General features: G+C 43.5%; 4 protein-coding genes, 2 long non-coding RNA genes and 1 pseudogene across 10 annotated transcripts in view; 4 read left to right on the forward strand and 3 right to left on the reverse strand.

Annotated features, from left to right (window-relative positions):
* The first annotated feature begins 4005 nt into the window (after nucleotides 1-4005).
* Nucleotides 4006-17455, forward strand: LOC147827234 (uncharacterized). The gene is made up of 4 exons (XR_015452761.1): nucleotides 4006-4390; nucleotides 6005-6675; nucleotides 10418-10556; nucleotides 16912-17455. It is a non-coding gene; the product is annotated as an uncharacterized LOC147827234 (long non-coding RNA).
* On the reverse strand, nucleotides 10547-15255 carry LOC147827235 (mitochondrial transcription rescue factor 1 pseudogene; annotated as a pseudogene).
* On the reverse strand, nucleotides 15417-55716 carry Sesn2 (sestrin 2). 2 transcript variants are annotated; one of them, XM_021263172.2, is made up of 10 exons: nucleotides 55251-55716; nucleotides 42444-42509; nucleotides 40047-40244; nucleotides 39350-39532; nucleotides 39027-39239; nucleotides 37919-38069; nucleotides 37324-37442; nucleotides 36668-36858; nucleotides 32698-32842; nucleotides 15417-15714 (listed from the first exon to the last, which is right to left on the reverse strand). In XM_021263172.2, exons 1-10 carry the CDS (start codon nucleotides 55338-55340, stop codon nucleotides 15574-15576), a joined length of 1497 nt encoding a protein of 498 aa, XP_021118831.1. In that variant the 5' UTR covers nucleotides 55341-55716; the 3' UTR covers nucleotides 15417-15573. The 2 variants fall into 2 exon arrangements, with proteins under 2 accessions (XP_021118831.1, XP_004850809.1); XM_004850752.4 differs by lacking the exon at nucleotides 15417-15714 and adding an exon at nucleotides 21739-32082.
* Nucleotides 55717-55733: 17 nt separating this feature from the next.
* Nucleotides 55734-66171, forward strand: LOC110350429 (uncharacterized). The gene is made up of 3 exons (XR_002397004.2): nucleotides 55734-56029; nucleotides 60834-61479; nucleotides 64426-66171. It is a non-coding gene; the product is annotated as an uncharacterized LOC110350429 (long non-coding RNA).
* Nucleotides 66172-71005: 4834 nt separating this feature from the next.
* Atp5if1 (ATP synthase inhibitory factor subunit 1) lies at nucleotides 71006-73032 on the reverse strand. The gene is made up of 3 exons (XM_004850748.3): nucleotides 72829-73032; nucleotides 72647-72732; nucleotides 71006-71265 (listed from the first exon to the last, which is right to left on the reverse strand). The coding sequence occupies exons 1-3, from the start codon at nucleotides 72913-72915 to the stop codon at nucleotides 71124-71126; spliced, it is 315 nt and encodes a 104-aa protein (XP_004850805.1). The 5' UTR covers nucleotides 72916-73032; the 3' UTR covers nucleotides 71006-71123.
* Nucleotides 73033-75306: 2274 nt separating this feature from the next.
* Nucleotides 75307-97851, forward strand: Dnajc8 (DnaJ heat shock protein family (Hsp40) member C8). 3 transcript variants are annotated; one of them, XM_087215452.1, is made up of 9 exons: nucleotides 75307-75458; nucleotides 77635-77736; nucleotides 85185-85241; nucleotides 90113-90179; nucleotides 90761-90855; nucleotides 92497-92568; nucleotides 94380-94471; nucleotides 95661-95736; nucleotides 97365-97851. In XM_087215452.1, exons 1-9 carry the CDS (start codon nucleotides 75381-75383, stop codon nucleotides 97485-97487), a joined length of 762 nt encoding a protein of 253 aa, XP_087071578.1. In that variant the 5' UTR covers nucleotides 75307-75380; the 3' UTR covers nucleotides 97488-97851. The 3 variants fall into 3 exon arrangements, with proteins under 3 accessions (XP_087071578.1, XP_004850808.3, XP_087071579.1); XM_004850751.4 differs by lacking the exon at nucleotides 85185-85241; XM_087215453.1 differs by lacking the exon at nucleotides 77635-77736 and having other exon boundaries at nucleotides 75366-75458.
* A 9383-nt stretch (nucleotides 97852-107234) lies between these two features.
* The window catches only part of Ptafr (platelet activating factor receptor), a 22025-nt gene continuing 2796 nt past the window's right edge, over nucleotides 107235-126463 (forward strand). Inside the window, exons 1-3 of one of the 2 annotated variants that reach the window (XM_004850747.3) lie at nucleotides 107235-107305; nucleotides 108837-108965; nucleotides 125784-126463. The exon at nucleotides 125784-126463 is cut by the window's right edge and continues 2796 nt beyond it. In XM_004850747.3, coding sequence (XP_004850804.1) covers nucleotides 125830-126463 — 634 coding nt within the window. In that variant the 5' untranslated portion in view covers nucleotides 107235-107305; nucleotides 108837-108965; nucleotides 125784-125829. Of the gene's footprint in view, nucleotides 107306-107327; nucleotides 108966-125783 lie in introns of those variants that run through there. The other variant, XM_021263168.2, reaches the window with a different exon arrangement.

Below are 126463 nucleotides of genomic sequence, written 5' to 3' on the forward strand. Positions count from 1 at the left end.
CACACAATTGCACAGGCAAAGCTTTACTGAGGGTGGAGGAGGAAGAGCTTCTGTTGGAGCCTTGACTGAAGGAAGTTAACAACTGGTTGAGGGAAAAGGAGAGGGAGAGGGAGAGAGACAGACGGACAGACAGATAGACAGAGAGGCCAAGCTGCTTCTCATGGAACAGAGAACAACAGGTGTGTATTGATTCCTTGGAGTGACAAGGTCTCACTATGTAGTTCAGGCTGGCCTTGAATTCACAGCAATCCTCCTGCCTCAGCCTCCCCTGTGCTTGGATTATGGGGGTCCACCACCATGCCCAGCTGTAGCATAGTCTTAAACAAAACATTTCTTAAACGATGAACATGGCTATGTGCATAGTTGAGCAAAATCTCACTCAAGGGTTAAGACAGCAAAGGAGACAGACACAACATTAAGATGGTGATGCCAAGCCTTTTATCCAATTTTAGCTAGCCAGCAGGTTTCTGCAGGCCCAATTAAAGAGTCAGTGTTCTCTGCAAAAATGGCTTTCAGGTCCCCAGGAAGTAACCCAGGCAGCTGTTAGTATAAACTCAAAGGTCAGAGATGCTATCTAGGGCAAAGCAAGTGGGAAACTAAGGATGCATTGTCCAGCTATGTGACCTTCAGAATTCATGATTTTTAAATTGATCATGAAAAAGAGAGGTTAGAGGGTTTATTTAGTTTTTTTGGGGGGGGGTGTAACAATTTCTCATTTCATGCAAACATTCTTCATTTGTGGTTTTATTGGTGTCTCCTGAAAGGTCTGTCAAAACATGCTTTGCGTAAGAGTCAGGATTCAAATCCAAGTCTGGCTGCCTCCAGAGTTTGACTGTCTTAAGACTGCTGTTTTAATTAGGGCTGCTATCACAAATTACAGTGGTACCTTGGTTCATGAATTCTGTTCTCTCTACGATTCTGGTTGCAAACTGAACTGGACGAGAACCAAATGATATTATTTGGGGATAAATAAAAATGGAAGTGGAAGATTGAACTATCACCTTTCTTTGATTCTTAGATATTACCCACTCTAAGTCACAGTATTTATTTATTTGTTTATTTGGTTTTTTCCAGTGTCAGGAATTGAACTCAGGACCTTGCACTTGCTGGGCAGGGTTGGTGCCACTGAGCTAAATCCCGGCCCCTCCATAGTATTTATTTAATGACAATAGTTTCCAGAAATCGAGAAATGCCTCCACATACATGTGTATATGAATTATAAGTGGAAGCCTGATAAACATGGATACAAATGCATCTGAGAATTGACACAACAATGAATTGAACTTTAAGACTTCAGAGTTCATAGAGACACCTAGTCTTAGTCATTCTGCAGCTTTGGATTTTTTTCCCATTATGATAACTACAGCATTGTTATTAATAGTAACCACCAAGAGTAAACACCCAATGATAAATGCTACATGATATAGTTGTTGATTTTAAAGAGTTTGGTTTGCTGGGAGACAGGTGAAACATTGCCAGGTCATTTTTGTGCTTAGTGCTCTTCACTGGGTGCTGACTCAAGAGTTCACCTCCCATCCCTACCCCTTGGATGACAGGCAGCATTAGCCAGTTAATCTCAAGGCAAAGGCCTAAGAAAGACTTTTGCAGCAGGATAATTGGCCTATTTACTTGCTCCCTTCCATTTAGCCCAGCTAATCCAACCCCAGCCTCTGGCTGGCCAGGTGTTGAGCTGCCTTGAGGGGATAGGCTACAATAGTTAATGTATTACACACATCCATAAAAGATTAAAGATTAGCTCTGTTTTAGCTGAACTGTAACTGTCTATTTGGGTTTCTCTCCTCTCAGGCTGTCTGGTGAAGTCAGTGTTGTTTTTTGTCTGAGGATAATTAACCTACTGGGTCTCAGGTTTCCTGGATGAGGCCCTTTGACAACCCCCCCTTTAGTGCCACTTGCTGGGTGCCAGGCTCTGGGATAAGCACTTTCTGTGAATCTGTATCACTCATTTACCCCTCCCACAGGCCCTCGGAGGTGGAGGAGGCATTCTCTTAATCTCCTAGCTGCCAGAACTCTGAGTCTCCTATGTGGTATGCAGTAATTGGGAGTAGAAGGTTTTATTTCTGGTCCTCTAAGACCCCATTGCCATTAACTTCTTCCTTGGGTCAAAGGGTCATATGCCATTATCTATACCATTAACCCAAATATTTTCATGGGAGACTACAATCCAGAAGAGATAGAAAACTCTAAGAAGACTTGTGGAGGAAACAGGACATCATATTGACTAACAAACTAGGGCTTAGGGTTTAAAATGGGCTCCGAAGTCAGGCTGCTTGGGGTAAAATCCCATCTTTGTATAAACCTGGGCAAGTTAGTTCCTTTCTCTGCATCTTGTGTCATCTCTCTGGTGAGGAGACTATCAGTACTCCCCTTTAGGATTGTTATGAACATGGACGGATACACTTGGAAAATTGTAAGGCACATGGCAATTTTAACCATTTCCACTATTATTATGGGATTTGGACTGTGCTAACACAGACTTTTAACAAATGGGTTAACATTTGGACTCAACTACATACTGTCTATGTGGACTTGGACCCATTGCTTAATTTCCTGAGCTTGTTTCTTAATCTGTAAAACAGGGAGATTATCCACTTGACAGAGTAGAGGGTACTAGATGCACTTGGCCTGTGTTCCCAAATGCTGCTTTCAAGGAGTTCAGCTGGGGAGACAGGAGGTAAGCATCAGGAAGGAAACTAATGAGAAGAACACTATAAGGAGAATTGACATACTCTCTGTATGGACGCACCACGACCAATTGTCGCATGTGATTCAGTCAGCACTTACTGTGTGCCTGCTGTAGGTTAATTGCTCTGGGCTTTTGGAGTACAAGAATAAGGCAGGCCTGGGATATAGCTTAGCCCTAAAGTGCCTGCCTAGTGTGTATGAGGCCCTGGGTTCCATCTACAGCACCACCAAAGGCAAAAAAAAAACCAACTAGGGAAGCCTTGACAGAGTTCATATTCTAATGATAAAATATATACTGGTTATGGAAGAAATAATGTGGGAAATATTTATGGTATGATATTAAATTAAAAAGTCAGTTATAAAATCATCTGTATAATATGATTTTTAACTAGATAGGTTCTGCAAAACATCTATATCCAAAGGAAGAAAAACAAAACACTCTAATGCTAACAATAATTGTCTTTGGTGCATGGGACCAGATATTATTTTATTCTTCCTTCTTTTTTTTTTTTTTTTGGTACTGGGGACTGAACTTGGGACTTTGCACTTGTGAAGCTGGCAGCGGCACCACTGAGCTAAATCTCCGGCCCCCTTCATTTTTCTCTGTTTTCCATTTTTTTTGTTTTGTTTTGTTTGGTGGTAGGGATTTAATCCAGGGCCTCTGCACTCCATTAGCGAGCTATATCCCTAGATCTATTTTACAAATTTTTGATGAATATTTGTTACTAAAAAAGAGAAGAAAAACAAACTTGAAGTGGGTGTCGTAGCACACATTTGTGATTCCTGCTACTCAGGAGGCTGAGGCAGGAATACAGAAAGGTTTTTTTCTTTTTAATTTGGTATTGAAAGTTTGAGCCCAGTTTGGGGAATTTAGCTAGACCCTGATTCAAAATAAAAAATAAAGCCTTACGTGATAGTGCCAGCCTTTGATCCCAACGCTTAAGAGGGTGAGGTGGGAGGATTGCCATGAGGCCGAGGCTAGATTGGACTATATAACAAGATCGTCTCAAAATAAACTAAATATAAATAAATAAATAAATAAATAAGGACTAAGGATATAGCTCAGAGATCAATTCCCAGTACCACCAAAAAACAAAAACAAAATAAGCAAAAAACCCCCCAAAACTTGAAACAAAGCAAACAGATGAATAGATAAACAAATTGTAACATGTTCTTGCAGTGGAAAACTACTCAGCAATAAAAAAACTACTGATATCACCAGCCTGGCAAGCACAAGGTCCTGAATTCGATCCCCGTAACAACAACAACAAAACAAAACTACTAATATACATAACAAGATAGACCAATCTAAAAAAATCTAAGTGAGCTGGGCACGGTGGCCCACACCTGTAATCTCAGCACTTGGGAGACTGAGGCAGGAGGATCATCATGAGTTTGAGGCCAGCCTGAGCTACACAGTGAGTTCAAGACCAGGCTGAATGGCATAGCAAGACTCTGTCTAAAAAAACAAAAACAGGGCCAGGGATTTAGCTCAGTGGTTCCACCACCTGCCTCAAAAGTGCAGGGTCCTGAGTTCAATCCCTGGTACCAACAAACAAACAAACAAAATCTAAATGAAAGCAGTCAAACACAAAAGAATTTGGAATTTATGATTTCATTTATATGATGTTCTAGGACAGAAAAAATGAATCTATAATAAGAAAAACCAGATCTGTACTTGCCATGGGTAAGTAATGGGTGGATTGGTTGCACAGAGAACTTTTTTTTTTGGTACCAGGGATTGAACTTGGATCCTTGCACTGGTGGAGCAGGCAGCAGAACCACTGGGCTAAATCCCTGGCTGAGAAATTTTTGAAAAAGTGCAAATGTTCTGTATCTTGATTGTGGTGGTATTTGGGTGTGTATACTGAAAACTGTTTAAACTGCACATTTAAATGGGTATATTTTAATTGTATGGAAACATATGCCTTGTTCATTGTCTGTTGCTGTAATAATGCATGTGCCAGGCCCTGTGTTCTAGCCCCAGACTTGCAATCCCCCACCCACCCAAGGCTGGGTACTTTATAAAGAAAAGAGGTTTATTAAGCTCACAGTTCTAATTTTAGTGTATCTGCTGCCAAAATGAACACAAGCTTGCAGTTCTAGAGGCTTACAGTCAAGATTAGGTGGCCCGACCTGTTTGGCCTTTGATGAGGGGCCCCTTGACTGTGTGTGACACAGTGGAGCACAAGTGAGATGGAAGCCAGAGAGATTCAAGGACCAGGCTTGCTCTGTGTATACCAACAAGCTCTCCCAGGAGCCAGGGGACTGCATTAGTCCTTTCCAATGGTGGTGCCCAAATAAACCACAAATTCTCTAGCGGGCCCCATCTCTTAAAGGTTCCATCACCTTCAATGCCACCAGACTGAGGACCAAGATCTCAGCACATGAACTTTTAGGGCACACACTCAAATCATATCCAAATCAGACCAGTACAAATTTATTAAAATAATGAAAAAATTTACAGTTGTTTTTCTGGTTACAAGAGAATTGTATGTTCAACAATTGTAAGAAATTCTAATATTTTAGAAGAAAGTTCTATTATTTATGAAAAAATATTTTCTCCATTTTGAGATATTGGAAAGTCACTGTGATTCTAAGTACAATGTTTAATATCCCATAAATATTAGCAAATAAACAGAGTATGAGAGAAAACTCCATTTGGAAGAAGAGAAGAGTGAATAGAGTATCCAGAAATCCCAGCTTTTTACAGAAATCCAGTAGAAACCCTGCAGAGCATAAGGTTGTGTGGTATGGCAGGACAGGTGTACGACTCTTGTGAGACCCCACAAGGGGAGAGAAATGAGAACAGAAGGCTAGAGGCGCTAATAAGGAATTTCCCCAATGGGCTTTCTGCTTGCTCTTAGTGTTCACTCCTCCCATTTAAACGGAGGGAAAGAGTAAGAAGGTGGCAATGACAAATATGATAATGGCAGAGAAAAGCTGATAATGAAAGAGGATGTAGGCACAGTACACTTGGCAAGGACTAAGCCAACAAGGGAAATAATCCCCTCTATTGTTGTCCTTCCTCCTTGGCTAATGTACTGTGGACTGATCCTTCCTATTTGTCCTTAGTGAGTAGAATTATCTCAGTCAGCAACTATATGTCATGAACCCCTAGAAAGACCTACATTTGGCATTATTTGTGAATGCAAAAGCAGTTGCAGACTCAGGTCCCAGCCCCCAGTATGGTGGGAAAAACAGAGACTGTAATAACTCTGTAATAGTTCACACATGCATAGCACTCCACAGCTCCCCAAGCACTTCCCATCCTTCATTCCAGTGTCTTCTCCACCATCAGGGCTGTGAGATAAGAAAAGAGCAGTGTGGCAAAGGGTAAGAGACAAACAACCTAGGATGAGATGCCAGCTCCACCTCCTTATGCTGAGTGACCTCAAGCAATGACACCCTCCTCTCTGACCTCTGTGAAGCTAAAAAGCAAATGCAGATGATGGACCTACTGCAGTGGGATGGTCTGGGATGGAGCTGCTGGTATTACGGCCATCCTAATTTTTGAGATATGGACATGGCTCTGTGGAAATCATGAAAATGTTATAAGGGAGAGCTGCTGCTTGCTGGAAAATCTCCAAGGAGAAAGAATTCCTCATCGCTGTCATCTGCTCTTTGCCCAGGGGAAGCTAAAAAAAAAAAAAAATAGAATTGTGCAGAGAACAAAGACCATGTTCAAGGAGTGACTTAGGAAAAAAACCTTCTGACCTAAAATCACAGGTCCATCAAGTTTAACGTGAGGGAACCCTTAATAATCTTTTGCCAGCTCCCTATCACCCACACCACAGGACAGATGGAGAAACCAAGGCCCACAGAACACAAGAGACTTCCCCAAATGACTCAGCATGATGAGCCCTGAATGATAGCTACATTTCTGGCTTGCTATTTCCTTCTGAAGACTTCTTTAGTGGAAGAGATTTGGGGTGGATTCCTGACCCTGCACTAACCAACTGTGTGACTTTGGTAAGTGATGTGACTTCTCTGATCCTCAGTATCTGTACTTTTAAAATAAAATAATACCAGCTATAGTGGCACACACCTGTAATCCCAGCACTTGGGAAGTTGAGGCAGGGGGATTCCCGAGAGTTTGAGGCTAGCCTGGGCTGCATAGGAAGTTCAGGGCCAGAACTACATAGTGAGACCCTATCTCAAAAAAACACAAAACAAAACAAATCAAAACAAACAAAACCCATCTACCTTATTAGTGTGGTATAATGATTAAATTATATAGTGCTTGTATAGAGCACAATAATTTAAACATGCATTACAGTTCCCATTTTATAGATGAGGAACTGAGGCTTGTCACAACTTCCTTTGGCTCAGGATTGTACCTCAGGTCAGAGAGAAGCCCTAGAAGAATTTAAAGAAACCTCTGGATGAGAATTGGGTGGCCACAGGTGAGCCAAACTCTCCTTGCATCTGTCACAGGGAGCTGCCTTTCTATCTAGTTCAATAAAGACACCAGCCACCTGGTGACCTTCCTTGCTCTGGCTGCCTGATGCACAAACAAGTTGTGAAACAACTGGGGCAGTGACTCAGCCCAGAGGCCTGCTCGGCTGGTTACAGCCAGCAGGCTGAAACTGTTTGGTTGAGCCTTGAAAAGACATCGTGTCTAATAAACATGTTGCTCGTCAAAGCCCTGATGAGGTTGCCATGCACAGTCTGTGAACTCGGTCCTTCAAGCGTCATGGGTGACTGAACTGGGGTGCCAGAGTTGTCTATGTCTCCTGCTTCTTATTCAAGTCTAACAACCCTCTAGGCCAATGCTTTGGAAGAGGTGAATGCATGAGAGGCTGGCAGCTCCCCTTGCCCCAGGGAAAGCTTGGTATGGTGACCAGGGTCTGGGTTAGGCATCCATATTCTGCAGAGCTGAGTTCTAAAGACAGCCCTGGCTGTCTTTGTGGCTCAGGGCAAGTGATTTAGCCCTCTAAATTTGAACTTCCTTATTCTATAAAATTCCCGTCTTACATTTTACAAGCAAATTTGTCTTTTATCCCAATTGAGAAAAGGGCAAATTCCACCTCCACTAGGGTAGAGTAGGGACTTGGTGAGGGCTCAGTGACCCTGCACAGAGAACCTTCACATTGACCTGGGCCCCCAGAGACCACAGGACGAAGGAAACACCAAGCACTTCAGCTACTCCCAGGGCCAGCAGCTCAGCAGACCTGTGCTGTGTGTATTCCACTATGGAAAGGCCTTGTGAAGAATTTAAAAGTAACTTGCAGAAGGGCCAGGGATGTAGCTCAGTGGCGCTGTGCCTGCCTGGCAAGCACAAGGTCCTGAGTTCGATCCCTGGGTGGCACATACCTATAATCTCAGCTACTCAGGAAGCTGAGGTAAGAGGATTGCAAGTTCAAACCAGCCTGGGCAATTTAGCAAGATCCTATCTTGAAATAAAATATAAAAGACCTGGGGTTGTAGCTCAGTGCTCCCTGGGTTCAATCGCTAGTACCACAGACAAACAAATAAAACTCATGGGATAAAAGAGGTAAAAGATGTAAATTTTCATTCAAGAAGAAAAAAAAAGATGTAAATTTTCTGAAACATGAAAATCCATAAATTAATATTAGATTCATTTCCCAAAAATCTATCCCTCCCCCTACTCAAAGGAAATTTCCCCTCCCGCTAAAGGCCTGTATGGTAGTGGCACATTTCCCCTTGCCTAGAAAGCATATCAGTGGCTGCTTAGGTATGGAAGGATAGAAGGGTTGGAAGCTTATGGATAAGAGGTATGAGATTTCTTTTTGGGGTAATGAAAATATTTTAACATTGATTGTGGCGATGGTTGCACAAGTATATTCTAACAACCAGTGAAATGTACACTTGTCTGAAATGTGAATTATAGCTCAATGAAAGGGTTAACAAATAATACAGAGAACTAACATTTAGCTCATCTAAACACTTGCCAGAGTCTGGTATGATGTCACACACTTGTACTCCCAGCTATTTGGAAGGCTGAGGCAGGAAGTTCACTTGAGCCCCAGAGTTGGAGGCCAGCACAGGCAACATAGTGAGATTCTATCTCAAAAAAGAAACTAATTGAATTGGGCACGATGGCACACACCTGTAATCCCAGCACAGGAAGCTGAAGCAGGAGTTCAAGGCCAGCCTTGGCTGTATAATCAGTTCAAGGCTAACCTGATCCTTGAAAGATCCTGTCTCAAGAAACTGAAACAAAAAACTGAACCAACTAGTTAAGAAAATATTTGCCAGTATTGAGGTACAATTCATGTCTCTTCTTACTTAATTCTGAAATAATAACTAACATTAGCACTTGCTACATACATATTAAAATAAATAAATTTTATTTATTTATTTAAAATTGATAGTTACTGTAATTATTGCTTTGAATATCTCTCTCTCTCTTTTTTTTTTTGGTACCGGGGATCAAACTTGGGTCCCTGTGCTTGCGCAGTAGGCAGCAAAACCACTGAGTTAAATCCCCAGCCCCTGAATATCTCTCATTTTCAATTGACTCTTTCTGTGATAAACTTTGTAAAAATTTTTATTTATTTAAAAAAATTTTTATTAGTACCTAATAATTACATTTATTTATTTATTTATTTTTGATACTAGGGATTGAACTCGGATCCTTGCGCTTGCTCAGCAGGCAGTGAAACCACTGAGCTAAATCCCCTGCCCAATAATTACATTTATTATAGAGAGTTGGAACATGTTCATAACACATCTCAATTCTTTTTACTTAGGGTTGTTTCTGCATTCTCTACTCTGTTCCATTGACCTACATGTCTGTTTTTGCCAGTACCGTGATGGGTTTTTCTTGTTATTGTTGTTGTTTGTTTGGTTGGTTTTGGTATTTTGAGACAGGGCCTTGCTATGTACTTGAGGGTGGCCTTGAACTCATTATGTAGTCTGATCTTGAACTCACAGCAATCCTGCCTCAGCTTCCCAAGTGCTGGGGTTACGGGCATGCAGCACCATGTCTGGCCCATGGTGTTTTTACCACTATAGCTTTGTGATATAACTTGAAGTCTGGGATTGTGATGCCTCCTACTTTGCTTTTGTTGTATAAGATTGCTTTTGCTATTCGGGGTCTCTGCTGGTTCCATATGAATTTTAGGATTTTTTTTTCTAGCTCTGTGAGGAATACTGTTGGTATTTTAATTGGGATTGCATTAAATCTATATATCAGTTTTGATTGTATGGCCATTTATTTATTTATTTTGGTACCAGGGATGGAACTCATGACCTTTCACTTGCAAGGCAGGTGTAGTGCCACTGAGTGAAATCCCTGGCCCTGTATGGCCATTTTGACAATAGTGGCTCTGCCTATTCAGAAATAGGGGATATCTTTCCATTTTCTGATGTCCATTTTGGTCTCCTTTTTCAGCGTTCTATAGTTTTTGTTTGTTTGTTTTTGTTGTTGTTGTTCTTTTCAGACTGGGTCTCACTATGTAGTTCAGGCTGGCCTTGAACTCACTATGTAGCCCAGACTGGGTTCAAAGTGCTGGGATTACAGGCATGCATCACCACACCTGGCTATAGTTTTCATTATAGAGGTCTTTGAGCTCCTTTAGTAGGTTAAGCCCTAAGTATTTAAATTTTCTTGAAGCTATTGTGAATAGTATTGTTTTCTAATTTCTTTCTTAGTGGATTCATTATTGGTATACAGGAGCACCATGGATTATTTTTTTAATGGTAAGAGATGTTTATTGATTGATTGATTGTATTTTTTTGGTACCAGGGATCGAACTCAGGACCTTGCACTTGCAAGGCAAGCGGCGGAACCACTGAGCTAAATCCCTGGCCCAGAGAACTTTATTTTGATAAAAATGTCTTTTTATGTTGGCCCCTCCTCCCACCACTAAAGAGCATCTTCAGAGGTAAAAAGTAATGCATTTATTTAGATTTATTTATTTGCATTTATTTAGATGTACTCTTCTTAGGCAACTTGAACTTCTTCCACCTTCATAGCACCACTCAGTAATTGTCACTTTTCGTCTTCTCTTTGAACACCTTTTTCAGAAGACTCCGCATTACTGCCTGTTTCTGCTTTTCTGTCCTCTCCAATGACAAGGTCCAGTGTATCTCCTACTTTTACCATTCTGCTTTTCTTCCATAATTTTTCCCCATTCAGTCTGAGATCACTTTTGTAAAATGGATCTTCCACTTGGTTCCTCCCAATATCTAGGCCTGACTTCAGGATAATATCGAACCGAAAAGACCGAACCACCTTCTCCAGGTCCTTGTAGTCTTTGACCTTGGTGGGGTCATCTTCAAGCTTCTCTTCCTGGTCACTTCTCTCACTGTAGTCACTCTCCTCATCAGAATCTTCTTCACTTACTTTTTGCCGAGTTTTGTTAGAGGACTTTTTAGAGCTTATATTACTTTTGAGTCTTATAAAAAAACGGAAAAATATATTCTGGAGATACTAAAAGCCCTGGGAATCTCAGAGAGAAAATATTATGGAAAAGTGTTTTATAATCTGATGCTTTTAACTTGGTACTTGAAAAATATAAATATTGATTATAGGAAGCACAGAGTCTCTGTGAAGATGTCCCTTGAAGTACACCCCAGAGTCCAATCCAGGCTTCTGGCTTTTAAAAAATACCGGTGAACAATCTGACACTGGTCATAGCCATGGTGCATCCAACCTGTGGGTCAGGCAGCCAGGGCCTCAGCACCATCAATTTTTATGTGTTGATCTTATATCCTGCAGGCATAATTTTAAAGCATTTTACATATATTGATTCTTTTAATCCCTATATGAACCTAAAGATTCAATTATTATCCATTTTAAGATAAAGAAACTGGGATATGGAGAGGCTAAATAAGTTGCCTGGGGTCACCCAGCTTGCAAGTGGTAGAACTAGGATTTTAACTCAGGTCATTGGACTTCTGAGTCCAAGATCTTCACCATTTTGCCTGCGATTATACTAACCTTGGGAGATGGCCCCATAACCTGGCTGATTGGATCCGCAGAATTTTCCATTTCCTATCTCTAGTCTTTTGCAAGGGTCAACTGCACTTTCTGTACTTTCAAAAAAGATTTTCCTTTGTAGTTTAAAGCTGAGCAGGTTTCTGCTACTTATACCCAAAAGAGCCAAAAAGGATCTAAATTTAGAAAAGAGCAAATTCCACCCACACTAGGATAGACTACAAACTTCCTGAGGACTTGGGGACCAGAGAGCCCCTATCATCTGGGGCCCCCAGAGATCACAGGATGAAGAAAACATGTAGCACTTCAGCTTCTCCCAGGGCCAGCAGCTCAGCAGCCTTTGTTGTGTGTATTCCACTGTGTAAGGGCCTTGTGGCTATTTTTTAAATAAAACATAACTTGTGGATTTTTTGTTTGTTTGTTGTTTTTTGAAGCAGGGTCTCATTTTGTAGTTTAGGTTGACCTTGAACTCAGCCATCCTCCTGCCTTAGCCTCTCAACTGCTGGGATTACAGGTGTGTGCACCACCACGCCTGGCATGTGTGGATTTTTAAAATAAATACAATTACTAAAGTTCATTTATAGGTAATAAAATATTCTGATTAAAATCCTGAGCCCTGCACTCCGGAAAAGTGTGGTGTTGTTTTTTTAAAACTAAATATACAGCTTCCATACAAACCAGAAATTGCAATCCCAAGCATGGATCTCAGAAAAATGGAGATTTTATGTTAAGATCCAAATCTGTGTAAGAATTTTGGGGCAGCTTTATTGGTGGTAGCTGAAACTTAGCAACTGCCCAGCCAACATTCAGTAGCTGAATGGTTAAACAAACAATGCTATATCTTGGGAATGGCACTCAGCATGGAATACTACTCCACAATGAAATATTAACACTGCAACAATCTGGGTCAACTTCTCAAAAATTACACTGGGTGAAAAAAGCCAATCTCAAAAGGTTATAGACTATATGATTCATGTATATAAAAATTCTTAAAATGGCTAGGTATGGTGGTGCACGCCTGTAATCCCAGCACTCGGGAGGCTGAAGCAGGAGGATCTCTTCAAGTCTGGGGCCAGCCTGGGCTACATAATGAGTTCAAGGCCAGCCTGAACTACATGGTAAGACCCTGTCTCAAAACATAAATTAAGGAAATATTTTAAACAGCCATGTTTCTATCACTTTTAACAATTGGATCAATTTCTATGTTTTTATATGCAAGTATAAAAAAAACAACCACAATGAAGTATTACTCCAAATGCACAAGGACGTCTATAATAATTAAGAAGGCTTTAACAAGTACATGGATGCTTGAATCCTATGGTACAAGGCAGGGTTTTTTTCTTCTCTTACAGATAAGGCCACGTTGTAAATGGAAATTTCAGAGAGGACAAAAGAAAACTGCAATCTGCCTCTCTCTGAGGTGCTGGCCTTTGGGAGAAGCTGAATGTCCTCAGCCTCCTCCTCAGTCTGTGGTTGCTAGGGGCCCTGGGTGCCAAGGTCTGAGCAATAGGCTCAGAGGTCACCAAGCACTCAGGAAATCCTAGTCTACCCTAGCATAGGTAGAATTTGCCCTATTTTGAATCAGGGCCCTTTTGCCCCCTTTGCATATAAGTAACAGAAAATTGCCAGCTTTAACCTAAATTTTTTTGTGTGTGTGTGTGTGGTACCGGAGATCGAACTCGGGTCCTTGCGCTTGTGCAGCAGGGTGCGAAACCACTGAACTAAATCCCTAGCCCCCTAACCTAAATTTTTTAAAAAGAAAATAAGTGAGGGTGAAGATGTGGAAAAAAATGGGACCTTTCTACATTGCTGGTGGGAATGCCAAATGGTCAGTCTCCATGGAAACCAAAGGTTAATCAGAGAATCACCATTTAACCTTGAAATTCCACATTTACGTATCTATCCAAAATAATTGAAATAAGAAGCTCAAACAAATACTTGTACCTGCAAGTTTATAGCAGCACAATTCACAAGAGCCCAAATGTCCATCAAAGATGATGAGATAAACAAATTGCAGTATCTACATGGAATGGAATATTATTCAGTCATGGAAAGGAATGAAAGACTGATCTATTCTGGATGAAACAAAACAAAATTATGCTACGTGAAAGGAACCACACACAAAAAATATCTATTATATGATTTTATTTATATGAGACAGAATAGATAAATCCACAGAGATAAAATGCAAATTGTTGATTCCCAGTGGCTGAGGGGAGGAGAGTGTGGTAGAAACTATTTAATGGGTAAGGAAAGGACTATCATTGGAGTGATGGAAATCGGAAGTTTTGGAAGAAGATAGAGGTGGTAATAGTGTGGCATTAAGAATGTACTGAAGGGCCCGGGATTTAGCTCAGTGGTTTCACTGTCTGCTGTGCAAGCACAAGGACCTGAGTTTGATCCCCGGTACCAAAAAAAAAAAAAAGAATGTACTGAAGACCATAGAACTTTAAAATGGGTAATTGTACATTATGTAAATTTTACCTCAATAAATTATTGAACTTTTTTTTCTTCTTTTTGAGATAGGATCTTTTTTTCTTTTTTGGTACCGGGAATTGAACTTGGGTCCTTGTGCTTTCGAGGCAGGCACTGGAACCACTGAGCTAAATCCCAGGCCCTTGAGATAAGATCTTGCTACATAGTTCAGGCTGGACTTGAACTCAACTATGTAGCCTAGGCTAGCCTTGAACTTTCAGTGATCCTCCAACCTCTGCCCCCGCCCCCCCCAGTGCTGGGATTACAGGCATGCACCACCATGCTCAGCTTTCAATACATTATTTTTATTTTTTTAAATTTTATTTTATTTGGTACTGGGGATCAAACTCGGGACCTTGCACTTGCAAGGCAGGCACTGGAACCACTGAGCTAAATCCCCAGGCCTCAATAAATTATTTTTTAAAAGTCTCAAAATTACCATATTAATTCTGAGATTGTGGCTCATGCCTGTAATCCCCAGCACTCCAGGAGGCTGAGGCAGGAGAATCACAAGTTCAAGTCCAGCCTTGGTGACTTAGTGATTTAGCGAGAACCTGTTTCAAAATAAAAAATAAAGATGGGCTGGAGATGTAGCTCAGTGCAAAGGCCTTGTGTTCAATCCCAAGTATTGAAAAAAAAAAAGTCTGAGGTCAAGAAGCCCTAGAAATTGGTAATTTCAGTAGCTCAAAGATTTAATCAAGAATCTAAACTTTTTCTATCTCTTGTTTTTGCATTTTTAGCATTTTTAGCATTTTCCTCTTTCATGTTTGAAAGATGGTTGTCTTGTTTCCAAGCACTGCCTGAGGACATAATCACATCTACCTGTCTCATACTGTCTCTCTATTTTTTGTGGTACTGGGAATTTAACCCAGGTCCTTTACTCTGAGCCACATTGCCAGCCCCATTTTATGTTATGTTATGTTATGACAAATTCTCACTAATTTTCCCAGTGTGGCTTTGCATTTGCAGTCTTCCTGCCTCAGTCTCCCCAGTAGATGACAGATTTGTACCGCAATCCCTGCCCCCAACCTTGCTCTCTCTCTTTTGCCTCAAACTTGCTATGTAGGTCAGGCTGGCATTGAATTTGCAACCTTACTGCCTCAACCTCCTGAAATTATAATCTCAGCCTGATGTGAGTGTTATAGGCATGCACCACCACATTCAGCTTCTCTCTTTCTTTTAAGTTAAAGGTTTTTTGCTGGACATGGTAGCACACATCTATAATTGCAGCACTTGGGAGGAGTTTGAGGCAAGCCTGGACTACACAGAGAGACCCTGGCTTCAAAAAAAAAAAAAAAGTTTTTTTGAGAAATAATTCATATACCATACAATTCACCCATTAAGATGTACAAGTTGACTGGGGTCAGCTCACTGGTGGAGTGTGCTTGCCTTAGCAGGCATGACGCCCCGGATTCAATCTCTAGTACTGCAAAATTAAAACAAAAACAAATATGATTATGGGCACATCTCTGGCTGGTTGTGCTACCTTATTTGGTGTTCCTGGTGTTGGTTGGGGTTAGCCGCTCTCTCTGAGAACGGATTACCCATGAGCATGCCCTCCTGGCTGATACACTGGGTGTGAAACAAGTAATTGTTGGTGGTAACAAGATGAAGTCCACTGAGCCAACCTAGAGCCAAAAGAGATAGGAAAAAATCATAAAGAAAGTCAGTTCCTACATTCAGATAATTGGCTACAATTCTGACACAGTCGCTTTTGCACCGTTTTTGGAATGCTGACAACATGCTGGAGTCCAGGGCTAACAAGCACTGGTTCAGGGAGGAAAGTCACCCATGAAGATGGCAATGACAGTGGAGCCACACTGCTGGCCACTTTGGATTGCAGCTGTCCACCAACTCGTCCACAGGACAGGCCCTCACATCTGCCCCTCCCGGCTATGTACAGAATTGGTGGTATGGTCCTGTCCCTGTGGGCTGAGTGGAGACTGTGCTCTCGCCTTACTTTGTTTTATTGAGATGGGAGTCCCACTGTGTTGCCCAGGCTTGTCTTGAACTCACAGGCTCTAGTGATCCTCCCACCTCAGCCTCTCAAGTAGCCAGAGCTGTCACTGGCTAGCATGGGTCTGTCTTTAGTCACAGATAAGATGGAAATCAGACAGACTGGTACTTCAGCCACTTCTCCATTGCTGACAACTGACATGTTTGCCCATCCTCTTCTTCATGCCCTATAAAAGGAGGGATCCAGCCAGACACGGCACATGCCTGTAATCCCAGCCCTTGGAAGGCTGAGGCAGGAGGAGCTCTGTGAGTTCAAGTGCAGTTTGGGCTACATTTTGAGTTCAAGTTCAGCCTGGACTACACAGCTAGACCTTGTTTCCAAAAAAATAAATAAGAAAGGATCCCAGAATGGCCCACCAAGCTACTACCAATCAGCTGAAGGTTCTTTTGCTCAGTTTGTATGAAATCACAAACAGGCAAAGTGTACCTCATGTAGTGTTAACAGCCCTGAGCTCTGAATGCCTGTGACTCTCAGCTCTGAGTGTTTGTGGCCCTCCTTGCTGCTCAGACACAGCAACAACTGACAGACCTTGGGGACTCTTCTGGCCATTTGAGATGGCAGCTCCTCAAAAGTCTCTTGCTCTCTATTACAGCTTAGATCGGGAGTGACCCCCAAAACTCTTATGGGCTCAGAGGTGGGGCTTTTGGAGGGTGATTACATCATGGGGGCCCTGTATTAATCAGTGGATACCTCCACTGGTGAGTTCAGCAGCTGAGTGCTGTTGGTAGGTGGGGCCTGGTGGGAAGAGGGTTCATTGAGGCCTGACTAAAAGGATGTGTTCTTGTTCTTGGCTCCTCCCTTCTCTTAGTGCTTCCTGGTCTCCATGAGGTGAGCAGCTTTCTTCCACCAGACCCTTCTCCCATGCTGTTTCTTCCCTGGAGTCAGCCAACCATGGACTGAAAACATGAATCAATAAATAACTGAAAATAAACCTTTCCTCCTTCAAGTTCCAGGTGTTGGGTACTTTGCGTCAGAGACTAGAAAGTGACTAAGACCTCTCCATCATTTTCTGGCTGCCAGCTGCCTTCAGTGCTATGAGACTGGGGCACTGGCTGCTTTCAGCACCAGTGACCTTTGATGTTACCAGGTCTTATGACCCAAGACAGCGGTCACAAATCCTGTCTAGGGTCAGGGATTTAGTTCAGTGGTGCTGCCATCTGCCTCACAAGTGCAAGCTCCTGAGTTCAATCCCCGGTACAAAAAAAGAAATATGCTATCCAAAAGAGGCTTTATTAGAATTTATGCTGTAACATAAAAAGGAACAATGAAGGCATGGACCGACTAAGAGTACAGAGGAAGTTGCTCATGTAGGGAAAAAAAAGGCGCGCTTGTGCCTGGGCAGTGTTAGGCTTTCTAGTCAGTTGTGGGTGGGAGAAGAGCTCCTTGTAGGCCCCGCTGAGAATGGCTGCAGGGGGGTGGGGTTATGCAGGGCGCAGTCACTTGGGATGGTGCTGCCGCCAAGGCTTGAGGTAGCCAAAGCAAATGTCTTCCCGAGCAGCTGTGGGGTGCCTGATATAGCCAGAGCTGGCTGCTAGGTGTTTGGAGCAGCTGTGGAAAAGAAAAATAAAAAGAAATAAAAAAATATCTCTCAGGGAGCATCCAGCCCTTCTCTCCTGTCTCAGAGACACAGGCGTGTCTAGCAAGACTGGTGTCCTCACACCCAGCAGGGTGGTCACCTTTGCTGGAAGCAATAGCCCTACTCAGGTAGTCTGATGAACCACACCAGTAAGCTTTGAGTGAAGCTCTTCCAGGGGAAAATGTAGGCTTTGATGCCAAAATGTCTGTCAAAGATGTTCGTCACGACAGCATGCTGGAGGCAGCAGCAACGATCTACCTGCTTGGGGGATTCTCCTGTACCATCCACGCCACACCTGCGCTGGCCGGGGCCTGTGCAGGATCGCCACACAGCTCAGACTGCTTGCAAGTTTGCTGAGCTGAAGGAAAAGACTGATCACTGTTCTGATAAGGAGCTGAAAGATGCTTTCAAATGCTTGAAATCTGTTGATGCTGCCATTGTTGATATGGCTCCTGGCAAGGCCATGTGTGTCATGAGCTCCTGACTTCTTTCCTCTGGGTCCTCATGCTGTTCATGGTGTGAGACAGACAACTGCTGTGGGTATGATCAAAGCAGCGTACAAGTAGGCTGCTGGGGCTGGCAGGGTCAGAAAGCTCAGAAGGCTAAATGACTATTGTCCTAATACCTTATATCATCCCTTATGAGCTGTATAGAAGACTGGTCTAGACTATTTGTCTCAATCGACTATTTAAGTTTAATAGGAAAAGCTGGGCACGGTGGCACACACCTGTAATCCCAGCACTCAGGAGGCTAGGGCAGGAGGATCACCAAGTGTTTGAGGCCAGCCTGGGTTACATAGCAAGACCCTGTTTAAAAAAAAAAAAGTTTAATAGGAAAATACTGATTAATGGTAACAATGTATCACAAAACCTTCAGAAGGAAAGGAGAATAGTTTTTGTACTCTCTCTCTCTCTGTGTAGCAGATTTAAATTATTAGTTTGAAAAAAACATTGAGCCAGGCATGATAGTGCAAGCTTGTAATCTCAGCACTTGGGAGGCTGAGGCAGGAGTATCACTACGAGTTCGAGGCCAGCCTGAATTACATAGTGAGATCCTGTATCAAACAAACAAACAAACAAACAAGAAATAAAAGGAGAGGTGGGAAGTTTAGAATGTAGCACAAAAAATAAAATAAAATAAATCTGGGCTACATAGTGAGAACTTGTCTCAAAAAACATGCCAGGCAAGGTGGTGTGCTGGGGATCAAAACTAGGGCCTCTTGTACATTAGGCAAATACTCTGCCAGCTGAGCTACATTCCCCCTCTGGTGTTTACTGTTGCTGTTGCTTAATTGAGACAGGGTCTCCCTATGTATTCCAGGCTGGCCTTGAACTCATGGTGGCCTCAAGCTCCCAAGTCCTGGGAGTACAGGCCTGCACTACCACTTCTAGCCTCTGTTTTTTTTTTTTAATTTTTTTTTGTCTGTTTGTTTTTGAGATAAATCTTATAAAGTCCCCTAGGCTGGTCTCAGGAATGTACCACCGTGCCTGGCTCAAAAATCAGTACTTTTTTTTTTTTTCGGTACTTGGGATCGAACTCAGGACCTTGTGCTTGCAATGTAGGCCAGGTGCCACTAAGCTAAATCCCCAGTCCCTAAAATCAGTACTTTTTAATAGACACAACTTGACCTAAAAATTTGTCGGAGAATTTTGAGACATTAAAGTAAAGTTTAATGAGAGAAAAAAAAATTACTTATATTATACTCAGAGCTGAGCAATCATCACCACAATCAACTATACAACACTTTTTTTTTTTTTTTTGGTACAAACAAAGCAGGAGGCGGAACCACTGAGCTAAATCCCCAGCCCCAAGTATACAACACTTTTAAGACCCCAGAAGGAAATGTAGCACCGTTAGCTGTCATGTCCTAGCTTCCCAATTTTCACCCCAGCACCAGCAACACCGAATATACTTTCTGTCTCTAGTCTGCCTATTCTGGACATTCCATACAAATGGAATCACAATATCCAGCCTTTTGTGACTGGCTCCTTTCACTTAGCATAATGTTTTCAAAGTTCATTCATGTTCTAAAATGTACCACTACCTCATTCCTTTATACATTATTTCTGAATCGGGCTGGGGATTTAGCTCAGTGGTTCTGGCACCTGCCTCAGAAGCACAAGGTCCTGAGTTCGATCCCCAGTACCAAAAAAAAACCCCAACACACACATTATTTCTGAATCATCTTTTATTATCCAGATATACCATGTTTTCTTTATCCATTTGTCAGTTGGTGGGCATTTGGGTGGTTTTCACTTTTTGGCATTTTATGCATAATACTTATGTGAATGTTTTTGTATTAGTTTTCTTTTTTTGGTACTGGGGATCGAACTCAGGTCCTTGCGCTTGCGAGGCAGGCGATGGAACCACTGGGCTAAATCCCCGGCCCTGTATTAGTTTTTGTATCAACAGATGTTTTCATTTCTCTTGGGTACAACTGATGCCTAAGAGTAGAATTGCTGGGAAGCTGACATTTTGAGGAACTGCCAGGCTATTTTCCAAAGCAGTTGTATCATTTTATTTTCTCACAGCAGTATGTGTCATGAGGGTGCCAATTCCTTGATATCTTTTTTAGTTGTGGTGGAGGTGATGCATGTGTGTGTGTGTGTGTGTGTGTGTGTGTGTGTATGTGTGTGCGTGCATGCATCTGCATGTATGCAAGCACGCTGGGGATCGAAGCCACCATCTTCTGCATGCTAGTCAAGTAAGTAGTCTACCACTGAGCAACACCCTTTGACCATCCCAACACCCCCACCGTTTTTGTGTGTGTGGTACTGGGGACTGAACCCAGGGCTTTTGCATTGAGCTATATCTCTAGCCCTTTTTATTTATTTCAAGACAGGGTCTTGCTAAGTCAATTAATGGTCCAGGCTAGGTTCAAACTTACTAACCTCCTGCCTCAGCCTCCCACAGTGCTGGGATTACAGGCATTGTCATCAAGCCCAGCTCCATCCCTAACCCCCTTTATTTTGAAACAAGAAGGAAACCTTTTCCCATATACCCCCTCCTTTTCTTTTTCTTTTATTGATTGTTTGATTGATTGATTGATTGACTGGTTGATTGACTGATTGGAGATAGGATCTCACTGTGTAACCCAGCTGGCCTTGAACTCACCAGTCTCTGGTCTCACCCTCGACAGTGGGCATGTGCCACCACACTCTCTTTCCCCTCCTTTCTGATCAGCCAGTACTAGAGCACAGGACTGCACTTGTACAAATCACTCACATTACCATAACTGGCTTAGATTTCTTCACTAAACTCTCAATACCTTGCGTGAAATGTAAATACCTAAACACACTTGAGGTTCAGTGAACAAGGAAGAAAGGGAAAACAGATTTGGGGTAGGTAACAATATTCTGTTACAATGTCTTTCTAGCCTTTTTCTTATAGACATATAAATGTAATTTTTATTTTTATTGCTGGTGCTGGGAGTTAAACCCAGGGCCTCCTGCATGCTAGGCAAGTGCTCTAGTGGTTATTTTTATTTTATTATTATTATTTTTGGTACCAGGAGTTGAACTCAGGACCTTGAGCTACATTCCTGGCCCCTCTAGTGGTTATTTTTAAATAAAAAAACAAAGGAGATCATATTATACACACAATTCTGTAACCTGATTCATCATTTAACAATATGTTGGATACATAAAGAAAAAGAAAATGCCACCAGTTCAAGGGCAGCCTGGACAACATAGTGACCCTGTCTCAAAAAACAAAAAAACAAAGCAAAAAACAAAAACAAACAAAAAAGGAAGTGAAAGAGAAATCAAATAATAAGTTAGATATATCTTTCCTTTTCTTTCTTTTTTTTTTTTTTTTTTTTTTCTGAGACAGGGTCTCACTATGTAGTTGGTCTTGAACTCACTATGTAGCCAGACTGGTCTTAAACTTGAGGTGATCCTCCTGCCTCAGCCTCCCAAGTGCTGGGATTACAGGCGTGTGCCACCATGCTCAACTTGGATATATTTTTCATGTATATTCATTTATACCATAATTTTAATGTCTGAAATCATTTGTTAGTGCTTTAAGTTCTATAATATACAAAAGACTTACCAAATTTTTCCTAGGACACTTAAAATTCAGTTCATAGAAGCATTCAAGGGTTCATTCAGAGAGAAAGTGTTAAGTGATGGCAGAGCCTCATTTCTTGGATTGTCTTGTGTGTTTGACTCAGGGCAAAAGTTTGATACCTTCTTTCTCCTGAAAAGGGCATCCTGTAGATGTTCCTCTATTTCCCTGCATTTTCTCCTATTTTTGCTTCCAATTCTTCCGAGCCCCTCGCACTTGCTTTTGTAATGGTCACATTTCCTTTCCCTCTCACTGGCTGTCTCCTCCCTTCCTCCTATGTCTTTCTAGAGCCTAAGTAGGCTCCGCAGGACCACATTCGAGCCACTCCATAACTGTATTATCTGCTTCCTGTTGCCGGTAACAAAGAAGCCAGCCCAGCCTGTCTGACTCATAAAAGATAAATTTTTTTTTTGATACTGGGGATTGAACTCAGGTCCTTCCACTTGCAAGGGAGGCAGTGGAACCACTGAGCTAAATCCGTAAAAGGCCCCTAAAGGATAAGTTTTTGCTCACTGAACTGAAGAGTATATGTGACGACTTCAGGTGTTGCTGAATGTAAAGATTCAAATATTATCATAAGTATCTGGCCTCTATCTCTATCTCTAACCTTAATTTTCCCTTCACTTAGCTTTCCTAGTGAAACAGCTGCTTTCTCCCTAAGAGTTCTAACAAACACGCTGAGGAAGGCAGCTTGCTTTATGCATCTCTCCTTGTGCCAGTCACGGTTGCATTCTGATTAGCTAGACTAGATTCCACTGTGTTCCCACATCTGGAGATAGAAAAGTGGGGTTAGGCTGGGTGTGGTGGTGTATGCCTGTAATTCCAGCAGAGGAGGCTGAGGCAGGAGAATCACAAGCTCTAGATCAGCCTGGGCAAATTAGTGGCTTAAAATAAAAATTGTCCTGAAATAAAAATTTTTATAAAGGGGCTGGGGATGTAACTCAGTGAGAAGGCCTTGGGTTTAATCTCTAGTACAAACAAAAAGTGGGTCAGGCCCACTAGAACCAAATATTCTAGGAGTAGAATGAGTGGAGCACTAAAGCAAAAAAGGAACATGCTGTTTCCAGAAAGTGGGCAAGTAAAAGTACTCTTTACAGGATATTTGGCATGGGATTCAATCTGTCCTCACGGGCGAGGCTATGGAGTTGTTTATAGATCAATATCTTTTCTGCTCCCCTGGTACATATGGAGGTTGTTAAATATTTTGAACATTAGTCCCATCCATTCTGCCAAACAAATAGTTTTGCCCCCATTTATCAACTTTCTCGGTCAGATCTTCTGTTCCCAACCCTGCATACTCAGATTCTCCAGCCCAACCCAGGGCTTGTACTTCTCTGGATCTCAGTCTGAAAACAAAGAGCTGGCTGTTGACTTTCAGTTCTACCTGTTCTCAAGACCAGTTCAGCCACCATTTCTTCTAGGAAGCCTTCCTACTTGCCCTGCCTGGAAGTGACCTCAGGCTGGCCTTACCCCATCTGAATTCTCTACTAGTAACTCTCTTGTTGTCTCTTTGCTTGGAATTAGACTTTTATTGTCTTTCTCTCCTGTGCAAGATACCAGAGACTGCATCTCTTTCACTGCCCCAAAGTCTGTCGCAGCAATCCTCTGCTACTAAATTAGCCATGTGGCATCAGGCAAAATCCTTCACTTCCTTGAGCCTTGGTTTATTCTTTTATTTTTTTATTTTTTTATTATTATTTTTTGATTTATTCTTTTATAAAGTAGGAATGATGGGCTGGATGCCGTGGCACATGACTGTAATCCCAGCACTCTGGAGGCTGAGCCAGGAGGATCACTGTGAATTTGAGACCAGCCTGGGCTACATAGAGTGTTCAAGGCCAGTCTGAAGTATAGTGAGATGCTCTCCTAAAAAAACAAAACAAGAAAAAAAAAACAAATAAAAAAAAAACCCAAAACAAGGCCGGGGATTTAGCTCAGTGGTTCTGCCGCCTGCCTCGAAAGTGGAAGATCCCGAGTTCGATCCCTGGTACCAAAAACAAAACAAAACAAAACAAAAAACCAAAAAGTAGGAATGATAGTGCTGGGGGTGTAGATAGAATTGTTAGAATGCCTGCCCAGCATGTGTAAGGCCCTGGGGTCAATCCCCAGCACTGCAAGAATAAATAAATAAATAAAAATTAGGAATGCTAATAGCCCTTATAGTTTTTTTGTTTTGTTTTTGTGACAACTGAGACACACACAGTTTATTGTACACCAATGAGCCAGAGATGGTGTGCCATAGCAAGGACGAACATCAGTGCTGGCAAAGCTGGGATTCAAATGTCCTTTTCTAGATATAGAAGGACTCCTGCCTGGGAGACCAATAGCTGCCATATGGGTTGGGGAACCAATGAGAGTCCCCAAACACTTGACTCTCTTGAATTGAACCAATTTCTACTTGGGCTACACTGTCCCGTGGACTATGATTTGCCCCCTCTGGGGGGCTGTGTCATCAGATCATGTGATACACAGTGCTCCTGGGGGCCCCACTTAATTCCTGCTGACCTGTAATGTATCTCCTGAGCACTCCCATAAACTGGGAGGAGCCCATGGGCTGTAAATCCTGAATCTGGGATGACCCAGAGGTCTCTGCCCTGGCCCAGACAGCAGCTGGAACTCGGAGCAGGGCAGACGCTGCCCTCCGGAGGAGTCCAAGGTCCAAGGCCGCAGGTCTCTTACTTTGAACATACCTCACTCTCTGGTTTCTAAGGCCTTTTTGATGATAAAACCACTCCTTTGGTGTGAGCCTCCTCATTTCCAGCCTCCTTATGGTTAGAAATTTGGGGAAAGGACCATGGGGATTTTGTTTCACTGAACTCATATTTCTGCTCCTGGAAGCCTATTTTCCCCAAAAGTCTATTTGTTTTCCATTTACCATTCAGTTAATGTGTACCAGGTGTTGTATTGAACACATTATGTGTATTTTTTAATTCAGGATTTCTCAACCTTGGAACCATCTTGACTGGATAATAATCCTTGCCTAGCAGAATGGTTAGCAGCATCCCCGGTTTATATCCTCTAAATGCTAGTAGCATTCCCTGTTGTGACAACCAAAAATGTCTCTAGACTTTGCCAAATGTCCTGTGGGGGCAAATCATCCCTGGTTGACAAACACTTATTTAACTGAATAGACAGCAATCCTATGAGGTAGGTATTATTTTCATTCCTTTTTATTTATTTATTTTGCAGTGCTGGGATCGCACCCAGGACCTTAAAAATCCTAGGCAAATGCTCTACCACTGAGCTACATTCCCAGCCAGCCCTATACCTTTTTATAGAAGAAAAATGTGAGATTTGAAGAAAATGGCACTGACCAAATCCCTGTTTTCTGTCAAAGGGAGAAACTAAATGAACTAAACAGGCATTTTATAAACATATTCTCATTTGATCCGGCAATAACAAATTTCCCACGTAGATGGTGATATTCTCATTGTATCAATGAGGAAATTAAAGAAAGTTACTAAAGGTCATACAGTACTTGGTCCGGTTTATTTATACTCTGCCTCATTCCAGATGGACTTGCATTCAGATTTGAGCTCCAGTCGTCTGGTTCCAAAGTCCAAGCTCTTTTTCTGACACTAGACTGACGCTGAGTGTCTGAGAGCTGGCCGTGTGACAAACCAGGCAGGGAAAGGAAGCCAGAGCACAGCAGAGTCAGCACTGAGGGGAGGGAGGCTGTGATTTCTCAAGTGCTGCTAGCTGGGCCCAGCACTAGACTACCGAAGCATCCTGGTGGATACAAACATGTATTCCACACCTATTTACTCTGCCCCTACTGTGTGAATAAAAAAAATCCCCACCACACAAAGATCCCTCCCTCCCTGGGGTTTGTGAATTGGGAAGATGATTATAATCTTGGTCAAAAAAAGCCTTGGGGAGATGGGGATATAATTTCCTGGTAGAACACTTGCCTAGCATGTAGCAGGTTCTTGGTTCAATCCTCCATGCTGGGGGAAAAAAGTGCTTTGTAAGGGGCAAAAAAGAAAAATATGGGGCCGGGGATTTAGCTCAGAGGTTCCACTGCCTGCCTTGCAAGTGCAGAGTCCCAAGTTTGATCCCCGGTACCAAAAAAAAAAGAAAAGAAAAATATGTCCTCTGGGTGGTGGGGAGCCAGAGAAAACATTTTACATGAGGGACTGTGGATCTGAGGTTCAATTAGGCCCATCTGTGAAATGGAGCCATTAACAAGTTTTACTATAGAGAGGGCCATGAGAAGATGGGAGCAGACCTTACCTTCGAAGTACTTAATGGGGAACCTAGCACATAAGGGGGCCCACTCCCTCCTCTAATAAATATTATTTATTTTGTAACAAACAAAATTTTCTTTGAAGGCCTCCCATTGCGTATAGGATAAAGTCCATTTTTTTTTTTTAAGGCCTGGCACATGGGAGGCAAAGCCCTCTACCACTGAGTTACAGCCCCAGGCCAAAGTCTAAATTTTTTTTTTTTTTTTGGTACTGGGGATCGAACTCAGGACCTTGTGCTTTCGAGGCAGGCGGCGGAACCACTGAGCTAAATCCCCGGCCCTAAAGTATAAAATTTTTGATGTGCTCTTTGAGGCCCTGCCCGATATATCTGGGGCTTTCTCCAGCCTCAGCCTTTCTGTTGTCCCTGCTCCCTCTGTGCAAGGCTGTGTTCTCCTTCCTGCTTCACAGTCTTACACAGAGGAACAGGGAGAACAGTCTTCTCCTATTCTATGCCCTCTGCCTTCTTTCTCCTTGCCATCCTTTGGTGATCATTTATCTTTCAGGTCCAAGGTAAACCGTACTCTCTCATGGCTCCTTGTGCATTTTATTTTTCCAGGGCTTCTCACCAGTATTTGTGTCATGTCCACTCTACTGAATTTTACAGCCCATGTTTTATTGACAGGTGTACTGCTAGCTTCCTAGCAGCATCTGGACAAAGTAAGAACTTCACAGTGTCAATATTAACAAAGAAAAAAAGTTTTTTTTAAATTTTAATGTTTGTTTGTTTGTTGAGATAGGGTCTCACTATGTGGCTCTGGCTGGCCTCTAACTTGTGACGCTTTTCCTGCCTACCAGAGTGCTGGGATTACAGGTGTGTGCCACCATCCCTGGCCAAAAAAAAGATTCTTGACATGTGACTTTGGACACTCAAAAATGAGACATGCCACCAGGTGTGTTGGCACACACCTGTAATCTCAGCACTCTGGGAGGCTGAGGCAGGAGGATGGTAAATTTGAGCCCAACTTGGAAAACTTAATAAGACTCTGTAAAAAAAAAGTAAAAAGGGCTTACTGTGTAGCTAGGTATGAAGGCCCTAGATTCAGTCTCCAAGAATTCAAAGGAAAAAACCAAAAAAACAGTGAGAGACAGATGCTCGCTCAACTCCTTCTGTCCCACTCCAACAGGAACCAGAGGTGATTTGTACATGGGAGAAAAAAAATTTCTGCTGCTGCATATTTTTCTGCTGGAATGTTTTAAGAACCATGGGGCATTACACAGAGGTCAGTGAGAGAAGATGAAAAAAAGATGGAACACTGTGGCACTATACTTAAGTTCTCCCTGGAGAGGGGAAGTGCTTTGCCCACGGTCTCCAGCCGCAGCATCAAGATTCTGGTCACTGCTATTGTTGCCTCCAGGCTCGGGAAGAGGAAGTCAGAGGAGGAAGGTATAGAACTCTGTCACTGGATATTGACACAGGTGCCAGAGAGCTGACCATCAGAAGGTTCAGGCTTGTGAGATCTCAAGCAAGTCATTGCCTGTCTGTCTTGTCTTTATTTTCATCATCTGTAATAAAAGAGGATGTGAGAACCAGCGATTTAACTCAGTGGCACCGCACCTGATGCTCAAGTGCAATGTCCTGAGTTGGATCCCTGGTACCAAAAAAAAAAAAAAAAAGAGCGTGTGAGATCAAGTACCCTGGTAAGCAGATTCTGAGATGGAAACTTGCATCCAGGAGGATTATTGAGGAAATATCATAAATGGTTTGAAACGGGACTGGACCAAAGGAGAATTTGGGCTACAATACAGCTGCAGTGGAGGGTTCAGCTGATCTGAAGTGGGGTGCTAGAACCAGGATTGATCTTTTAGGGTCATTTCAAAAGGAGGCAAAGGGGTTGGGCCTCTGGACCCTTCTTTTCTGCCAACCAGCCATTGGAGGCAGACTTCGTGGAGGAGGCGAAACCATGAACTGAGCTGCTGCCTTCAATGCAGGGCAGTCCCCAAAGAGGGACTCAGCTGAAATCTGAGGAATGAGTGCCACAGCCTGGGTGGCACAGCACAGCACCTGCTCCAAGTGCCTTCCTTGGTGGGAAACTGCTCTTCTTGGTTGTGTTATAGCTTCTCTGGAGAGAAAACTCCACCACTAGGCTGTAAACATCCTGGGAGCACTTCACATTTTTCCTTAGGTGTCCACCACAACAGTAATGTAAATCATTAGTTGAGTAATGATCCACTATCTGTCCCTTGCACTTGACAGTAAATCCCAAGAGAGCAGGAACCAAGCCTGTCTCCCTTATCTCTGTCTCCAGGGCATGTTACATATTAGGTACACAACATCTGTTGAGTAAAAGAACACCAGGGAGGCTGTAAAAGATGGTCCTCTAAGAGATTCTAAGAAAAAAAAAGGGTTTGTGAACCACTACTCCAAATCCACCTGCCTAAGGGCTCTGGTGAAGGCCTGGAGCCTGCAGGGATGACTCACCCAGCTCTTTTCTACTGTCAGCAGCACTCAAAAGCTGAACAAAAAAGTCAGGTCCCTAGCAACCCTCTCAAACTCCATCCTGCATCATTGTGTCCAGGTCCTGGATTGCAGACTGCAGGAGTCTAAAACAGAATCATTAGATCCTATCTGAGCTGGAGAATTTTCAATTCCATGTGCAAATTGAATTCAACATGATTTTAAAAAGCAGATTGAGGGCGTAGGCAGTCTGCAGGTAAATGCTACACAATACAAAGAACTCCGAAATCAGAGAGGGGTTCTAATTCAAGCTTCAGGCTTGATTTTGGGCAAATTTCTGAATGTTCAAGGCCTCTCTAGAGTGAAGTTCCAACTACTTAAATTGTGTTGGGTGGCTTTCATGCATTATTTAATCCTCACACCCTTCCTTTGACCCATGAGGAACTAAGGCTAGGCTGTGGATGTAGCTCAGTGGCGCCGAGCCTGCCTAGCAAGAACAAGGTCCTGAGTTCAATCCCCAGTTCTCCCCCCCACCAAAAAAAAAAGAAAGAAGAAAAAAGAAAAAAATAAACTAAGACTAGAGAATTTAAGTAGCTTGCTCAGTAGTCAGATGTTAAATGTCAAACTAGAATGTGAACTGAGATCTGTCTGACTGCTAAGTTAATAGTCCCTAGATTCTCACTTGTGGCTCCATTTCCACATCTGTAAAATGGGAACAACACCCCTTTCTCAAAAGGCTATTGTGAAGATTAAATTTGAAAACATTTGCCAACAGCTACCTTTCTAGAAATGTTACCTGAAATAGAAATGAAAATGTTTTATCCCTAGTTTTATGGTTGAAGAAACTTAAGGTACAGTGAAAATAATCATTCCCCCAGGGTAATAAGTGGCTAAGTCAGGGCCAGAATCCAATTTTTTTTTTTTTGGTTCCAGGGATCAAACTCAGGACCTTGTGCTTGGGAGGCAGGTGCGGCGCCACTGAGCCAAATCTCCAGCCAGAATTCAAGTTTTGTACTGCAGCTTTGGTTCACTTTTTCTTACACCCTCTCAGATGATCTAGAAGTAAAAGCAAACACACAGGAACACTGCAAAATAGGAGAGGTCCCTCAAGGGAAAAGCTACATGCAGTCACTCACAGGCTTTCTGAAGGAGAGCGTTTTCAGTTTATGCTGGCAGTATTCAGAGCAAATGGGAAGCCAGCAGGACAGGTCTTATCTTTTAGTCCTGAGTTCACTAGTGCCTAGTGTCCAGATTAGTTAAGAAATGTGATCAAGGTCACACAACCATAAATGGCAAGGGCACAATTTGCATCTGATTCCTTATGCCTGGAAAGGGATGGATGAAGTCATCATAATGTGATGGAGTGGGGGACACAAAAGGAAACCCCCGGCTGTCAAACTGCCTCCCTCTCATGAGAGAAGTTCAGTAGAAGGAAAAACGGTCAGGTGTGATGTCAAAGCCTCAGGGTCAAACAGACCTCAGCTGGAATCCTGGCTCCACCAATGACCTGCAATGTCATTTCACCTATGTCTTAACTCTCTGGCAGAATTACTGCAGATTTACAGAAATGGCCTTCAGGTACCCAGCCCAGAGTCAGGCTTTGTCAGAATAACATGGTCCTTATTACTCCACAATGCCAGACCAGCCATAGATGGGTGGCAGTGCTGGACACCCAAGGGGCAGAAGCACATTTTCCATGCCAATAATTCCAACCCTGCAATCACTAGGCACAAGCACCTGGCAGGGCAGTGGCTGTCAGGTCCAGTCCATGATGCAATCACAGCAGTTCCCTGCTTGTGCTATGAGGTGAACCCTGACCTTCAGGAAATTAGAAAAAAAAGCCCATTAACAAGGAATACAAAACAAAAACCTCAGTGAACTTTTATTTCTCATCATACACAACAGGTAGCAAGGTCAAAGGTTTCAGCACTTGAACACTGGATATCCCTTCCCACCCACCCAGGGGACATATACACAGCCATTATGTTCCCTCTGGAACTCAAACCCCCATGCTGGGACCCCTCCCCTCCTGCCCATCTTCTTTGCAGGGAGGACTTTTAGGCCTGGGGGTGGTGCCAGTCGCTTCCCCATGCCCGCATGGGTATGAAATGTGGCAAGTGGCCGAGTTCCTTTCCTGCCCCCCAGGGGGAGGAAGGTCAGAAACAGCAGCATTGTGCTCTTGCCTTTCCCAGGCACCTCCAAACTGGCCTGGGAGGATGCACCTGCTGCTGGAAGGGCAAGAGAAGTCTCGATTCACAGTTGTTTGCTACAGAAAGTGCTTGGGATCAGTCCTTAGCCAGTTCTGTCTCCCAAGCAATCCACCTAAATTTCAGGAGAGGAGACAGATACTAGGACAGGGGGAAGGTTCTTGGAAAAGAGTCAGGAGCTTGACTGCCGGAGGGGGGTGGTCCCTAGAGGCCTTCAGGATCTTGCAAGAAAATCAGTTTGCTGTAGACTTCAGATCCCAGGCCAAAGCATCAGATGCAGGGAAACTCAAGCCTCAAACCTAACCCTGAGTCTGCAACTGTGGTGGTCAAGGGGCTCTGGTAATGTGGTCACAGCCACTTAATTAGTGGCAGGGCCCAAACAGGAACCCTGGTATTAGCTTCCCTTACTGGGCCCTGGTGCAATGTCAGCTACCTAGAAAGGCCCAACTTTTTGGCAAAAGTCCTTGGCAGAGCCCCTGGGGACAGGAGGGTAGGAACCAGCCTCCGGAGCCTGGGGAGAACAGAACTTCTCTCTGCTCCTCACAGGCACCGACTGTGTTCCAAAGGTGAGGCCCTGAGGAGGTCTGATCTCAACCACAAAGGACCTAAGTACAGACAATTTATCTCTGAATACTCTCTCCTCCTCAGAAGGCAAAGGACCCAACAGAGGCTCCTCCTCTCTAAGGACAGTGTTCTTTGGATGTGTTTGGCCCCTCTCCTGGGGTCTCACACCACAGGGTGTGGGAGAAAGGTTTATGGAGCGGAGAGGTAAAAGAACTGAAGTAGGGTTTGGGCAACCAGGGAACAGGGGGCCTTCAGGCTGCCCAACAGAAAAGGCTTTTGATAGAGTGGCGCACAGACCAGCTGTGACCCTGACTTTCACATTGATGGGTGAACGGCAGGTGGGAGGTAATGAAACATGAGAATAAAGTGGGGAGGGAAGGCAAAGCTGCCTGGAGTGTTAGTCCCTGGAGATCTTTGTCCCTCTCCCACAGAGGCCAGACAGGGACTTTCCAGTCCAGGAAGGCCACAGCACTCCAGGTGCCTGGGGCCCAGCCTCTTGGCCTGTCAGTCCAAGTGTGGGCCATTTCCCTTCCTGTGCCCTCTGCTCTGGGGTCAGGGGAAGGAGGAAGGGCATGGCCCTTGGGATTTCCTAGTCCTCTTCCAGGTCCCATGGGGAGAGCTGAGATCCCAGAGTCAGTGCAACGATTCTGTCCATTCCTGCAAGAACAGGAGGGCGTGGCTTTGGGGCTGCACATCACACAAGCCCACCCCCATGGTGGGGTGCATGGGCATGGGGCAGAAAGGGTCCTGGGTCTGTATCCAGACAGAGAAGTCCTTGCAGGGAGGAGGGTCCCCCCAGGGTCAGCTGCTCCGGGTGTGGGTCCTGGGTGGGAGGGAGTCAGGTCATGTAGCGGGTGATGGCGCGGAGAGCGTAGAGCAAGGCAGCTTGCATGCGGGCCTCCAGGAGCAGCAAGTTCACATGGACCTGGGACACAGACTGGGGCTGGTTGACAAGTGATCTGCATCCCTCCCAGATTGCTACTACCCCTGACCCCTTGGCTCACCCTTCCTGTTCCCACAGAGACACCCTGACCTTTGCTGAGCAGTTTGGCACAATGAATGCTGAAGAATTCCCAGTACATTCTTCCCCAGTGTGCCTCATCTTTCCATCCCACAGAGCTAAAGCAACAGTGAGCACTACCCGGCACCTACCCAGGACCAGGGGTTTACGTGTATTTTCAGATTTCATCCTTCCAACAACCTTGAAATGCAGGCAGTGTTTACTCTTACTAGAAAGTGGAAAAGCTCAGAGAAGCAAAGTGACTTGCCCAAAGTCACAAGGCTACCACAGGGTGGTGTTACAGTATGACCCTTGGTCCACAAGGCTGCCACTGAAGACATTGTGAGAAGCAAGGATGCACATTCCCACTTCCCAGGTGAGTAAATGGATTCTCAAATCACACAGTAGAATGGGACTTGAACTTAGGACAACGGGTCCAGGTGTCCACCCTGGCAAGACAGACTCTGGGTCTTGGCCCCTTTCCTGTCTACTAGCTGAGCCTATCTACTTCCATCCCGCTCCTCCCTCTGAGGGTGCTACCTTCTCTGAGTGGCGGAAGTGCCTCCAGAAGAGGTTGTACATTCTCCGGGTGGTCTTCTCTGGATAGCAGGCCACAGTCTTGATATAGACCTTGAGGTTCCGCTCCAGGAGCTGGTTCACCTCCCCATAATCATAGTCATCATATCTGGATAAAAAGACCCCAACGGCATTACTCACCCTCTGCTCCCAGAAGCAGCTCCTTTCCCCTTCCCTCCCCCCACAGAAGCAGGAACAGAAAAGCAAGAAAAGCCAGAAGGTAGGAAGCAATAAGAAGCCTGGTTCCTCTTAGAAAAACAGCTGGTATCACGTATCCCAGGCCAGCAGACTTGCAGGAGACCACTCCAAGGATGCCAGGGAATGGACCACTACCAATTATATGGATGTGTCCTTGTGGAAACCTCAAACTCCTCTGTACCCTGGGTACAGACGTAGCTCTACACCCCATACACCACACTCATCAACCCACTTTACAGATAAGGGAACTGAAATTCTGAAAGTGAAGTCACTTGCCCTAGGTCAGACAGCAAAGAATGGGTTTCTTTTCTTTTCTTTTTTTTTGGTACTGGGGATCGAACTGAGGTCCTTGCACTTGCGCAGCAGGTGGCGAAAACCACTGAGCTAAAGCCCCGGCCTAAGAATGGGTTTCAAACCCAAGTCTGCCTGGCTTCAAGACTTGTTTGGTACTTTACGCTAAAGGAGGTCACAGTGTCTGTTTGCCTTGGAGAAGCCGGTTAAAGGCAAAAAGGAGGGGCAACCCACTTTTGGGTCCCCCTTCTGTCTTTCTTAGGCAGAAGCTTTCTTTCTCTCAATAAACTCTTCCCACTCTTAAAAAAAAAAAAAAAAGGCAAAATGGAGCTAGTACTGTAGTCAGTTTATGGATGGGCAAACAAAGGCCTGGAGAAGATAATTAACTTGTTTAAGGTCAAAAAGCCAACTGACGACCAGTCTAGAAGCTTCTTTGTTACTCTGGTCTGGTGAGCTTCACAGACATCTTCGTAGATGGGGGAATGGCAAAGCCTGGGTAGAAAGTGGAGGACACATCAACATGGCACATAATTGGTAGTGGGACAGCAGGGGATGGAGGAAGGGCATGGAAAGGACTAGGTAGGGAAGTGAAGAAGCCTATACTTAGGAACTAGCCTGGAACACACTCTCAGATGCTACTTTGCCACCCTGAGTTGGAACCCTATAATTACCACTGGTGCTTGGTATGAACTGTTAAGAAAAATATCATGTTCATTAACCCCACTTATGTTTTTATTTTTTTATGGTGCCGGGGTTTGAGCTTAGAACCTTGCCCTTGCAAGGCAGGCATGGCGCCACTGAGCTAAATCCCAGGCCCCCTCACTTGTTTTTAATAAAATAAGTGACATGAGCAGGCATAAAAATGGCAACAGATCTTTTCTGTAAAATTATGTATGCTTTGGCTATTTGTGCATAGTCAAAGACAGGAAGCAAATACCTGACAACAGTAAGTGCAGGTGATGTCATGGATGATTTCTTTCTTTCTTTCTTTCTTTCTTTCTTTCTTTCTTTCTTTCTTTCTTTCTTTCTTTCTTTCTTTCTTTCTTTCTTCCTTTCTTTTTGTTTTTTATACTAGGCAAGTACTCTACCACCTAACTGTATATGCCCAATCCTCTGGATAGCTTTTCCATTTTTACTGTCTTTTTTGTGCTATCTATGTTCTCTTTCTCCCTTCTCCCTCCCTCTCTGTATTTATTGCTAGAAGCTGGAGGTTCAATCCAGGTCCCCCTACATGCTAAGTGAGCACTATACCACTGAGCTCCAACCCCAACCCTGTGTTTGTTTTATTTCCTAAAAATCAAGCTATTTACTTCTCTTTACAAACATCTAACATATTTTTTCAATATATTTTTAAAATTAAATAATTATTAGAATTTCATCTATAAAAAATGAGTATATAAGAAAAAAGTAATGGAAAAAAACATCTCAGGATATGAACGTTGTTGTAGAGTAGCAGAATTTTGGGCAATTATTTTTGGCCTTAATTATTTGCATTAACAATGTTATCAAAGTGAGATTTTTAAAAATTAAAGAAAATATTCTTGACAAGTAATTTCATACCTAGGATTATCTACAAGACCTTTATATAAGACTGGTCAATGTATACAGTGTTTGCAAGAGTGAAAAACTGAAAACAACCTAAATATCCAACAGTAGGGACACAATTAAATAATTATAATACATTTATAACAAAATACTACATGGAGGTTAAAAAGCTATTCATACTGATAAAGAATATAGGTCATACTACATTACTGGGTGAAAAAAATCAAATTACAGAATATATAAAATATGATCTTATCAACTAAAAAAGAAACCTACCCCAAAAACCAAAAAAGATGCTAGGTTGGGGCTGGGGATAAAGCTCAGCAGTATATCACCTGGCTGGCAAGCTCAAGGCCCTGAGTTTTGTTGTGTTTTTTGTGGGGGGTGGGGGGGGTGGGTGGTGTACTGGGGATCAAACTTAGGACCTTGCACTTTCGAGGTAGGTGGCGGAACCACTGAGCTAAATCCCTGGCCCCGCGAGGCCCTGAGTTTGATTCCCAGTACAAAAAAAAAAACCAGAAAAAGTGCTGGGTTTGATGGCACGTGTGCCTGTAATCTCAGCATTTAGGGAAGCTGAAGCAGGAAGATAGCAAGTTTGAGCCCAACTTGGGTAACTTAATGAGATCCAATCTCAAAATAAAGAGTTGGGGATGTAGCTCAGTGTGAAGGCCCTGGGTTCAATCCCCAGTTCTCATGCTACAAAAACAAAATCAGAAAAGAAGGCTTACAATATAGCTCCATGGTAAACAAGCACAAGGCTTTAGGTTTGATCCTTAGCACTATTTAAAAAAATCAGAAAGACTTAATAAGCACGAGATGAAAATGTCAAGTATACTATTGCATACAGACAAATTTTTTTTTCTTTTTTTTTTCACAGACAACTTTTATTAAACATTTTAGCTTGGTTTGTATTTTCCATACACAAGCACTTAGTAAAAAAGGAACAAAAGGCTAGACATGGTGATGCATATCTATAATCCCAGCTCCCAGGAGGAGGCTGAGTCAGGAGAATTGCCATGAGTTTGAAGCTGGCCTGGACTACATTGTGAAACCCTGTCTCAAAAGGAAAAAAAAAAAAGAAAAAGAAAAAAGCAGCTGGGGATTTAGCTCAGTGGTTACGACGCCTGCCTCACAATTGCAAAGTCCTCAGTTCAATCCCCAGTACAAAAAAAAGAAAAAAGAATAAAAGAAAAAAAAGAAGATCCTGGTTGGTAACTTTCTTTCTTTTCTCTTAGTACATTTTGAACACTTTCCCATAGCAAAATAAATAGACTCCTCTCTCTCTAGTGCTGGTGATCAAACTGAGGGCCTTGCACACACTAGGCAAGCACTCTACCACTGAGCTACATCCCCAGCCCTTAATGGCTGCACAGTATTTCACTGAATGGCTATGTCATTGTTTAAAGTTCCCTGTTAGGGCCGGTGATTAAGCTCAGTGGTGCCATGCCTGCCTGGCAAGCACAAGAAAGGAAGGACAGAAGGAAGGAAAGAAGGGAAGAAGGAAGGAAGGAAGGAAGGAAGGCAAGCAGGCAAGCTCCCTATGGATAGGTACTTATGTTGTCCTTAAACACTATGAGATAAAATCTATTTGAAATGGAAATATAAATTCTACATACTGCCATGTATATTATATATGTACCTAATTATGTATAGATATGTCTCTATATATGTGTGTTTACACACACACAGAACCATAGTTATTTCACAATGAGATTAAAGAATTTCATTTACAAGGTTCAAAAAATGAAGACACTAGTTTTTAAAATCAGCAAAGAAGTTGCTTTGAAAAAAAGTATGGGCAGGAAGAAAAAGAAGTAACAACAATAAAATAAAATAATAGTGAGCTGAGAGTAAGATTCGTGGTGCACAACACACCCCGAACAAGGAGACCTGTGCTCACCTGATGCCAAAGACGCAGTGGATGTAGTTCCAGATGGCCCTTCGAAGCACCGAGGTATCCACCCCACTGTGCATGGCGATGGTATTGTAGGTGAGGCTATAGGCTGCCTGGAACTTCTCATCCAGCAGCTGCCCACCCTCAGGGTAGAGCCGCTGGATCAGTGAGTAGCCGTGGTCTTCCCAAGTATAATCCTGAAGAACACAGGAAGAGGTCAGTGAGTGAGATCCTGGAGCCTGAGGCTGACCAGAGACCTAAATTCTCTGGACTTTCGAGCGGGCCCTGTCTTTCCACAATGCTCCCACCCTACACCATGATTTTTTGTTTTGCTTGGTTTGTTTTTTTGAGACAGGGTCTTGTTAAAGAGCCTAGGTTGGACTTAAAACTCACTATCTTCCTGCCTCAGGATTACAGGCACGCTCCACCACACCTGACTCTACACAACAAATATAACACATTGAGCCGAGAAGCCCACAAGTAAGTACTTCAGTGATGACTTTTCCCTATGATCAGGACCACAAGCTTAGGGCATAGATAGGTCCCTTCCAGATCCATGGGGTCCCCAGCACCTTCATGCAGTCTTGAGAGAAGGTACCCTAATCACTCAAACCATCTGTCCTCTGCCTCTATAAATCCAGTCAATAGGGAGAGAGCTCTACCTGGGCACGGAAGGTGGGGGGTGCCTGAGCCCCTCGGCGAGTGAAGTCCTCATATCCGAATGTAGGGTCTTCTACAAAGCATAGCATGTCTGGGTGTGGAGAGGGCTCCAGAATGTCAGCTGAGGATCATGTCAGAAAGAGATCACAGTGAGGGCGAGGCATGGACACACAGGATTCCGCTCCTAATTGATCATCAAATGGGGGGGAGGGGCAGGAGGAGACAGGGGAGAGGCCAGAGAGAGCCCCTTGCTATAGTGGGCAGGAAGAGAACTTCGGCTAGAGTCAAGGCTGGGGAGGAGGTGGATCTGGCCATAGGCCCAGGAGGCAAGGCCCCAGAAGCAGTAATAGTGACAGTCCTATGTCACCCTGGGCCAGGGTCTGTGCTAAATGTTTTACTCATTTACCCTTCATGGCAATCCTGAGGCCCTGAGGCAGGAAGTGACTGTCAGTGGTCACACAGCCAAGAAAGGCTAACAAGGCCTTGGAACCTCTTAGAAGAGAAGTTGAGAGGTGGCTGCTTCTGAAGGCATGACATGTGGAGGTGTCTACTCCCCACAGAAATAGCTAAGAAGGGGACAGTCCCAGGGACCTATACCTGAAGGGGTCACCAGCAGGCTCTCTGACTTCTCCAGCTCAAAGCGGTTCTCCATCTCCTCCTGTGAGGCTCCCTCGTCCCGCAGCAAGCTGTCCTGCAGCTGCCTCATGCGTTCCATCAGAGCTTCCACATCGTGGGCAGCCTCGAAGCCCTGGAGGAGGGACCCAGTGCTCGCCATATACTCCTCCTCCTCCTCTCCCCACAGGAAACTCCACCTCAGCCTTCCCACACACCAGGCCTTCCTGGATGATCATACAGGACCAGGGCAGCCTGTGAACCAACCACTATGATGCACAGCTCACATGGTCTGTGAGCTACAGAAGTGACACGTCTTCTCTTAGATGGACTTCGCTAACAGGTAATGTTTAAATTACTTCTATTTTTTATTTTTCCTATGGTACTAGGGCTTGGACTCAGGACCTTATTCATGCTAGGTAAGCACTCTACCACTGAGCTCTATCCCTAGATCAAAAGTGTCTGATATTTTTATATTAAAAAAACAAGGTCGGGCCTGGGATTTAGCTCAGTGGTTCTGCTGCTTGCCTTGCAAGTGCAAGGACCTGAGTTTGATCTCTGGCACCAAAAAAAAAATAAGGTCATTTCTATTTTTTTTTTTTTTTTGGTACCGGGGATCGAACTTGGGACTTTGTGCTTGCAAGGCAGGCAGCAGAACCACTGAGCTAAATCCCAGGCCCAAAACAAGGTCATATTAAGGAGTCTTAGGTAAACTATCTTTATTTGTTTTGAGAAGAGGTCTCCCTATGTAGTTCAGGCTGGCCTCAAACTCATGACAACCCCCCCCACCTCAGCCTCAGCCGGGACCACACATATGTGCCACCATGCCTGGGTTCAAACTTTGTCTTTTTAAGTGTTTAAACTCAGGGGCTACACGTTGAAAGGCCAGTCACATGGTACTTCACTTAATCCTCACAACCCTCGGTGAGTATGGTCTTTATCCCACTCAACAGATGAGGAATCTGAGCTTCAAAGTCAAATAACATTTTTGTGGCCTCTCACCCTGAGGAGATATGGAAATAGTAGCTGCAACCCAAGGACCAGAGGCTACACCAGCTTCCTCCCCACAAGACACCAGGCCATGGTGACTTACCCCAGAGTTATTCAGTGGGTCCCCGCTGGGGGGGCTGCTTTGCTCACTGGGGGGTGATGGTGCCTGGGGGGCAGTGCTGCCCTCTGGGTCCCCGTCTGGAAGGATGCCACAGCCAAACACGAAGGAGGCCAGTGAGTGGCAGTGGGTGAGCAGGACGAGGGCTTGGATGAGTTCAGCCAGGGACCAGCTGTGCTCACCCGTCTTCAGCAAGGCCTGGATAGGAGAGAAGGTCAGGCTTGCTCAGTGTCTGCCCCTGGGCTGCCAGCCACATCCCAGCCCAGCCCCAGGGCTCCCTTGGGGACCCGCTTCTCTGTCTACTGTACCTGGATGTGTTCCTTGGTGATGAGCCATGGCCGGTGTGCCAGCAACTTGTTGATCTCACTGAGTTTCCGAAGCTTCTCAGGGGCCCGATGGAGGCCCAGGAGCCACTCAGGGTCACCACCAGTCTGCAGAAACTCGGCCATGTGGGAACCCACCAGGTAAGAACACTGGTGTCGGGCAGCAGCCTGTGGAAGGGGTTGTCAGAGCTTGGGTCACTCTCTTCCTTCTCAGGGGGAGGTGTACCACAGGGCTTACTGTCGCTAAGAAGCAGAAAAGCTAGGCTTTAAGGCAAGCTCTGCCACCAGTTTTGCAGGTCACCTGACTCCTTTGCCCTTCAATTTTCTAATCTGTAAAGCAGGCATAAAGGATGTCTTTCTTCAAAACTAAAACTAAAATTCTATGGACAGTCAGATAAAGCTAGGCCTTTCTTTTTTCTTTCTCTCTCTCTCTCTTTTTTTTTGGTTTTGGAGACAGGGCCTCGCTATGCAGTTCAGGCTGGCCTTGAACTCATGGTGATTCTCCTGCCTCTGCCTCCCAAGTAATGGGTGGATTATAGGCATGTACCACCACACCTGGCTCCAAGTTAGGCCTTTCTGTTTCATCTATGAAATCAATTCAGGAAGCCTCCAGCAGAGAGATCCGATTCAGAACCCCCACTCCGTGGCCACCCCTACGAGGGTCAAGTGCAGACAGGCTCACCATGATGGCAATGTAGTGGCGCCACGAGCTGGCCAGGGGCCCATCTGTGTGCAGCAGCAGATAGTGCAGGCGCCAAAAGCTGCTCAGGTAGTCGGGGTGCAGGCCCATCACTACTGCCAGGTTGTCCACCCGGCCCGAGGACATCAGTGATTCCAGCCCCAGGTGCTGCTCCAGGCTCTCAGCCCCCTCCCGGAGGACCTGCCAAGCAAAAAGTAAAGTATGGGTTCCCTCCTGTCTGATCAACATTCTTTGTGGTGGATATAAGAGCAGAAGACTGAAATCCACCATGTGTCCAAAAAGGGAGAATGGAGAGGAAAAGATAATTCCATGAAGTGATTAAACAAAACCTTATTAGGTACTGTATGTAATAAGTCAATATTTATTTAATACTGTGCCATGCATTGTTCAAGCAATTCATATGTATAACTCATTTAATCCTTATAACCACTGGGTCAGTGGCACAGCTGTCTGTTGCCTAGTATACACCAGCTTCTCTAGGTTTGATCCCCAGCACCACAATAACAAAAAATGTAAATAAAGGGTCGGGGATTTAGCTCAGTGGTTTCGTCGCTTACCTTGCAAGCGCAAGGACCTGAGTTCGATCCTCTGTACCAAAAAAAAAAAAAAAGGAAATAAAACCATCCTCACAGCAACTATGAAATTGGAGTTCTATTTTCTCCTTTATATTTATTTATGTTTTCTGGCAGTGATGGAACTCAGGGTCTCACACATACTAGGCAAGCACTCTACCACTGAGCCATATCCCCAGCTCCTTTTCCTTTTTTTTTTTTGGTACCAGGGATCAAACTTGGTACCTTGCACTTGCAAGGTAGGTGCTGGAACCACTGAGCTAAATCCCCAGCCCTTCCTTTTCCATTTTTAAATAGGAAAACTCAGACACAGCAATTGAAAGTAGTGTTTCTGGGAGCTAGGGTTGTAGCTCAGTGATAGAGTGTGTGGTTAGCATGCACAAGGCCCTGAGTTCAATCCCTTCCACTGGGGTAAAAAAACACAACAGTTTCTTGGCCCTTCATGAAGCTTCTGTTCTACCATGGTAAATGTGCATAACAACTAAAGGCCAGGTGCAAAAAATGGTTTACATTTCCTGAGTGTTTTCTCCATGCCATGTCTAAGATGGGGTTTTCTCTGCATTACTAAATCTTTCAAATAGTTCTGTGAGGTTACTATTGTCTTCCCCACTGACAGATGAGGAAACCAGACAGGTATTATTCCTTGTTAAGCCCACAGATACGGTAAATGACAAAACCAGGATTCAAATCTAGATGAACTCCAAACTCTGTTTCTTTCCTTTATTATAAAACAGCAGTTATTTAAAACTGAAAAAATAATATAAGGAAAATATGTGAGCTTAATATTCTGGGTTACATATATAAATAATCCATGGGTGGTTATTTGTCTTACATTTACGAAGGACTGGGGGAAACAGGGAACCTAAATATTTGTTAACAGATCATTAACCATTTTGGTCTACACATTTACAGGAAGAGATAGGAACCAAACATTTATCCCTATTCCAAGGCAAAAGAAAATGAACAATTTATAAATTTTCTACATATGTGTTTTGAAAGTACCCTCAACACCCATGTACACTCGAATGTAAGCTGCATGATGGCAAAGATCTTTACCTGTCTTGTTCTGTCTCTAGTTCCTAGAATAATGCCTTATACAGATTTCATAATTCAACACATATCTGTTAAATGAATGAATGAGGGCTAGAGTGTGGCTCAGTGGAACAGTGCTTGCCTAGCATGCCTGAGGCCCGGGTTCAATTCCCAGTACTGCAAATAAATAAACAAACAAACAAATGAACTGATTCTGTAAATGAAAAGTGTCTCCTATTGTATTAAGTGAAAAAACAAAACACAAGCTATAAACAATGACTTTGTTTCTATACTGAAAACAAATATCCGGATTGAAAAAAAAAAGGCCACAACACCATGGCAAATGGTTAACAGTAATGATCTCTGTAGGTGGTAGAATAACAAGAGAACAGAGTTTTCTGAAACACTACAAATTTAAAAATAATGAACCCATATTACTTTTAAAGCAGAAAACTTTTCTGTAGTATATGCATATTCAAGGGTGAGAAGATACACAGAGACAGTTCTATTTTATTAAGGAAAAACAGGCATTGGATTGGGAATCAAAAATTTGGCTGTCATCACTTCAACTCTCCAAGCCTGTCCCTTCCCAGAGAGATGAGGATGAAAGCACCCATTTCATAGAGCCATTTTGTGAACTAAATGAATCAGGAATGGGAAAGGAGTAGTTACAAAGCTCCAGTGTAAGTAAGGAATAGGCCCTATTCCCATCAATATCCCGTGCCCTTTTTTTCCAGGAATCAAAGGTATCTTAACCCCTTCCAGACAGGCTTACCTCTTCCACAGGGATAAAGGCACTGGGCCCTCGAGGGCCTCCACGAGCCTGGCTCTCTCTCTGCTCCTAGAAGGAAACATGCTTGTTAGTTGACATAAGGGAGGATAAAGAGGATTGATAACTCTCCAGCCTCCTCCTGCAACCCTTAGGGCTCTGATGAGCTGATGAGCTTATATTTTTTAACATCTTTGGGCATCAGAGAAATTAAAACAACAATAAGATTCCATCTTACTCCAGAAAGAATGGTTATCATTAAAAAAATCACATAATAAATGCTGCTAGTGAGTGGCGGATGTTGTAAGCTGGTACAACTACTATAGAAATCAGTATGGAGACTCCAAAAACTAAAATTAGAACTTCCACTCAATCTAGTCATTCCCCCTGAAGGTATCTTCCCAAAAGTTAAAGGCATTATCCCACAGTAATACACAGCCATATTCATAGCAGGACAGCTCATAAGAGCTAAATGTTGGAAGCAGCAGATGAATGGGTAAACAAAATGCAGTATTTATACATAATGGAGTACTACTCTGCCAAAAAGAATAAATCTGACTCATTTGCAGGAAAATGGATGCATCTTGAAGCCATGATGTTAAGTGAAATAAATCACACAAGCTTAAGTATCACATGGTTTCTCTTATATAAGGAACCTAAAGTATAAATAAACATAATCAAAAATAAAGAAGAAACAGGAAGATGGATTACTTGCAAATGAAAAGGGGATCTAGAGGAGAAATAAAAAGAATCAAGATATGTTAGGAACATATACCAACTCCCTAAGATGAATGTAAATATTATGTAGTGCAAACATGTCCTGATAAAAAATTTTTTTTAATGTTTCTTTTTTTGGTACTGGGGATTGAATCCGGGACCTTGTCCTTGCAAGGCAGGTGGTAGAACCACTGAGCTACATCCTCAGTCCTTAAATTTTTTAATGTTAAAGAATGTAAAATGGAAAAAAAAAAGTAAAATGGTGAAAGAAAAAAACATTGGAGGATTTTTGGCAATTTAAAAAACAAATTTAAGGGCCAAAATAAATTTAGGATGGCACCACCCAAAAGACGGGTAGCCCGGATGGAATACAAAGGGACAGAAACAAGCTGGTTGGCTACTTCGCTGTTTCGCTGTCTCCTGCCTCCTTACCATGGATTGTTTCTCCTCTGCTATGTCATCCTGCCTTGGAGCAGGCTGACTATGGACTGAAACCTCTACAAACTATGAGCTGAAATAAACCTTTCCTCCTTTAAGTTGTGGGTGTGGGTATTTGTCTCAGCAACAATAAGACACCAGTGATTTTGCTTCTGAAAATACTGTCGTCTAATCCTGTTTTAAATTGCTCTACTCCCAGATCACATTTTATAGAGAGAAAGGCCAGGTCATTCACTGTGCTCTGTGAATGAAAACAGAAGGCAGGGAGGTGCAGAGGGAATCAGAGCTGGGTGTCCAAGACTGATGAGGGCATCTGTTCCAACATAAATATATTTGCGTTTCTTTAAAAACTACCAAGTCATTGTATAGTTATTTTTCTTGAATCAAATAAGCACTAATATAATTGCAATGGTGGACCTCAGTACCCCACTGTCACAAATAGGCAGATCAACTAGACAAAAAAAAAAAAAAAAAAAAATCAACAAAGAAATATCAGAACAGAACCAAACTTTTGAACAAATGGACTTAGTAGATGTCTACAGAGTATTCCACCACACACCATCAGAACACACGAATTCTTCTCAGCTGTACATGGCACATTCTCCAAAATAGACCACATACTAGCTCATAGAATATGTATGGTGTTGTTTTTTTTTTGTACCAGGGATCGAACTCGGGTCCTTGCGCTTGTGAGGCAGACGGTGGAACCACTGAGCTAAATTCCCCGGCCCTAGGCTAGCTTGGTGGTTCTGCCACCTAAATTCCCTGGTCTAGAACATGTTTAAGTAAAGGCAAAGGAATTGAAATTATCCCATGCATATTATCAAACCATAGTGCAATGAAATTAGAAATTAATGGTAAAAGAAACACAAAAACTTTATAAACATATGGAAATTAAATCATACCCTCCTGAACAACCAATGGGTCACAGATGAAATTAAAGAAGAAGTTAGACAGTTTCTACAATTAAATGATAATGCCAATACAACATACCAGAACTTATGGGACACAATGAAAACAGTCCTACGAAGGAAGTTTATAACATTGAATTCCCTTATCAGAAAAACAGAGTGAGGTACACGCCTGTAATCTCCTAGCACTTGGGAGGTTGAGGCAGGAGGATCATCATGAATTCAAGGACAGCCTGAGCTACATAATGAGTTCAAGGCCAGCCTGAACTTATAGTGAGATCCTGTCTAAAAAAGCAAAACAAAACAAAAAAAAGCGAGCTCAAATAAACAACCTAATGTTGAATCTCAAGTTTCTAGAAAATGAAGAGCAAGTCAAGCCCAAAGTTTGTACAAGGGAGGAAATTATAATGATCAGAGCAGAAATTAATGCAATGGAGACTAAGAAAACAATACAATCAATGAAGAATTGGTTCTTTGAGAGATTAAATAAAATTGACAAACTCTTAGCCAGCTTTATCAAGAAAAGGAAAGACCCAAATCCATGCAATTAGAAATGAAAAGGGTGAAATCACAAGAGATCCTGCAGAAATCTAGATCATCAATACCTATTTCGGGAACCTGTATTTTTTTTTTAGTAAATGACAAAGTTCATTTAGTTGTGAAATAATGTAGAGTGGACAGGTGCAGGATTGTACATTTTTGTAGGGCTTTCACCATCCTTAGACAGCAACCAGACAGACAACAATCAGACAGACAAACAACAGGACACAACTGTGGGGCCGGGGATTTAGCGCAGTGGTTTTGCTGTCTGCTGCGCAAGCGCAAGGACCAGAGTTCGTCCTCAGTACAAAAAAAAAAAAAAAATACAAATACAACTGTTAACTTTTCTATAAATTAAAACTGCAACAAGTATTCTAAATAATATAGAAACACAGAAGATTGTTAACTGACTTTAATGACATAACATAAAGCCCCTAGAATTGATATACTCATTATGCAAAATACATAGATGAATACTGTCTTCTTTTAAAAATATAAGATAAATAAGCAAGACGTGAAAATGGGCAAGTTTCCACCAAATAAATGAAAACTTAAAAAAAAGAAAGTTTTCCTTTCCATGTCATTTGAAGTGAAATTAACATTTTAAACAATATATTCAAGTTTATTAAACAAAATTTTAAAAGTATTATAAAATGTTTAACTTTCATCAGCTTCAAGGTTTACGTTGCTGAATTTTGCATATAACTGAACTTTCAAATCTGCTCACACCTGTTGAATTGATTCTACTCTGGATTCTAAGGCATCAATTTCTTCTTGGAAATTTTTCTTTGCTTCTTCTAACATGTCTTGCGTTTCTTCTTGAGAATAGCAAGAAAACGTCACCAATCTGGTAAGCTATCATTAAGCTGTCATCATCACAAGCGTCTTCTGGAGTTGTTTCTTTTTTACTTCTATTTCTTCCTTTAGCTCTGTGATTCTATTCGTATTCCACGCAAATTTATGTATCTTTTGTTGATCTTAGAAAGTAACATTGACATCTTCTGCAGTAATTTCATGTATCACCACCTTCTTCATCTTTTGGGGGGGGGTACCGGGGATAGATATCAGGACCCTGCACTTGCAAGGCAGGCGGCGACACCACTGAGCTAAATCCCTGGCCCAAGAGAACCTGTATTCTAATAAGATGGAAAACACAAGAAATGGACAGATGCCTAGATACATGTAAATTACCAAAGCTGAATCAAGAAGATATAAAAACCTTAAATCAATATCAGTCAATGAAATTGAAGATGTAGTTAAAAACCTACCAACAAAAAAAAAAAGCTCAGGCCCTGATGGATTCACTACTGAATTCTACAAGAAATTTATTATTTTTTTTTTTGTTTTTGGTACCGGGGATCGAACTTGGGTCCTTGCGCTTGCGCAGCAGGCGGCAAAACCACTGAGCTAAATCTTCGGCCCCTCTACAAGAAATTTAGAGGGGGCGGGGATTTAGCTCAGTGGTTCCGCCGCCTGCCTAGCAAGCGGAACGACCCGAGTTCTATCCCCGGTACCCACAAAAAAAAAAATAAGAAAAAGAAATTTAGAGAAGGGCTGGGGATTTAGCTCAGTGGTTTTGCCGCCTGCTGCACAAGCTCTAGGACCCAAGTTCGATCCCCGGTACCAAAAAAAAAAAAAGAAAGAAAGAAATTTAGAGAAGATCTAATGCTCCTAGTTTCAAACTCTTTAATGAAACCGAAAGGGAAGCAATACTCCCAAATTCATTCTTGGAAGCAAGCATTATCCTGATACCAAAACTAGAAAAGGATCTAACCAAAAAAGAGAACTACAGTTCTCTCGCCAGTTTCTCTAATGAACATAGATGCAAAAATCCTCAATAAGATACTGGCAAACAATATAGCAAATCATCAAGAAGGATTCATCCCAGGGATGCAGGGATGGTTCAACATATGCAAATCAATAAATGTAATACACCATATTAACAGAGCCAAGGACAAAACCATAGGATCATCTTAATAGATGCAGAAAAAGCATTTGACAAAGTCCAACACCCATTCATGGATAAAAACTCTATAGAAAATCAGAATAGATGGTCTTTATCTCAATCTGATAAAACCCATCTATGACAAACCAATAACCAAAGTCATACTAAATGGACAAAAACTGAAAGTGTTCACTCTAAAATCAGGAACAAGACAAGGATGTCTGTCGACTGTCACCACTCTTATTCAATATAGTCCTGGAAACAGCAAGAGCAACTAGCCAAGAGAAAGAAAGAAAAGGAATAAGGATAAGAAAGGAAGAAGTTAAAAAAATCATTATTTGCAGATGACATGATACTTTACATAGAAGGCCCCAAAAACTCTACCAAAAGACTTCTAGGTTTAATAACCAAATTCAGTAGTGTAGCTGGATATAAAGTCAATACTCTACAATCTGCAGCATTTCTGTACATAAATAACAAACTCATGAGGAGAAATTGGGGAAATAACACCTTTCACAATAGCATCGGCGAAAAAATGAAATACATAGGAATCAATCTAGTGAAGGAAGTAAAAGACCATCACATGGAAAACTACAGTACTATGAAAAAGGAGATCAAAGAGGATATCAGAAAATGGAAAGATACCCTTTTTCTCGGGTAGAAAGAAGCAATATAGTGAAAATGGCCCTACTTTCAAAATTGTTATACAGATTTAATACAATCCCAATCAAAATTCCAATAACATATCTCACAGAATTAGAGAAAACAATCCTAATATTCATTCAGAATCAGAAGAGACCTAGAATAACAAAAGCAATTCTGGGCAACAAAGGCAAACGGGGGGAACCACAATCCCTGACTTGAAATTATACTACAAAGCTACTGTGTTAAAAAAAAAAAAAAGCATGGTACTAGCAAAAAACAAAAACAAAAACAGATTGGAGGATCAAAAGAACAGATTAGAAGATACAGAAATAACTCCAAACATACAGCCACCTTATCTTTGACAAAGGAGCCAAACACCTCCAATGGAAGAAACATAGCCTTTTTAATAAATGGTGCTGGAAAAACTGGCTTTCCACATGCTGAAGATTAAAACTAGACCCATATCTTTCACTATGCACTAAACTAAAATAGAAATGTATCATAGATCTAAATATTAAAACAGAAACACTGAATCTGCGAATCTGCGGGAAGAGAGAATAGGTAGAGCTCTTTTTTTTTTTCTTTTGGTACTGGGGATTGAACCCAGGACCTTGCACTTTTGAGGCAGGTGGTGGAACCACTGAGCTAAATCCCCAGCCCCGAGAATAGGTAGAACTCTTGAAAACACTGATGTAGGCAAAGACTTTATGAACAAAACCCTGATCACATAGAAAATATCACAAAGAATCAACAACTGGGATCTCATCTTATTAAAAAGCTTTTGCACAGTTATTTTTCTTGTTGCTGAGACAAAATTCCCAAAACTCAAGAGTTAAAGGAGGAGAGGTTTATTTCAACTCAGTCTGTAGAGGTTTCAGTCCATAATCAGCTGGCTCCAAGGCAAGGTGGCATGGCAAAGGGGAGTCAGAGAGGAGAAACAGTTCATGGCACACAGAAGACAGCCAAACACCAAGCGAGCAACAAGCATCTTTTTGTCCCTTATCTCTTATCCAAGCTATTGACCCTTAGGGTTCGTAGCACTCACACGCTTAATTCTAGCATTGCACCATGAATCAGTCCCAGTGTCACACGCTCCAAATCCAGCCACCTCTGAAAAGCCCCACCTATGACCACATGAGGCTAGGGGGGACATCTAGACTCAAGCCAAAATAGTCATGTATACACTAAACCTGTTTTAGCTGGGTATGGTAGTGCACACCTTTAATCCTAGCACACAGGAGGCTGAGGTAGGAGGATCTCAAGTTCAAGGCCAGTATGGGATACATAGTGAAGTACATCTGTCTCAGAACAACACACTAAACCTGCTTCTCCTAGTCCTAAAGATGGAGTTCAGGAAGGATATTTTATTTATTCACTTAATTTGAAAGAGGGGTTCCTCTACGCTGGCCTTGGAGCTACCTTACTCAAATCAGAGCCATACCTTCACTGGAGAGGGACAGAGTCCCTCAACCCTCCCTTTCCCATTAAGATCCAGACTTAAGCCAGGCATGATGGTGCAAGTCTATAACCCCAGTCTCAAGAAGCTGAGGCAGGAGGATCACCAATTTAAGATAGTCAAGATTGCCAATATCCTGGGCTATATATAGAGACCCTGTCTCAACAAACAAAAATATCCAGACTTAGTATGCTAGGGACTAAAAACTGTAACTGGACTTTTTTCAGGAGGCCAAAAGCCTCCAGAGAGAGGTGTGGGTGTACCAATTCTGCCACTTACCTGCTGTGTGGCTCCGGGAAAGTAATCTAGACTCTCTAGGCCTTAATCCTGAACAAAGTGGGTTAAACTGACTGTTTAGGTCCCTTTCAGCCCACACTGGGAGCTATCAGGCCCGGCTGGTCCAAGCAAGGCCAGCATAGTAACCACAATTATAGAAACACTCCCTTCACAGCTGCAGTCCTCCCTCACCCAAGAGAAAAAACCCTACAGCTCAGTCTGGGAGATAAGAACTGCTGATTCCACAAATTGCCTCCTCCTTGGGGATCTGAGGGCAGAGAGAAAACCACAGCAGGGCAGGCAGAATTGGGGTGGGGGACGACAAGGGTCTTGGACTCACCAGAGATGCCACAGAGGGACAGGAACAGCCTGGGGAACCACCTCACTTCAAATTCTGACCTAGGAGCTGTCAAAAGTAGGACCGAGGGCCGGGGATTTGGCTCAGTGGTGCTGCCGCCTGCCTCACAAGTGCAAGGTCTTGAGTTTGATCCCCAGTACCAAAAAACAAAAAAACAAAAAAAAGGAGGACCTGGTACCCTGAGGTCTGTGTGTTTTGGATTTAGATCCATAGACATCTTCCAACAGCCACAACACCAATAATATATACTTTGGAGGGTTTTTTTCTGGTTTTTTGGCTTTGTTGTAGTTCAGGCTGGTCTCGAACTCACTATGTAGCCCAGGCTGGCCTGGGAAGAGGTGATCTTCCTGCCTCAGCCTCTGGAGTGCTGGGATCACAAGTGTGCACACCACACCCAGCAAGAGAGGGGCTTTTGGCACAAACTGCTGGGGGTCAAATGACACCTCCACTCCTTGCTTGCTGTTAGCTACACCAGTCTCAGTTTCCTCACCAAATAATAGAGAAGTAGTAGCTAATTTCACTGGGTCTTCCTGAGGATTTAATGAGATAATACTACAAGGCATTCTGCACTTCCATCCCCCAAAGCACTTAATAAAAGTCAGCCATCATTAACCTCATTGTTATTTCAAACAAGAGCTTCTCAGCCCAAGCAGTACATTAGAATTCCTTTCAGAGAGGTTTAAAAAATACCAGTACCAAGGTCTGACCCCCAACTATTCTAATTGAGTTGGTCTGAGGTGGGGCCCCAGTAAAATGCAGGAGCCAGGATGAAGACAATTATTTGCACTATTTATTGATCATTTTCTCAAGTATAAGGCCTCGTGCTAAGTGCTTTCCAGGTGGAATTTGGTGAAGAGTTTGATGATTATATTCCAGGCAGCAAGAATACAACAGTGAAAAGGCAAAAGTCTCAGCCTTCATATACTTTTGGACTTGTGGAGAAAGACAAATGATGAATAGGATTTCAATTCACAAAAAGTGAATGAAATAGAGCAATGAATATAATGATGGTAGGGTGGAGAGTGGGCGATATTTCAGTGTAAGCAGATAGGAAAAGCCACTGGGGAGGTGGCCTTTGGGTGCACATCTAACTGATGAGCGGGCAGCAGGGCCTGTGAAGATGTAAGGGACCAAGGGCCAGTAATTTAGCTCAGTGGTTCCGCTGCCTGCCCCGCAAGCGCAAGGACCTGAGTTCGGTAGCCGGTACCCCCCCAAAAACCAAAAAAACATGTAGGGGACCAGCACTCCAGCCACAGGGAATAGAGATTATAAAGCCCTGAAAGGAAGACCCCAAGATAAGACTCTATGGGTCCAATACCCTGGATGTTTCCCTGACCTTGGGGATGGGGGTGGGTGTCTGGGGAAAGCGGGCAGGGCAGGTCTCATTGCCCAGCCCTCCCCCCATTCCCTGAGGGTAGGGGGCCACACGGACAAGGTATACCACTGGCCAAGTAGTGACTTCACAGGGACCACCTAGACTTCAAGGTAGAGATCACTATAATCCCATTTTACAGACAGGGAATAAAGCTTAATGAGGTTAAGTTACTTCTGGTCACTCAGCCGGAAAGGAGGTAGTGGGAGAGTTGGACCAGATTCCTCCATGTTCAGGAACTATTTTTCAGGTCTACAAACTTCTTAGGGTCTCAAGACTTGTTGGGCTTTTGCACCTTGGGGTTCACCAAGAGGGAGCTGCTTCTTGTCTCTACCCAAGGGCCCAGGGTCCATTGGGGTCCCCTTATCACAGCATTTCTCACTGTTTCTCACCTCGAGGACAGACCTGGCCTCTAGTTCTCCACTGTTACTACAGTGTCTAGCACAGGGAAATCCAACAGAACTTTCTGTGATGATGGAATATTTTACATTCTCCTTGTCTAATACATATGGTGGGGGGCATTTGAAATGTGACTAATGCAATAGAAAAAAACTGACACTTTCATGTTATTTGAATTTATTTTTTGGCGATGGAGCCTTGGACTCTCCCTATGTTACACAGGCTGGCCTTGAATTTGTATTCCACCTGCCTCAGCCTCTACTTCCAGCTGGGAGTAGCTGGGTTACAGCCCCACCACACCATCTCAGGCTATCTTAACTGCCAGTGAGCCTAGGTGCAGCACATCTGATAAAGGTGTGATTTGTGATTTTACACATGAAAAAAGGGAAAACCAGAGGGGCGAGTTCATCTGCCCAAGGAACACAGGTAATGTAGGGCAGAGGGAGACCAAAGAGGGCTGTTCTTTATAATTCCAACTGCTACAGCAGGAACAATGAAGTCAGACCCTCTAGGAGGTTACTCAACAGGAGGTCTTTAGACCAGTGGTAAAAAGAGGATAATTGCCTCAGAGCTCAGGGTCAGGCTTCCAATTCAAGTGCCCTAGGAGATGTTAACTTTTCTATCAGTTCAGGTACAGGCAGGAAGGTTCCACATAACCTTCATTAGTTTTGGGATAAAGGGGACACTAATTTGCACACAAGGAAAGATCAAGGGTCTAAAAGTAAAGTACCAGCTGATGAGTGGCTAATCTGCAATTTAAATCCAGGAATGCCTGATATCCTGAGGGCCTTTACAATGCAGCCTAACAGCTTCTGGAAGTGGCTGCAGGCCTGAAGATTTGAATCCAGCTTAGTTTGGCTTCCCAGGGTTTTGTCCACCATCTGGTTGGCCTCTTGGAGTAACTCCATCTTTGTTTTTTTGGTATGGGGGGTCGAACTCAGGACCTTGTGCTTTCGAGGCAGATGTGGGCACCACTGAGATAAATCCCAGGCCCCCTCCATCTTTGTTCTTAATATTTGGGCCTACAAACTCTGGGTCTCAGTTACAGAGACTTGTTAAGTCACTATGCTAGCCAGGAAGGGGCACATACTTCCACCCCACTCCTAGCAGCTGAACTCAGGTAATTGTCTATGTTTGCACCTGAGAGAAGAATAGCATAAGCAGCCCCTGTCATCCACCCAGCTTTGGATGTCCTCTCACCAATCCTCACAGCTATCCCAAGGGAAACAGGTATTGTTTATCCCTTCTTTAGAGACAGGTTCTGGTAAGTGCAAAAAGATCCTCTTCTAGCCAGGCACAACTCAGATCTGACCTCAAAGCCAGAACAGTTTACAAGGAGCAGCTAAGCCAGCCAGGGTGAGATCACTGTGAGCAGTGATTAAAGGCAGAGGGCAGTATTGGGGATGAGACTTGCAGGGGGTGTCTGTGGCAAAGGAGCCTGAGGAGCAACACTTGACTTATGTGAACCAAGTAACTGTTTCACATAGTTGGGCCGAAAACTCCTGTCATGGAGAAGGGGACTGGAAGAGGGTGTGCAAAGAAATTTATCTTGTGCATGGGGAGCTTCTAGAGCCCAATACAGCCTTGAAAACAGTAGCAGTACTAGATAGAGGGCAGCCCTGGTGACTGTCTGAAGAGAGGGATGGAGCGATGGGGAGTTAAGGAGGCTCAAGACATCTGGTCCTTTCCTTGGACCCTGATCACCAAACTCTGTAAGACTGGCACCCCACTATCTTCTAAAGATTCTACTTCCTAATGTCTTTTCCTGAGAGAAAAATATGTAGAAATACCTCAGACATCACCACCATTCCACTGAAAAATGACTTCCTCTTAAGTCCCTTGAAGCCTGCTTACACTACCTATGGCACTTTTCTCCTCATACCACTTTCCAGGTCCTGTCCCAGAGGGAGACAGACTTGACAACTGCAGGCAGGAGGGACTAGATCAGAAAGGATGAATCCTAGAAAAGAAAATGACCACGATCTGACAGTAGCTAGGATTTTGGTTGCAGTTACCATGTTGCATGCAGTACTAGGTGTCAGGCACTGTGCTTCAGCCTTTGCTTGTATTCTGAGTTCATTCCCCCAACAGACCCTCAAAGATACCCTCGAATACCCACGGGAAGAAACTGCAATCAGAGAAGTGATCACCTGGCTGAGGTAACACAGTCAAGTCAGCGGAGGGCTGGATACCAACCCAACACATGCTCACTCCAGTGAGACCAAGTATTTCAATAATAACGAAATTTCCCCTTTCACACACACACACACACACACACACACACACACACACACACACACACAAAACCAGACATAAGCAACTCAGCTGAGAAGAGGGAGGAGTGAGGATTCCTCCACATGGGGCTCCTAGATGGTGGTGGGAAATGGTAAAGAAACTGACAAAAGGGCTGGGGATATGGCTCACTGGTAGAGCACTTGGCTAGCATGCAAGAGGCTCTGGATTCAATTCCCAATACTGCAAAATACCCCAGAAACTGTGCTGCTCAGAGCAGATTTACCCTGGGTCACACACTCTAGCACCTAGCACTCCACTGACTCAGCCTCGCAACACACCCACCTCCACAACACTCCAGGCTAGGAAACCAAAGAAACAAGCAAAATTCCCTCTGGTGCCAATCACTTTCCAACTCCAAGAGACCCTGGCTAAAGAATGAGGTATGGGGGGGTGGGGCGCGGGGATTTAGCTCAGTGGTTCCGTCGCCCTGTCTGGAAAGCGCAAGGTCCCGAGTTCGATGTCCGATACGGAAAAAAAAAAAAAGGTATGGGGTTAGTGAGCTCCTTCCAAGCCTCATTTCAGCCCCTCCTAAGCCTCGATTTTCTCATCCTGTAAAATGGGGCTATAGTATAAGCTTGTATTTGCTAGTTTAACCCAGAGGACGCAGAGACCTGACAAACCCCAGAGGCTGGCATCTAGTAGATGTTCAATAAATAAGATGCCACCGCTGTTATGGGGGCAGCAGAAGCTTTGTCGAATTACGTTCATCCTTATTCCTTGCTTCCCGGCAAAGCCCCTTCAAGGCTCTGAGGGAGGCCGGGAGGGGAAAAAACTTCGAAGACCCTAGACCACTTAATAAGGAGCAGCCTAATCAGCAAGACTCCTCAGAACCACTGCCAGAGTTGCCCCCTCTCTCCCCAGCTTTGGCTGCTGTTGCAGCATACCGGGCGGCCGGCCAAACTCCAAGAGCACTCGCGCCCCTTTCCAAATCGGGGGTGCAGGCGAGGTCGGGACAGGGTTGATCTTCGCTGCCTAGTCCCAGGTAGGGACCAGGGCAGGGACAGATCCTAGAAAGAGTCCTGGGCCCGCTGGCCTCGGCCGAGAGGAAGGGAAACCGCGCGCCGGCCTCGCCGAGAGGAAGGGAAACTGCGCAGGGGGCGGGGAGGAGGAGTGGTCGGGCCGCTCAGGCTGGGATTTGCCTGGACTTGAAGACGCTCTCTCCACGAGAGCCCAAACCCTGGAGAGCCCCGAAAAGGCTTCCCGCTCCTTCGCCCGGGGTCCAGGAGAGCCAGGGAGGGATCTCGCGGCCGGGGTGGGGGTAGAGGAAGAAAAGCAGGGGGAGGGGCCGAGGGGCAGAGGGGCAGCGAGCAGAGGCCGGAGGCGGCCAGTTGATGCAATCCTAGTTCGGGTTTACGCGCTCCACTCCGCTCTCGGAGCCTGGGGGGCGCGCGGACTTAGCTCCGGACAGCCTGAGGCTCGAACGCAGCTCCTGAAGAGTGGCGTCGCTCGGCCGCCGCTTACCTCTCCGGCCCCCGGGTCTCCGACGCCACCCCGGGCGAATGGCAGGTAGCCCTGAAGCTCCGAGCGGCACTCAGGGTCTGCAACGATCATGGTGTCCACCGGACCCGGCCGCGGCAGGCAGGCGACCTGTGCACCGGAGGGGGTCTTGGACCGACGCTCGAAGCAAGCCGGGGCCGGGGGCCGCCGGGGAGCTTCTGGAACTCCGGGGTGTCTCTCGGGGTTCCAGAACGCTCGCGATCCGGGGGACGACGGCTGCTGCGCTGGACTCTTCCCCTAGACTGGTTTCTGGGACAGTGAATGGCCTTGGGGGCCTGGGATTGGCCGCGATGCTGGGGTCCTTACGGCCCCAAATGCCTTGGAAGTCCGCAGTGGCCAGCGCTGCTCACAGATCCAGCGCTCCTCAGCATCCCCGCCGTGGAACTGCCAGCGATCGCAGGGCTCTGACACCAGCAGCGCCGCTCTGCCCGCTGCGGTCCCCGGGGGAGGGCGGGGACACAAAAGCCCCGCGGCGCAGCCAATCAGATGTCTGTTTCTCGGGGAGGCGGGGGTGACACCTCCCTCTGGAGCCAACTGTTCAGCCAATCGGCATAGGGAAGCGCTCGGGAATTCTGGGAGCTGTAGTCGGCCTCCGACGAATGCTGCAAACTTTTGCAAGAGGCTTTAGTCATATCGCTGGCAATACCAGACGAGAGTGACAGCCCGGGGAGTCATTAGGGCTGCATGATGAAACGGGACGTTACGGGCGGACGCTAGAGAGCCAGGTGTGAAATCCATCCCAAGTGAGTTCAGCTTTTCAGTTCCTGGAGGGACTGGTTAGGGTTGGGAGAGGTTTGGCTCCGCGGTATCTAGTGGTGCTAATTATAGAGCTGAGTACCAGACATTGGAGGCCAGAGAACACCACCCTGTTCCCCCGGGCCTCGGAGAGGACTTCACCTGTAAATGTGCCAGGCACAGGGAATCCACCTCCTTTGTGGAGTCTCAGGAAAAGTCCCATGCACTGAAATGCGGTCAGCAACCTCATGTCCAATCTCAGGCTCTGTTGCTGCAATTTTTTCCCTTCTCCCTTGGTGCCTTCTCCTGTCGCGTTCTCCACCCCTGTTACCCTGTTTCTCAAAACTTCGTAACAACGTGTTCAACTGGGTTTATTCCCACTTTGCCCTCTGGCCACTCCTCTGACTCCTTTCTCTTCCCACTCCCTAAGAGGTGGGTGCTCCCTTAGTTTCTGTTTTACCTCTTCTTTCCACACACACTCTCTGATCTCATCCATTTCCTGGCCTTCGAAAGTCTCCTTTTGCAAGGAAGTTGCCTCAGCTAGCACCTCAAGGCCTCAAAGTTAAATTCATCTATTCACTTCCCAGAGAAACTCTTCATTGTTTTTTTTTTCCCCCCAGACTCTTCTTTTTGTTACTTCAATTCAAAAATCGTTTAATCTAAACGGAATCCTGATAGGGGTGAGGGTGGACTAGACCTTCCGAGTCCAATCTAAGATATTCTAAGTCTGGTTTAGGATTCCCAAGATGAGCCTCTGGCTTAGTCTTCTGCTGCCAGTTTCTTGGGAAAAGGAAATATATCTCATTCTCTTCTGAGCTCCCAAGACACTTAGGGTGGGTCTCTTTTAATACTTTTCACACTTTACCTTGTGTTGTAGTTTTCTGTGTATGTCTTATCTGATCCTCTTTCTTTCTTCTTTTCTTTTTTTTTTTGTGTGTGTGTGTGCTAGGGATTGAACCCAGAGCCGTTGCACTGAGCTACATCTCCAGCCATTTAAAAAATCTTTAAGGGGCCAGGGATTCAGCTCAGTGGTTCTGCCACCTGCCTTGAAAGCGCAAGGTCCCAAGTTCGATCCCTGTACCAAAAAAAAAAAAGCCAAAGAGGCCTGATGTGCCAGGTGTGGTGGCACATGCCTGTAACCCCCTCACTCTAGGAGGCCGAGGCAGGAAGGCTGCAAGTTCTACCCCTACCTGGGCAAGTTAAAGATTTCTTTTTTTGGCACCGGGGATCGAACTCGGGATCTTGCGCTTGCAAGGCAGGCGCCTGAACCACTGAGCTAAATCCCCGGCCCTGGCTTTTTTTTTTTTTTTTTTGAGACAGAGTCCCACTATACAGGCCAAGCTGAACTTGATCTTGCTATGTAGCCCAGGATGGCCTCAAACTCACCTGCCTCAGCCTCATAGGTACGGGAATTTCAGGTGTGTGCTACCATTATCTGACCTTTTTGATTATAAAGTCTTTGAGGGCAGGGTTTATATTTTCACATCTTTTTCCCCTGTCTTATGCTACCTAGCACAATGTCCTGCTGGTCATTTGTCCTTGGTCATTTATTCTTCCTTTGGGCTAATTTCCCATTTATTTATTTATTTATTTATGGTACCAGGGATCGAACTCCGGTCCTTGCCCTTGCACAGCAGGCGTCAAAACCACTGAGCTAAATCCCCAGCCCTAATTTCCCTTTTAAATAACCCTTTAATCAGGTTCAACTTTCATTTTAAAAATGTAAGCTGCACATGATAGTGCATGTCTTGTAATCCTAGCTACTTGGGAGGCTGAGGCAGGAGGATTCCAAGTTCAAGGCCAGCTGAGCAAGTTAGTGAGACCCTATCTAAAAAAGGGGGGAGAGAACTAAGGTTGTAGTTCAATGGTGGAGCACTTGCCTAGGCCCTAGGTTCAATCCCCAGCACACCTCCCCCTAAAGAAAGTAGTCTTCGGAAAAAAAAAAAAAAGAAAGTAGTCTTGGTCTGGGGATTTAGTTCAGTGGCACCTCATGTGCCTTGCAAGCCCAAGATTCTGAGTTGGACACCCTCCCCCCAAAAAGAAAGTCTTATCACTGGCCACACCCATGCTCCTTGTTTGGCCTTCAAACTTTTCTTTCAGTATCCTTTTTTGCAAATCACTGCCCATTAAAACTGTACCTGGCATTCTGGGCCTTCCTTCCTGTTTGTGGGCTGAAAGAAGCTTTTGTTCAAAGGCCACTTCCTCCAAAAGCCTTGCTTCTTCAGCTCAGCTAAAAGTAATCCCACCCACTCCTCAATACCTTCAACACATTCTACTTTAAGCCACTGGTTTCCAAACTTGATTTAGGTTCATTATCATTTCTACTTGTCTCACTCCTTCCCTCCAATTAACAATGGAATGTTATTGACCATTTGTACAAAGCAAGGGAACTGCAGCTCTGTAGGTAAAATTGCTTGTAAAGGTCACACGGTATCTTCTTTTTTTTTTTTTTTTTTTTGGTACCGGGGATAGAACTCAGGACCTTGCGCTTGTGAGGCAGGCGCCAGAACCACTGAGCTAAATGCCCAGCCCACAGTATCTTCTTTTGAGGGCACCAGGCTGTCTCAGAATTCCTTCAAGATAGGAGCTGGATCTAATTTAATTGTCTCTGTATCCCTCACTAGCATATTGTGAGTCCTAAGTTTTAAAAAAAGAAAAAAGAAAAAGAAAAATGGTGCTGGGGATCAAACCAGAGCCTTGCGCACATTAAGCAAGCACTCTACTACTGAATGACTCCCCAGGCCCCCAGTAAATATTTTTGAATGTATATGAGTTAAACTCCTGGTAGGAATACCCCTTGAGAATCTCTTGAGGGAGTGTGACTGAATCGTCCCCAAAGTTTTACTTACAAAGTCAGTGATTTTGTGAGAATTAAAAGCAAAAGATACTGATATTCTAAATCGAAGGATCTTTTGTGATCCAGCCTGCAAAGTAGGAAAGAAGAGGCAGAAAAAAAAAAAAAAAGAAAGAAGAGGCACATATATACATTTACTGAGCTCCAGTAAGAATCCAGGCTGTATCTATTGTGCTTGTAACTCTCACCATCACTTCATGAAGTAGGCATCATGTCTGCCATTTGACAGATTCCCAAACTGGCTCAAGATGTGCATTGGCTAAAGTCACGTAGCTTAGTAATACACTAAGAACTCAGGGCCAGAATAACTCCACAGCAGAAACTCCACCACACCAGTGATGAGAGAAGGGTGTGAATGTGTAAGAGGTGGGCTGCCACCTGGAAGGATGCTCAAAGCAGATAGATTAATTGGGAGTGAGAAACCTAACTGTCAAAGGGCCTATAATTGATGGGCCAGCACATCCTCTCTGTGGGAGTTTCCACGAAAAATCAGGTTATCATCTGAAGAGGCCTAGGGCGGCTGGAATCTGAGCAGGGGCCACCAGTGAGAAAATGAATCACTGAACTGGCTCTACTAGGTGCAAATCCCTCCTTTGATTCGGAAAGTACTGACCATGTCTTGTGTACCAGGTGCTGTGCTGGGTTCTGAAAATCTAGTAGCGAAGCTCTTAGCCCAGTGGGGCTGCAGGGGGTGGTGATACTGGCTGGGCACATTCCTCCCCCTCCCCTTGCATTTTTACTTTAGTCCAGCTCTCTTCCTCCTGTTGCCATATTCTCTGGACTCTTGCATCAGCTACATTGAGGCCACTGATTGGCCAAAGCTATTTTTTATTTCTCAATCACGTTCCAGTCCTGAAGACACAATCACCTCTAGATTAGATTTGAAATATTTTTCAGATTCCTTCAGCTTCAGATCCTCTCTCAGATTATCGCTCTAATGGGATTCTCATCTGTTCTGTATTTACTCTTCCTGAATTAATTTTCTGAACTTAAATTCTGGAATCACTTCACTTTAATGACCTTATTCTACAATCATTCCGGGGGCTATAATTTATCACCCCAGATGTCATTTACTGAGGGTTTTTTTTTTTTTGGTCTCTTCCCCACACCAGGTCAGAACACAATTTCTGCCCATGAGGAACTTTCAGGAACGAAGCCTCATTCCAATTGGTTTGATAAAGCCCAAGGAGACCCATCCTCCAAATTTTATTCACACACCCATTCAATTGCTCCTTGAGCAGGAATTGTCCCAGGTCTTCCCAGCTCGAGCTGCGGAGCTAAACCAGCAACGCTGAAATTGTCCCCTGGAGTTGTGCATTAGGGGTAGGACAATGACAAACTCTAAGAAACGGGGCCAGCTATCTTCGAAGAGTGCTTCTCAGGAGTCAGGAAAGTCAGGTGCTAGTTTTTAGCTTTGTCATCCGAACTGAATTTTTTTTTCAGCTCTTAGAATCTGTTTGCTCATCTTCAAAACAAAGGAATTTGAAATGAGCTCTAACCCTCCAGCGCCACAATGCAGAGAGCTGGTGTTGGGCAATACATATAATTCGCTTTCCTCTATTGCATATGGGGGACAGAAATCTTTAGGTTTGGAAAAGCTCGTCCCTATTAAATAAAATATGAAAACCTGCTCTTTTGGGCAATTCGTTGAAGAGTTCGGTTAGTTTTGTCGGCTGAGTGAACCCTCAGCGCCCCCTGCAGGCAGAGCCCTGCTACAGCTCAGCTAGAATGGTCGGAAAAAAGGATGGGCTGAAGGTCGCCCCACTTTTCGGTTTATAAGATTGTCAGGTCCCATGTCACCACTTTAAGGTCTTGCAAAGAGGTCACGCAAAAGCTAAGTAAAGGTCACGTGGTTGCTGAATAGTCTCTTGCTGCCCGCAAGGACCAGTCAGTCTCCCAAAAGACTTCTTAGCCTAAATGTACTTCTCATTGTTTGGACTTATTCTGTCATCCCACAGGAAGGAAGCCTCAGGTCCAGACAAAAGAGAAGATTTGAGCGTGGGATGGTGATGGACGCCTACAATCCCAGCTCCGTGGGAGCCAGAAAGTTGTCTGCAGGAGACTAGAATCTTGAAGCGCAAGCCCCCAATCTGGATCCAACTACACCTTAATAGGCTGCCCCAGAAGTCGCACATTTCCAGAAAGAACAACTTCTCCCTTGCTTTTTAGCTGTGTGAACCTACACATCTCTGAACCTGTTTCCTGTTGTATCAAACCGTGCAGTAAAGTTTACTCCACAGGGGTACTGTGGGGACGAGAGCTAAGGCCCGAAAACCCCTTAACGAGGTTTGATGCCGGCTGAACGTTCAATCAGTCATACTTATTATTTATATTATGATTGTTCTTAGTCTAACGTATCTAGCTCAGTGATTGGCAGACAATGGGTACTGAAGGTGGCTATAACTATCACTGCCTAAAAACTCTAGAGCACAGAGCCTGGCATTTAGCAGGTGCAGAATAAATGGTAGACAGCTTTTTTTTTTTTTAACCTAAGGACAAAAAAAGCATATTTTCAACCCCAACGTCTCTGTGAAGTTACGGTACTCGTTTTTGCTCGGCAACAGGCTCCTCTTACGTAATCCTTCTCGGCCAATGAGCAGAAAGGTGGGTGGAGTTTTATCCGGCAGCCAATAGCAGCCCTCAGCGGTGCGTAGGGTAGGCCCAGCAGGTTTGCAGCCTTGCTACTGAAGCGAAACCAGGCGGCAGTTCGAGGGGCGTGGAGTGTCTCCAAATTCCCCAGCCTCTGCCCGTCAACCGCGTTCTGATTGGTGCGGACCTTGGCGACTCACCCTCCGCCCGTCCCTCCCCTCCCCGCCCGGCTCCGCAGGAAGGGGTGCGACTGCCCTATCTGCTTTTTTGGTCTATATTTTTCTTCTTCTCCCCGCCCCCCCAGTACCAGAGATTGAACTCAGGACCTTGCGTTTGCGAGGCAGGCGCGGTGCCATTGAGCTAAATCCCCTGCATAGGTCTATTTTTCTCTTTAAGAAACATTTGGTTTTTAGTTGCATGTTTCCCTTCCAAGTTATGTGTCGGCTCATAACAGAATGTTAGGGAAATACAGAAAAGTATAAAAGTTAAAAAAAGGAAATACACCAAAATAGTTCCCCCTTTGTGATTTTAAATGTTTTTCAGTCTTTCTACCCTTAGCTAGCTTTATTGCTGTTCATTGCTCCATTGGTTGTAAAACCGTAGAACTGACAGCGACCAGAATGCCCATCAAAGAGTCATAAACAGATTCGTCCATACAAAGAAAAAGGGGAGAAAAAAAAAAAAAGAACAGATGGCTCTCTATACTCTGAAATGAAAAAGTGTGCGGGATTTAATGTTAGGTTAAAAGAAAAACTAATGTGGATGTACATGGTTACACAGAGGAAACAAAGGTCAGGAAAGGGTCTTTGCAGATGTTGTTATTAGTTAACGCTGGGCTGGAGGTGGAATTAGAAGTTTTAAGATTATATACTTCTTTCCAGCACTAAGGAGGCTGAGACAAGAGGATGGCTTCGAGTTCAAGACCAGCCTAGGTTACATACTGAGTGCAAGCCCAGACTGAACTACATAGCGAGACCCTGTGTCAAAAAACTACAATAAAAAGACTATACACTTTTTATATTTATTTATAGATATATTAACTTTTTAGCTTAAAAAAGACATCCTTTCAAAGATTTATTTGACAAGAGGGATTTCAAAGATTCTTTCACTGAGTTATTTGACAAGAGGGAAGGAACACTTTTTAAGTCCTTTTTTTTTTTTTTTTTTTTTTGGTACCAGGGATCGAACTCAGGACCTTGCACTTGCCAGGCAAGTGTGGTGCCTCTGAGCTATGTCCCTGATCCTAGTTTTGGTTTTTGAAACTGGGTCTCTTTATGTAATTCAGGTTGGCCTTGAACTCACAGTGTGGTCCAGGATGGTCTGGAACTCTTGACTATTCTCCTGCCTCAGCCTCAAGGGTGTTGGTATTACAGGTGTGTGCCACCATGTCCGAGTTCCATCTTCCATTTTTTTCCTTTTTATCCTATGTAATGTGCAATTATCTTGCCCACTTTTTCCACTTAGCACATTTCATGGTAATATTCATATTAAATATTCTTTTGTTTTGTTTTGTTTTTGGTACTAGGGATTGAACTCGAGTCCTTGTGCCTGTGAGACAGGCGGCGGAACCACTGAGCTAAATCCCTGGCCTTCCAGTTTGTTTTTTTAAAAACGATTTATTTGACAACTTTCACTTAGTGTAATAAAAAGAAATCACAATACAGTGGAAGATTTAAATCAAGGCTCCAGAATTTCATACAAACATCAAGACCAAAATCCTACGAAAGTATTGGTATTGTATCTCAAAATTTCCTCATTAAAAAAAGCTTAAATTAACATACAGATTATTAAATGAAACAACAAGAATTAACAAACATGCCAAATGTTTTGCTCTTAATTGTAGGCACAGCTCCTATATTGAGTTTTACAAAATGGCATGTCTTTCAATATGCATCCAATGTTCTATGTAACATTTAACAATCCAACTGCTTTAACATAAGCATGTCTACTGCTTAAGTACATCCTACAATATAACTTGAGAAAAGCTTAAAATATTTCAACAGTTACAGTTTACTCAACTTTGGTCTTGAATGATTGTGCTAAAAAATGTTGAACCTGGGGCTGGGGATTTAGCTCAGTGGTTCCACCACCTGCCTCACAAGTTCAAGGACCCGAGTTTAATCCCTGGTACCAAAAAAAAAAAAAAAGTTGAACCTTAGCTGGGAATGGTGGCACACGCCTGTGAGCCCAGCACTCAGGAGGATGAGGCAGGAGGATCGCCATGAATTTGAGGCCACCTTGGGTTACATAGTGAGTTCTAGGATAGCCTGGAATATATAATGAGACCCTGTCTCAAAACAAAACGAAACAAGAAAACTAAAGAAGTTGACTGAAGTCAGTGACCAGGATCTATTACAGGGGACTCCTGACTTACAAACTCAATTTGAGAAGGCTTGTTGTAACTCAAATTGGTTGTAAGTCAAGAGTATTTTTCCCATAAGAAATAATGGAAATACTGATAATGTGTTCTGAACCTCCAAAAGCACCCCTTAACTAATTTTTTCATAATAAAAGAGTTGTATAATGTGCGTAATTTACCAGAAACATCAATAATTTTCTGTGCATTCACCAAAAAGTTATAAAATGTGCCTAGTTTACCAGAAACAACAATTTTATACTGTACTCACCATTCAAGTTGACATCTTTGGCTTGCAGGAAGGGAGCATGAAATGGAAGGTGGTTATTGTTAAGAAGGAGAGTCCCCTTCCATAAAAACATCAAGAATCTGGCTCTCTCCTTAGGAGAGTCTGTAGTCCACTAGGACCTGCTTCTGTCTCACTAGGTCTCAACCTTTTCAGAACTGAAAACGGGTCCAAGGTTCTCTGTTTCTGTCTTTTCTTTAACACTGTTCTATAGTATGACATGATATTGTCATTAAGCAAGTGAATGCTACGATTGGCTTTTTCTCTGTGTGGGTGGGTCTTCTCTATAAATGTTTGTAACTCTGTCCATTTTTTTCAGGATTTCCTTTATTTCAGAAGAAGATCTTTGCTGCTCTGATTGTTGATACTCCCCGTCTTCAGAAAGTTCCTCAGCAGCCATTCTCTGTTGCTCAGCCAGAAGTTGCTGAAGTTCCTCTGTAGACAATTATTCTGAGTGTTCCTCCACCAGTTCAACATCAGCACTGTCTATCTGTAAGCCTATGGACTCTGCTGTAGTGACAGTGTCATCAACCACAGGGTCAATTGAAGTCTCAGGCCCCTCTACACAGCCTTCAAAATCTCTCTCCTATAACACTTTAGGAAGACACTTTCTTCCAGGCAGATTTCAGTGTCCTTAGAGTGACATTGGCCCAGGATTTCTCAATTAACCACACGTAGGAAAAGATGTTGTAATGTTCCTTCCAGAAATCTTTAAGGGTTAAATCTGTATCTGAGATCATCTGAAAGCACAAGCAGCCAGCATTTGGGTTGTAACCCAAGACTTCGGTCCTAAGTTAAAATTATGGTTGCAACCCAAGTTGTTCATATGTCAGGCTGGTTGTAACTCAAGGGTCCACTGTACATCATCATCTACCACTTATAAGGGGCATGCTGACACGCCTTCCATTCCCTCACGCCCGAAGACGCAGCTTCCACTTCTGTAGTAGCTGCTCTTCACTGCTCCTGGGCTGCCTATGCGACATTGGTTTGGAAATCAATGGAGTTTTCCTGTCAAACCATATCCACTTGGGCTGTGTTGGCTGCCATCGCTGTCTCCAAAGCCATCACTTGGCTGGATCACCATGACTGTGCCGCCATGACTGCACTGGTCTGATAAGCTGGTGCCTTCCATCGCTTCGCTACCATGAGTACCAATGCTTGCTCTTGCTGTAGAATTCAAGAAGAGCTCTTGTGGTGGATTGACTAATGGGCAACTTATAACGCCCACCTGAACTGAATCAGCGTGGTCTGGGCACGGAGGATTCACCTGAAGATTATCAATAGCCATAAAAAGAGAACTGGAGGGGAAGATCTTGGCCTGTTGATTTTATAGGAAACACTTGCTGCGGATGGTTTTCCTGCTACAAACTAGGCTGTTCTCATAGGAGGAGGAGCTCGGGCCTTGCTGTCACTGGGAATGGCTGCTGTTTGTCAGGGGAGTTCCAATGTAGGTCCCTTAGCTTGGTGGCACAAATCCTTCATCTCAATGGCATAGGTTTTCTGGCTTCCACCACTGGCCTTTGGGCCTTCCAGGTGCAGATCCTCGATATGGACAAGCATGAGACATTGCCGTGGACTCTAGGCCTTTGGCTGGATTTGTGTGGGACATTGCTGGGATCCAGGCCCTCAGCAGGATTCTTTGGGCCCCTAGTGTGTTGTTAATCTCTTGCACTCTTTTGCATTTGACTTTTTGGGTAATTATCCTAAAATAATTTAATAAACTATGTATCTTGCAGTAAATGTACTCCCTTGCCAAAACCCTGACTACAACAGCTCTACATAACAATATGGTGCACATATTTTTGTTTGTTTTTTGTTTTTTTTGGTACTGGGGATCAAACTTGGGTCCTTGCGCTTTCGGGGCAGGTGGCAGAACCACTGAGCTAAATCCCCAGCCCCCAGTGGTGTGCATTTTTATGTTTTGGTTTTTTTTTTGTTTTCTTGGTACCGGAGATTGAACTCGGGTCTTTCCGCTTTCCAGGCAGGCGGTGAAACCACTGAGCTAAATCCCCAGCCCTGTTTTTTATTTTGAAATCACCCAGGTGCTCACTTTGGCAGCACATATACTAAAATTGAAGTTGCCCAGGCTGGCCCTGAACTTGTGATCTTCCTGCTTAAGCCTCTCAAGTAGCTGGAATTTCAAGCATGTACCAGTGTTCTTTTTTTTTTGGTACCAGGGATTAAATTCAGGACCTTGCACTTTTGAGGCAAGTGGCGGCACCACTGAGCTAAATCCCCGGCCCTAGCGTTCTTTGACTTAGCCTTTAGTCAAGACTCTTGATGCTAAATATAAAATTTTACTTATTTATTTGCAGTGTTAGGGGTTGAAGCCAGGACCTTGTGGGTGCTGTGTGCTCTACTACTGAGCTTCCTCCCTAGTCCTAGTTACAAAACTAAAAGTTTAAAAAAACCCAAAACTAAAAGTTTATTTCTGGGAACATTATTAATGCCTAAAATAGGTGCTTGATTGAGGTGGGGAAGGAGAGTAGAGAGCTGGATCATGTGCAGAATCTGGCAGCTACGTTCAAACAGGCAAAGGACAGAGAAGCAAATATAAATAGCTCAGATAAGCAGACATCTGAAAACACTGTCCAACTCCCTGCTGGGTACAACTTTCTTGCCTGCACTGTCCGGGTTGTAGTTGGACATATGATGATTTATACTTTGGTCCTTTGGGTTAAAAAAAAATTGAATAAATGGCCAAGCATGGCGGCACATGCCCATGGTTTCAGTACTCAGGGAGGCTGAGACAGAATAGCAAGTTTGAGACCAGCCCGGGGAACTCAGACAGACGCTGTTTCAAAATAAAAAATAAAAAAGGGCTGGGAATATAACTTAGTATGAAGGCCCTGGGTTCAATCTCCAGACTGAAAAAATTTTTTGAATAACCTGGCTGTGGTGGCACATGCCTGTAATTTCAGCACTCAGGAGGCTGAGGCAGGAGGATCACCATGAGTTCGGGGCTAGCCTGGGCTACATAGTGAGTTTGAGGCCAGCCCGAACTCTACATAGGGAGATCTTGTCTCAAAATTTAAAAAAAAACAACAAACTGCAATTTATGAATTCTCTTAGAAAACAGGGAAGATCTGTCAACACTGAGTTCCAGGGACCATAAGCCTGATGTAGGGACTTGTCTTCTCTAGTTTTCAGTTCTCATAAAATACATGGACCACTTGATGTTTACTTTTCCTGGTCCCTGTTGCAACTCAAGTTTGAAAGCCCTGGAGAGTGAAGATTTTCCATGATAGTCTTATATGTGCTTTTTTCGGTACCAGGAATTGACCTCAGGACTTTGCACTTGCCAGGGGGGCTCAGCACCACTGAGCTACATCTCTGGCCCTTGTGCTTTTCACCTTCACTTCCCTCTGCCTTCATGTGGTGCTGAGGATGGAGCCAGGTCCATGAGTGCTGGTCAAGTGCTACACCATTGACTGACGGCATCCAGAGGCCCCTGCCCTCCACCCTTGCTGACACACACCCTTGCTCAAGGTCAAAGCATAGGGGAACACAGAATGGGGATTAGAACCAGAGTTTCTCATCTCACTATCCAGGCTCTTTTAACTATTTGGTAGTTAAAATAAACATTCATTCACTTATTTGTTTATTTATGACAGCGTGTCACTGAATTGCCCAGGCAGGGCTCGAGTTTGCTATTTTCCTGCCTTAGCCTCCCTGGGTGCTGAGATTACAGGCATGTGTCACCATACCTGGCTTTCTTCTTTTCTTTAAGAGACAGGGTCTTGCTATGTTTTCTAGGCTGGCCTCAAATTTTGGGGCTCAAGGGATCCTCCTGCCTCAATCCCAGAAAATAGCTGGGACTCTGGGGTTGTGTCAGTGCACTCAGCTAATACTCATTAACTTGAGCATTCATTTTTCTGGGTAAAATGAAGGCCAAGTCAGCTAATTTGCATAAAACTAAGTGGAATCAGACATCCAGCAGTAGACATTTTGCTCACTGGTTGTACAACTTCACATATAGCTTGCACCCATTGTTATGTACTTCTCTCTCTACCTTCACTCTGGGCAGCTATACAGGACACTTCTGTTCTTTGACCATATAAAGCTTTTCTTGTCCCAGATACTAGAATTTTCTTGTTCCCCGATAATAGAATTCAGCTTGGGATGGTCTGTATCTACATAGCTCATGTAATTACATCCTCCAAGGCCCTCCTTTGTCAGCTACCTCTGTAAGGAGACAACTGTGTCAGGTCACTCTACAGAAAATAATTCCCTTCCCCCATTTTATTTGTCTCCCATCTAACATGTATACTTGCTTACTTCCTTCCATCATGCAAGCTCCATGAGGGCAGGACTTTGGTTTTATGTTGTATCCTCAGCAACTGGCACAGTACTTAGCATATAAACATTCAATAAAAAATTTATTTTAACTCTGGGTATGGTGGTGCCTGCATATAATCCTAGCACCTGGGAGGCTGAGGCAGGATGATTTGTGAGTTCCAGCTCACTTAGAGGGATGCTATCTCAATAAAAAAACTTTAATAAATAAATAAAATACAATACTGTACTTCTTGTTGGGCATGATAGCACACACCTGTAAGCCCAGGACTTTGTGAGGCTGAGGCAGGAGGATCCCAAATTCAAACCTAGCCTAAGCAATTTAGCAGGATTCTGTCTCAAAATAAAAAAACAGAAAGGGCTGAAGATGTACCTCAGTGTGAAGGCTCTAGGTTTGATCCACAGACCCCCCCCCCCCCAAAAAAAAAGAAAGAAAAAAAAGAGACTCAGCCCAAGCGTCTTTGGAGCTCAGGAGACTCAGTGAGATTAGTTTCCTTCTCCCAAGAAGACAGAGGTAGGAGACCAAGCTAGAGGCTCATCTTTGGAATCATCCGCTTAGATTCAGAATGTCTTAGAGGGGACCTGAAAGGTCTCTTCCAGAAAAGGAGAGAGGGGATGGAGAGTGGATAGTAAAAGAAATCCCTCGGGTTGAAAAGAATACTACTAGACAGAAATTCAAAGCCATAAACTACACATGTAAATACAAAAGCCAGTATAATGCTGGTCTGAGGGCGGTGGCATTAAAACCCAATTGGTCACAACCAGTTTCAGATTTGTTTCTTCTTTATTTCCACTGCTTCACTTGACTACAACAAAACAAAACAAAAACCACACACACAAAAACTCCCTTGTATTATAGTTTCTTTTTCTCAGTGCTGGGGATCAAACCTGGGGCCTTGTCTATGCTAAGCATGGATTCTCCACCAAGCTATGCCCCCAATCCTAGCCCCCCCCCCCCCCCCGGACTGTGGACTGAACTCAGGGCCTTGGCAGTGAGTGTTATTCCTAGCCCTTTTTATTTTGAGGCAGTGGCTCATTAAATTGCTAAATTGCCCAGGCTGACCTCAAACTTGTGATTCTCTTGCCTTGGCCTCCCTGAGGGCTGGATTGCAAGCATGTGCTACCATGCCTGGCTCCAGTTTTTGTTTTTACCTGCTTTTTATGATTCTTAGGATTTAAAAGACAGTTGCACAAAGCAATAATCGTTAATTATATGTAACAACCAAACGATATATAAAGATTTCACTGGTGACAATAAACAGCATAAGGTGGGGTAACACAGTTGTATGAGAGCAGAGATGTTTGCAGTGGTGGAGATTAAAACCAGAGCCTTGAGTGTGTTAGATAGGTGCTTTACCACTGAGCTATTCCTCCCTCCAGTCCTTTTTTTTTTTTTGGTACCAGGGATTGAACTCAGGACCTTGCGCTTGCAAGTACCTCTGAGCTAAATCCCCAGCCCTCCTCCAGTCCTTTTTAAACTTTTTTTTTTTTTGGTACCGGGGGATCAAACTCGGGTCCTTGCGCTTGCGCAGCAGGCGGCGAAACCACTGAGCTAAATCCCCAGCCCCAGTCCTTTTTAAACTTTGAGACAGAGTCTCATTAAGTTGCCCAGGCTGGGTTTGAAGTTGTGATCCTCCTGTCTCAGCCTCCCAGTATGCTGGATCACAGGCTTGCACCACCACACCTGCCTTGGCTTCTCTAGGCTTTTATCATTCAATTGTACTAAAGGCTTTTGTGTAACAGGGTCTTAGAACAAATGACTCATCCCAATTCTGTGCAAATCATGTATTCAACTGTTGAGTTAAAAATGTTAGCTGGACATGGTAGTAACTTAGTGAGAGCCTGTCTCAAAAAAAAAGGGCGGTGGATGCAGCTCCAAGCAAAGGCCCTGGGTTGTTCCATTCCCCGTGTCACAGGCTAGATTGCAATTCATTATCCTCCTGCTTCAGCCTCCCAGAGTACCAGGATTACAGGCATGCACCACCACAGCTGGCTGCTGTTCTTTTTTTTTTTTTATCATGATTTCTAATTCCAGTTGTCTCAATCTGTAAAATTAGAATGAGGATGACCAATTCATATGATGAGTTCTTTAAACCATTTTATTTATGGTTAACCATTGTTATTACTGATGGTGTCTTGAATTACACCTTTTTTTTTTTTTGGTACCAGGGATCGAACTCGGGACCTTTCGCTTTGGAGGCAGGTGGCAGAGCCACTGAGCCAAATCCCTGGCCCTGAATTACATCTTTTTTTTTTTTGTACAGGGGATTGAACTCAGGACCTTGCACTTGCGGGACAGGGAGCGGCACCACTGAGCTAAATCCCCAGCTCTGAATTACATCTTTTGAAATAATCACCCCTTTTTGTTCCTTAGGCTGCTCCTGACCTCCAAAGCTTTCTGAGCACTTGCTGCTAGACTGGGGGGAGTCCCCTTATCTGTGGCACACCCCTCCCCTCTTACTCCTGTCTTGTTTCACAGCACTTATCATGCTGCTTTGTTTGTAAACTCCCTGTTGCAGGCATCTGTTTAATTCACTTTAGCAGACAAGTAGTGTCTGTCTGTCTACCACCTTCTAGATAGTAGAAAAAGGCAGCAGACACAGTTCACCGATGACAATTTATTATCTTTTGGTAGCACACAGACCAAATATTAATTATACCAGATTATGCCTATATAGAAGTGGGCAATGATAGATGCCATTCTATGGGGAATATATGCATTTAATCATCATGTTTTAGTTGTTTGATCTTCTGCTTATGCCGTTCAATTTCTTTCTCCATATGCTCAATCGCCTTTTTATGATGATAGATCTCATCTTCATGATGTTTCTTCAAGGCTTCCAGTTGTTCTTTAGTCTTCTGTCTACAAGGACACAGTGGCTCAAGGCTTAATTCCCATCCTTCACCCCGAAGAGATTTTTAGGCATAACCTGCACTCCCTAAGGTGGTACCCCCATCCCATGAGTGGCTATGCTCTTCTACCTTGACCCTACTAGTGAAAGAATACCTGATTGGAAATTAAGGCGTCTCCATCTGAAGATCATCAAAATGATCCCATTTTTCTGGTGCTAGTGCAGGAAACAGAACATACTAGTACTCTGTGTAACTAATGTCATGCATTTCTAGTTTCCTACTTAAAATACCTTGTATATTATAAGCTATATAGTAGAAAACTCCAGAAAGACCTGACATTAATCCCAGACACTTTATCAGATGAGCAGCCCAGAGAATCAGATCCCTTTTTGGGGAAAAAAGAAGCAAAAAAAGGGAACAGACAAAGACATGTGGTCAAGGTAAAAATACCCCATCCCAATTTGCCTAGGGCTTTCTTTGCCTACAAAAATGCACGGTCCACTGTAAAGGCCCTGAAGAAGGGGACTCTTGCATATGCAGTGCTCAGCAGTCCAATTTAAGTCTCAATAAAGGTCTAGATAAAAAAACACCAGCTTGGCAGCATTTAGGGTTCAGTTTCCTTAACTGTCAAGGCCCGAATAGATGGTCTCCAAGGGCCATACTCCAGTTATGGCAAGTAGGTACCATTGTGACACATTTATTTGGGGGGGGGGGGGTGCCAGGATTGAACCCAGGCATTCTTGTGTGTTATGCACCTACTCTACCAATGAGCTACACCCCCAGCCCCGTGATTAATCTTAGAACAAAGACCAAAGGAGAAGCAGAAGCAAGATTAGTTTCTTGATGCTTCCCAGTATGGAGAGAAGTCAGTTAACGATAATTCAGGGTTAGGAAAGCTAGGAGAAAGGCCTACTCCTAAGCAATCTCTAGCCCAGGGGCTGGGCTAGGTTAGGGCAAAAGTCTCCAGGAGGTGGAGTCCAACCCTGGGCAGGTGCTGCCACCTCCGATTACCCACTCATTCCGGAGGAGGGTGGTGATAAGGCTCAGAGGGTCTGCAAATATTGGACGGCCAGATACAGACAAGGAGAATATTTCGCTCTGCCCAGGATCGGGGGCCAGGAGATGGTAAATGATAAAAGAGGAGTTGAATCGTGGACGGAGCGTTCTGGAGACAGCGGAAAAGGCTTGCGACCCGGGTGCTGTTGGGCAAGGGACTGGGAGTGCCCTATAGATGGCACTAGCCAGGAGCTCAAGTGTTGGGACTGAATGGGCCCGGTTCCGCTGGGGATGGGGCACCTCAAGGCACCAGGGATGGGTGGGGCGACTGAAAGCTGAAGAACTGGAAGGCTTTGGAAGCTCTAGGGTTGGACTTCGCACTCGGTGGGCCTTACCGGAAGAACCGCTCCTCTTCAGCCTGCTCTCTCTTCCCAAAGGCCCCACCGGCGTCCCGAATCGAGCCGGAGGAACTCTCATGATCCTGCGACAGCGCAGAGACCCGCGCATTGGTAAAGGCCCAGAGGAAAAGATGGGATTCGCACTCAGGGGTGGGGCAGCAGTTGGTGCCGTGGCGTACCTTGTCCGAGCTGAAGCCTCGGGTTTGCATGGCCCTCACTCCCCAAACGCCGAGCCGCGCCCGAGACGCCAACGCCGTACCTGCCATTGCTCCTAAGGCAGAACTCCCTCGTCACTTGGCGTGGCAGCTTATCTATAGGCGCTAACCGCGCGGCAGACCAAGCAGCCAGTCTTTTCGGAAAAGAGGCGGGACGTGCGTAGGAGTGGCGAATGAGGAGGGCGAGGAGGCGGGTATTTTGGAGTCTACAGCGAATCCTGAGCGAGAGGCGGGACTATTCTTAGCCAACCGCGAACAACGGCTCCCGGGCTAAAGGATAAAGGAATTCTGAAGGCGGAGGGTAAGGAGAGGGTTAGAAACCGGAATTTAGGCTCTTGGACCCATCAATAGGAAAGAGGCATTTAGTTCTATAGTTGATGTTATTAAACGGGAAGTAAGCCTTCCCTTTCCTGGTTTATTGGCATCATGAAGGTGGTGACTATAAGGGAGGAGATGTTTGTTGACCTCGACCTCCAACATGCCCGGATTTATAAAACCGCGTTCATTTCTTAGGAGCCGCTAATGTTCTTTTATTGCACTGACATTTCAATGTCAAATCTCAGCTTCAATTTCACCTTCTCAGAGAAACCTTCCCTGACCCGCTTAATCATTCACCAGCGATTCTAGCACATCCAGTTTTGTGTTCCCCTTTCCTCCCTCCTTTACACGGTTCACCTTGTCAAGTCATCAGGGTCTTAAGTAGGTAGTGAATTAATATTTGTAAATGATATTAATGTGTTGTTAAATGGGCATGGTAACTGAACTTTTGGTAATACAGTGTGATTGAATGGAAACTAAGAAAGACTTTGCCTTTTCATTCATCTAATAAATGTGAATAAGACAACAGTAGTCTTTACCTTCATGAAGTTTACAGACCTTGCCTATGTAATTTTCTGTCTGGGCCCAGTTTGTTTTCCTTTAGATGAGAGGGTTGGGCCAGATTATTGTCTTATTCATTATTACAAAATAATTTTTTTCAGAAAGAGAGTGAGAGAAAGAGAGCACCGTGCTATAGAGCTCAGGCTGGCATCGAACTTATCTTTCTGCTGCAGTCTCTCAGGTGCTAGTATTACAGGTGTGCACCACCACGCCTGGTCAAATATAGCTTGGTTTTCTATGAAATAAAATTGGTTTTTATTGATTATCTTCTAGTTGGGAAAATAGCAGTCCTGGTTTGTATGACTTTTAAATGGGAGGAAATATTTGCTAGCCACATCTTTAAGTGTTCATTGCAGAAAATATAAAAGTAGAAGAATGAAAATAATAAGATGGGTGTGGTAATCCTAGCAGTTTAGAGGCTGAGGCAGGAGAATCACTGAGTTCAAGGCCAGTCTGAACTCTAAAGCAAGACCCTGTCTCAAAAAACCAAAAAATAAACAATGAAACCAAAACAAAAAGAATAAAAATAATAATCTCTTACAAGACTAGTTATAATTTGGTGTGTTTCTAGATGATCTTTGAGTGCCATTCCTCTTTCAGAAACTGTTTCTATGGCTGGGGGTTTAGCTCAGAGATAGAGTGCTTGTGTGAGGCCTTGAGTTTGATCCCCAGCATCACAAAACAAACAACAAACGACACTGTTTGTAGTTCTCAGATACTGCTGTTTCTTCATCATCTCCTAGGCTGAGCAGCCAAAGAAAGATCTTGCTGAGCTTGCACGAAAGATGCATGTAGGCATTGGGATGCTATAATAACAAATAAGTAAATAAATCAAGGAAAATAAAAAATGTTGGTGATGATATGGAGAAATTAGAACCTTGATACATTGCTGATGAGAATGTAAAATGAATTAGTTGAGGTGGAAAAGGGCTTGAGGTGGTTCAAAAAATTAAACAGAATTATCCAAGACGGTTTCATGGTGGAGCACACTTTCGATCCCGCACTCTGGGTAGCTGAGGCAGGAGAATATCAAGTTTGGGTCCAGCTTGAGCAATTTAGTGACTTAATGAGACTCTATCTCAAAAAAAAAAAAAATGAAAGAAAGAAAGGAAGAAAGGAAGGAAGGAAGAAAGAAAGAAAAAAAAGGAAGGAAAGAGAAAAGAAAAAGGATTATGGATGTAGCTCATTGAGAAGGCCTTGGGTTCAATCCTTAGTACTGAATTTAAAAAGAAAAGATGCTAAGTGAAAGGAACCAGACACAAAAGGTCGCATATTGTATAATTCCATCTATGTAAATATCCAGATAAATCCATAGAGACAGAACACATTGGTGGTTGTCAGTAACTGGGAACAGGGGTAACTGCTTGATGGGTGTCAGGTCTCCTTCGATGAGACTTGTTTTGGAACTAAATAGAGGTAGTGGTTTCACAACAATGGATTTCTAAAGTCCATTGTGTTGTTCACTTTAAAATAGCTAATTATATGCATTGTCTACTTCATCACAATTTTAAAAAACATCCTCTTGGGTCCTCGAGCCCTTTAAGGGTCCCTAGTGGGGAGGCGGGACGAAAGGCAGGCTGGGCGGGGCCATGTGAGAGGGCCTGCGCATAGGATCACGTGGCGGCTGAGCCGGGAAAATGGCGGCTTCGGGAGAAAGCGGCGCCTCGGGTGGCGGAGGCAGCACCGAGGAAGCATTTATGACCTTCTACAGTGAGGTGACCACTGAGAAGAATAGTAGCTCCAGGGGGACCCGGCTTGGGCCTCCTTGCCTAGTGGGCAGAAGTGGTGGGCCTCCTGGACTGGCCCGTTGACTTGCTCCTCCTGTCCGGCCTTGGGGCCGCGGAAGACCGGGGCGGGGGGGGGCGGGGGCGGTGTGCGCGCTGCGCCCGGTGGTAGCTGCTAGGCATCCCTTGGGCGAGAGATGAGGGGCAGGAGTCTGAGGTTTGGGAACGGGGTTCGTGAGGGTGGCCAGTGAGGTTCCTCGGCGCGGGCAGAGAGCCCCAAGACCGTAGAGTCTCGGGATCTCATAGGTTGGGCCGATCTGGGGAGTGACTTATTTGTCTTGGCTGATTTTTATTCTAAACAGAAAGAAGCATTCTTTCACTCTTTAATGAGTAGGCAGTATGCATCTTGACAGGTAGGGCATTCTATTACCCCCAGTTTTACAGATAACAAACCCGAGGTGTAGAGAAGTGAAGAAATTTAATTTGAGGTCTTACAACTTTGCTTGGTGTTATGTTAGGACTAGGAGTACGCTTGGTCTAAGCCTCGTTTACTATTGCATATCCAGCGCTACTATATATTGGGTGCTCAGTAAATATTTGTTGAATAAATGAAAAAAAGCATGTCATTAGGAGACAGAGGCTCACAGATTGAAGTCTTGCAAGGCAGTTAACCTGATTGCGATAGAATTCTTTCAAGACATTTGTTCTGTAGACCATCATTTTCCATGTCTGTTAAATGAGGGAATGAATATTAAAACAAGAGTTTTCATGAGGATTAAGGGAGTTAATATATAAGAAAAGGTTTCACAAAATATAAAACAGAAGCATCTGTCTCAGAGTTAAACCAAGACTGAAGATTTTGTGGGCATGAGTGAGTTTGAGGAATGGATGTGAGCCCCAACTGAGTGAATTCGCCAGGGTGTGAACTCCTTAACGTTAAAGACCAAGTCACATTCATCTTTTATCTGTTTGTATACCAATGCTTGTTACAAAGTCTTTTTCTTCACAGTAAGAAACTTAATGGTCTGTCTTTTTGAAATAGTTAATTCACTTGAAAGTGTTACTGCTGTGGTACCAAAGTTTATTGGCTTCTAACAACTCAGGAATTACAGTGGAACTTATTTATTTAACATCTCTTAATTTAAAAAAAAGCAACCTAAGTTTGTTTGAATCAGGTGGGAAAAAGTATTTGAGGAAAAGACTTCAATCATAATTCAACCAAGGATTATTGAGCACTTGACATGTACTACTTTGCCATTTAGCTGCTGGGGATATGGCAGTGAACAGAGGAGAAAGGCCTATCTTAATAGAACTTGCATTCTCAGAGTAGGATAAACCATAAACAATTAGTACCCAGGGACAATAAGTCTGGTAAAGAGGATAAGGGAGTTTTCTGTATGGAGGGCAGTGGTCATGCTATTTTTGAAATAGTGAAGAGGGTGGATGCTGAAAAGAATGACTTTTTGTTACTGAAATTCTTCATAACCTTGTTTTAGCCATAGGAATAAAGATGGTATATAATATACCAGAGATTCATTCCAGCTAGCATTCCAAATGACAGTGGACCCAAAGATGTTTCCCTGGGACTACCTGGTATTTGTTCTTCTGGCATTGTCTTCAGGACAGAGATTTTTTCTAACTTTATTAGAGTTAGGTACGTTATTTGCTACCTCCTATAGTGTTTTTTTTTTTTTTTTTGGTACCGGGGATTGAACTCGGGTCCTTGCGCTTGCGCGGGAGGCGGGGAAACCACTGAGCTAAATCCCTGGCTTTTTTTTGTTTTAATTTTAATTTTTTCCTGTAGTGGTTTTTAATACTGCTTATAGTTCAGGTTTAAGAATAATCGTATTTTTTCCTCTAAAAATAAAAACTTGTGTAGCTAACAAGTTAGCAACAAGTCAGTTATTCTAAGCCTCAGTTTTCTTATCTACAAAATGGGGATAATAGTTATACCTACCAATGTGATTATTGAGATTAATGATTACATGTAAATTTTTTATATTATTAAAAATCCAATAAAAGGTAGCTGTTGTAATTATTCCTCAAAGTGTTTAGGAAAATAATCTTGTACATGATAGATACGTAAGTAATTGCTGAACGTGTGTTGTTAGACATTCAGTTTACTATTGAATTTTACTAATGAAGTTTTTAACTCACTTAATTTTAGGTAAAACAAATAGAGAAAAGAGATTCAGTTCTAACGTCCAAAAATCAGATTGAAAGATTGACCCGTCCTGGTTCCTCTTACTTCAATTTGAACCCATTTGAGGTGAGCAGATTAATACTGTGGCAGGGAACTTTTCATATCTGCAGGTAGATTTACATCAGAACACATACCTAATTTGTATCAGAGTTGAGAAAAGTGATGATACAATTTGTACAAATTTGAAGGTTGTTTGTGTGTGTGTTTATGTGTCTGTGTGTGAGCGAGTGGATAGAATTGGAGAGGAGGCAGCAGCATGTTAAAGAAAATGAGACAGTCTTTGCCCTGTCAAATATTCTCCGTCACCTTTTAGCAACCTAAATAAATATACTGTACAAGGATTTAGCCGAGCATGTGGTGGATGGTTGTAATCCCAGCACTCTGGGAGGTTAAGGAAGGAGGATTACAAGTTCAAGCCCAGCCTGGACAGCTTAATGACTCAGGGAGACCCTGTCTCAAAGTGAAAAATGAAAAAAGGGCATCACTCAGTGTGAAGTCCTGGGTTCACTCCACATGTTAAAAAAAAAATCCATATAAAATATGGATTTATTTTCAGGTATAAACAAGTAGCTAGTCTTGATGAAATAGGATCCTTGATTTAAACTATGTATTTATTAAAGCTGGGCTTGGTAGTGCAGACCTGTAATCCCAGCTGTTGCAAATCAGAGGCAGGGTGATTTCGAATTCAGGCTGGGCCTGGGCAAGTTAAGGAGACCCTGTCTCAAAAAAGGGACAAGAATGTAACTGGTGATTGCCTCTGGGTTCAATCCTTAGTACCACATAGACAAAAATAAAATAAAAGTAAACTACTGAGTGTTGAGGTGTCGAATGTTAGTAATCCCAGGACTCAGGGAGACGAAAGCAGCACAAATTTGAGGTGTACCTTGGCAACTTACTGAAACCCTGTTTCAAAATGAAAAATAAAGATGGCTGGGGATTTAGCTCGGTGGTGCTGCCGCCTGCTTCGCAAGCGCAAGGCCCTGAGTTCGATCCCCGGTACCAAAAAAAACGAAAAGAAAAATAAAGAGCCAGGTGGGCTGGGGATATAGCTCAGTGGCACTGCACCTGCCTGGCAAAGGCAAGGTCCTGAGTTTGATTCCTGATATGGAAAAAAAAAGCCAGGAATGGTATTAACACACCTTGTAATCCCAATACTCTGTGGGGCTAAGGCAAGAGGATTGTAAATTCAACCCAAGGATGGGCAGTCAAGCAACTTAGTGAGATCTTGTCTCAAAATTTAAAAATAGGAGAAAAGGACTGGGGATATAGCTCAGTTTCTGAAAGACCTTGAGTTCACTCCACAGTACCAGTAAATAAATAAAATAAAATAAAAATAAAGTAAAATAGGTTGGGAAATGAAGCTCAGTGGTAGAGTACCCGTGGCTTCAATACCTAGCATTCCAAAACAAAAAAGGTAAAGTAGTTGTTAAAACACCTATTTTACTATAACAAAAGACACTAGATACTCAACAACCAGAAAACAAGATTGTAAGATTTTGGATAAGCAAATACAGTTTAAAATTTTCTAAGTTTTATAATTTAAATATTTATTTATTTTTTGATTTTTTTTTTTTTTTTTTTTTGAGACAAGGTTTCACTGTGTAGTTCAGGCTGGCCTCAGCCTCCCAAGTATTGAGATTACAGGTGTGCTCCTCCATGCCCAGTAATAATTTTACAACTTTAAAGTTTTCTTTATTATAAGCAAATACATTTTAAATTTCCTTAATTTTATAACTTTCTTTAAAATTTATTAATATTATTAGTTTTTTTTGAGACAAGGTCCCGCTGTGTAGCCCAGGCTACCCTTGAATTTATGGTGATCCTCCTACCTCAGCCTCCTGAGTGCTAGGATTACAGGCTTGTGCCATCACACCCAGCATTAATTTTATAATTTTAAATGTTTCCTTATTATAAAAATAGTATCTCTTAAATTCAGAGAAAGCAAGAATAAGTAATATATACTCCCACCTAAGAGAAATAGTTACTTCTGTTTACATTCAAACTTTTATATAAAAACTGGGAGGAGGGCCAGGGATTTAGCTCAGTGGGTCCTGCGCCTGCCTCGAAAACGAAAGGTTCCGAGTTCGATCCCCGGTACAAAAAAAAAAAAAAAAACTGGGAGGAGCACACACTGCACCGTGTCTTATTTTGGTGGGTAGGAGGTGGTGCTAGGAACAGAACTCAGGACCTGGCAGATGCTAGGTCCAAACTCTACGACTGAGCTATATCCTCATCATGCAGCATTTTAAAGGGTCTCTCTATATTTAATCAGTTTTTTTTCTTTTTGGTTTTTTGAGACAGGGTCTCACTATGTAGCCCAGGCTGGCCTTGAACTTACAGTGATCCTGTCTCAGCCTCCTGAGTGCTGGGATCACAGGCATGCACAATGATGCCTGGCTGATTAATTCTTTTATTGTGAGATGTTTGAACTGGCTTTGAATTGCTTGCATTTATAAATAATTTAAAAATGAATATTATAGCTAATAAAAATAATTTATGTGCTTAGAAGAAAAATGTTTTTTCTTTTTGCTTTACTGAGGATTGAACCCATTAGGCAAACACTTTACCACTGAGCTACATCCCAAGCACTAATAATAATAATAAAATTTTTATTTTATTTTTAGATAGAGTCTTTTTGTTGTTATTTTAAGGTGGAGTCTTGCCATGTAGCCCAGGTTGGTCTTGGACTCTTAATGATCCTTTTGCCTCAGCCTCTGAGTATTGGGATTACAGGTGTGTGCCACCACGTGCAGCTCAAGATAGTCTTGCTAGATTGGTTGGACTGGCTTCAGACTTGCAATCCTCTTGCCTTAGCCCCTTGAGTAGCTGAGAGTAGAAATGTGTGCCTTTATGCTTGGCTAGCATAAAATTTATTTGTCAGTAAGATGCCCTGTTGACAGGCATGGTGGTGCATGCCTGTAATTTCGGTACTCAGGAGGCTGAGGCAGGAGGATTACTATTGAGTTGGAGGCCAGCCTGGGGTACATAGTGAGTTCAAGGCCAGCCTGGACTACATAATGAGACCTTGTCTCAAAAAAACAAAAAAAATAACAACCAAAAAAACCCCCAAACACCCTTCTGTCATCCTGAATTAAGTAGTATTTTTTTCTACAAATATTTTTCCTGTGAACTGTAATATATAACTGTCAAAATCAGGAAATGAACACTGATACATTATTATATAATCCTCAGACACCATTCAGATTTCACTAATTGTCCTAGTAATGACTTTTACTTTTTATTTCTTTTTTAATTTTTAAATTTGTATTAGTACATGTTTGCAGTATATAATGATTACATTCATCATGAGGAGTTGTTACATGTGTGTAACACATCTTAATTCTTTTTACCACTTTCTAGTAATATCCTTTTTAGCAAAAGGAGTCAATTAGGATCTCCAGTAACATTTAGTTGTCATGTCTTTTTAGTGTCTCCTGCTTCTTCGGTCTTTCCATAACTTTTTTTTTGGCTGTACTGGAGATTCAACTGTGGACCTTTGCACTGAACCACATCCCTAGCCCTTTAAAATTATTTTTTTATGTTGAGACAAGATCTTGCTGAGTGCTAAACTGCCCAGGTTGGGCTTGAGTTCGGAATATTTTGGTCTCAGCCTCTCAGAGACCTGGGATTACAGCATCCACCACCATTCCTGGCAAATTTTTTTCTTGACTTTCATGACTTTGGTACTTTTCAAGATTATGGGCCAGTTATTTTGTAGCATATCTCTGTCTTTGGGTTTGTTTGATGTTTCCTCTTATTAATTGAGTTTATACAACATTGGCAGGAATATCACAGAAGTAATGTCGCTTTTTTTTTCTCTTTGCAGCTTATAAAGTTGTAGATGGTTTTGATTTATTATAACTAATGTTAATTTGAAAAGAAGTATCTTCTAGACTCGTGAAATTGCTGTTTACCACATTTGTAATTATGAAGTATTTTGGGGGGATGTACTTTGAGATGCCTGGGGATCCAGTGCAAGGCCCTGCCTGTGCATGCTAGGCAAGTGCTTTATCACTCATGTACAGCCCCATCATAAATATCCTGTCCTTATTAGAGCTTCAGTTTATTCACTTATTTGTCAGTATGGACTTGGGGTTCTTTCTTTTATTTAGTGGATTAAAAATTGACATGTAGCCGGGCATGGTGGCTCCTGTAATCCCAGCACTCAGGAGACAGAGGCAAGAGGATCACCATGAGTTTGAGATCAGCCTGAGCTACATAGCAAGACCCTGTCTCAAAAAAATTGACATGTGTTTTGTTCCTCAGATTGTCCCAAAAATAGCCAGTGGGTTACCTTTCAAGTTAGCTCCTGTATCTTTTTTCATGTCTTCATCATTCTTTGAATACTACTCATTCCTGTACTTTTCCTGACCCAGTCTGTAGTTAACCGTTTCACCAAGGGGCCCTGGTTTCTTTTAGTTAAGAATGATACATAGAAATCAGGATTTGGGTGCCAAAACGTCTGGTTGTTAAGATGTCACTGCTCTCAGACTTTACTGGTAGATAGTTACACATTTTTTTTGCAGTGCTATGGATTGAACCCAAGACCTCACACATGGTAGGGAAACACTCTGCCCTAAGCTACATTTTCAGTCCTTTAAAAAAAATTTGTTTTGAGACAAGGACTTGCTGAGCTGCTCAGGCTGGCCTCAAACTTGTAATCTTCCTGCCTTAGCCTGCTAAGTAGCTGGCATTACAAATGTGTGCCGCCACAGTGGGCTTTAGAGCTACACATATTTTCTTTCTTTTTAGACACGGTCTTGCTGTGTAGTTAGGCTGCACTTGAATTCACTATGTAGCTTAGGCTGGCCTCAAACTCACAGCAGTCCTCCTGCCTCAGCCTCCTAAATGCTGGGATTACTGTAGTGTTCTACCACACCTGGCTCCTGTCACTTATTGATAATCTTCACCCTGCTTAGGTTTGACACTTATCCTGGGCTGTCTCTCAGGATGCCCTAATTTTTTTCTTTTTGAGGTACTAGAGATTGAACTCAGGGCCTTCATACTGAGCTATAGTCCAGTCCTTTTTTTATTTATTTTGATTTAGGATCTTCCTAAGTTGCTAAATTGCCCAGAATGGACTTGAATTTGAGGTCCTCCTGTCTCAGCTTCCTAGAATGTGGGGATGACAGGCGTGTACCACCACACCCCACTCAGGATTTCCCTCTTCAAGTCACTTTGGCCCTCCGGGTCAGGCTACCCTTCTATGTAGATGCCCGTATCACCCCCTCTGGGCTTCAGTACTCTGACTAACCACCACTCCCTGTGCAGTCACCCTCTTCATTGTTCCAGGTAAGCTCTGAATCTCTATGCTGGGCCACATGACTCCTACCCAGAGTGACCTCACTCTGGACTGAATGCATTGCTCAGAAAGGACTGGGCTGGGCATGGTGGTGTATGCCTGTAATTTCAGCACTTTGGGAGGCTGAGGCTGAGGGGTCACAAATTTTGTTGGGCTCCCCCCCCCCCCCACCAGGGATTGAAGTCAGGACCTTGGATTTGTGAGGCAGGTTCGGTCACTGAGCTAAATCCCCTGCAGTGTCACAAATTTGAGCCTAACCTGGGCAACTTAAAGACTTTTGAGACCCTGACTCAAATAAAAAAATGCCTGGGGATGTAGCTCAGTGGGATGGCTCTAGATTCAATCTTCAATACCACCAAAACAAATGAAACAAAAAAAAATCAAGAAGAATACTTTAAAAAAAGAAATTCTCCTCCTTCTAGGGATCAAATCTGGTGATGTTCCACCACTAAGCTACATCCTCACCCCTTTCTTTTTTTTTATTTTGAGACAGTCTTGCTAAATTGTCCAGGGAAGCCTCAAACTTGCTATCCTCCTGTCTCAGCCTCCCTTAGTGCTGAGATTATAGGCATGTATCATCACGCCTGATATTTGGTGGGGTTTTTTGGGGGGGGTTTTTTTGGGAGGTGGTTTGAGACAGGGCCTCACCATGTAGTCCAGGCTGGCCTTCATGATCCTCCTACCTCAGGGTTCCAGGTGTTAGGATTGTAGACCTGTAACACCTTGCTGGAATCAGTTTCTTTTTGTCTGGTTTTTTTTTTTTTTTGGTATTGGAGATCGAGCTCAGGACGTTGCATTTGTGAGGCAGGTGCTATGCCACTGAGCTAATTTTTCTTTCTTTTTTTTTTGAGACAGGATTTTGCTGTATAGTTCAGGCTGGCCTTGAACTCAACTGTGTAGCCCAGGCTGGCCTCAAACTTATAGTGATCCTCCTACCTCAGCCTCTAGAGTATTGTAATTATAGGCATGTACCACCAAGCCTGGCTTAAGAGTTTCTTTCCTTTTTTGTTTTTCCAGAGTTTCTTAAAGTGGATTTTTTTGAGACAGGATCTCACTATGTAGTTCAGCCTGGCTTTGAACTCACTACAGTATGTAGCCCAGACTGGCCTTAAACTTGGTGTGATCCTCCTGCCTCAGCCTCCTGAGTGCTGGGATTGTAGGTATGCACCACTTAAAGTGGATTTCCACAGTGATTCTGATGTTCATTTTGGGTTGATAGTCACTGACCATTTCTGCTTTGAGATGAAAACTAAGTAGCTGGCCTGATTTTCTTTCCTGTTGAGTTCTTTGCTTTCTGTACATTTATAAAGATAGGAGGTGTGGCAATACTTTTCTTAATGGATGAGAACAATATTTTCTCATGTGTATAAAAACATGTTTCTAGGGTTAGGGGTGTGATTCAGTGGTGGAGCACTTTCCTAGCATGTAAGAGTCCAAGGGTTTTATCTCTAGCACCACAAAAACAAAACAAAAACATGTCTTTGGGCATAAAGTAAATTATTTTCTGATGGAGAGAAAGCATTATTAGTTGAGAACCCTAAAGCAGTATAGCTGTTATTCTCATTGATTTGGTCATTCTTATTTCTTTCTTTCTTTCTTTTTTTTTTTTTGGTACCGAGGATCGAACTTGGGACCTTGCGCTTGAGGCAGGCGCCGGAACCACTGAGCTAAATCCCCGGCCCTTGAGCAGGTTTTAGAACTGTGCTGGCCAGTTTTCTAGACTGTGGTATACTGCTAAATGAATGCTGACTTCATATATATAGTTAGGGGTGTGTGTGTGTGTGTGTGTGTGTGTGTGTGTGTGTGTGTGTGTGTGTGTGTGTGTGTGTGTGTGTGTGTGTGTGTGTGTGTGTGTGTGTGTGTGTGTATCTGGGAATTGAACTCAGGGCCTCCTAGGCAAGTTCCCTGGGCAAGTTCCCTACCATTTAGCCATATCTCCAGACCTATTATATAAAATTAATGGAGACTTCATAAATAGAAACGTGGGCTGGGGATTTAGCTCAGCAGTTTCCGCTGCCTGCTGCGCAAGTGCAAGGACCCGAGTTCCATAGCCAGTACCAAAAAAAAAAAAAAAAGAAACTTAATCTTTTACACAGTTTTTTTTTTTGGTACCAGGGATTGAGCTCCGGTCCTTGCGCTTGTGCATCAGGCGGTGAAATCACTGAGCTAAATCCCTGGCCCTTTTACACAGTCTTGATTTTGATTCTTCCAGGTTCTTCAGATAGATCCTGAAGTGACAGATGAAGAAATAAAAAAGAGGTTTCGTCAGGTATAGTACTGTTTCCTTATAATAGAGTTTTGAAAATATGTAAAGCATGCAATTCTTTTAGGATTTGATACTTTTGGGCCAAAATTTAACCCTTTTTTTCCCTCCTTCTTAAGGCTAGGTAACTGTTCTTGTTAAAAAAAGAACTCATAGCGACAAAATGTTAAATAATTTGGGCCAGGGATTTAGCTCAGTGGTGCCGCGCCTGCCTCACAAGCACAAGGTCCTGAGTTTGATCCCAGGTACCAAAAAAATAAAAAATTAAATAATTTAATGATCAGAGCTTACTTGTGAATAGAATGAATTTTTTTTTTTTTTTTTGGTACTGGGGATCGAACTCAGGTCTTTGTGCCTGCAGAGCAGGTGGCAAAACCACTGAGCTAAGTCCCTGGCCCTTAGAATAAATTTTATATTCAAATAGAATCTCTTCATCTCCTTGAATAAGAGGAATGAGTACAAGATGGAATAGTGGAACTTGTGTGGATTCATACTACCAAATCCCCTGGGTCCTAAGATCTCTCTATGCCAAATGATTCCTAAAACGTTTTTAGCTTTAAGGCTTCATCCCTTAATATTTTTATTTCCTTTGAGAGACAAGGTCTTGCTAAGTTGCACAGGTTGGCCTCAAACTTCTGGTCTCAGGCAGTCTTCCTGTTTCAGCCTCCTGAATAGCTGGGACTATTGTGTGTACCATAGCATCCAGACCTCTGTAATTTCATCTCTTGCAAACTTAAACAAATGCCCAGGAAATACATATTTTATTTTATTTATTTATTTTTAAGTAAGTTTATTGGTACATTTTAGTTATATAATATGAGACATTCATCATTGGAAATTTGTACCTTTGCATGATATATCTTGGTTCTTATTTTTTTCCCCATTCCCCTGCCTTCCCTTCCACCCCTCTACCCCTCTGTATTTATAAAGACTTTGTTTCTGTTTTTTCCTTCCCTTCCCCTCCGCTCCCCTCCCCTCCCACTTCCCCTTCCCCTTTAGGCCTTATCTTCTATTTTACATTATCTAGTCTTTATTTTGATCCTTATTTACCCTTTCAGTTTCTCACACCAGAGAAACTATTCAGTATTTACACATGTGTGTCCTATTTATTTCACTTGAGTATGGCCTCAATGTGTATCCATTTAGCTATAAATGTCTCTAGTTTCTCATTCTTTTTTTTCTGGTGCTGAGGATTGAACTTGGGACCTTGTGCTTGCAAGGCAGGTGCTGGAACAACTGAGCTAAATCCCTAGCCCTAGTTTCTCATTCTTTTGGTACCAGGGATCGAACTCAGGTCCTTGTGGTTGCAAGGCAGGTGGTGGAACCACTGAGCTAAATCCCTGGCCTAGTTTCTCATTCTTTATGGCTGAATAGTACTCCATTAAAAAAAAAAACCCACATCTTTTTTATCCAGTCACCAGTTGATGGGCAATAAGGCTGTTTCCAAGTTTCAGCTATTAGGAAATACATATTTTAATATAAATAGTGCTTTGTGAAAGTTTTCCAGGAAAGTAGTTCTGTAGCCTTTGATTCTTACCCATTCTGTTTTGTTTTGTTTGTTTGTTTGTTTGTTTGATACCGGGGATCAAACTCGGGTCCTTGTGGTTGTGCAGCAGGTGGCGAAACCACTGAGCTAAATCCCCAGCCCCTTTTTTGTTTTTTTGATACAAGGTCTCACTATGTAGTTCAGACTGGCCTTGAGCTCACTGTGTTGCCCAGGCTGGCCTCAAATTCCCAGTGATTCTCCTGCCATAGCCACTTGAGTGCTGGGATTACAGGCATGTGCCATCATACCCAGCCCCATTCTTATACTTAGTAATTCAAAATACAAAGTTTTATAATAACCTTTTTTTCCCCAGGCAGGGTCTTGCTATGTAGTCCAGGGTAACCTTGAACTTTTTAGGTACTTCAGACTAGCCTTGGACTGGGGATCCTCCTACCTCAGCCTGCTGAGTGCTGAGGTTATAGGCATGTACCACCATGTCTTGTTTTACAGTAACCTTTTTTTTATTTTTTGGTACTGCGGATCGAACTCGGGTCCTTGCGCTTGAGCAGCAGTCGGCAAAACCACTGAGCTAAACCCCCGGCCCTATAGTAACCTTTTAAAAAATCCTTTCAATTTTGACAGCTAAATAGTCCCCTAGACTTTTCTTTCTTTCTTTTTTTTTTTTTTTTTTTTTTTTTGGTACCAGGGATTGAACTTGGGTCCTTGCGCTTGCACTGCAGGCGACGAAACCACTGAGCTAAATCCCCGGCCCCTAGACTTTTCTAATAATAGTTGAATAATCACATTCCCTGTGTATTTGCAATTTGGATTTCTATACATTTTATGTCTTTTGTAACCTTCCTTAATTTGTTTGTATCTCTTATGTACTTCATATTTTAACAGGATCTGACCAATGGTGAATGTAATACTGAGCCTCTGCATGATGTACTTGTTAATGTCCAGTGTTATATATATGCTTGCTTCTTTGGTGCAGTACTTTTCTGCAGTATTGCTGACTCATAGTCATCTTCTGATCTCTTATTAAGCCAAGATGTTTTTTATCCTTGTCTGCTCCAATTTTAGTCATTTCCCCTTATATAACTTTATAGACTTTTTTCCTGAGCTCTACTCTGCACTTAAGGTTACCTTTTTTTCTCAAATTTTTGTTTCCAACTATAATGCATTAGTAAGTAGTCTTTCCCCGTTTAATAAGCCAGCACTCAAATCCTTATTCTAAACAACTTTGGGCCAGGAATTTAGCTCATTGTTTTCGCCGCCTGCTGCACAACCGCAAGGACCTGAGTTCGATCCCCGGGACCAAAAAAAAACAAAACAAAAACAGAACAGTAGCTCCTAAACAATTTTATATAGCTGAAAATTCAATATGAATTAAAGAGTTCTTATTGAGTCCTCACATGGACTTACAGTTAAGTGTGCAGTTATTAGACTATATGGTTTTATTTAAATCTTGACAGTTCCACTTGTAAGCACTGTGAACTTGGGCAAATTACTTTGGACTGTTCTGAGCATATAACCTTGTTCATAAAGTGTACCTACAAGTATTTAAGTGCAGTTATCACACATAAGGCACCTAGGGTGTCTTGGCATGTATTATGTCCTCATCGTATGCTTCCTGTTGTCATTGTGCTAATTTCTTTACTTGCATTATCTCATATCCTTAAACAACCTGTTTAGATGTAAGCATTTAGTATTGTCCTATTTCTGGAGTGGGAAGCTGAAGCAGAGATAGATTGAGTTCTTCAAGATCTCCTAGCTAGCAAGTGATTGAATTTGGAATCAGAATTTAGGATTAGGGCTCCATTAATGCTGGCCTTTGCATTGTTTTCTTCCCCCAATACAGTTCTGGTTTCTGTCAGTAACAGCATGTCAGGGATTTTAACTGTGGATGTTTGAAGAGTCACCTGTGGAGGTTTTCTTTAACTTTTTTTTTTCCTGAGACAGAGACTTGTTATGTACCTTATGGTGGCCTTGAACTCATAATCCTCTTTCCTCAGCCTCCTGAGTGCTGTGATTATAGGCACATGCCAGTATTAACTTGCTTATTATAAAAAAATTTGTACTTTAAAAAGAAAGACAGGCATACTCTCATATGTAGTGTGTCCGTTAGTGACTTCATTAACTATATATATTTTTTAACTATATATTTTTGACTGAAATATTTGTAAATTGAAAACACCATGATGTTTTTCCCCTAAATACTTAACACATATCCTCCCTAAAAAAAAAAGAAAGCTAACTGTAATCCTAGCACTTGGGGGGCTAAGGCTGGAGGATCATAAGTTTGAGTCCAGCCTGGGGAACCAGTGACTCAGCAAGACCCTGTCTCAAAAAATGAAAGAGCTCAGTGTGAAGGTTCTGGATGTAATCCTCAGTACAAAAAAGAAAAAAAGGATATTTTCTCACATAACTGTCACACCTAACAAAATGAATACTAATTCCTTACTATCCTCTGAAACCCATCCTAGTAGAGGTTTATGAAGTCCAGATAGGCCGGGGATTTAGCTCAGTGGTTTCTCTGCCTGCTGCACAAACTCAAGGACTCGAGTTCGATCCCCGGTACCAAAAAAAAAGAAAAAAAAGAAGTAAGAATTTAGGCCCGGGGATTTAGCTCAGTGGTTCCGCCGCCTGCCTCGCAAGCACAAGGTCTTGAGTTTGATCCCTAGTACCCCTCCCCCCCAAAAAAGCCAAAGTCCGGATAGATGCCAGACACTGATTCAGGTCTGAAAGTAGAAAGTAGACATAAGTTTTTTTGAAAAGCTTAACAGGGTTGGAATGCATCCAGAATGAGAACCACTGCTTTATATTATTAGGAGTTCTCTTCTGGCAGAGATGATGTCTCCTTCCTACTTGATCCCCTTAGTGCTTAGGAGAAGGAACAAAACAGAACTCAGTACTTTGCACTCTCCCTCCTTTCTGAAATTATTATAGCATCTTCATAATGTTAGACTTTTGGTTGCTCTCAGATTTGTGTATAAAAGTAATTTTCCAGTTGTTCATTTATCTTTTGGTGTTTGAAATTAGTTACAGACTGTATTTTTGGGCATTTCATGAGATTTTTGGGGGTTGTTTTTGTTGTTGTTTTTTGTTTTTGAGACAGGATTTTGCTATGCAGTTCAGGTTGGCCTTGAACTTGCTATGTAGCCGAGGCTAGCCTGGAACTTGCAGTGATCCTCCTGCCTCAGCCTCTTGAGTGCTGGAATTACGGGTGTGTTCCACCACGCCCAGTGAGATTTGTGTTTTTTAAAAATGCCGTCTTTAGTCTTTTTTTGTCATAGTATCTTAGAGCTTTTGCCTGTAAAGGGTCATGGTACAGCCCAAGAGTTACTAAATGTGTCTCTTTTTGACAAGCCTAACTTTTCTCTTATTGTAGTTGTCCATATTGGTGCATCCTGACAAAAACCAAGATGATGCTGACAGAGCACAAAAGGCTTTTGAAGGTATTTGTGAATTTACCTGCTTCTGAGTAATATATTGTCAGTGCTAGAGATTAATTGTTCCTTCTTTTAGATCAAGAAAAGAAAGAGTTTTGTCTTCTGGTCATGAAGAAACTGTGGATTTCAGTAAAAAGAGGCTGTTGTTTAAGAAGTAAACCTTGGGGGCTGGGGGTGCAGCTCAGTCATAGAGCTCTTGCCTAGCATGCGCAAGGCCCTGGGTTTAATCCTCTCAACACTACAAAAAAAATGAAGACATAGACCATGACTTTGTTATATCATTTATGTGCCCACAAGGACTGTTACTGCGTAGTATCATGTTTTTGAGCATAAATTAGGAAATGTTTTATTACTGAGTTAAACTTGGATGTGTTGTGTTCAGCCTTGAGTGTGTATTTAATTTTTTCCAATGCTTTCACGGTCATTGCTATATTTTATGTTTTTTTAAAAGTTAGTTAAAAGTAGTAAATAATTTAACAAAGTAGGGAGTGCTTTTAGTGAGCACAAGTCCATTTGCACTGCCTGAGTATAGTTCAGAGTTTCAGAGGGTGTTTGCAGAAACAGTTAATTTCAATGTTTTGCAATAGCTGTGGACAAAGCTTACAAGTTGCTACTGGATCAGGAACAAAAGAAGAGGGCCCTCGATGTAATTCAGGCAGGAAAAGAATACGTGGAACACACTGTAAGTATTTATAGTGCTGCTGTGTTTAAGGAAGTATCAGCAAGCCTTGAGCACCTTATAGGAGGGTAAATGTAAGGTAGTAGTGTCCACCAGCATGACTTGTGACTCCTTCTTTGATCACCATGTAGTTGTAGTGGTCACAAATAATGTATGCCTAAAGCTACAATCCACCCCTAAAGGAAGAGCTCGGGATGAAGAAGGCCCAGGACGCTGCTTCTCTCTCCTTCCCTACCAGTTGTGTCGTGTGTTGTGGATGGAGGGCTGCTCTTGCTCTCTCGTGACATTGCCCCCTTACTTCCTGAGAGTGGAATAATGGAGGGGCTGGTGGCCATGGCTTGACTCTCAATTTTTATTTTTGTCTCTGTGAAAGGTTTGGAACATGGGCTTAAGGATGGCTGGTAAGGGGATTTGTGCAAAAATTTTAAAAACAGGAGAAAAAAATGCATGTTTCTTTTTTTTAAAGTACCGGGGATTGAACTCGGGTCCTTGCGCTTGCGCAGCAGGCGGTGAAACCACTGAGCTAAATCCCCAGCCCCCAAAAAATGCATGTTTATATGAATAACATGGTTGGGAAGGACTCAGGTTAAAGAAATTCAGTCATGCCTGGTGTTTTTGGGTTTTGTTCTTGGAAAGGTATTACACAAATCTCCAATGTGGTAGGAAATGGCTTGCTTGAGGTAAGGAGGATTTTTATTTTAATTTTTTATTTGCTAGAGCAAAAAATCATAAGGCCATTTATAAAAGCTGTTTCAAAGGCAAGTGAATGTGGATGTGACCTTTCTTTTAAAACTTGGGACTCTGAAACAGAACTTTATAAAGAATAATAAATTCAGCTTAGATGAGGAGGACTAGTAAAAAGAACAGATGAAGGGTTGTAACTATGCTTTGTTGGTCATGTGTTGGAAGTGATACTTGTAGGCTCAGTCCTGGCCGACTTCTCCTTACATCTTGTGGTAGTTCCCCTTCCTGTGTGTCATCCTTTAGACTTCCTGACCACAGGGTGGCAGTAGGGCCTTTATGAGCTTGGAAGGCACTTGTCTTTTTGATGGTATAATAGGTTATTTAATGAGTCTTGTCAGTCTTGTGTGAATGGGTATATTTAATTGTTTTTAAGTGCTCTCAATGGTGGTCAGAGCAATAAAATATCAATGTGATGTAAAAATTACTGGCTTCAGGGAGCTACACAGTAAAAATAAGAATGCAGTTGTAGGAATGCTAGAAAAACACTGTTTATACTTAATATACTACAGATCTGTAGCTTTTTCTTGAACTTTACTTTTTTCCCCCTATAACTGTGTAACTGTTATTTGAGAAGGATAAACAGGTAACTGTTCATTGTATCTAAGGCTGTTTGGATTGGGCATAGTCTGATGAGTTGGGGACAACTCCTCCCATCTCCCTTTCATCCTTCTGGTAGATTGGATTTTAGATGAGGTTAGAGATAAGACTGAACAGTCCTACTTCTTTTGGTTGCATTGCAGGGTTTCTTTTTAGTGGGGTTGAGCGAGCTCATCTGTATTTACTGCAAACTTTTTGTTATACCTATATCTACAGAAAAGGTGCACCTATCATATATGTATAGCTCAGTGGATAGTCTGAAAGTATGAGTGCTAATCTTTTGATGAAAAAACTTTTTTTTAGGTAAAAGAACGAAAAAAACAATTAAAGAAGGAAGGGAAACCTACAAATGTAGAGGAGGATGATCCTGAGCTGGTGAGTCAAACATGGGAAAGCCACTTTATCTCGTGTGATTGGATGCACTGATTGGTGGGTAAGAGAGAGGCCTAACAGATGAAGAATGGATGTTATAGGGCCGGGGATTTAGCTCAGTGGTCTCACCGCCTGCCTCCCAAGCACAAGGACCAGAGTTTGATCCCCGGTACCAAAAAAAAAAAAAGAATGGATATTATAAACATTCTATGTTTTAACTTAAAGTATGTAAATGAGTGTTCATTCACCCTTTTCTTTTGCATTCACCTTTTTTCTTTTTCTTTTCTTTTTTTTTTTTTTTTCTGGTTTTTGGTACCAAGGATCAGATTCTGGACCTTGTGCTTGTGAGACAGGCAGCAGAACCACTGAGCTAAATCCCCAGCCCTCACCCTTTTTCTTATACAGGGATATGGCTGTTTCTTTTGAGTGTACATTTGCTAATTAGAGTTCGGTTGACTATTTTATAAGCCACACATACAAAGTACTGTCTATAAGTTTCTACTTTAATTTCCTTTGAAATACATTGGAAACTTAGGCACTTGTGAAACAATCCAAGAGTAGAATTTTAGTCTTTTTTGTCGTGGAACTGAGGATCAAACTCAGGACCTTGCACTTGCCACGCAGGCACGGTGCCACTGAGCTAAATCCCTGGCCCTTAAGAGTAGAATTTTAGATAAATATGATTCTTTTTGTAGTGTTTCCAGATATTTCACCTGTATATAATTCACCACCAGTTATTTTTAGAACTCATATTGAGCCTTTCAAGGAAACAACAAATATTTATAAGCACATTTATCAATTTCTATGACATTTAAATCATGCAACCACAGTAGTCATTGCAAATAGTGTAGACAGCTTTGGGAAGAACACCACCAACTCTTGGTTGTTTGCCAGTCCTGACTCTCATGGCTCTCTAAAGATGATGTCTTACAGAGGAAATGGAGACTGTTGGCTAATCGGGTGGCTCCTTTTGTGGACATTGGCCTATTTATATCTGATTGGCTCACAAGCCTGAAAAATTTAAAGTCATCTTCAATCTTTCAATCTTACCATGTACCTGGTGTTTTGTTTTGTTTTTTTAACAAGATTTATGGAGGAAAAGCTGTCTTGCTGGGGAAACTTTCTTGAAGCTTCTTGCTTCACTGCTTTTGCTAACAGCAAAGAGTCCCATCTTCTGTGTGGCAGTGCTGCCTGAGGACTGTCAGGTCATGTTTTCTGCCAGCCACCTGTTATGGGTTTACTGTTCCAGTGTTGTAGTGTTTATTCCTCAGTCCTAGTTTTGCTTCCCTTTATTTGTCTCCTTTAGTTCTTTCTGAACTTAGAAATCTGCCTTTTCCTTCTAAGTTATTAGGAACCCCAGCTTTTTTTCCCCTTGATAATGTGTCTTGCTGTGTTTCCCAGGCTGGCCCCTAAGTCCAGGGCTCATGATGCTCCTGCCTCAACCTCCCAAAGAGCTGGGGTTGCAGGCACACACCTTGTTTTTTCCTAATTGTAAAGGAAAACATGCTGATGACAGAAAATATGGAAGTAACAAAGATACAAAAAAATGCAAATCAAGGCCAGGGATTTAGCTCAGTGGTTTCGCCGCCTGCTGTGCAAGCGCAAGGACCCAAGTTTGATCCCCGATACCAAAAAAAAAAAAAAAAAAAAGCGAATCATTAGTATCTGTCTTTCCAAGAGAGTTTGTAGTGTTTAAAGATATTGAAATATTCATTATAGAGTCCTTCACCCATTTGATGTCCTTATTAACTCCCAAGAGAGCTTTCTGGTAAAATATTTACTTCTATTTTCTTTTGTCTTTAATTTTCTTACAGTTCAAACAAGCAGTGTATAAGCAGACCATGAAACTCTTTGCTGAGCTGGAAATTAAAAGGAAAGAGAGAGAAGCCAAAGAGATGCATGAAAGGTACACATGTACATATTCACTTAAAGCATATCTAAATGCTTAAATTAGGTACAGTGGGAATTTTTCCTGGTGAAGGAATTAGGTAATACTTTTTTGGGGGGAGGGGGACTGGGGATCAAACTCGGTCCTTGTGCTTGCGCAGCAGGTGGTGAAACCACTGAGCTAAATCCCCAGCCCCAATACTTTTTTTTTTGAGACAGGGTCTCACTATGTATTCAGGCTGGCCTTGAACTCACAGCAATCCTCCTGCTTTAGCTCCCCAAGTGCTAGGATTATAGACATGTGCCACCACACCTGGCTAGGTAATACATAATTTTAAGAGACTCTCTAAAATAGTTATCCAAAACAGCCAAGCTTTTGAATCACTAGGGTAAAAAGTTTTCTATTTGATTTTTGGGGAATACTGAATAGACCTGTCCTTAGGGAATTTACTTACACTCAAGAATGCTATGTGTTTTCCTCCTGACTTTCTGGAATGAAATAGACAATTAGTGAGGCCATTGTTACTGAGGCCAGAACTTTGATGGGACTTGTGGCTCCAGTGTTGGTGAGTTAGTATAGTATAATATATTCATTTATAAAATGTTACTGTTCTAAAGTATGATTTTTTGTGGTCATCAAAAATATTGAGGTTGGTTTGGTTTCTATATTTTGTATTGTTGATGTTTAACAATAACTAAATTTTGGGCTGGGGATTTAGCTTAGTGGTGCCACTGCCTGCCTTGCAAGTGCAAGGTCCTGAGTTCAATCCTCGGTACAACCCCCCCCCCCAAAGCAATAACTAGCTTTTTATGCTAGTTGTGTGAAAAGTCCTTATTGTAGGATTGAGTTTTGTTCAGAAATCTTGATCAAGAACCTCTACTCTTATGCTCATTCTACTAAAATAAGGTGGTCTGTGTTGTGAATAAAGCTTTGTCACTAACTGAGGCTAAAGCCTCAGATTGCTATTGACTAGGCTGTGAAAACCATAGCTATCTATCTGGGTAACAAGGATAATTATATCTTTCTAAACCCCTACCCACAGTCTGATCTGCGTGTTTTAGAATGAGACCTTCGTGCAGATGGACTGAGCCCTTTCCAGGCAGCCATCTGTATAGACCGCTAGTTGGTAGGGGGCACAGCCTTAACTTGTGTGGTTAACACAGTCTGTCAGTGTCACATAAATACTGTGGCTATCCTTTTCTCCTAGGAAACGACAAAGGGAAGAAGAGATTGAAGCTCAAGAAAAAGCCAAACGAGAAAGAGAGTGGCAGAAAAACTTTGAGGTAAGTTGCCACAGTAGCCAGGATTCTTATTCTGGAATAAGGAAACTTGGTCCGTGGGCATTCCCAGGCTTGACTGGGCAGATGGAGGGAAATGGGATTTGTGGGGAAGAATGGGAGCTGTGGAGGATGTGCCTGGTGCTGGCTCAGGCTCCTGTGAGCTCTGTAGCCTTGGCAAGGGCCGTGAGGATCCTCAAGTGAATTTTTTGAGAGTATGGTAGGTATAGCTGCCAAGTGGGCCTGAGAAAAACGGATTGCACATTTAATTAAGGGGATAAGCAATGAGTGGCACCCTACTAAGAAGACTTCAGAGCAATTAAAGTTCTTGTGACCCCACTATCCTTCCTGCAGAAAAGGTTGTGGCTTTTGAACTTGACTCTTTGATACCTCCAGGTGTTTGGCCAGTTTCTGGATTGTAGCAACATTTGGTCTTTTATAGGATTTAGGACCTAAGGTGGGAGTGGCTAACCAGAGTTGATGACTTTGTTTTTTGTCCCACCTTATGTATGAAAAGAAAGAAAATGAGTAGGCTCCTTGATAATGAGGTAGAGGTCCTTGTGGCTCTCTCAGCTGTGTTTGGGGCATCCATCCAAGTTTTGGGGGGCAGTAGGAAGGTATAGTAGAAAGAGTGGCTATACTGATGGCTAACTGTATGGTTTAGAGGAAATAATTTAACCTCAGTGTTAGCATTGTGAAATGCTGGTGGTGATGCATAATAGCACTCAGCTGTTTTTTTTTTGTTTTGTTTTTGAGACGGGGTCTCACTGTGTCATTCAGGCTGGCTTTGAACTCACTGTGTAGCCCAGGTTGGCCTTAAACTCATGGCGAACCTCCTGCCTGCCCCAGCCTCCTAAGTGCTAGTATTTTTTTTTTTAAGCCTCTTATTGGTACATTTTAGGTATACAATATAATGACATTCATCATTGGAAATTTCCACCTTTACATACTCTCTTGGTTCTTATTTTTCCCCCATTCCCCTGCCCTCCCTTCAACCCCTCCATCCCTCTCTATTTATAAAGACTGTGTTTCCTTGTTTTCATTTTCTCATATTAATTCCATTCCCTTCTTTCCTTTCCCCTACCCCTCCCACTTCCCCTTCCCCTTTGCCCCTTTTCTTCCTATTTCACATTACCTATTATACCTTTTAGTCTTTATTTACACTTTCAGTTTCTCACACTAGAGAAACTATTTGGTATTTACACATGTGTGTCCTATTTATTTCCTAAGTGCTAGGATTATAGGCGTGCAGCACCATGCCTGGCTAATACTCAGCTTTTGTGAGGGTAGGAATATTGTATACCCTGAGAACCACCCTTAGCACTGTAAATGTAAAACAAAAATAAATAAACCCCAAACATAGTTGAATGTTTACCTCATAGAGCCCTAACAAATGGGGGTGCTGTTGTTGTAGTATTAGTGACTGCCCTGCTCTTGCAACCTAAAGCTCATCCTGCCTTCTAGAGACAGCGTTACGCTTTCCTGGGCCCCTGGAAATGAGAGCAGAACTTTGCTCTGCTGTGTTCTTGGATTACTCCAGAGAGCCGACCTAGGCTGGGATACAGGAGTGTGGGAAGATGGCAGTGTAGGTTCTAGTCTACCCACCTCAAGCTTTTTTGGTTCTTCTTTCTTAGGAAAGTCGAGATGGTCGGGTAGACAGCTGGCGAAATTTCCAAGCAAATACAAAGGGGAAGAAAGAAAAGAAAAATCGGACCTTCCTGAGACCACCAAAAGTGAAAATGGAGCAGCGCGAGTGACCGCTTGGGTCACAACCACAGAACCTTCCCCCAGCTATCTCCTTCCTGCTTTGAAGGACTCATTCTTTCCTCCCGCCTTCACCCAAACATAGAGTAGTATTTGCTTTTTAGTCCATTTTGTTTTCAATACAATTTAATATGGATCAGAGTAATTCTTTTGTACATTGAAATGAGGGGCTTGGTTTAAAAAAGACCTTCCCCCACCCTTTACCCCTAGAACAACCAGGATTGGAAGGTGCCACCATTGATGCTGCCTTCTCTTTCCGCAGCCTGTAACTTAATGTTTTGTACTTCACTGAATTGCTGTGTTTAGAAACTTCATGTATAGTTCGTGGAAATCATCCAATTAAACATATTGCTTACAGTGGTGTTGCTGTGATTTCAGAGATAAGCCTGGGCCACCTTAGGAAGCCCCTCTGCTTCACTTATTCCCTTTTGGCTGTGTCATCACTTGGTGCCCTGAAGCATCGCTGGCCTGGTGTTTGCCATGTGCCCTTCTGTCTGACTGGTCAGCATGGCATGAGGCTCCAACCCACCTAAACCTGTCCACTCCAGAAAGCTAGCCATCCCCCATTCAGTATCCACTACCGTTGTGTCCTAGCTAGTCTACATTCCTAAATGGTGATATTCTTTATGTATAATAAATTTTTGTATCCATTAATAATCTCCCTCAGGTATTATTCCAAGGCTGGGTCTCTTGTCTGGCTTGGCCTAACCCTGAAATGCTTTGGGGTTGTATACATATAGCTCCCTGCAGCTTATTTGCTGAACCTTGTTTTTCATTGACAAAATGGGAATAGAAATTACTGTGGCAGGGGCTAGGGATGTAGCTCAGTGGTAGAGGGCTTGCCTAGCCTGCGCAAGGACCTGGATTTGATTTCTAGTACCACTAAAAAACAAAACCAAACAAGAAAATAAAATTACTACAGCAGCTTTTGAGGATTCGCTGTGACATATCTGAGATAGCTACCATATACTTATTGAGTGTTACCAATATTGTTATCCTCTGTACAATGAGACATCATTTTGAGGATTAAATGAAGTAATGCATGAAAGCATCCAGTTCAGAGTGTGTGCTCAGATGTCTGCTTGCTGTGGGAGATAGGATCAGACGTTGGGAGGGGCATAAAGGAAGTACAAAGGTGACACATAAAATGGGAAAATATGAGAAAGTAGGTGACTCAAAATGAGACTGCTTTTTGCAGTGTCTTGTAGATGAGTAAATAGGTACCAAAACCAAAGTGCACAAGTGTGGTAGTATCAAGAGATTGTGCAACTTTGATTTGCTTCTTTGTGGAAGGAGAGAGAAGCTTGGCTATCTTACTGTCCTTCCAAGTACAGCTGAGCACATTGAAACCACACATAAATGAATATTCAGGGGTCAGTGTGGCTCCGGTTAATACCGGACCTAGGAGAGGGAGGGCGAGGTTCACCCTGCAGTGCTGACACGGGTCATAGGGCTGTGCAGCCTGACCTGTGCAGGGAGTAGCCTCTGGCTTTCTAGGCAGGCAAAGTGACACTCTCCAGCATGTGGTTGCTCACATCTGCCCCTCCCTTAGAGGTTAAGGGGTGGTCATTCAGTTACGCCATCTGCAAGCTTGTCTTTGCCCTCAGAAGGTTGTTCCAGGGTACCAGGTGTGGCGGTGCACACCTGTAATTGCACCTGCTCGGGAGACAGGCCAGAGGATTGCAAGTCAAACCTAGTCTGGGCAACATAACAAGAATTATCTCAAAAAAAAAAAAAGTCTGCTAGTAATTGTCTCATCTGCAGGTGTGCTTGTTTATTCAAGAAATTGCTAGTTAAAAATAAAATGGTGAGAGTTGGGCATGGTAGCGCAAGGACAAACTGGACTACATAGACGAGACCCTGTCTCAAAAACAAAGTAAAATGGTGACTACCAAGGGGTCCCTGCCCTGCTACCTATCTTACAGCTGGGGCATATAGGTAAGAGAACATGTACAAAGATCGCAGAAGACACTTGTGGTTTGTATCTGGAATGTCCCCCTAAAGCCTCATGCACTCAGAGGTGGGGCTTGCGGAAGGTGGTTAGATTGTGGGGGTACTACAGCCAGCTTGCTCTTGGGGACCAGTTTACTTTTTGATTCCGGTGGGTCTGGTTGGAAGACCAGTCACTGGGGCCATACCTGGGAGGGTATACCTTCCTCCCTGGCTCCTCCCTTCTCTGCTTCCTGGCCACCCTGACGTGAGCAGCTTTCCTCCACCAGGCCCTTCCACCATGCCTTCCTGCCATGGAGCTGGCCAACTGTGGACTGAAAATGTGAGCCAAAATTAACCTGTCCCCTTTTAATTTATACTGTTGGCATTGTGTGTCAGTGTCGAAGAAAGTGACTGAGATAGGCACAGTGCACTGCTCCAAGGAAAAAAATGTCTCTTGATCTTGTCTTTAGCAACCAGGGAATGTCTTCCTGGAGAAAGTGACCTGTTTAAAAGTTGGAACTGAGAAGCTGATGCATCAGTTAGGAATGTTTTCAGCTGCAAAGGAAACTGGCAAAGGGGGAAATACTTAGCTCATATAAATCTGGAGGTAGGGAGTTTCAGGTATTGTTCATGGCTCAGTGACCACAAAGGAAACAGACTCTTGCTGTGCTCCATCCTCTGGAGGGCTTGCCATCTTTTTGCTGTAGGAAGCCTGTGCCAGCACCACCCCTTCTAACAAACTGTAAGCAGGAAGAATTCATCCGAGAAGCAGTTTTCCCAGATGTCATTGCCCAGGGAATGAGTCCCATAGATGCCTCCAAAGGTGAGTTTGGCTAGCAAAGCAGCAAAGGAGAATGGGAAGACTGTAGACTAAGCTCTGTTCCTCAGGGTTGGGCACTGTGGTTCCCACTGAAAATGTTGGCGAGGAAAAAGGAAGAATGTCTGCCAGCCAACAGTGTAGTGCTGATGGAGAGGACTTGGGAAGATGTTTCCATCAGAGGGAATATCGGTCAGATATGTAAAAGGCCAGATATGTAAAAGGGTAAGAGTGTAACCCATTTGTGGAATTGAATTTGTGGAATCGTATGTCATGCTGGGAGCACAGGCATGAGGGGAGGGAAGACCAGATCATGAAATTACATGAAGGGAAATGGGTTCTAGTCAGAACAGTATTTTCCTAGAAGAACCAAAGTGTTCCCACTTCCTTTCTGGCACAGTTTGGTCCCAGACCTGCCTGGAAGATCATCAGTGGTCCCAGGCCTGGTCATAACCCTGCTTAGAGCAGTGTTTTTCAGTATGACCTGGCTAAGGAGAGGAGGGGAGTGTGTGTGGGCACCAAATTGAGGCAGCATCCCCAAGACCAGGCCTAGGGCAGGACTGTCAAAGCCTCTGTAGCCCCTTCACCCATGAAGAGGTTAAGGACAGCTCTGTACAGGAGGGGCTTGTTGGAGGAACGCCAGGGGCCAGAGGATGAGAGGCTGGATGAGCCACTCCACTCCTCTTCCTGTGGTTTGCTGTGAGTAATGGAGCAGAGTCACCACCCTACACCTGCTTCTGTGCAGCCAGCTGCTGCCAAGACACCACTGGGTGCAGGTGAAAGGGAAGGAGCCAGTCAGGCAGGGTGAGAGTCTTGGCATTTAGGTCAGCGATGACGTCAACCCCAAACCCCAGCTTCCTTGTGTATAAAGTGAGAATTGTACATTTATTTATTTTTGTGGTACTGGTGATTGAACCCAGATCCTTTGCATTGCACTGCATCCTCAGCCCTTTTTTAATTTTTAATTTTGTGACAGGGTCTCACTAACTGGCTAAGTTGCCCAGGCTGGGCTTAGCTCAAACTTGTGATTCCCTTGTCTCAGCTTCTCAGAAGGCTGTGATTATAGTTGTGTGCCGCCACGTTTGACTGAGAATTGTACCTTTAAAGCAAAGTATAGACCCATGTGGGGTAACTTGTGTCTATAGTCCTGCTATTAGGGAAGTTGAGGCCAGAGGATCACTTTAGTCCAGGAGTTTGAGGCCAGCTTGGCTATCTCAACAAACAAGGACAGGGTGTTGACATGAGGCATGAGTCATTGTCTTTTTTTTTTGGTACCGGGGATCTAACTCAGGACCTTGCACTTGCAAGCCAGGCACTGTGCTGCTGAACTAAATCCTCGGCCCATGTTTTTGGCAGTCCAGTCACCTGTATTCCCCCAGCCCTGTGGCTGTGGCCTCTTAGTTGCTTCCACAGCCGGGAGGAAATTCTGGCCCTTCTGCCTTCCTGGGTTCCGGTCAAGCTAGAAGGCAGTGTGGGAGCCTGTACACGACCCTGGGCCCACTAAGAGTGTGTAACTTTATTTTTATTATTTTTTTTTTTCGGGGATCGAACTCGGAACCTTGTGCTTTTGAGGCATGCAGTGGAACCACTGAGCTAAATCCCCGGCCCTGAGTGTGGAACTTTAGAAGAGTGGATTTACCCCTCTCCATTTCCTTCCCCTCTCCCTCAACCCCATCCTAGCACATCCAGTTTATCTGCCCCTTGCCAGAAATTATCAGCGGTCTCCCTGTTGGAACTGGAGTCCAGGGCTGCACAGGGGTGCAGAGAACTGAGCATAGAGGGCCTTGGAGGTACCTTCTTTGTTTTTTTTTTTTTTTGGTACCGGGGATCGAACTCGGGTCCTTGAGCTTGTGCAGCAGGCGGCAAAACCACTGAGCCAAATCCCCGGCCCTGGGGGTACCTTCTTAACCATCGGCTTTGCCACTCAAGCTTTGGGCCCCTGGTGAGTCATTTCTTCATTCTGGTTTTAGCTGCCACCTCTCTGGCAAAATGACGATAAAATCACCTCCATTTCTGTCGAGAGCCAGTGAGGTTCTGTTTATGGGCAATACAGCAAATTTCCAATAGACTGGAGGTTTGTTTTGTTTGTGGTGCTGGGGATTAAACCCAGCATCTCACACAAACTAGATAAGTGCTCTATCACTGAACTACATCCCCAACCCTGGAGTTTCTTTGTTTGTGTGTTTGTTTTTGTTGTTGCTATTTGTTTATTTGAGATAGCGTCTTACTATGTTGCCCAGGCTGGTCTATAACTTCTGGGCTCAAGTAATCCTCCTGTCTCACCATCCCAAGTAGCTGGGATTGCAGATGTGCACCACAGAGCTCAGGTCCTGCTGCACATCAAACTGAGAGTCTTTGTGTGAGTCTTGAAACTTTCCTGAGACTCAGCTTCCTCATCTCACATGTGTTGCCTGAAGGTTGAGTAAATTGGAGAAACCAGGTGCTCAGCACAGCGGGGGCCACAGTGGCAGCTCCCCCATGCCCCACTCCCCCAGTGTGGTGTCCCTGAGAACTGAGGACATCATAGACACTTTTTGGTATCTCTAAAGATTGTGCTTCAGGATTCAAGGTGAGATGCACATGCATGCATGTGTGTATGTTTGGTGAGACAGGTGGATCTTCAGTGGGCTCCCAGGTTAACTCAGCCAGGACTGGAACCGTCAGGCAGTGACAGGGGTAGGGGACTGGGAGAACTTGGGGTTCCCTCATAGATGCAGGGACCCTCACTCTGTCCCTGTGGCTTAGTGGGGTAGTTATTCTCAAGGTGGGAAATAGGTCAGTGCAACTAGAGAGAGCCCCCACATGACTGAACTCTCCTCCCTCAATCCTGAGCTTTCTCCAGACTCCCATCAAGCCTCCTTTGCACCATGGGTGCTTCCGTGGAATCTCCTGAGTGCTTGTTAAAATTTTATTTGCTGGGCCCTACGAGCAGAGGCAGAAGAAACTGGGCTTCTTGTCTGAGCCAGAGATGGTCCCAGCACCCACACTCCAGGGAGCTCCAAGCTTATAAAAAAAGGCCTAAAGTTACTTTCAGGAGGCACCGCTATCTGAGGAGACACACAGCCATTCTTCTGCACAGAGAACTACTGCACAATGGCCCTGCCCACAGGTGTCCCCAACTAAGGCAGAGATAGCCCTGCTTTCAGGGATGCCCTATCTGTTGAGAGAGAAGATTCTGCCTTTTGAAGACACCTCCAGCTGAGAGGAAGAGAAAGCCATCCCTGCTCTCATAAACTCCCAGGCTGAGGGAGACCACAACTCTTGTTCCCAGAAGTCCCAAGTCCTACTGAGGCAAAGGACCATAGTTTTGACAAAAGCCTAGCACTGCATCAGAGCTACAGCTTTTCTTGTTCTGCACTGAAAGTTATTTCTTATCTCTGCCTCTGCCACCTGCTCACCAAAATATCTTGACTGCCTCCCTCCTCTGCCTCCCAGAGCCAGCCCTTCCTCCCAGAGGGGCTCAGCATCAGATGGGCCCAGGCCAGTGTTGTCTGAGCCAATGGGCAGTCTCCTGATGGGATGTTGGTATTCCCGATGACCTTGGGGTCCAAGCTCCACCCAAAGAGTTGGCTTCCTGGCCTCAGACACCCTGCCTACCCAGCAGAGCTGGCAGATAAATCCTTCCCCAATTATTCATCTTGTTGCTGCTGCCATCAAACACGCAATGATTGGAGGATAGACTGCAGTGAGTCACACAATTGTATTTGGGCTGGCCTTTTGCTGTCTTCCCATTACCCATCCCGCTTCTGTCTCTGGATTCCTACTGATCTGGAAGCATGCTTTCAGCAGCCCCACTCCCCCTCAGCCCCTGTGTCACCTCCTAGGCCTCCTTGATGTTGCTCAGGTAAGAGGCTGGGAGTCTGGGTGAGAGGGTCAGGCTTGGCTGCTTTGTCAGCTGCTCCAAAGAATACTGGAGATGCTCGAGTTCTGGAAAGGTCCTCAGAGTGAGCCAGGTTCTGTCCGACTCCCCCCACAACACACCTCCTCATGGACACACACATGGAGCACACTCTTCTCACCCACTGTAGACATTTAACAGTCACCAAGGGACAAAATATAAAACAGACATCAAATAAAGTACAAAAGACATCACACATGCACACAAAGTGCACAACAGACTCATCATCCCACTTGTGATTCCTTCTACACACAACACACAAACTGCAACCAACTGACACAATATCCCTGCACATGAGGCATAGGTTGAAGCATATCTTTACACAACATGTGCAACTGCATTGAAGATTACCACATGGGAGACCTCCACCCATTCACTATAAACAAACCTATTCCACATCGTCACACATCTCCCCTACACACAGACACACACACACACACACACACACGCAGCAACACTCACACAGGTCACAGGCCCCTTTCTCACAAAAGGTCCTCAAGATGCCTGGGTGCTACTGCTCAGTCAGGGCAGGACAGGGGCTGGGCCTCGACAGGAACTCCATCCTTGCTCTGTCATGTGTGTCATGTCTCCACAGATGTGCTCTCTGTTCTTTCCCTTTGAACTGTTTGTTTATGCTGTTGTTTATGTCACTCTGTTTAGTGGTATCAGTTTTCTACTAACACTTGATATGTGACGGGAAAGGTCCTGTCATGGTATATCCTTATTTATGTATTCTTGTTCTTCAGAATTTCTTGGCTATTTTTAGATTGTTGCTTTTTTCATTTGCAATTTTTTTGGTTGTTTTTTTAAGACAGGATCTCACTATGTATTCCAGGCTGGCCTTGAACTCATCATGTAGCCCAGGCTGGCCTTGAACTCATGGCGATCCTCCTGCCTTAACCCCTTGAGTGCTGGGATTACACACATGTGCCACCATGCTGGGTTGCTTTGTTTGCAATATTAACATATGTTTGTAAAGTACATCTATCCATTTATTTAATTCTTCTTCTTCTTTTTTTTTTTAAATAGGGTCTCACTATGTAGTTCTTGCTGGCCTTGAACTCACTATGTAACCCAGGCTGCCCTTGGCCTCATGGTGATCCTCCTGCCTCAGCCTCCCAAGTGCTAGAATTACACACATATGTCACCAATATTTAATTCTTATTGAATTGTTTCTCAATTACTTTTTAAAATTTCCTCTGTCAAGATGTTGCAAGACTTTGGCCAAACAAAGAAAAAGAAAAGGCCAAGATAGTTTTCTTGCTATTATAAATTGTCTTCTTAAAAATGACATTGTCGGGCTAGGGATTTAGCTCCATGAGGATGGGGATGGATGGATTGGAGGGGTGAGCAGTTCTCAAACTTTGTTCCAAGGACTCTTACAAATTATTGAGGATGTCAAAGACCTTATGATGACATCTGAGGATGTTTACTGTACTCAAAATTAAAACCAAACACACACAGGTGTGTGTTCTGTTAGCCAGCAGCAACAGTCTTCACCTGTCACGTCGAAACCACCACTGCACACTCGTGAGAGAATGAGAGTGTAAAAGACAAATAAGGTCTTAGGGTTATTACTAGTTTTATTTTCGTGTCATTACTGGTTCAGGATTGTTAGTAGTTTTTTGTTTGTTTTTTTTGATATTGACAGTCAAACTCAGGATCTTGCACTTGCCAGGAAGTTTCGGCACCACTGAGCTACATCCTCAGCCCTAGGATTGTTAGTAGGTTTTTTTTTGGTACTGGGGATCGAACTCAGGACCGTTCGCTTGCGAGGCGGGCAGCGGAACCACTGAGCTAAATCCCCGGCCCCGATTGTTAGTAGTTTTGACCTCTCACATCCTGTATAGGAAAATTATAGCCCAAGACACAAATATCCACTACATAACATTGGTAGAATTTCCTTTTTCCCTCTTATTCTCAACTTCAAAATCAAAACAAGTGATGAGATACTTTAAAAAATAAACAACAGTGGCTGGGGATTTGGCTCAGTGGCAGTGTGCCTGCTTCGCAAGTGCAAAGTCCTAAGTTCTATCCCTAATACTGAAAAAAATACTTTCTATTCTAAAAAAATTGAAAACACATACAGGAGTGCATGTAAGCTGTGTGTGGAGGTGCACACCTGTAATTCCAGCCCTCCGGGAGGCTGAGGCAGGAGAATTGCAAATTTGAGCCAGCCTGGGCAACTTAGCAACTTTATGAGATCCTGTCTCAAAATTAAAAATATAAAAGGGCTGAGGATGCAGCTCAATGACAAAGCCCTGGGTTCAATCTCCAGAACTGAAAACAAACAAACAAACAAACAGTGCATGTAGTGCTATGGTGCCCACATGCCCTCAGGCAGCTTCAGTAATCACCAACCTACTTTTGTCAATTGAAGTTTGCTTCCATATTATTTTGAAGCAAATCTCACATATGTAATTTTGTCTGTAAATTTTGTTATTTCTATAAGAATTTTGAACATAAGTCCCCTTCTTTGTTTGTTTGGTTGGTTGTTTTCATGGGATTGATTTGTTGAAATAGCTGGGACAATGAATTTGACTGTTTCCTTGTGGAGCCCTTCAGTTTATTCCTTTGTCCCCTGTATTTCCTGCCAACTGAAGGTTAAATCTAAAGGCTTATTTAGGTGCAAAGTTGAATATATTATAAAGTAGAGCTGACAGAATTTGCTGACAGATTGGAAATGGGGTGTAAGAGAGACAAATAGTCACCTTCAATTTCCTCACTTGCAAAATGGTGATAATATTGGCTTCCTACCTACCTTGTTTATCGACAGTCTCAGAACAGGTATTGATACGCAGCTGCTGCATGTGCTCATGGAAGGCATTACTGGAAAACAGGCTGAATCTTTTTGTTTTTTCTTTGTGTGGTGCCAGAGATCAAACCCAGCACATATATACTAGGCAAGTGCTGTACTGCTGAGTTATACCTCCAGCCTAGATCTTGAGCTGGGAGTCCTGGAGACTCTGACCAATGGAAGCTGTTTGATTCCTAATGTCTCTCCCAGGCTCCATGTCCCTGCTGGAGGAAGGGTGGTGGCTAGAGGAAGGCTGAGAAGGTGTGGTTGTTTTGGGAAGGAGGATTTATTTGCAGAGCAGAGCTGGGCTCTTGTCTTCCAGCTGGACAGTCTGAGTGAAGGCCAATTGCAGTGACCAGCTAGCCGGGTACAGTGGTGCATGCCTGTTTTCTAGCTACTTAGAAGGCTGAGGTGGGAAGGATCACTTAAGCCCAGGAGTTGGAGGCCAGCCGGGACAACATAGTGAGACCTCCAACCCAAAAAACAAGAAAATGCAGCAAACAAGACCATGTCATGTTGTGTCAAAGGCCTGTAAAGGGGACAAGGAGGGATGACCTGTGTCAGTGTCTCTGAGCAGAGGGCTGGGCTGCATTTGGGACTCGGGGCTGCCTGCGTTGGGTGAGCATGGGTGAATAGCGTGAGGAAAGTGGTGTGTGTGGGCAGGTGTGAGTGAGAAGAGTCGGGGTGGGCATGCACATGAGTGACTGTGGTGAGGGTATGTTGGTGTGCAAGGGCCAAATGCACAAGTGGTTTGAGCATGATGCTGAGGGCCAAGACGCATAATAAAGATGCTTTGACTTTAAAGAGCCATATTTGGCTTTGATGAAGGATGGACCTAGGCAGTGGGAAGGGGTTAATCTAGACACCCAAGGTAGACTGAGGCTGCACATTGTCTCAGGGGTCAGGAGGCCCACATTCCTGGCTCTGCTTTGCACTTGGCTTGCTCTGGGCCCCTGGTCCTTTGAGGGCCTCAGTTTCCCTCTCCATGTAGGAGAGTAATGGATCAGCTGATAGCAGAGGGCCTTGTTTTCTTAGACAGTGTCCATCACAGGGCCCGGCTCCCAGAGCTGTCAGTGAGTGTTGTTTGCTGGTTGAATGAATGAGTGGGTAAGGACTGGAAACTTCATGCACCCAGGAAATGCCTATCTAGTTTTTTCTCCCTCTGTCTCTGTCTCTGTCTCTGTCTCTGTCTCTCTCTCTCAGCTGTGTTCACACCCTCAACTACCCACACCTCTTTCTTCACTCTTTTTCACTCTCTCCCATGAACTCACTGCCAAGCGCCAGTTTAGAATCCCGAGAGGTTTCCCCCTCCCCCGCCCCAAAGCACTCTGTCCGCACTGGTTTCTTGGGCCCAGCACTTCTTGGTCACTAGGGATCTCCTGCCCAGTCATGCCACTGACTGTAGCAGCTCTGAGCTCCTCTCCTCATCCCTTTCCTTGCTCTTTTCTCTCCTCACCCAGAGTCAGACAGACACTGATGCTGTCCGAGCAGCTGAACACTTGCTGTCTGTGTCTCATCTTTTTTTCTTTTAACTCCCTGATCTTTGTTTACCCTTGTATCTCCTCATTCCTCTCAGGCTCTGTCCTCATGTTTACATTGGCCTTTCTTCCTCCATCTCTCCCTCTGCCCTTTCTTTTTCTTCCGGATTCCCTCCGCTCCTCCCCCGCTCCCTCGTCATCTGCTGGTCACTCACTTCTCCTCTTGCTCACTTGTGGGTCTCTCCTGAGTGCACGTTTAAGCCTCTCTTGCTTTCTCTCCCTGTGGCCGCTGCCTGTGTCCCACCCCACCCCTTGCTCTTTGAGAAGTCTCTGCTCAGTGTGCGGGGCCTGGGTAGCTTGACTTGGAGGTTCTTGTGGGATCTGCTGGAGGGGCTATAGGGTCACTGCATTTCCCCCCAGGGGTGACTTGGCAGCTATTGGCCCTGTATTTTCACTTCTGCAATTGCCAGACGCAGCACAGAGGCTGGGGCCAGGGCTGGACCCAGGGAGACAACAGACCCTACAGCCGAGCTACTGCCGCTGCTACAGGTAAGAGGGGTCCTAGCTCTGGCTGGGCAAGGGAAAGCCTATGAAAATGAGCTCAGGAGGCCGAGGTTGTGCCCCACGCTTCACCTAAGCAAATGGGTGGTTCTGTTTTTAAGGAACTATTCTGGCTGGCACCTTTCTCCAGCCTAGAGTCTCATGTTTAGAACTTCTTGTGAACTAACTTTGCCAGGGACTCAGCACCCCTCTTTAGTTCTCTGAGGACTAAGAGAACCTCAGAGGTCTCCTTGGGAGATGAGGATGGTGATGAGAAGGGGCTACTTAGATCTCAGGGAGCTGAATGCCATCTGCTTTACTAGCTGTGTGATCTTGGCCAAGTTATACTCCCCCACCCCTCTGTGCAGTTTCCAACTCTCGGGCAGGCCTGTCAGGAGAGCTAAAGGGCCTTAGGAATGCCCTACATGGTGGGCTTCCCTAGGGAATGACAAAGATAACCAGGTTATTGGTACAAAAGACCAGGCTCACAACTAGTTTTACCATCAGGTCTCAGGTGCTGGGAACAGAGCCCAGGCTCCTAACCTTGCCTGGATGTGTGGCAGGTGAATCAGAGCTGCTGGCCAGAGACTCACTCACCTGGGAACAATGAGGGAACCCGCTTGCTCTCTCCTGGGCATCAGGCAGCTCTCATTTAGTGAGGACTGAATATCCAGCTGTGTTCCAGATGCTTAAATCTGTGTGTATGTCAGAGGGAAGGTGAGCGCCACGGAAGCAGCAAAAAGCAACTTCTTTACCTTTGGGTACTAACAACCAAGCTAGAGAAGTCAGCTCTGGTGGTGATGGGCACCTGGGGTTTTATTTGATTTCTTGCTTATAAGCAGGAAACTTGGGCAATTCAGGATCTTACTCTCCTCCCTTGCTGAATAGGGATTGAAAGACTGACTTTGTGGGTTTGTGGGCAGAATGAAGAAGCCAGTGGGAAGTCCTCTGTCAATAGTAAAAAGGTGTGCAAACATGAGCTAATGTGTCACTAGTAAGACCAACACCGTAATTCTTACTGTAAATGCATCAAGGATGAGGAATTTGTTTTGTTTGTTCCTTTTTCCTTCCTCTTAGCAGAATTGGTATGTAGTATGTGTTTAAGAATACGAATTGAGCCGGGGATGGTAGTGCATGCCTATAATCCCAGCACTCAGGAGGCTGAGGCAGGAGGATCACTACAAGTTCAAGGTCAGCCTGGGCTACATAATGAGTTCAAGACCAGCCTGAACTACATGGCAAGACCCTGTTAAAAGAAAGAAAGACATATACATTAATTATAGGCACACACCTATAATCCCAGCACTCTGGGAGGCTGAGGCCGAAGGATCACAAATTTAGGCCCAGTCTGGGTAATTTAGCAACTTAGTGAGAGTTTGTCTCAAATAAAAATAAAAGGGCCGGGGATTTAGCTCAGTGCTTCTGGCACCTGACGAGCAAGCACCAAGTCCCAAGTTTGATCCCCGGTACCAAAAAAAAGAACAACAACAACAAAATAAAAATTAAAAAAAAAAAAGTGCCTTGAATAAATGATGATAAAGTAGTATGCTGTAGTTGGTATAAAATGGACAGTGAGCCATAGCCCCACCCTGCCCCGACACTGGGGTCACCTTGGGCAAGCCCTAGTTTCCCCATCTAATGAAGGTTTGGGTAATGGATTTATAGTCCATGGCATTAGTGACAAAATGTGCCTTCAGGACTGATTTTTTTTCTCTGATTGGTGCTGGTAGGAGTGGGATGTGGTGAGAGACTGGGACCCTTGTCCTTTTATGGGGAACTGGAGAGCCCCCGCCCCCTGGATTTCAGACCTGTGAACAACGAGGGCAGTCCAGGTCCCCTAGTGGCTGGAGGCTTGGGCTTAGGAGGGGCAGCAGCTGAGCTAGAACTATTGGTTGCGTCTCTGTGTTGGGAGTAGAGCCAGTTCCCAAAGGGCAAATGCTGGGGCCCAGCATGGCTACTTCTCTGACCAGCCCCTTGTGTCCTCAGCAGCCAGGTGAGAGTGGGGTGAAGCCTCTTGTGCTTCTTCCTGTGTGTGCATCTGGTTGTGTGGGGCAGACTGGGAACTGGCTCTGGCTACCTCCAAGTGTTCGTAGGTTGAGGCCTGCAGGTGGCCTGGTATTGCCCATCAGTTCCCTGAAGCAGAAACAGGTTCACTAACAGAGCTAGCTCAGCCTGGCATGGTGGCACTCGCCTATAATCTCAGCACATGGGAAGCTGGGCATAAGAATGTCTGATGGTAGCCAGGCATGGTAGTGAATACCTGTAATCCCAGCACTCTGGGAGGCTGAGGAAGGAGAATAGCATGACCCTATTTTAAAATTAAAATATTAAAGGGCTGGGGATGGTAGCCTACTGTGAAGGCCCTGGGTTAAATCTCCAATACAAAAGGAAAAAAAAAAAGGAAGAAGAAGAAAAAGAAGCAGAGAGGTTGGTATGTCTCTGGGTATCTTCAGCCAAGGAGATTCTGGAGCCAGACCTCTGTGTGTGTGTGTGTGTGTGTGTGTGTGTGTGTGTGTGTGTGTGAGAGATATGTGGAGGAGGACATCCCTCAGTTGTGCCTCCCTACCTGCTTAGTTCTGCAGGAGGGGAACCTCAGGGTGCAGCTTTGGAGTTGAATTCAGCTGGCCAATGGGAGGAGTATGTAAAAAATGTGTATATAGCCCTTTAAAGTTTATAAAGTCCATTTTAATTAGCTAGTTTGTTTTGCAGTACTGGGGATTGAACCTAGGGCACCACATGTGCTAGGCAAACATTCTACCACTGAGCTACATTCCTACCCCTTTTAAAGTTTTATTTTCAGACAGGGTCTTATTAAATTGTCCAGCCTGACCTCAAACTTGCACTCTTCCTGTCTCAGTCTCCTGAGGAGTTGAGATTACAGGTGTGTGCCTCCATGCTGGGCAAGCCCATTTCAATTTACCAACAGCTTTAGTGTTTATCAAGCCCTTTGTCATCCCTGTGATCTCACTTCCTTTTTACAACTCTGCTTTGAGGCAGGCAGCACATTCCCTCTTGCAAATAAAAATCTCAAGGCTCAGAGTTGGGAAGAGACTCACTCAAGCTGGTGGGTGGCACTGCTGAGTCCAAAGCCCAAATCTGATTCCAATGGCTGGGCTTTGTCTCCAGTCACCCCTGGTAGCTTCTTCCAAAAGAGATGTAGCTGGCTTGGTGTATGGCTGATTCACTCACTTTTTTTTTTTTTTTTTTTAAATTTTTAGACAGGGTCTTGCCATTTAGTCCTGACTGGCCTCAAACTCACAGCAAATCCTCCTGCCTCAGCCTCCTGAGTACTGACTGGGTTTATAGGTGTGACCACCACACCTGGCTCACCTGCTTGTTAAAGTTTTCTGAGGACAGTGGGGAAGGGAGCTCACAGCTATTGAGTAAATTGCTTCTTTCAGATCTTACAACTCCTGGCACTAGCCTGAACCCTGAAATAACTGATAGCCTGTTTTCCTGTTTGTTACATGCTACTTGTTTGCAAAGTTAAAGCCGGGATGCTGATAACTCTTAGCTGATGAGCAAAGATTCCTAGTCACTGGGACTGGTGGTAGTGGCTCTGGGTTATCGGGTTCTGGGATGCCGGTGTCTTGATTTCCAGGTTCTTTCTGTCTTGAACAAAGAATGGAATGAAACAAGCAAAAATGGTAACGAAGTTTATTTGAAAAATTAAAAGTGAAGGGTAAGGGAGAAACTGGCTCTGCAGAGTGAACTTGGGGCGAGGAAAAGTAAAAATAAAGACCAAAATAAAAGTACAGTGGACCCTTGAGTTACAACTGGCCTGACATATGAACAACCTGGGTTATAACTGGAATTTTAGTTTTAACTTACAACCAAAGTCGTTTTGTTTTGTTTTTTTGTACCGGAGTTCGAACTCAGGAGCTTGCAAATACCAGGCAGGCAGCAGTCAAAGTCTTGAGTTATGACCTGAATACTGGCTGCTTATGCTTCCAGATGGTCTCAGATACAGATTTAACCCTTAAAGAGTTCTGGAAGGAACATTACAACAGCCTTTCCTGTGTGGAGTTCATTGAGAAATCCTGGGCCAATGTCTCTCTAAGGACACTGAGATCTGCCTGTATATAGAAGAGAGACTTTGAATGCTGTGTAGAGGATCCTGAGCCTTCTGTTGACCAACTTGAGTTACAACCGGCCCTTGAGAATGAATTGAGTTTTTAAGTCCACAGTACAACCTGGGGGACACAGAGTAGGCTTCCATGAGGGAAGCCATGGTAACAGGCTCTGCATGCATGGCATCTGTGTCCTTTTCTCCATTCCACACATTGCAGGACCCATAAGAAGTCCAGATATGGGGCCTTGGGTATTATCTGGACCTTCACTGCAGTGGGTGTGGAAGGGTACCTTCCATTTTGGCTTCAATTGGTCTGCGGGAGTCCCTGTCCAAATTTTTATGAGCGCTTGGTCTCCAGGACCGACAGTAGGTGGTCTGCCCGGGCCAGGAGCTGGCAGGACTCTGTTCCCATACATTTGGGTAGCTTGTACTTGGCTCAGATAAATGAGATATTGTAAGAGTCCTGTGGTCTCTCATCTGCTGCCATAGCAGAGGATAGAAATGTCCTCCCATATAATATCTCAAATGGACTCAAATTTAACCCAGTTTTGGGCATGTTACATACCCTCATAAGTGCTACTGGTAGCAATCAGAACCAGGACTCAGACATCTCGTGGCAAAGTGTTGCCGGAGCTTGGTTTAGGGTCTGGTTGGCGATTTGTACCTTTTCAGAAGTTTGAGGATCATTTTCCACGTAGGAATTTTATAGTTTGTTACTATGTCCCCTGAGGAAGTTCCCAGAATTGTTCCTCAGGAACTGGGAATAACACTAGGGTCTTAAAGGGGCTGTAAGGTTACCATTTTGCTTCCCTATCAGCCTTTTGATTTCCCAAGGAGACTTCAGACTCTTTCCACTTTTTTTTTTTGAGACAGACAAGGTCTCACTATATAGTTCAGGCTGGCCTTGAGCTCACTATATAGACAAGCCTGGCCTTGAACTCATGGTGATCCTCCTGCCTCAGCCACCTGAGTGCTGGGACTATAGGCATGTGTCACCACACCCAGCCAGACATGTCTCTTTGGTGCCCTTTCCAGTGCATGATTGTGATCTGCTTGGGAAGATGCACTGCCTTTAGGAATTGTAGAATTTTCTGCTTGTGCTTTATAGATGATTGCTTATTAGTCAGTAAGCCTCTTTATTTTCAGATTGCTGCAGGGACATGTAGCACCAGAAAGGCATATTTGAAGCCTGGATATTTAACTTTTTGCCTTTTGCTAATATCAATTCCCAAGTAAGAGCTATTAGTTCTGCCTTTTGAGCAGAAGTTCCTGTGGGAAGAGGTTTAGCTTCAATGACCTGTTGTGAACTGACAACTGTATAACCCACCTGTCAGTGTCCTTCTTGGACAAAAGATATTTCTATCAGTGAACCACATCTCCTCAGGTCTTGGAGGGGCAGGTCACTGATGTCCTGCCTTACTTGAATAGGTCTGAGAGATCACTTGTTCACAAGAGTGGCTAACTTCTGGGCCTGTAGGCATCAAAGAGGCAGGGTTAAGGGGAGTGCAAGTTTTTATAATAACCTCAGGGATGTCTAAGAGCATGGCCTCATACTTGGTAAGCCATTCCCCTGTTAACCACAAGTAACCTTTTTCTCCAGAATACCTCTGACCTGATGGGGAGATAGGATGACTTCTAGTCTCTATTCTGAAGTCTTCTTCTGTTAGCATAGCTGTAGCTGCTATTACTCTCAGGAAGGGTGGCCATCTAGTAACCACTCCACCTAACTTTTTTGGATAGTATGCCACTGGATGGGGTTTTTGTCCCACCCTTTGAGTCAAGACCCCTAAACCAGTTCATGAAGCTTTTCTCTTGTGTTTTCTTTCTTTTTTATTTCTATTTCTTCTTTCATTCTTTTTTTTTTCTTTTGGTTCTGGAGATTGAGCCCAGGGCCTCATGCATGCTGGGCAAGTGCTCTGCCACTGAGCTATGTGTCTAGCCCTTCTGTGTTTTCTTCTAGGAGTTTTATGGCTTCAAGTCTTTAATCCATTCTGAGTTAATTTTTCTGTATGATATAAAGTAAGATTCAATCCTCCTTTTGTTTCAAGTGTATGTCTAGTTTTCCCAGTGCCACTTGTTGAAGAGACTATAATTTCCTCATTGTGTAGTCTTAGTATCCTTGAAAAGACTATTTGACCATGTACCTGAAGTTTATCTCTGGGATCTCTATTGATCTGTATTTATGCCAATACTGTACTGTTTTAATTATTTTAGGTTTGTAATATGTTTTGAAATCAGAAAGCATGAGGCCTCTAGCTTTGCTTTTTGTCATTGTTGTTGTTTTGTTTTTTTGAGACAGGATCTCACTTTGTAGTTCATGCTGGCCCTGAACTTACTATGTAGCCCAGGCTGGCCTTACTCATGATGATCCTCCTGCCTCAGCCTCCTGGATGCTGGGATTATAGGTGTGTACCACCATGCCTGGCTTTGTTCTTTTTCAAGATTGTTTTGGCTGTTTTAGGTCCTTTGAGATTCCATTTGAATTTTAGATTTTTTTCTATTTCTGTAAAAAATGACAATGAAAATTTAAATTTCATTGAATCTATAGATTGCTTTGGGTAATATGGATATTTTTACAGTATTAAATCTTCCAAGCCATGAGCTCAGTATATTATTCTATTTTGTTGTGTTGTCTTAAATTTCTTTCAGTAGGGCCAGGGATTTAGCTCAGTGGTTCTGCTGCCTGCCTCACAAGCGTAAGGTCCCAAGTTTGATCCCCGGTACCAAAAAGAAAAAGAAATTTCTTTCAGCAACGTTTCATAGTTTTCAGTGCACAACATTTTTGTCCCCTTGTTTAAGCTTATTCCTGAGTGTTTTATTCCTTTGGCTTCTATTACAAATAGTATTGTCTTCTTAATTTCATTTTCTTTTAGACCCATTTAAAAATCTTCATTTTGCAATAAGTAAATGGAGACTCAGGGTCATAATGACTTTGTGGGTTCAGAGAGGATTTGATTCTAACTCCAAGGCTGCCAGGCAGGAGTTAGATGGGCACAGAGAAGACCTTGCAGTCTCTTTGCCCCATTATTTTCCTGACTTAAGTGAGCAAAGATAAAAGCAGGGTCCCAAGCAAACAGCATCTCTTCCTGGAGCCTGTAGCATCTGCAGCTCCTGTTTTCAGGCCCCAGGACAGGCCTGTGAATAGAAGAGTTGGTTAAGGAGTGGCTGGCATCTAGCAGGTCCACAGCTTGGCTTAGGAGACTCAGCATGGTCTTGGGAATTCAAGATCCCCTCTTGCCACTTCCCACTTGAGTGACTATGGACAAGTCTGATCATTTCTCTAACCTCAATTTCTTCCCAGAACAACAGGCATCTTCTCTGGAAAAATGGGTGTAAAGCCCATCTTACAAAGCTGATTTAAGCAGGAAATATGATCATGGATAAGCAATGTCTGCACATCCCACTAGGAAGTAGTGCCCAGAGCCCTGAGTTTAAGTGGGCTCTCTCTGGCTGCCCTTCATCTGTACACTCCTTACAGAGCATGGAGTCTTGAATCAAAGCAGATGTGCCCACATGGAACCTGTGTGTGTCCTGGTACCCCAACTTTTAGCCCATGCTCTGTTGGTAAATGCACTCTCAGGCCTGTGGAGCTTCAAGGAGCTGCTGGTATAAGAAATACGGATGGACTCGGGCATGTCTAATTTATATCCATAGAATTTAGACATTTCTGTCTGTTTTCTTCTTAGTTTGGTATTAAAATTTTTTTAGACATTTCTATTCTTGGCCTTTATTGATTTCACAAATGTCAAGGGCTGCAATGATTGGTAAACCCACATTTGTGACCCACAGTCTGCACAGAGGAATTAACCAGCAAGGACTTTCCTCTGCCAGTTCCTTTCCCCTCTGACCAGCCAACAGTGGATGGGAGTCCCTTCTCCAGGCTCCTAAGGGGCAGAGAGTGTTCGTGGGGGTGGAGGACAGGTCTGTGACACTGAGTGGTTTGAGCCTCTGCCTCCTCCTTCCTCCAAATGCTCATTCTCTTCCTAAGCTTTTAAAAGCTTTGTTGGCCTTACCTGGAGGCCCTGTCTGGAGCTGGTGGGAAAGGCTATGTGGGAGTCAGAGTTCCTGGGCCTGAGGTTACCCATTCCAAGCAGCTGGGCCAATAGGAAGAGACCTGGCCCTCTGTGGCTCGGGTCCTGTTCTAGCCGCTTTGCATTCTTATCTTTAGAACCATCGTTAAGATTGTAAGATTTTGCAAATGAAGAACTAGAGACTCAGAGAAGTGAAGTCACTTTATACAGCGAGTAAATGGTGAGGCTTTTCTTCCCACCCCGTCCACTCCCACTTTGCTTACCCCAGAGAAATTGTATACATGTTCCCATACCCACACCCGTCCCTGGGACTGGGGATTGAACACTGGGACTCTCTCTCTCTCTCTCTCTCTCTCTCTCTTTTCTTTTTCTTTCTTTTTTGGTTGTTGTGTTTTTTTTAAATTTTGAGACAGGGTCTCACTAAGTTGATAAATTGCCCAGAGTGGGTTTGAACTTGCAATCCTCCTGTCTCAGCCTCCTAGCATTGTAGGATTACAGGTGTGCACCACCATACCTGCCTAGGTACACGTATCTTTGTGCCAGGCTCCTTGAACAGTTGTCAGTGGCTTATTCACTCTCTAGTGAGAGTAAAAGACGAAACAGATCAAGTCCTTGCTCTCAAGAAGCTCCAAGCCTGGTAAGGAAATAGCCACAGAAATCAGCATTTAAAACATATTAACTGGGTGTAATGCCTCATGCCTGTAATCTCAGCATCCTGATAGGCCAAGGCAAGAGGATTGCAAGTTTGAGATAAACCTGAGAAGCTCCATGACACCCCTCAAAAAGAAAAAAAGTGTCAGATGCTATCCTGAAGAATGTACCCACTGTACTTACTGCCATGGTGATCCACAGAAGGAGGTAACTCCTGTCTGTGGCTAGGTCTTAAAGGTTGAGTAAGATTTTTCTAGGTAAAGCAGTGGGCACAAGGCATGTGCAAAGGCACAGATGTTTGAAAAGAATGGGAGTTTTACAGAGGAAGCAAGCTGTTTAGCATGGGTAGGGTAGAGGATGAGCAGCAGGCAACTGTGGGAGATGAGGTGGGGAAGGAGCGCAGACTTTATTTTGGGTAATGGGGAACCATGAAAGGTGTTACATCAGATGAGTATAGAGCTGGCATGTGTTGAACATAGTACTTCTCAGACTGTAGTGTGTATGCAAAGTGTTTGTTTGTTTTTCGGTACCAGGGATTGAACTCAGGACCTTGCACTTGCCGGGCAGGCATGGTGCCACTGAGGTACATCCCCAGCCCTACAAATCACTTGGGAATCTTGTTAGGATGCAGATTCTTTTTGTTTGTTTGAGACAGCATCTTGCTATGTAGTTCATGCTGGCCTTGAACTTACTATGTAACCCATGCTGGCCTCAAACTCATGGTGATCCTCCTGTCTCAGCCTCCTGTGTCCTAGGATTACAGGTGTGCTACCACACCCAGCAAAAATGCAGATTCTGATACAGTAGATCTGGAGTGGGACCCAAGAGTCTGCATTTCTAACAAGTTTGTATGTAATGCTGATGCTCTGGTCCAAGGACCACAATTTGAATAGTGAGGTGGTACAGAGCTCACTCAGCTTTGTGGGATAGCTGCTCAGGGGAGTAGGCAGTCCTGTCCATTGCTAAGGAATTGTTCTCTTAACAAGTATTTACCAAACTCCTGTTCTGGCCAAGATGTCATTGAGTGATAGGGTTGGAAAGAAGAATTGAAAATGCCACTCACTGGCTCATGCTACTGTTCTCTCTCTCTTTTGTTTGTTTGTTTCTTTCTTTCTTTTGTTCATTTGTTTGTTCATTTGTTCTTTCTTTCTCTCTCTCTCTCTCTCTTTCTTTCTTTCTTTCTTTCTTTTTGTTTTTTGAGACAGTCTTGCTCTGTAGTTCAGGCTGGCCTTGAACTCACCATGTAGCCCTGGCTGGCCTCGAACTTGCAGCAATCCTCCTGCTTCAGTCTCCCGAGTGCCTGGGATTACAAGCATGTGCCACAACTTCAGGCTCCCTTTCTCACTTTCAAAGTGGTCACTCTCTCTGCCTCACCTCCTGCCCTCTCTCCCCTGCCCAACAGCTAGAGGGAGTCTGATCACATTACTTACACGGGCTCAAATTGAGATTTTTTCCAACTTTACAGTGGTGCAAAAGTGATGTGCATCAGTAGAAACCGTAATTCAAAGTTTGAATTTTGGTATTTCCCGGGTGACAACATTAGGTGCAACGCTCTCACAATGCCAGGCTCAGCAGGAGTCACAAGTGGGGGAACAATCGATGCTGCTTGGTATAGTGTTGCTAAGTTACAATGTGTCCTAGGTTAGGTGCAATAAATGAATTTTCATTTATGCTAGTTTCAACTTATGGTGGGTTCATCAGGATGTAATCCCATTGTGAGTCGAGGGGCATCTGTACACACTCCTTTGCATGAGATTCAAGGCCCTTCCTGTGTTGACCTACGTCACTTTCTTCGCTCTTTCTCTCCTCACCCACCTTGGAGTTTATGTTTTAGCTAAACTGAATGAATGCTGCAGGCTCTCACTCGATGGGGTGCCTCTTCTCCCACTCTCTCAGGGCTCTGCAGTGCGGGGCCCCTCTGCCTGCACCTCCTCTCCTTGCTTTATCAGGCCAGATCCCTGTCCTCCCTCAGCTCAGGCAGGAGGCCATTCCTCAGCCTCAAGTCTGGGTGACAGGTGACGTCTCAGCATTCCCACCACACTTGCTATGTCCTTCACCAGGGCTCTTACCACATGTGTGATTCTGAAAGTCACACTTGCAAAGTGGGCCCAGGGCAGGGACTGGATCTGCTCTCCTGAGTCCTCAGCTCCCCGCTGCAGTCAGGAGCCGAGAGCCTTGTCCACCGAATGCACAAATGAGCTACTATGTTGGCGTTGGCGAGTTGGGACCCACATGTGCTGTTCTCGTGCTGAGATATTTTTCTTTGTTAACCAAAATTGATGTAGCAAATAAACGTAATGAAGTAAATATATTAAAAAAATTTTTTTTGGTGAGTACTGGGGATTAAACCCAAGGGCCTCAAGCATGCTAGGCAAAGGCTCTGCCACTGAGCTACATCCCTGGCCCTTTTAATTTCTGACATGAAATTTGCTAAGTTGCTCAGGCTGGCCTCCAATTTGTGATCCTCCTGCCTCACCTTGTGGAATAGCTGAGATTACATGTGTGTGCCACCCTGTTTGGTTCAAAAATATCACAAGTTTATTTATAATTTTTTTTTGTGGCACTAGAGATTGAACCTAGGGCCTGAGTCATGGTAGACAAGTGCTCTACCCACTGAGCTATCTCTTCAACCCAACATCAAAATTTGAGGCTGAGGCAAAAGAATCACTAATATTCCTTTGGATTTTTAAAAAATATTGCATTAAAATATTATTTATCTTGATTGCTGAAAATTTGGTGCCCCCTTAGACTTTGCACCCAGTGGATGCTTCCCTGCCTCACCTTGGTCCTGGCCTTGGGGGAAAGACCTTCTCAACAGGCCAGGGCAGACATAGTGCAGGCAGCAGGGCCCAGATGTCCTAGATTGGGTCCAATGGCAAGAGATTTTCTGGAGATAATTGTCCTCACCCCACTGAGGCGGAGCCCAAACCAAGAGGGCACTTGCTGCGTGGGTGGTGGGTAGGGACACAACTTCCCTGAAGACCCAAACTGAGCACCTTGCCCTGTTCAGCTAGGGCTGCCTGCACCTCAAGCCTCTCAGAAAGGGCCTGGCTGGAAGTGCCTCCTCCCCTCAGTCACAGGAGGGTGACTTAGGCCTAGTGAGCCTTGATTCTAATATATTGTAATTCTGTGAGGGTCCAGCAGGAGGAAGAAACAAGGCCAGTCCCAGATGAATGCACATCTTGGGCTCAAATCAGAGGAGGCTGAGACTGTGGAGCAGTGATACTCAAATTCTTTGGTTCCAGGAATTTTTTCTACCTTAGAAAATTATTGAGGGTCCCAAAAAGCTTACAGTTAGATGTGTTTTATCTATCAGTGTCTATGTTGTTAAGAATTAAAACTGACTGGATATGGTGGCACACACCAGCAATTTGGGAGACTAAGGCAGGAGAATTACACATTTCAGACCAGCCTAGGCAATTTAACAAGACCTTGTCTCAAAATTAAAAAAAAAAAATAAAAGGGCTGGCTTCATAGCTCTGTTATAGAGCACCTCTGGGTCCAATGCTTAGTACCACAAAAACAAACAACAATAAAGCTCCTCAGAAAACAAGGCTGGGGATTTAGCTCAGTGGTTCTGCCGCCTGCCTCAGAAGCCCAAGGTCCTAAGTTCAATCCCTGGTACCAAAAAAAAAAAAAAAAACCAAACACTAGGGCTGAGGATATAAGATACGTGGTAGAGTGCTTGCCTACCTTGGGTTCCATTCCCAGCCTTAAAAAAAAAAAAAATCAAGACTGACATTCTAAAATAACTTCATTTTTAAATAAACAAATCCAATGATATACTCTTTTCATCTTAATATAAATAACATTTTTAGGGAAAAAATGAGATTTTCTAAAACAAACAATTTAGGGAAAAGTGACATGGATTTACATTGTTTTTAAACCTCTTTAATGTTAGGCTTGATAGAAGACAGCTGGATTCTCATCTGTGTTTGCATTCAATATTTTGTGCTATGTTTGGGTGGGTTTTTTTGTTTTGTTTTGTTTTTGAGACAGGGTCTTGCTATGTAGTTCATGGTGGCTTTGAACTCACTATGTAGCCCAGGCTGGCCTCAAACTCATGGTGATCCTCCTGCCTCAACCTCCTGAGTGCTGGGATTATAGGAGTGCACCAACACAAACTTTTTTTTTTTGGTACTGGAGACTGAACACAGAGCCTTGCACTGAGCTACATGCCTAGCCCTTTTTTATTTTTTATTTTTTGACAGGATCTCACTAAGTTGCTCATATTGGGCTTGAATTTACCATTCTCCTGTCTCAGCTTCTTAGAGTGCTGGGGTTACAGGTGTGCATCACCACACCTGATACCTTAAAACTTTTGATCAATATTGGTCAGTGATTTTGTAGAATGTCTCACAATTTGGGTTAGATGGGCTATTTTTTTGTTGTTGGTGCTGTGGTTGAAACCCAGGTCCTTGCATGTGGCAGGACTGAGCTATGTCTGCAGTCTTATAGGATATTTTTCACAATTAAATTTAGATTATGTGTTTTGGGCAAGAATACCCAAGTGATATTGTATTCTTTTCAGCACATTATATCAGGGGTACATAGTGATATGTCATATTAATGAGATGTTCATTCTGATGATTTGGTTAAAGTTTTATCTGGATTTCTCACTTCATACTGTTTTAAATTGTATTCAAAATATTTAAATTACCCAGGGACAATGGTGCATATATATATAAAACCCTAGCTACTCGGGAGGCCAAAGGAGAAGGATCACAGGTTTGAGGCCAGGCTGGGCCACTTAGTCAGAACCTGTTGCAAAATAAAATAAAAATAAAAAGCTGGGGATACAGCTCAATGATAGAGTGCTTGCCTACCATATATAAGGCCCAGGGTTCAATCCCCCAATACAGCAATAAGGAAAGAAAGAGAGAAAGAAAGAAAGGAAAGAAGGAAGGAAGGAAAGGAGGGAAGAAAGGAGGGAAGGAAGGAAGGAAGGAAGGAAAAGCTGAGCATGGTGGAGGATACCTATTATCCCAGCACTCTGTGAGGCTGAGGCAGGAAGACTGCAAGTTCCAACCCAATCTGAGCAACTTAGCAACTTGATGAGACCTTGTGTCAAAATCCTTAAAAAGTTTAAAAAGGGCTGAGATTGTAGCTCAGTGCAAAGGCCCTGTATTCAACCCCTCAGGAGAGCAAAAATACATACATAGATACAAATAAAAAAATAAATTACTAAGATAATAAGTGCTCCTAAAAAGTTCAAACAAGTTTATTTAGGGCAAATAAACTTCTTATTAAGCCTATTTATAGTAGATAAATTAAATAAACCACTTATTTTTAAAAGTTTTATTTTATTTTATCCCATTTCCACCAGTTACAAAAGCTTTGTTTCCATTTTTTCCTTTATTTTCACTTTTTTTCTTGTCCCTTCCTTCCTTTCTCCCTTCCTCCTCCCTCGTTCCCCTTCCCATTTGAACAATTTCTTCCCATTTCTCCATATTTATTATACATTTTAAGTCCTTATTTCCACTTTCAGTTCTCACACCAGAGAAACAATATGGTATTTAAACATGTGTGTCTGATTTATTTCACTTAAGAGTATGGTCTCAAGGTCCATCCATTTAGTTATAAATGTCTGAAGCCCATCCTAGTCCTCCATTGTATAAAAAAACCCCACATCTCCCTTATCCATTCATCGGTTGATGGGCATTTGGGCTGTTTACAAGATTTAGCTATCACAAATTGTGCTGCTATAAACATGGGTGCACATACATCCCCGTGGTATGATGCTTTTAATTCTTTCAGAAAGATACCAAGAAGGGAAATACCTGGGTCAAATGGAACCTTTAGTTTTAGTTTTTTGAGAAATCTCCACACTGATTTCCATAGTGGCTGTATCAGTCTACACTCCCATCAACAGTAGAGAAAGTTTCCTTTTTCCTTACGGCCCCACCAGCATTTGTTATTGGTTGATTTCTTGATAATAGCCATTCTTTCTGGAGTGAGATGGAATCTCAGTGTTGTTTTAATTTGCATTTCACAAATGACCAGTGATGTTGAACATTTTTTCATATATTTATTTGCCGTTTCTACTTCTTTATTTGAGAAGTGTCTTTTCATTTCAGATGCCCATTTTTTGGACTGGAAATAAACCTCTTATTAAGGCTCCTTACCACTGCCAACCTATTCACACACACATATGTGATTAGCTCATACCAAACGTCTTCTGTTACTTTTTTGTTTCTTTTTTTAACATAATGGTATTATCTAAGGACAGCTTTCCATGTCAGTACACTTAGATCTAACTCATTATTTCTAATGTCTGGCTAATATTTCATTCTCTAAATAATCCTAACAGTATACTTCTTTGTATTTCCAGGCTTTTTATGAGCATGTGAATTATTTATTTTGATTAGGCCCGGGCTAGTTAGACCTACTAGCCACATTGAAATTGTATGCAACTTTATTTTATGTATGTATATATATATATGTATTTATTTATGGTGCTGGGAATTGAACACTGGACCTTGTGCATGCTAGGCAAGAGCACTACCACTGAGCTCCAGATTTTAAATTAGTTTTTATTTAATTATTGTTGGTTTTTTGTTTTTGTTTTTTTGAGACAGGGTCTCACCATGTAGTTCGGGGTCACCTTGAATTCACTATGTAGCCTAGGCTGGCCTCAAACTTGTGACCATCCTCCTGCCTCCCAAGTGCTGGCATTACAGGTGTGTACCTCCGCACCTGGCTAAATTAGTTTTTATTTTTATTTTTTGAGACAGGGTCTTGTTATGCAGTCCAGGTTGGCTTTGAACTCACTATGTAGCCCAGGCTGGCCTCAACTTGTAGCAAAATTCCTGCCTTGGCCTCCCGAGTGCTGGGATTACAGGCATCTGCCACCACACCCAGCTAAATTATTTTTTAATATAGAACAAATTTACTATTAATTTTTAAATTTCAAATCTACACAAAAATGTTCAAATTTTATTATAAAAATTAAAGTTTTTATAATAAAAATTTTATGCATTTATCACTAGAAATAGATTTGTAAAAACATTATTTTATGTAGAAATTAGGAAAAAAGCTGCAAGTTAATTGGAAGATACCATTGATTTTAGAGGGTTTTTTTTTTTTTTTGGTACCGGGGATCGAACCACTGAACTAAATCCCTGGCCCTGACTTTAGAGTTTTAAAATATGCAAAATGGGAGTGTCTCAGTCTGTTAATATTGCTGTTACTGGAGTTCTGGAATTCAGTGGGCTCCTTCTACAAATTCTTTCCAGGTTCTTGTTCTGAACAAAGAATTGGACAAAACAAGCAAAAATGGTAGTGACTTTTACATTTATTAAAGGTGGGAAAAGGAATACATTCTGCAGTGAATGCAGGCCAATTAAAGTGGAAAAGAAGTACTCTCTGCAGGGTGACTGGGCCACTGAAAGTGCTTTCGGTGGCTACAAGGTTAATGTCTGCCATCTTTTGTATTCCTCATTCTGATATCAGATCTAGAATGTCCTATCAAAAACTTGCTTGATTTCATGACAGAAGAATTGAGATAGCTTTTTCTGATTGGTCTCAGGTGCAGGAGCTCTGTGTCCTGGAGCTCTGTGATTGACAGGTCATATGTCCTGGAGCTCCAATTAACAGGTCATGCTCACTTGCCCAGCCAACTAGCCATGCCCTAGTCTCCTGCCTCACTGCTATAACAAAATACTTGAGACTGGGTAATTTACAAAGAACAGAAATTTATTTCTCACCATTCTAGAAGCTCAAAGTCAGGGTTCTGTGTCTGGATGAGGCCTGGTATCTGCTTCCAAGATGGCATCTTGAACTCTGTGTCTTTTCCTGGTAGAAGGGATGGAAAGACAAAAGATCAAAAGAAAATGTATCCTTTAACCCTGAGCCCTTTTATATTGGTACTGATCCTATTTCTGAGGGCTCTACCTTCATCACTTCCCAAAGCTCATATCTCTGAATACTGTTGCAGTGGGGATTAAGTTTCAACATGAATATTTTTGAGAGGGACTCTATCATTCAAACCATAACAGGGAATCTTGGAATTGGTGAAGTAGGATAGTTGCTTCTTGGCTTTTTATTAATCAGAATCTTTGCATGGTCTTCCAGGCACTGCCAGGACCCTATGATCAGCTGACTCTTGCAGCCCAGACCCATGGAGTTAAATAGCTCTTCCCGTGTGGATTCAGAGTTTCGATACACTCTCTTCCCAGTTGTTTATAGTGTTATCTTTGTGCTGGGGATCATAGCCAATGGCTATGTGCTGTGGGTCTTTGCCCGCCTGTACCCTTCCAAGAAACTAAATGAGATAAAGATCTTCATGGTGAACCTCACTGTGGCTGACCTGCTTTTCCTGATCACCCTGCCACTGTGGATCGTCTACTACTCCAACCAAGGGAACTGGATTCTACCCAAATTCCTTTGTAACCTGGCTGGCTGCCTCTTCTTCATCAACACCTACTGCTCTGTAGCCTTCCTGGGAGTGATCACCTATAACCGCTTCCAGGCGGTAAGACATCCCATCAAGACGGCTCAAGCCACCACCCGAAAGCGTGGCATCGCTTTGTCCTTGGTCATCTGGGTGATCATTGTGGCTGCTGCATCCTACTTCCTTGTCATGGACTCCACCAACATAGTGTCCAATAAGGCAGGCTCAGGCACCGTCACTCGCTGCTTTGAGCATTATGAAGAGGGCAGCGAGCCTGTCCTCATCATCCACATCTGCATTGTGCTCGGCTTCTTCATTGTCTTTCTACTCATCCTCTTCTGCAACCTGGTCATCATTCGCA

This window comes from Heterocephalus glaber, unplaced genomic scaffold (genome assembly GCF_053883595.1).
Source record: "Heterocephalus glaber isolate CG9 unplaced genomic scaffold, H.glaber_assembly_v1.0 deba00001452, whole genome shotgun sequence".
Lineage (NCBI taxonomy): Eukaryota > Metazoa > Chordata > Mammalia > Rodentia > Bathyergidae > Heterocephalus > Heterocephalus glaber.

Coding starts and splice junctions, on each gene's coding strand:
- Sesn2 (XM_021263172.2), bottom strand. CDS start 55,340: ATGATCGTTGCAGACCCTGAGTGCCGCTCGGAGCTTCAGGGCTACCTG. Junction 37,443..37,918: donor CCTGCTGGTGACCCCTTCAG/GTATAGGTCCCT, acceptor CATGATCCTCAG/CTGACATTCTGGAGCCCTCT. Junction 32,843..36,667: donor CACTGCGTCTTTGGCATCAG/GTGAGCACAGGT, acceptor CTTTTTATCCAG/ATATGATGACTATGATTATG.
- Atp5if1 (XM_004850748.3), bottom strand. CDS start 72,915: ATGGCAGGTACGGCGTTGGCGTCTCGGGCGCGGCTCGGCGTTTGGGGA. Junction 72,733..72,828: donor GAGGCTTCAGCTCGGACAAG/GTACGCCACGGC, acceptor GCGCTGTCGCAG/GATCATGAGAGTTCCTCCGG. Junction 71,266..72,646: donor GAAGAGGAGCGGTTCTTCCG/GTAAGGCCCACC, acceptor GTGTCCTTGTAG/ACAGAAGACTAAAGAACAAC.
- Dnajc8 (XM_087215452.1), top strand. CDS start 75,381: ATGGCGGCTTCGGGAGAAAGCGGCGCCTCGGGTGGCGGAGGCAGCACC. Junction 75,459..77,634: donor TTATGACCTTCTACAGTGAG/GTGACCACTGAG, acceptor ACTTAATTTTAG/GTAAAACAAATAGAGAAAAG. Junction 90,180..90,760: donor AGCACAAAAGGCTTTTGAAG/GTATTTGTGAAT, acceptor GTTTTGCAATAG/CTGTGGACAAAGCTTACAAG.